The sequence below is a fragment of the Hyperoodon ampullatus genome, assembly GCF_949752795.1.
Source record: "Hyperoodon ampullatus genome assembly, chromosome: 3".
Taxonomy (NCBI): domain Eukaryota; kingdom Metazoa; phylum Chordata; class Mammalia; order Artiodactyla; family Ziphiidae; genus Hyperoodon; species Hyperoodon ampullatus.
In genome coordinates this window covers 28,385,012-28,529,190 of record NC_136916.1, presented here as the reverse complement: position 1 = coordinate 28,529,190, position 144,179 = coordinate 28,385,012, and positions in this window count along the sequence as shown.

Below are 144,179 nucleotides of genomic sequence, written 5' to 3'. Positions count from 1 at the left end.
TGGAAGTGAAAAGTAGAAAGGTTGGAAAGACACCCAGTGTGGTAGAGGTGACTGTGAACTGGTTACAGAAGGCAGAGTAACTGGAGGAGAGCAGAGGGCTGAAAGCGTGAAGGTGTATTTGATGCAATGGTGTGAACCTGTTTAGATGTATGTGTGTGTGTGTAGACATGGAAGCATCAATCAAAGATAGACCTGTCAGGGGTTAGATTTTTTTATGGATTAGTATTTTCTTCCTTATACGTTATTTCTATTTCTTATTTTCTTTTTATTTACTTTTTACAACAAGCATATGCTATTTAGATAATCAGAAAAAAAAAACAAAATGAAGCTACATTCTCTGTGAAATAAGAATGGTATTCATAACCAGATTCAATGGTAATTTTCTGCAGCAAGAACTATATTTTCTCTATCTTTGTATTCCATAAAATGTCTAGCTGAGTTCTTTCACATATACCTCTAGTAAATATTTTTGAACAATCAATTCTGAGATCTAAAGACATTAGATATTATTCACTGTAAGAAATTTCATTCCCGTGAAATATTATTAAAATAGATGAATGTCAATTAAAGGTATTAACATCAATTTTATTTTAAAAAGTAAATAAAATTTAATAAAGAAGATTCAGCATTAAAATTTTTCTTGGAATGGGATATGATGAGCCATCACTATTAGCAAAATTTCAATTTTTTATTAGAAATATATTTTTTTATATTTTACTTTTTTTTAACCTTACCACTGTTTCTATATATAATTCTTTAAAATAACTTCTCCCAACATGTCAAAGTAGCTGTGACTAAATGAAGGGTCTTTGTTGCCTCATTGTGGTGTGAGGAGTGAACGGTGAGTGGAAGGGTGCTGGCTTTTTCTGAAGGATGCGATTACATGCACTCGTCCATTTGTTTCTTGAAATCCAGCTGTGTCAGGAATTGCCTAGCAACACAGTGCAGAGACAGGATTCAGGAAGAGTGGCAGAATTTGTGACAACAGCGAAGAGAAAACACTGCATAAATGAGTGTCATAAATGATGACTTTTTTTTAAAGGAAAAAATATGAGATTAACTTTCAAGTTATGTTTGCTATAAAAGCTCAGAGGCCCAAACCAGCCAGCAGTACACGTGTCACATTCTGGGCTTGGGTGATACACTCTCACCATCACATTTATTGCTCCCAGGTCCCTGTGGATAACGACCAACAGCTTTCCTTCTCGAACCAGCAATGATGGAGGCAGCTGTGTCCTAAAACACTCCCAGGGGCTCTGTGTTTGTGTGTGTTTGTGTGTGTGTGTTTGTGTGCACACGCATGTGCACACACAATATGAATATTTACATACGTACCTACACACTATAGACAAACCTATTAGGTACACACACAAAGATATCGAACGTATTTACTACACGGAATTGGCTCAGTGATCATGGAAGCGGGGAGTCTCAGGGTCTGCACTCTGTGAGCTGGAGCACAGGAGAGCCTATGCTTCAGTTTCAGTCTGAGTCTGAGTCAAAGGCAAGAAGACCAACACCTCAGCTCAAAGATAGGCAGAAACAGAGCTCTTGCTCACTGAATCTTTTTGTTCTCTTCAGGCCTTCCTTCAGTAGATTGGATGAGGCCCACCCACGCTGAGCAGCGCCCTCTGCTCTACTCAGTCCACTGATTCAACTCTTCATCTCACCCACAACCACCCTTCCAGACACACCTAGAATAATGTGTGACAAAATGTCTGGGCACCCTATGGCCCAATCAAATTGACCAAGAAAATTAACCATCATTTCATATCTCCATATATAGATGCTGGTATAGGGAGAGCTATAGCTATGGGTTGATGTGGGCACAGAGAGAGATAGAGAGGGCTCTGTAAAGACCCTAGAATTCTAGAGGCAGCTCTGTTGTTAACTAGCTCCGTAGAAGGTGGAGATTCATTAACTTTTCCTAAGTTACACACAAAATACTTTTTTAGACTCATCCATAGGAGCTCAAATAGAAAAAAACAATTTTAACTAATATATATTCACAATACAGCAGCTGAATAATTTCTAAAATATGAGGTAACCTTGAGGAAATATGCAAAAGACAGTCACTTTTCTCTAGTTTTGGATGATTTAAAACCTGGTTTTCATGTTTTTCCCTTAACACTAGGATAATCATAATGTTTTTGTGACTAGAATGGTATTGTCGGTTTCAGTACATAGAAATTTAAAAGCAGGCCAAATGATTTGTCTACCTTGTCATTTCAGAAAGAGTTTAGGTTAGACCATTCATTAAAACACATTTCTGTCTCAGCATTCCATTTTTGATAACATATTCATTCAAATGTAGCTGTGCACATGCATTCAAATTTATAGGTTGAAATTCTCTTACCATATACAACAGGAGGAAATCTAAGAAATAGTATGTATATATTATATATATATATATATTATATAATACATATAAATAATGTGGCATAAAAGGATCCTGGGATATCTAGAATGACTTGAGTTCATAAAGCAATGTAATGAATCTAACATTTTAGAAACAGTTTTTCTTCTTTACTTCAAGTGTAAGTAAATTCAGAATCAAAGGAGAAATAAAATATTAACTTGGATTTTAAGACATTAAATCTGTCTAAAATGGGTAAGACCCATATTCATCCACAGGGCTGTGCATATCTGAACTTGTAGATACATGTGTGGAATGATTCTTTCAGTGAGGAACCAATTTGTCCTTTACAAATGGATCACCACAGGTTTCGTTAATGTGTTCATTAGGCCTCCATATGGAGCATGCTGTGTTGAGAGACAAATAGAAACAATTTGGAATGAATCTGTAATGTAAATCAGGGCATGTGGATGAAAGGAGAACACAAGATTGTGTGGCCTTTATTTCCTTTAACTAATAAAATTTCACATTTCCTTCAGACAGTGTCTTGGCATTCCCCATCTAATGAGTAAAGAAATACAGGGAAAGGCTCAGTCTCCAACAAGGATGAACATTTTAGGGCTTTGTGTTTTGGAATTGCCCAAGAAAGGGGCATATTAAATTGAGCCATGTGAAATTAATGTGTTTACAAGTCCAAGACGATCAATTATTGGTGGTTTCCTAGCTATTCAATAAAATCAGTGTCAATGGATTTAAGGGAATAGGAGAAAGGATGTGGATGCTCCCTCAGGCTGGAAGTAGGGACTTGGGCTTTTTAATAGTGCTATTTAAAAACAGATAGGACTTCCCTGGTGGCGCAGTGGTTGAGAGTCCGCCTGCCGGTGCAGGGGACACGGGTTTGTGCCCCAGTCCGGGAAGATCCCACATGCCGCGGAGCGGCTGGGCCCGTGAGCCATGGCCGCTGAGCCTGCGCGTCCGGAGACTGTGCTCCGCAACAGGAGAGGCCACAACAGTGAGACGCCCGCGTACCGCAAAAAAAATAAATAAATAAAAAAAAAAATAAATAAAAACAGATAACTTTTGAGGTTGGGTGGGTAACAGAGGTTTTAATAAACTAAGCATTATTCAAACAGGTGTAAACAAGGGCATGAGGGAGAAGATATGAAACAAAATGTGGCACCACAAAGCAAGAAGTGACTGGTAGACGTATAGGTTCATCAAATGACTGAAGTACTGACCACACACACAGTTTTCACTCTGTTTCTAAATTACCTGCTTAACCTCTCTCCATCACTTTTATCTTTTATTCACAATCCATCTGTCAACTCCATTAGTCTATAATTCTCAAGTTTGATTTGTACTAACCACACAGTTTCTAGTCCTATTATTTTTAATGGCTTACATCCAATTTCATTTTTGGTTATACCTCCGACAAGCCCTACTCATCTTTGATGCCCATACCTCAAGCCCCACTTCCCCTAAAATCTTTCATGCTTCAAATATCATATTTCTCAGTTTATCAGATACTTCTGAACAATATTTTCTATACTCACAATTTATAACACAAATATTATCCTTTATTGTATATCAATTTCTCATATGTTTTACTTCTCCAGTTAGACTATAAGTTCTTTGCAGCTTGGATCCAGTCTTCACCATTATTATCCCCCAGAGATACACAGACCTTAATAATTAAATAATAATAACTTATTGATTACCAACTCTACCTAGCAGACACCTATAGAAAACTCCACCTGACAACATCAGAATATGCATTATCCTCAGGGATAGACCATAGGAGGATATAAAACCAGCCTCAATAAATTTAAAATATTGAAATTTTAGAAAGTATTTGCTCTGACCATAATGGCATGAAATCAGAAGTTAATAACAAAAATAAATTTGGGAAATTCACACATATATGAATATTAAACAACACATTCTTAAATAAACAATGGATAAAACAAGAAATCACTAGAAAAATTTCTAAATACTTTAAAGCTAATGGTTTCAAATTACTACGAAATTAATGAAATGAGGGCACAACATCCTAAAAATTATAGGATACAACCAAAACAGTATGTAAACAGAAATTTATAGATAAATGCTTACGTTAAAAAAAGAAAGATCTTAAATGGATAACGTAAAGTTTTACCTTAAGACACAGGGCAATGGAGAGTGAACTCAACCCAAGGCAATCCAAAGGAGGAGAACAGTGAAAATTAGAGTGGGGATTAATGAAACAGAGAATAGAAAAACAACAGAGAGCCAACAAACCAAAAGTTAATTATTTGAAAGGAACAACAAAATTGATAGCTTTTTAGCTAGACTGAAGGAGCAGAAAAAGAGAGAAAATTCATTACTAAAATCAGAAATGAAAGAGGAGAACTTCTTGCCCATCTTACAGGAATAACACATATCATAAGGGACTACTATGAACAACTGCACACCAACAAATTAGATAACTTAGACGATGGGACAAGTTTTAAGAAAGATGCAAACTACTGAAACTGACTCAAGAGGAAACAGAAAATCTGAATAGACATAACAAAGAAATTGAATTAGTAATAAAAAGCTACCAAAAAAGAAAAACCAGACCCAGTTGGCTTCACTGATAAATTCTACCAAATATTTAATAAAGAATACCAATTTTTCTCAAACTCTTTGAAAAAAAAGAAGAGGAGGACACACTTCACAGCTCATTCTATGAAGCCAGTATCTCATCACAAGAACCAGAAAAACATATAATAAGAAAATCAAACCACAGAGCAATATATCTTACAAATATAGACACAAAAATCCTTAATAAAATAGCAAACAAAACAACCAGAGGCATATAAATGGATTATATAACATGACCTAGAAGGATTTATTTCAGCAATGTAAGATTTGATTAGCATCCTAAAATCAATTAATATGGCACATGCTATCAACAGAATAAAAGATAAATAAAAACCTCAGAATCATCTCAATAGACACAAAAAAAGCATTTAACAAAATTCAGCACACTTCAAGATAAAACAGTTAAAATAATAATGAAAAGGAACTTTCTCAAATTGATAAATGTCATCTATAAAACACTCAAAAAAGGATTTGCCTATTCTGGACATCTAAGAAGATTCGTATTTGTCCTTTTGTGTCTGGCTTCTTACAATTATCATGTTTTCAAGATTCATCCATGTTATCACATGTGACAGCATTTCAATCCTTTTTATGGCCAAATGATATTCCATTGTATTGATATACAGTAGATCTTCATTACTTGTGGATTTTTTTTGAATTTTATTTTATTAATTTTTTTATGCAGCAGGTTCTTATTAGTTATCTATTTTATACAAATTAGTGTATATATGTCAATCCCAATCTCCCAATTCATCCCACCATCACGCCCCCTGCCAGTTTCACTTGTGGATTTCTTATTTGTGAATTCCCCTACTCACTGAATTTTATTTGCAGCCCTCAAATCAAAAGACTGGTGGTGATTTTGTGGTCATTTGTGAACATATGCAGAGGGGCAAAAAATTTGTGTCACACCACACTCATGTCCTCATCTGAAGTTGAACAAGGCAGTGTTCTGTTTCTTCTTTCATGTCTTAAACTACAAATAAGTGTCCTATTTAATGTTCTAGTTTTTTGGGGTTTTGTGCTTTTTCTTGGTGATTTTGCGTTTAAAGTGGGGCCCAGGCACAGAGTCCTATCTAGTATTTCTAAGGGTAAGGAGGCTGTGATGGGCGTACGGAGAAAGAGTGTGTGTTAGATCAGCTTTGTTCAGACATGACTTATGGTGCTGTGGCCAGTGAATTCAATGCTAGTGACCCAATAGTATGGTGCACACATAAAAAGGAAGAGGATGCTTGCTGACCTGTGCATGAATCCACTCGAATCATCTGTAGTGTATGATGAAACTGGAAAAGATAGAAAAGTAACTAAATTCATGGATCCATGAGATGACAACAGATAAAAAGTGTAGTGGACAGCACTGTTGTGAGATTGAAAGTCCAAGAAATTTATGGTCACGTTACCCGGGGTCAGGAAAATGCCAAACCCTTCTCAGCTAGTGCTGGCAGGCTCCCATGCTTTCAAAAGGCTATAGAGAAAAATGTTAAATCTGCAGTTGAGCCAGATCACAAGTATGTGGAATAACCTATAAAATACCTGCTGAGTGTGATGCAAGAAAAGGTTATGTGGAAGAGCGGGTTTGCAACACTGATGAGATGGACTTGATTTAAAAGGATGGTGGAAACTGAACCTGAATAATGCAGATGGCTTCCAAAGTCTCCGGGTTTAAACCATTCAAAAACAGTGCAATTAATTATTTGTAAGACAAATATGTTAAATAATGTGTCTTTAAGTGGAAACACACATAAAAGAAGAATATGCATGGACCCGTTGATGGAAGAGTGAGGAAAGGCTGGAAGGAACCTGACCCTGGCCTCCCCGGACCATGGCTCCTTACTCCCTCACCCACTGTTTGTGGTGATTCTGTATGGACACAACTACTGTAAATAACAAGGATCGGCCGTCCAACCCCTGCTTATCCATTCATCAGTTGATGGAAATTTGGATTGTGTCCACTTTTTGGCTATTTATGAACAGTGGTGTTATTAACATTTATGTACAAGTTTTTGGGTGAACATATGTTTCTGATTCTTAGGACAGATACCTCAGACCAGAATGGATCAGCAATATGATAATTCTGTTTACTTTTCTGAGGAGCTGCCAGGCTTTTCTGCAGTGGCTGCACCATTTTACATTCCCATTAGTGATATGAGGGTTCCAGTTTCTACACATCCTCACCAATAATGCTTACTATCTTTATATTTTATTCTTACCACAGCCATCCTAGTTGTTGTAAAGTGTATCTCACTGTGGTTTTGATTTGCATTTCTCTAATGGTTAATCATGTTTGGCATCTTTTCATGTGCTAATTGGCCATTTGTGTATCTTTTTGGGAGAAACGTCAATTTTTAAATTGAGTTATTTTTCTTTTATTGTTGAGTTGTAAATTGATTGTATTTGTCATATTCTAGATACTAGACTTTTATCAGATATGTGATATGCAAATATTTTTTCCTATTCTGTAAGTTGTTTTTCTTTTTATGTTCTTGATAGTATCCTTTAACACAGTTGTTAAAAATTTTTTTGATGAAGTACAATTTATTTTTTTCTTTGGTTGCTTGTATATTTGGTATCTTTACTAAGAAACTGTTGCCTAATTCAGGAACTAACAGATTTATACCTATCTTTCTTCTAAAAGTTTTGCAGTTTCAGCTCTTACATTTAAATCTCTCATCCATTTTGAGTTAATTTTTGTATACAGTGTGAGGTAGGAGTCCAAATAAATTCTTTTGCATGTGTAGATCTAATTGTCCCTGTACCATTTGTTGAAAAGACTATTTTTCCTCTTTTAAAGGTCTTGGCTCCCATGCTAAAAATCAACTGATTAAAAATGTATGGGTTTATATCTTGCCTCTTAGTTTTATTCCATCAATCTGTACGTTTATCTTTATGCCACATTTTCTGAATTACTGCAGCTCTGTATTAAATTTTGAAATTGGGAAGTGTAAATTCTCCACTTTTGTTTTCTTTTTCAAGACTGCTTTGATATTTTTGGGTCCTTTGACTTTACATGTGCATTTTAGAATCAGCTCCATTTCTAAAATAAGGCAGCAGAGATTGCATTGAAACTATACATTAATTGGGAGAGTATTGCAATCTTAACATATTAAGTTCTCCTACCCATGAAATGGAGTATCTTTCCATTTGTTTGGATGTTCTTTAATTTTTCTTATCAATGTTTTGCAGTTTCCAGTGTACAAGTCTTGCTCTCCTCTGGTTATATTTATTCTCAGGTATTTTGTGATTTTCGATGCTGCTGTAAATGGAACTGTTTCCTTAATTTTATTTCAGATGGTTTATTGCTAGTGTATAAAATATACAACTAAATTTTGTAGGTGGATCTTGTATTCCGAACATTCCTGACTCATCTGTAAATTCTAAATTTCTTCCCTTTTTATTTGTCGGGATTTTTTTTTTTTTTTTTTTTTTTGTGGTACGCGGGCCTCTCACTGTTGTGGCCTCTCCCGTTGCGGAGCACAGGCTCCAGATGCGCAGACTCAATGGCCAAGGCTCATGGGCCCAGCTGCTCCACAGCATGTGGGATCTTCCCGGACAGGGGCACTAACCCGCGTCGCCTGCATTGGCAGGCAGACTCTCAACCACTGCGCCACCAGGGAAGCCCTTTGTCGGGATTTTTTATACATATATGAGATCATCACATCTGCAAATAAAGATTATTTTTCTTCTTCCTTTCCAACCTGGACTTGTTTTATTTCTTTTACTTTCCTAGTTGTTCTGGCCAGAAGCTCCAGAGCCATTTTGGGTAGAGTGATGGGAGCACACACCCTGTTACTCCTGTTGCTGTTCTTAAGGGGAAAGCTTTCAGTCCTACACTATGAAGTAGGACATTAGCTGTAAGATTTTCATAGATGTCATTTTAGCAGACTGGAAAAGTTACCTTTATTTCTAGTTTGTTGAGTGTTTTATCATAAAGTGGTGTTGAATTTTGTCAAATGTTTTTTCTTTATCCACTGAGATGATAATATGTTATTTTTTTACTTGATTATATTAATGTGTTATACTGATTGATTTTCAGATGTGGGCCCAACTTGGCAACAAATCCCTCTTTAGTCATAATGTATAACCCTTTTTAAATGCTGATGTATTTGGTTTGCCCATATTTTTTCAATAATTTTTTCATCCAAATCATAAGGAATATTGGTCTGTAGTTTTCTTGTGATGTCTTTGATGACCTTTGGAAACAGCATAATAATGGCATCAAAGCATGAGTTGTGATGTCATCCATTCTCTTTTTTTTGAAGAGATTGAAAAGAATCGGTATTAATTCTTCATTAAGCGTTTGGTAGAATTCATCAAAGAAGCCAACTGGAGCTGCATTTTCCTTTGTGGGTAGCTTTCTGATTATTAATTTTTCTCTTAGGTATTACAGGTCTAATATGATTTTTAAATTTCTTCTGAAACAGGTTTGGTAGTTCTTTCATTTCATCTATTATCTATAATTATCTAACTTGTTGGCATTGAGTGGTTCATAGTATTCCCATATAATGCTTTGTATTTCTGTAATGTTGGTAGTAATGTATCCTCTTTCATTATTTTTTTTTTTTCCGGTACGCAGGCCTCTCACTGTTGTGGCCTCTCCCGTTGCGGAGCACAGGCTCCGGACGCGCAGGCTCAGCGGCCATGGCTCACGGGCCCAGCCACTCCACGGCATGTGGGATCTTCCCAGACCGGGGCACGAACCCGTGTCTCCTGCATCGGCAGGCGGACTCTTAACCACTGCGCCACCAGGGAAGCCCCTCTTTCATTCTTGATTTTACTAATTTGAGTTCTCTCTCTTTTCTCTTGGTCAGAATACTTAAAGTTTTGTCCATTTTATTGATATTTTCAAAGAAATAACAGTGGGTTTCATTTATTTTATCTACTGCTTTTCTATTCTCCAGTTATTTTATTGCCTTCTCATATTATTCCTTTTCTTCTTATTGCTTTGAATTTAGTCTTCTCTTCTTTTTCTTGTTTCTTAAACTGGAAGTAGATTATTTGCAATTTGTGGGAACTGTGCAAATTTATCAGAATTGGTTAAAGAAAAATGACAAAATAAAAAAAAATATTAGAGGGAAATTAAGAGTAATGAGGCTATAATAATAGATTCCAACAGAATTTTAACAGAATTTTAAGAAGGGGAAAATTGGTAAGGTGGGGGAAGAGAGGTGATTATTTTTCTAGAAAGAGGGAATGAAAAAGTCCTCACATTTAAGGTTCACAAGGAACCCAAAATAGAGTAAATAAAAAGGAACTATACCTAAATGGTGTGCTGAAACTTCAGGATGCCCAACAGTGGTGTTCTAAGCCTGACAACAGACCACGGCAGATGGCAAAAGGCACTGTCAACCTGGGATTCTATTCTCAGTGAGGCTGTTTTTCAGTAGTGTGGAAAATCAAGGGGTTTAAATCTGAGAGAAGTGACCACTTACACTAAAAGATCAAATAGAGGATATTCTCCAAGAAAAGGAGAACTACCCCTAGAACCTAAGTCTAGGATTCCAAAAATGAATATGAGCAAAGATATTTGTAAATATGGAAGAGATTTAAATAAACATCAACTGTGTGGTAGGCTGAGGAAAAGATACATCCCATCACCCTTCCTCCCAAAAAGATGTGTCCACATCCTAATCCCTGGAACATAAAAATGTTATCTCATGTGGATGAAGTCTTTGAAGGTGTAATTAGATTAAGGATTCTGAGATGAGATCGTCCTGGGTTACTCAGTCCTTGTAAGACAGGGAGAGGGAGTTGAGGCAGAGAAGCCTCCTGAAGACTTTCAGGGACTCAGGGCCTGTGGGCACCTCAGAAATTAGCAGCTCTCTCATGCCACAAGCAATCTGGACGATGGTTGCTGCCTCCCCACGGCTGGGGGGGTGTACAGCACCCCTTGAAGCCCCTACAAACACCAGTCTAACCAGCTGAGAACTCCGAGTGCATCTGGACAGGAATGGACTGAACATGCCCTCAGTCTGAACAGCTGACAGCTAAAACTGGACCCACTGAGGAGCAGGTGGAAGATGAGGTGACCTCAAGCTGATCCTCTAGGCACATGAAAGAGGAGCATCAAGCAACGGGTTTGAGGTGAAGCAGGGAGATCCGAATGTCTACACAGAGGGGTGAGCAAGGTGACCCCAATCCTGAGAAACAAAAGGCAAATCATCAGAAATAAAGATGGATTTGGTTTTAGATCCGAGAGTGTGAAAACCTGAGTGCCCAGAACACAGGGCGGGATGAGAGCGTCAGGGCCCCGGGGATGGCTGGCAGGGCAATGGGAGCGGCTGGGGGACCAGTCCTGCCTGCTGTCAGGGTCCAGGTGATCTGGAAATATTCAGTCCTAAACAGCCCAGAAACTTGAAAATGTCCAAACTCCAAGTGAAATTGGTAATTTCTGGTCTTCTTTTGCACTTTTTTTTGCATCTTGGTAACATGGTTTATTTTTGGCCTGGAACCCCGACCCTGTGGGATGGTTCTCATTCCCAGAGGAGATAAATTAAATAGGACCTCATGCCTCTGTTCCCTGTTGTATCTCTGATCTATGCCCAGTGCAGATCCCAAAAGGCAACTCTGAAGAGACAATCTGATAGGTGAATTGGCTTTTGAAAGTTAAGACCAAATCCCTCATGCTATTTTTGCCTTGCATACATGCAAGAGTTACCTCTTAAACTATTCCAGATACAATTTTTATACAGCTCCTCACAGCCTCATTCACTTTAAGTTTCTCTTTTCCAATCCTATCATCCCCTCAAGCATTGCACATAATTTTTCTCTGCTTGTTAGCTCACTTGTTAACTCTGATTCTTTATTTCATGCCGGGTATTTGTTCACAGTGATGAGGTGGAGCTCACCTACCATCAACTGAGTGCATCTCTCAGCAATGAATCTCTTACTTGATTCTCATCAGCCCCATCCTATGTATCATTTCATCTTCAGTTTTGTCTAATGCTTTGTATCAATTTCTCTATTCTGGCCGAAATTGTTACTTTGTCACATCATCAGTTAAACATGAGGCATCAAATATTTCTCTCTCTTTCATAAACAGCCCTGAGCTTCACCTTCAGCTGAGATTCAGGGAATTAGTAATACATATACTACTTCTAACGAGGGCATTTACATGCCTCTGCAGTGTCTACGTCAGGTGCTATGCTGGAGTTGTGAAGTTTACATCTGTAAGTCAGACATTTCTGCTCCCAAGCCATTAACTGTCCACCACAGAGCTCAAGACATTCATTTGTATACAGAAACTCAAATACCTTTATTATCCAGTGGGATGTAATAAGCACCGTGTGGGTGGTGCTGCTAACCAGGGACTGCTGATTAAAGTTAGAATCATTGTTTGCTAAGATCATATTACGGGGGCATTTGAGTTGGGACTTGAACAGAAACCAAGGGGTTGATAGGCTGGGAGTGTGGTCTAGGAAAGACTAAAACCAGAGAAGTCAACGAGGGAAATTTTTTTAACAATCCATGTTGATGAGCATCAATCACATTTATAAATATTCACCATTTAAACATGGTGGTATACAACTTTCTACCATCAGAGGAATTTTTGGAGAGCCTCTTTTGTTTTCTGATAGTGATTGGAATGCCCATGCACCTGGGTACATGATATTATTTTATTCTAGTCACTTTCCAAACTCCTGGAGCTCTTTCAGCCCCAGTGTAAAAGCAGTTTTCCTTCCCTGACTAATCATCAGTGCCATATGCAGGTCTTGGCTCCAGAAAGTCTTGACTGTTGATGCCTAGATGACTTTTCCCCATGAATATGGAAGAGAAAATATGGCTTTGAACTTCTGATGGACAACAGATGTTCCTTCCTTCTATATGCTGAGGGGAAGGAATTTCTCAGAGCTCCATTCTTAGTTCAGCGTTAGTCTTCCACATCTTATTTAAACGTCCTTTTGCTCTTTCCTGGGGTGTATATTTATTTTATTAGGATATGAAAGTTTCCCTAATGACTCATGACTGGCTTGGTCTTTGTCTTTTCTAGGTCATTCTAGAGGTCCCAACAGTCCAGAGGTGGTGGTGAGGGCTAGGATGAGAAGGTTACCATGGAGATGTTATTGTTCCTCTTTGTTTGATGACTCGTAAAACCACACGGACACTCTGTGAACATGGTAGACTTCAAAATACAGTTAATTCAGAGGAAATAATGTAAACACTCTCAGGAATTACATATTCCATGTTAAGTCTTTGGACTCCCAAAAAAGTTACAAATGCTTTGTCATTGCTCTTTACTCTTGAATAATTGTAGAGATATGGTTTTTGATTTTTCTTGGGTTAATAATGATTTGCAAATTTTTGGCTGAGTTAATCATTAATAATAATAGCTAATACTTATCTGTGCTTAATAGGTGCTGGGAATTCTGCTGTGTTTTAAGCATTATCTCCATATAATTTTCACAAGAACTCCGTGATATAGATACAATTATTATGCCTATTTTTTATGAAGAAACTGGAGAACAGAGAAGTTGGGTAGCTGCCCTGTGATCACTCAGCTAGTAAGCAGTGAATCCTGGAGTAGAAACTAAGATATCCGATGCTATATTCATGTTCTCAACCATGAGGTCTTACTGATGGTAATTTATTAGCTATTCCTGATCCATCCTATCATTAACACATTCAGTTCATTGAGTGTTTGTGTGTGTGCACCTAATGGTTGGCTATTGGTTTTTCATATAATATACTTTAATGGATCTTTAAAAATTTTGTCATTAAATTCAAAACTGATTTAAAGTTAGCATAGAAAATCCCTTTAGAACAAATACAGATTAAAGCAAAAGAAATGTACATCTCCTGTGAGGGTGCTGCTTGTCTCGAAGTCTTAGTTTCTGAGCTGATGGTCTCAGTTGATATGAGGAAACATGTGCAGCTCTGTGAGGACCTGCCTGTTTTGCACAACCATTTGGGGAGAGATTATCCAAACTCTTCTCTTCCTGTGAAAACAGTCCTGAACTATGTCACATATATTTGAATGTGCCTACACTAACTGGCACATTTGATTGTATAATCCCTGGAGAGTTAACATTTTAATGAAGAGCTTTAAAATGAGTAAAGTGTGCCATCTCAAATCGAATTCTGATGACTTGATTTCTACTGGAAATCTCATAAGAAAACAAGCAGACATATCTCAGGAAATAAACGTACTGTTAATTCAATAGAGAACAGAAAACTATGTCTTTGGTTTGCTATAAAACAATAAAACTATTTTTTCACATTTGCATAGGCAACATTATAATTAGTACAGTAAGTAGGGGCCAAAGACAGGAAGTGAAGTCATGTTATAATTGTTTTTACAACAAAATTATATTATTTTTTCTAAACAAAGGGGCAATGAGTTAACCTGAAAGTAAGAATAATACGCAAAATTAATTTTGCCCCTTTTCCTTAAGAATATGAAATAAAGAACAGAAAATGTGTCCAAAGACAGTATACATATATATCAATAATTTTCTGGAAATGCTCTTGCATTTCCAGAAAATGATACTTAGAACACTTGCGAGGAATGATGTATTTCTTTCAAGATCAACATTCTGTGCTCCTCTAGAATGTGGTCTGTCAGGGTGGTAATTATGGGCCGCACAGCGAGGACACAGGCTAATCACTACCTGCAAATGTTTACATATTAAAAGATGCACTGGAAGAAGTGCAGCTACATTATTTTAGATGTAGCCATTAGCATTCTTTGAAATATATGATATTTTTCATTTCCATATCATTTTTAATCTCTGACCCCAAAATTAGGATATTGAGAAGGTCACAGGGAACTAAATTCCTTAATGATCCTTCATTACTCAGTAATCTGGTTGATTTTCTACCTTTGCTGTTTGTCACTTGTTAGATGCAGCATTTTCACCCACTGACCATTTTTAAAATTATTCATCAAAGGTCCTTGTGACATCAACCCCACTCAACATTTCTTCTATAAAGCTTCTTGCATCTGTTTTTCCCCCATTCCATTCTCCAAGATGAGATTTCCATGACTTTAAGCATGGGCTACTTCAAGAATGTGAATACATTCACCAGCAAGCATGCATTGGTGTGTCTACAAGAAGCCAGGTGCTTTTCAGAAGTCATTCCCAGGCTTCAGAGAGCTTACCACTTATTAGAGGAGATGAGCAAATAAACACACATGTGTAAACACACACAAAGTATACACATGCATAAACACATATACACACATAGATACACACATATATGCACACGTACACAAACATGCAGACATACACACATGCATAAACACACATTCACATGACCATACAAAGACACACATAAATACATGCATAAATACATACACTCACAGTTTCTAGTGCCAGTAACTGTCTGGTACTGAAGGCATTTCGTTATCTGGCCCCAAGCTCCCTCCCAGCTTTAGCTTTTACCATTCCTCACACAAAACACCAGATCCACAAGGACATTCCACCATGTGGAGTCCAGGTAACCGGCTCATCCTTGCCTTTGTGCCTGTGGACTGCCCATCCCTCTCTGATTTCCTAGTCTTATCTTGCGTTCAAGTCCCACGTGGAGCTCCACCTCCTCAATGAATTGTGTTTGTTGAACGGGGCACAAAGGATGGCACGGCTTGTAAATGGCCACACCAGAAACATGCACTTGAAAAGTGGCCCAAAAATATGGACAAAGAAACATCTTTTGTCATTTACAGTGGACAAAACGTTACAGGAATTTTCTATGGATCCTCCAGCATTGCTGCCCATAGGAATCTCCGACAGTAGAAAGGTTCTCAGCTCCATCCAAGACAGTAGCTGGTAGTTACAAGTGGCTATTGTGTGGTTGAAAAGTGGCCAATGTAACTGAGGAACTGAATTTTTAATTTTATTTAATTTAATAAATTTAAATATAAATAGCCACATGCAGCAATTGCATGTCATGCAGTCTCTCTCTGGGAAAGAATAAGCTCTACCGCTTGTAATCAAAAGCTGAGATAATGGAAAGTAGTGTATTTTCACTCTTACTCTACACTGGGCATGATGAGTAACATTATGTGCATCACATAATTGTAAAATGCATTTGTTGCTGTCAAAGGAATTTAAAATCTGATTGAAGGTGGAAGATAAACCCACAGGCGGCAGTAACAAATAAGGGAAGTATTTATACGTGGAAGTATGGAATTTAGGATCCAATAATGAGGGAAGAGTTCACAGAGCAGCTGGTGTGAAACTGACTCATTTACAACCCCAGCATTTTCTGAGTCTTCGCTAGGTACTGGGCATCCAGCTAATCCCTGGGCTAAGTTATATGGATACAGAAGGTTGTACATGGTGTGAATAGATGAGAGGCTAACAAAAACATAGCTTAATTATTGAGGCTTGTTCTGAGTATGCATAGCAGGTCACGACCTTGGAAAAGGGATGGACACACATCACAGACCACCTTACTAGCACACCCACTCCTATTCATCATCTACGTGCCTGCAGCTTTCCTGGACTCATCATGGAGCTTCAACTTTTTTTTTTTTTTTTTTTTTTTTTTTTGGTACGCGGGCCTCTCACTGTTGTGGCCTCTCCCATTGCGGAGCACAGGCTCTGGACGCGCAGGCCCAGCAGCCATGGCTCACGGGCCCAGCTGCTCCATGGCATGTGGGATCTTCCCGAACCAGGGCACGAACCCGTGTCCCCTGCATCGGCAGGAGGAGTCTCAACCACTGCGCCACCAGGGAAGCCCGAGCTTCAACTTTTTGAAACTTCCCAACAACCTGGATTGGGAGCCCTGGAACCTGAAACTATGCACCATGTTTTGGAGGGACAGAGGCTCTGGGAAAGGCCATCAGTGGACCGTTCTGGTGGAGATGGGCAGGGAGACAGGAGAGCTGATGCCCAGCACATGGAGCCACAAGATGGGGAGGAGGCATATGGGCATCCACACCGACAGACAGTCCAACACCCAGAACCCGCTTTCTGCCCTTGAGCTTCAGGGAAGCACCTCCATTTCTGCAGATGTGTCCTAGCAAAGCTGGTTCACCTCTTAACAGCTGAGGGTCAACAAAGCAAAGGTTAATAGGATTCGACAGGGCCACAGCCATGGGGTTTGTACAGGCTTGTGACCGAGGAGCCCTTTCGTCCTTCGGGTTAGCCCCAGGACCATATGCACACAGGCTCCTGCCCACTTCTAATTAGAAGGCATATTTAGCAATAAGTTAGGAAGGTAATGCTCTGCGTATTCCAGTTATTCCACAATCCCCCATGGGGTCTATGACGACACCTGTAATTCCTTACACGACAGAACTGCACTGAAAGAGATGGACCATTCTCACTCAGCTCTGGTCACATCGTGCTACATCCGATTTTGAGACTTCGAGTTTTGAGGAGCCCAGAGCTATGGAAAGGGGATTAGACCCTGTCCTGCAGCTGTGATTCTGAGTGAGGCGTGGTGCAATGAGTGTCGGAGCTGACAAGTGTGCACATTCCCGGCAGCTGTGTCGAGACGATGAGTGAAACAATCCCGGTGGGCTTTGTTTCCCACACCAGTTCCACAGAATACAATGAATGTCCCGTTTTCTGTGTAACCGAGACATACCACAGGGTGATTGTGTTATGAATAATTTGCTCAGCGACCATTCCTTACATTTTTAAAGTTTGCACTTTAACTAGCTATCATCCCTAAGATCTTTCTTATGTCGGGTCCCCTCACAGGAGCCCTACAAACTCTATGGATGAAGTATTTTATTTTTTAACTTTCAGGTTTCCCTGGTATTTCTTTTTATTTTTTATTTTTTTTTATTTTTTTGCTTTATAACAAATTTAATGAGTTATACATATACATATGTTCCCATATCCCCTCCCTTTTGCGACTCCCTCCCACCCTCCCTATCCCACCCCTCAAGGGGGTCACAAAGCACCGAGCTGATCTCCCTGTGCTATGCGGCTGCTTCCCACTAGCTATCTACCTTACGTTTGGTAGTGTATATATGTCCATGCCACTCTTTCACTTTGTCACAGCTTACCCTTCCCCCTCCCCATATCCTCAAGTCCATTCTCTAGTAGATCTGTGTCTTTATTCCTGTCTTACCCCTATGTTCTTCATGACATTTTTTTTTCTTAAATTCCATATATATGTGTCAGCATACAGTATTTGTCTTTCTCTTTCTGACTTACTTCACTCTGTATGACAGACTCTAGGTCCATCCAACTCATTACAAATAGCTCAGTTTCGTTTCTGTTTATGGCTGAGTAATATTCCATTGTATATATGTGCCACATCTTCTTTACCCATTCATCCGATGATGGACACTTAGGTTGTTTCCATCTCTGGGCTATTGCAAATAGGGCTGCTATGAACATTTTGGTACATGACTCTTTTTGAATTATGGTTTTCTCAGGGTATATGCCCAGTAGTGGGATTGTTGGGTCATATGGTAGTTCTATTTGTAGTTTTTTAAGGAAACTCCATACCGTTCTCCATAGTGGCTGTACCAATTCACATTCCCACCAGCAGTGCAAGAGTGTTCCCTTTTTTCCACACCCTCTCCAGCATTTATTGTTTCTAGATTTTTTGATGATGGCCATTCTGACTGGTGTGAGATGATATCTCATTGTAGTTTTGATTTGCATTTCTCTAATGAGTAAAGATGTTGAGCATCCTTTCATGTGTTTGTTGGCAGTCTGTATATCTTCTGTGGAGAAATGTCTATTTAGGTCTTCTGCCCATTTTTCGATTGGGCTGTTTGTTTTTTTGTTATTGAGCTGCATGAGCTGCTTATAAATTTTGGAGATTAATCCTTTGTCAGTTGCTTCATTTGCAAATATTTTCTCCCATTCTGAGGGTTGTCTTTTGGTCTTGTTTATGGTTTCCTTTACTGTGCAAAAGCTTTGAAGTTTCATTAGGTCCCATGTGTTTATTTTTGTTTTTATTTCCATTTCTCTAGGAGGTGGGTCAAAAAGGATCTTGCTGTGATTTATGTCATAGAGTGTTCTGCCTATGTTTTCCTCTAAGAGTTTGATAGTGTCTGGCCTTACATTTAGGTCTTTAATCCATTTTGAGCTTATTTTTGTGTATGGTGTTAGGGAGTGATCTAATCGCATACTTTTACATGTCCCTATCCAGATTTCCCAGCACCACTTATTGAAGAGACTGTCCTTTCTCCACTGTACATTCCTGCCTCCTTTATCAAAGATAAGGTGACCATATGTCCGTGGGTTTATCTCTGGGCTTTCTATCCTGTTCCATTGATCTATCTTTCTGTTTTTGTGCCAGTACCACACTGTCTTGATTACTGTAGCTTTGTAGTATAGTCTGAAGTCAGGGAGCCTGATTCCTCCAGCTCCATTTTTCGTTCTCAAGATTGCTTTGGCTATTCGGGGTCTTTTGTGTTTCCATACAAATTGTGAAATTTTTTGCTCTAGTTCTATGAAAAATGCCAGTGGTAGTTTGATAGGGATTGCATTGAATCTGTAGATTGCTTTGGGTAGTAGAGTCATTTTCACAATGTTGATTCTTCCAATCCAAGAACATGGTACATCTCTCCATCTATTTGTATCATTTTTAATTTCTTTCATCAGTGTCTTATAATTTTCTGCATACAGGTCTTTTGTCTCCTTAGGTAGGTTTATTCCTAGATATTTTATTCTTTTTGTTGCAATGGTAAATGGGAGTGTTTCCTTGATTTCACTTTCAGATTTTTCATCATTAGTATATAGGAATGCCAGAGATTTCTGTGCATTAATTTTGTATCCTGCTACTTTACCAAATTCATTGATTAGCTCTAGTAGTTTTCTGGTAGCATCTTTAGGATTCTCTATGTATAGTATCATGTCATCTGCAAACAGTGACAGCTTTACTTCTTCTTTTCCAATTTGGATTCCTTTTATTTCTTCTCTGATTGCTGTGGCTAAAACTTCCAAAACTATGTTGAATAAGAGTGGTGAGAGTGGGCAACCTTGTCTTGTTCCTGATCTTAGTGGAAATGGTTTCAGTTTTTCACCATTGAGGACGATGTTGGGTGTTGGTTTGTCATATATGGCCTTTATTATGTTGAGGAAAGTTCCCTCTATGCCTACTTTCTGCAGGGTTTTTATCATAAATGGGTGTTGAATTTTGTCGAAAGCTTTCTCTGCATCTATTGAGATGATCATATGGTTTTTCTCCTTCAATTTGTTAATATGGTGTATCACGTTGGTTGATCTGCGTATATTGAAGAATCCTTGCATTCCTGGAATAAACCCCACTTGATCATGGTGTATGATCCTTTTAATGTGCTGTTGGATTCTGTTTGCTAGTATTTTGTTGAGGATTTTTGCATCTATGTTCATCAGTGATATTGGTCTGTAGTTTTCTTTCTTTGTGACATCCTTGTCTGGTTTTGGTATCAAGGTGATGGTGGCCTCGTAGAATGAGTTTGGGAGTGTTTCTCCCTCTGCTATATTTTGGAAGAGTTTGAGAAGGATAGGTGTTAGCTCTTCTCTAAATGCTTGATAGAATTCACCTGTGAAGCCATCTGGTCCTGGGCTTTTGTTTGTTGGAAGATTTTTTATCACAGTTTCAATTTCAGTGCTTGTGATTGGTCTGTTCATATGTTCTATTTCTTCCTGATTCAGTCTTGGCAGGTTGTGCATTTCTAAGAATTTGTCCATTTCTTCCAGGTTGTCCATTTTATTGGCATAGAGTTGCTTATAGTAATCTCTCATGATCTTTTGTATTTCTGCAGTGTCAGTTGTTACTTCTCCTTTTTCATTTCTAATTCTATTGATTTGAGTCTTCTCCCTTTTTTTCTTGATGAGTCTGGCTAATGGTTTATCAATTTTGTTTATCTTCTCAAAGAACCAGCTTTTAGTTTTATTGATCTTTGCTATCGTTTCCTTCATTTCTTTTTCATTTATTTCTGATCTGATTTTTATGATTTCTTTCCTTCTGCTAACTTTGGGATGTCTTTGTTCTTCTTTCTCTAATTGCTTTAGGTGCAAGGTTAGGTTGTTTATTCGAGATGTTTCCTGTTTCTTAAGGTAGGATTGTATTGCTATAAAGTTCCCTCTTAGAACTGCTTTTGCTGCATCCCATAGGTTTTGGGTCGTCGTGTCTCCATTGTCATTTGTTTCTAGGTATGTTTTAATTTCCTCTTTGATTTCTTCAGTGATCACTTCGTTATTAAGTAGTGTATTGTTTAGCCTCTATGTGTTTGTATTTTTTACAGCTCTTTTCCTGTAATTGATATCTAGTCTCATAGCATTGTGGTCGGAAAAGATACTTGATACAATTTCAATTTTCTTAAATTTACCAAGGCTTGATTTGTGACCCAAGATATGATCTATCCTGGAGAATGTTCCATGAGCACTTGAGAAAAATGTGTATTCTGTTGTTTTTGGATGGAATGTCCTATAAATATCAATTAAGTCCATCTTGTTTAATGTATCATTTAAAGCTTGTGTTTCCTTATTTATTTTCATTTTGGATGATCTGTCCATTGGTGAAAGTGGGGTGTTAAAGTCCCCTACTATGATTGTGTTACTGTTGATTTCTCCTTTTATGGCTGTTAGTATTTTCCTTATGTATTGAGGTGCTCCTATGTTTGGTGCATAAATATTTACAATTGTTATATCTTCTTCTTGGATCGATCCCTTGATCATTATGTAGTGTCCTTCTTTGTCTCTTCTAGTAGTCTTTATTTTAAAGTCTATTTTGTCTGATATGAGGATTGCTACTCCAGCTTTCTTTTGGTTTCCATTTGCATGGAATATCTTTTTCCATCCCCTTACTTTCAGTCTGTATGTGTCTCTAGGTCTGAAGTGGGTCTCTTGTAGACAGCATATATATGGGTCTTGTTTTTGTATCCATTCAGCCAATCTGTGTCTTTTGGTGGGAGCATTTAGTCCATTTACATTTAAGGTAATTATCGATATGTATGTTTCTATTCCCATTTCCTTAATTGTTTTGGGTTCGTTATTGTAGGTCTTTTACTTCTGTTGTGTTTCTTGCCTAGAGAAGTTCCTTTAGCATTTGTTGTAAAGCTGGTTTGATGGTGCTGAACTGTCTCAGCTTTTGCTTGTCTGTAAAGGTTTTGATTTCTCCATCAAATCTGAATGAGATCCTTGCTGGGTAGAGTAGTCTTGGTTGCAGGTTTTTCTCCTTCATCACTTTAATTATGTCCTGCCACTCCCTTCTGGCTTGTAGAGTTTCTGCTGAGAGATCAGCTGTTATCCTGATGGGGATTCCCTTGTGTGTTATTTGTTGTTTTTGCCTTGCTGCTTTTAATATGATTTCTTTGTGTTTAATTTTTGACAGTTTGATTAATATGTGTCTTGGCGTATTTCTCCTTGGATTTATTCTGTATGGGACTCTCTGTGCCTCCTGGACTTGATTAACTATTTCCTTTCCCATATTAGGGAAGTTTTCAACTATAATCTCTTCAAATATTTTCTCAGTCCCTTTCTTTTTCTCTTCTTCTTCTGGAACCCCTATAATTCGAATGTTGGTGCGTTTAATGTTGTCCCAGAGGTCTCTGAGACTGTCCTCTGTTCTTTTCATTCTTTTTTCTTTATTTTGCTCTGCAGCAGTTATTTCCACTATTTTATCTTCCACCTCACTTATCCGTTCTTCTGCCTCAGTTATTCTGCTATTGATCCCATCTAGAGTATTTTTTATTTCATTTATTGTGTTTTTAATCGATGCTTGATTCATCTTTAGTTCTTCTCGGTCCTTGTTAACTGTTTCTTGCATTTTGTCTATTCTATTTCCCAGATTTTGGATCTTGGAAATAGAATCTTGGATCATCTTTACCATCATTATTCTGAATTCTTTTTCAGGTAGACTGCCTATTACCTCTTCATTTGTTAGGTCTGGTGGGTTTTTATCTTGCTCCTTCTCCTGCTGTGTGTTTTTCTGTCTTCTCATTTTGCTTATGTTACTGTGTTTGGGGTCTCCTTTTTGCAGGCTGCAGGTTCGTAGTTCCCGTTGTTTTTGGTGTCTGTCCCCAGTGGCTAAGGTTGGTTTAGTGGGTTGTGTAGGCTTCCTGGTGGAGGGGGCTAGTGCCTGTGTTCTGGTGGATGAGGCTGGATCTTGTCTTTCTGGTGGGCAGGTCCACGTCTGGTGGTGTGTTTTGGGGTGTCTGCGGACTTTTTATGATTTCAGGCCACCTCTCTGATAATGGGTGGTGTTGTGTTCCTGTCTTGCTAGTTGTTTGGCATAGGGTGTCCAGCACTGTAGCTTGCTGGTCGTTGAGTGAAGCTGGGTGCTGGTGTTGAGATGGAGATCTCTGGAAGATTTTCGCCGTTTGATATTATGTGGAGCTGGGAGGTCTCTTGTGGACCAGTGTCCTGAGGTTGGCTCTCCCACCTCAGAGGCACAGCACTGACTCCTGGCTCCTCAATTTGGGATGATTTGTTGTCTATTCATGTATTCCACAGATGCAGGGTACATCAAGTTGATTATGGAGCTTTAATCCGCTGCTTCTGAGGCTGCTGGGAGAGGTTTCCCTTTCTCTTCTTTGTTCTCACAGCTCCTGGGTCTCAGCTTTGGATTTGGCCCCGCCTCTGCGTGTAGGTCGCCGGAGGGTGTCTGTTCTTCGCTCAGACAGGACAGGGTTAAAGGAGCAGCCTCTTCGGGGACTCTGGCTCACTCAGGCCGGGCGGGAGGGAGGGGCACGGAGTGCGGGGCGAGCCTGTAGTGGCAGAGGTCGGCGTGACATTGCACTAGCCCGAGGCGCGCCGTGTGTTCTCCCAGGGAAGCCGCCCCTCGATCCCGGGACCCCGGCAGTGGCGGGCTGAACAGGCTCCCGGAAGGGCGGTGTGGACAGTGACTTGCGCTCGCACACAGGCTTCTTGGCGGCGGCAGCAGCAGCCCCAGCGTCCCACGCCCGTCTCTGGCCTCCGCGCTTTCAGCCGCGACTCGCGCCCGTCTGTGGAGCCCCTTTAAGCGGCGCTCTTAATCTCCTCTCCTCGCGCACCAGGAAACCAAGAGGAAAGAAAAAGTCTCTTGCCTCTTCGGCAGCTCCAGAATTTTCCCGGACTCCCTCCTGGCTAGCTGTGGCACATTAGCCCCCTTCAGGCTGAGTTCTCGCTGCCAGCCCCAGTCCTCTCCCTGCGCTCTGACCGAAGCCCGAGCCTCAGCTTCCAGCGCCGCCCGCCCCGGCGGGCGAGCAGACAAGCCTCTCGGGCTGGTGAGTGCCGCTCGGCACCGCTCCTCTGTGCGGGAATCTCTCCGCTTTGCCCTACCCAGGTATGTGGGGAGTTTCTTGCCTTTTGGGAGGTCTGGGGTCTTCTGCCAGCGTTCAGTAGGTGTTCTGTAGGAGTTGTTCCACGTGTAGCTGTATTTCTGGTGTATCCGTGGGGAGGAAGGTGATCTCCGCGTCTTACTCTTCCGCCATCTTACCCGGAAGTCCCTGGTATTTCTTGAAAATCCCTTTTATTGTTTATATTACACATGGCATGTTGATATTACTTTATCTGTGGACTGTTAAATAAGTATCTATTTTGAGCACAAATAACAGTTGCTTCCACAGCTATCTCATTGCAACAGCTAATTAAAAAGTGACATCCAAAGCTATCAGAGTAATATCTGTACTCGACAAACTTCTAAACGCTGATTTCATTTTAACACGTTCTTTCTACTCAGAGACAGAATTCTGCTTCGTGCCTTTAGTGTCCTCGGTAGAAATTAAATGGCTAGAGTCATGTTTTGTTTTGTTTTCCTTATTGTAAAGTTGATAATTTCAACATTTTCCTAAAATCCAACATGGGGGACCAGGTCCCATTTTTTGCCTAGGAAAAAAATGCCCCGACAAACTGCTTTAAGGGCCGGGTGGGGTCCCTAGTGTGTGGGAAGAAGGCCCTCTGTCCATCTCACCCTGATGTGCTGGGCTGCAGTCTGCCTGCCAGGGGCTCTGGTAGGGCTAGTCATCTGCTTATCTGTGATCTGAAGTGATACCAATGGGACTGCTCTTTTTTTAAACAATTAAATATATTTCTTTCTGTGTAAATTCACTCTTTTAGATGGAAAGGAGATTGGCTGGAAGAAGAGCTGAGAGACCCTCCTTCCTCTAGTCCTGGATGGAGCGCTGACAGTGCGTGCCCCTGCCATCTGGCCCTAGAGTGGCGTCTATTCTCCCTTAACACAGTTCTGTGCCAGCTGAAGGGCATCGTGAGGATGCCGAGCGAGCCCCTGCCCCAGTGGGGGTCCTGGCCCCTGCTCTGCGTTCCAGCTGGCGTCACTGATGTCCCTGGACACCCTAGTGCTTTCTTCCTCTCCTCTCCTACGAGGACCTCACGTGCAGGGGGAGGGCACTGCTCCTGCTGGTTTTCTGAGCCCAAGTGTACTGTGCCTGCTACACTTGCAGTGCTTCAGAGGAATCAGTACTCAACACTGTAGCTGAGATTCCTACATCTTTAAAATGTCAACATCTTACTTCCCTCTGGGACCATCATAACTGCAGAATCACCTTGGAAGTGATCCTAGGTCTGCTCAGCTCAGTCTGGCCCTCTCCCATAGCACCACTAATTGTGCTGAAGGCGGAGGTTCGAGAATTCCTCTTGCTCTGAGAATGCCCCTGTAGCCCATTCACAGCCAGCACTCCAAGAGGTCACAGCGATTTTGTTTTTATTTTTTTTCCCATTTCTCATCATGAAACTTTCCCCCCAATAATCAGTGTTTCAACAATAATGGTAGTGTATTAACCAGATATATGACACAGAATTACCTATCTTGAAAATATAAATATTCAAACAATAACAGAACAGAGGATACAAAATCATGTTTCAAATTTGTCTAGTTATTTCTCATTTACCAGAAATAGTATGATAGTCAGATATTTTGAAATAATATATAATTAAGATATTTTAATGCCCTACTGGCTTGCTTTTGTAATTAATAAATTTTCACTTTTAAGAATGAAAACAAATAACTAAACATCATTCCTTCTGAATGTCCAGCCTCGTTGTAAAGTCCTAGACGCACCCCACTCTTTTGCTGAATGTGTACCAGGTTAGGAAGCAGGAAGTCTCTCCTAAGAGCTTTGTATCAGTTACACCACTCATTAGCCTTTCTTGATCTCCACTTTCCCATAATGATATTATCTATAGTGCCTCTTTCAGCTGTAAGATTTTATACATTTTTCCATCTATCTCTTTAAATAAGGCTCTCTGTGTTGTTACTACTAACATCCTGGCAATTAAAATACAAGGTGCTGAGACTTTTTCAACATTGCTAAGCCCTAATATTGTATTAAGGTGCCTGTGGTAGTTTTGAGGGAGAAAAAACTGTAAAACACAATTTGTAGCCTCTAGGAACTGTTTTTGAGAAATGACAAAAATAAATGAAAGAGTCAAATGGCAGTGCGTGGAGGGTATAAAATTGAATGTCCCAGGGGTGGTGAAGATAAGGAGTGTTCTAGGGTGAAGGCCAGGGTGGCAGGCCTTGTGTCCAGAAAGATCAGGGAGCTTCTGGAGGCAGGGGCGCCCGGACTGAGCCTGCCCAGTGCACCCTGGGAAGCTGGATGGCCTTCTGCAAATGTTAATTGTATGGCACAAGAAGAAACAGATGGTAATAGGCCAAGAACACAGAAGCAACTCTGAGTCTTTGTAATGGAGAGACTTGAGACAGACATTGATTAAGCAGGTGATAAGAATAGGCTGACAAGCCAGAAATGGGGTGTGGAGGTAACTGGGACCTCGCAAGGCAGAGGGAGGCTCCCACACCCAGGCTGGAAGCAGTGCTCAGAGCCCATGAGCTGAAGTCCCTGTAGAGGCCAGAGTCCCTCCACCTCCCTCCCGTGCTTCCCTTTCCTGGAAGTCAGCTGTCAGAGAGCCTGCAGGGGAGGAGCCCCATGGATATGAAGGGAAGCGGGTGCAGGGCCAGCGAAGAGAGAGGCTGATGTCTATGGAACACGCAAGGGGGATGCCGTGCTTCACACAGACTACAAGAGTTAATTTTGCCCCGCATTCTGTGGCATAAATTTTAAAGTTCAGAAAATGAAACAACAGAAAGATTAAGTTACTCTAATATGGTTGCAAAACTACTAACTAGAAGAACAGAATTTGAGTTTTGTCTGATTCCGAGTCCTGGCTTTTCTACTGTACATACTAGAGATGCCCAAATGAGCAGGATCCAGTACGATGCAGTGATTATTGACAAACTGCTCTTTCCTGAATTGGAATATTTGGTACAACATGGAACATTCTAGAACACAGGGGGCATTTTGTAAAGAACTTTGGGCTTAAACATAACCTCACTGACTGTTCTAGTGGTTCCTAAAACCATTATGGATGTTTTAGCTACACTTCTTTCAGGAGCCAGATGTCTGCTGCTGTATGAGGGAGAACTTCAGAGAGTGGGCATATTTTAAAGTTCTGATGGAACATTCCAGAGGAAAAAAATAATGAGGAGATCAGGTTTTATCATGTGGTTGATATGCAATGATCTCATAGCAACTTCTATACATTGTTTGGAATTATTACCAACTTGATGGCAATGAAAAAGAGCAATCTCAATTACTTTTTTGAAAATTAAAAATAAAATTTTTTTAATTAAAAAATTTTGTAAAATTTTTGGCTGTGTTTGGTCTTTGTTGCTGCGTGTGGGCTTTCTCTAGTTGTGGCGAGTGGGGGCTACTCTTTGTTGCGGTGCGTGGGCTTCTTGTTGCAGACCACGGGGTCTAGGTGCTCAGGCTTCAGTAGTTGTGGCACGCTGGATCAGTAGTTGTGGCTCACGGGCTCTAGAGCGCAGGCTCAGTAGTTGTGGTGCACGGGCTTAGTTGCTCCCCAGCATGTGGGATTTTCCCGGACCAAGGCTCGAACCCGTGTCCCCTGCATTGGCAGGCAGATTCTTAACCACTGTGCCACCAGGGAAGTCCCTCAATTACTTTTTATAGAGCAGTCTTCTTTTCAAACGGCTTGGTGAGGTATCTGCTATCTTTGAAGCAATACCTAGCTGACCTCTGACCCACACAGCTGGCCAGGTGGGTAGACTTCTTCCACATCTCTCTTATATCCTGCCTACAGTGTATGTTGAAGGTTGGGTTGGTTACTCAGAGCACATTTGAACAACATTAGATGTTTCTAGTGATTCTGTGTTGCATATATGTATCAAGTACCAGAAATATTTTAATTGTGTATAATATGTTTTTGTCCCAGCTCAGGTCTCATGATGTCAATCCCCAGCCTGGGTTCAGTGACCCAGGGTCCTGACTGGGAGGTAAGGTCAGAGAAAGGAAGTTTTATTCAGCTGCTAGAGGTACAGTGAATGCTGATGATACACATGTATGTACACATATAGAGATAGACATGGCAGTTTATCCTTAAAGCTGGTTTTGATTCAGAGCCGTCATTAGGGAGCACTAGACAAGACCACTTGGTTGATACAGGCAGAAAAGACTAGGAACAAAAGAAAGGCAATGGAATGCCCAGATATAAGCAGACAGCTGCTCCCCATCCCCGTTTCCCTCCAGCAGCCTTGCACAGACATGCCTTTACTTACACAGCCTTTAAGATTTTTAGGGGCTTGAGCTTTGCAGTTAGATCCCCTATTTTAGATCCCAAGGATGCTTTTTGTACATTTCTCCTCAATTGCTTTTAAGAACCAATAATTCGCATTTCAAAGACGGGTTAGATATTAGCCAGAATGGAAGTGATTTGTGTATACCATGTATAGTATTACATTTATGGACTTATTTTTAGCTTCTTTAAAATGCTCTCATTAAAAATAAGATCATGACACAAATCAACTCATCAAAAGCACGCATCTTTCATTAAGAGTTTATTTATTCCTGTCTTCCTCTTCATACAAGGGACAAACTATTATAGGTTTATTAGCTGAAAAGTGATGAAGGGAAGTTTATTTATTAGGTAACAGAATGCTATCTGGTTACTAAAGAGCTTCCAAGTTCAAACGAGGTCTATAGATCTTCAAAAAGTTTTTAAAATGTCTAACTAGAATCCACAATAAAACTGATTTTTTTCCCCTACTGATTATTTTACAGTAGAAATAAAATGATAGAAAAACAGCTCCATTTCATTTGGGTAGCTAAGATTACTAAACGTCAAAGAACACGCCCTATTCAATTAGTGAAGAACTTGACACTTTAACTTATGTGCCACTATAAAGTGACTACATGGTGGCAGTCTAGGTCACATATGACAGCCAGTCATCAAACACGTTTTAAATTCTTCCCACGGGAGTCAGAACTTCTAGAAATATTTTCGTCAAGGACACACACATTTTTCCTGGAGCTTGGAGACCTCTAGATTCTAACTTTAGCTTTGCAACCAATGGCCAAACCCAGGAGATGGCTCTTAAATATCTGTGCACAGTATTGTTAACTGCAAATTGAAAAATGAACAACGGAGTTTCTTTTCTTTTAAACCCAACAGTCTCCCCTTTGGGGAAACATACTCTGCCTTTGCTTTGGCCACAGAGTTTAGATGGGTGCTACCAGCTCCTGGGCACCCATTCATCACGACCCCCTAAGCTAGTGTGAGTGTGGGCACTTGACCCAGGTCTCATCTAGGTTGAATTCTTTTAAACTGGAGCTGGGAAAAGACTTTTTTTTAATGCTCATGAGGTCTTAAGATTAGGAGGCCAGGATTTTTTAAAAAATTTATTTATTTTATTTATTTTAATTTTTGGCTGTGTTGTGTCTTCGTTGCTGTGTGTGGGCTTTCTCTAGTTGCAGCGACTGGGGGCTACTCTTTGCTGCGGTGCACTGGCTTCTCATTTTGGTGGCTTCTCTTGTTGCGGAGCATGGGCTCTAGGTGCACAGGCTTCAGTAGTTGTGGCACGCTGGCTCAGTAGTTGTGGCTCGCGGGTTCTAGAGCTCAGGCTCAGTAGCTGTGGCGCACGGGCTTAGTTGCTCCCCAGCATGTGGGGTCTTCCCGGACCATGGATCGAACCTATGTCCCCTGCATTGGCAGGCAGATTCTTAACCAATGTGCTACCAGGGAAGCCCCAGAGCCGAGGATTTTAAGGGCCAGCTCCCCATCTCATGTAAAAGTTTGGCTAAGGGGGAGAAACTCACCACTGAAAGAAGCAGAAACCATGGAATAAGTCCTAGATTCCAGCCCCACCTGAGGGAAAGCCCATCCTGTCTTTTCCACATTTAATCTTTGAAGACCCACTGCAGTCCAGCCAAATTCAAGTTGGCTCTCTGACATTGCACCTTGATCAAAGGTTTCTAAGGGCACCAAACTGAATGGGCTTTGAAATCCCTTCCAATTCTATGATTCTACTAGTTTATGGTCTAGTAAATGAAAGTCAAGGAACGATTTCTATGTAAACCTCAGTTAATCAGAAAATTGTATTAGCCAAAAGACTCGGTTTCACGAACACTGTGAGGATCTACAACAGAATAGTGCCCAACATACATTAGGACCTGTAAAAAGAGCTGTTAACTGGCAGAGTGATTCTAGATAATTCAGATGTATTTATTGGTGGGAATGCATGTATAAGGACGTATACTCGGTTGTCAATCACAGTGATTGAATCCTGCAGGTCTGTGGTGGATGAGGTACAGTCATTTGGAGGAGTGTGGTCTGCATGATATTTACTGGGCATAAAATGGTAAGTACTAAGTCCTCTATATCCTCATATCCTAGGAGATGTTCAATACATTATGTACAGGCAGCTTTCATGAGGACTAAATGTCTACCTAAATGGAGCATCAGGTCCACATGAGGGGGAGAGGTTCTGCTGAAGCAGAAGAATTCCTGTCCTCCCTAATGGACAGGAATAAAACAAAGGGGGGAAAAGGTGGCAGGAGGGATCAGACACCATCTAGCAGAAAAATCAAGCCATTTTCTAAAGTAATAACAAAGGAATGTAAGGCACTGTATAAAGCAAATCTCTATAGAGACCCTCTGATAAGCTTGTACTTAAGATAAACTTTCAGAAAATTCATAAACTGAGGCTGAGAGTAAGAGCCTGGAAACCAAGAAAGTGACACCCTAACGTAGATCCAACAGGATGAAACAGTATGGAACAGCAAGACATCCTGCATACAGAAAGGAAGAAAAACACAAAAGAACCCTAAGAATTTCCACCAGTTCTTTAGTGAAGAGGAAATGAAAACAGAATCCAATTTTACATCATTTATTCTTTGCTCCATGAAGTGCACATGAGCTAGCTGGAGAATAAAGAGCATCTTACACTCAAGCATATTGCTTTCATCTCTTGGCAAAGGCATAATCATTCTCCAGTGATTCATGTTATGTGTTGATTTGTCTGTGTGTGTCTCGAGTCTCGAAACTAGAATCCAGTTAATTGGACAGAGATTTCTGGGCTGCCTAAAGCCTGAGAATTTTAGTCAATATTCTGATTCCAAGGGAGAAATAAATAGGGAAGACTCCCACATTAATGCTGTTGCATTTATAACATCTTATTTTTCACAGAAAATGTCATCATCATCATCATTGTCCAAGGGCTGTGCCCCAGGAGCTGCCTCTGAATCACGCTGTAAGAATGCAAGTCCCAGCTCCCTGGCTTTTGGCTGCCTGAGCTGGTCCTTCTTACTCAGACTCTCCGCCTTCGGCTCTTCCATTCGTAACATAACAAGTGTGTCGTAGTCATGTCAGACTTGTTGAACGGAATAAACCACTTAATGAAAATATCGCTCTGAATGGGGTGCTTTGCGTCTGACGAGTGCTCAGTAAAGCTGGCTTCTGTCATCACCACCTCCATCACCATCGTCATGTCCACTGCCACCAGCATCAAGAAGCAGAGCTCCTGTGTTTTCAGTCTGGAATGACTGACACTTAGCAATTTCTGGGGGATAAAAACAATTTTGAATTTTTCCTTTTTTTTTTGAGAGAAGAAGGACAACAATGTCTACTTGAAGGCAGAATATGAGAATATCAAGGTTAGTTCATACTTAATTTGTCATGTTCTAAATGAGTGGCTCTGGAACTACTTTTCCCCAAAAGGGAAGCCTTCTGAGAAAAACTGTGAAGGGAGGAGACAAGCAAGGGTCTAGAAGGGCTCACTGTCCTCTGTCACCTCCTTTCTTGGAGGACATTACAAAAGAAATGTCCTGGTGGGGAAATGCTGATGTATAGGGAAGCCGGCGATGAACATGGTCTCCTGATGGTCACAGCGCTGGCTACATGTGGTCCAACAAGTGACATCTCATTGTCCAGTGCTGGTGACATGTGGTCAGCACATAATGACTGTAATCCACTCAGTGCACTTGCCGCCTATCACACACAAAGGTCTGGGCACATGCAGCCAGGGCCAGGCGTCTCTGTGCAGGGAGCGAGGACTCACTGAAGTGCTGGAAGGCCTCACGTGGACGGCGCTCTGTCACAGAAGGGAGCACGGCCACGATGAGGGTCTCAGCAGTGAACATGGAACCTGTCCCTACAAGTTACTGCCGGGGGAAAACGCATTAATGTAAAAACCACTTACTCTCATTTGGGGGCTTTGAAGTGAGGATTAATATGATGACGTTTTGGGCACGGGACCCACAGACACGTGAACACTGCCCTGGCCCCAAAGTTTTCCTGCTCCTCAGAGAGAAGCAGTCACTGGGGTTCCTTCCCTGGGGTCCTTGGCTCCCGCTGACAGACCAGCGAGGGGTGTGCGTGCACAAAGAAATCAACGGGAAGCAAGACAACCTATGGTGGCAGTTGTGTTTTGAGACCTCCTCCAAAAAATCCACTAGTAGTGTTTATACTAGTCCATAGTGACTCTTGCTCAGGCAGCTGCTCTAGGCTGTCTCCCTGATCTCGGTGGGTGGGTTGTCCTGCAGTTTCAGTGCCCTGATGACTTTCAGTTCTTCCAGCTTCTTCTTCTTTTCAGGACAGGAGTCATGTCTTCTGTGCCCTCACATGCTGCAGCTGGAAAAATCTGTGTGTTTCTGAAAGATGATAACAGTCTAATATGTTTCCCATTTTAGGAAAGAAGACCATCCTCTTTGGTGAAGGCTTTGGTCAGTCTTTGATTAATTGAATTAAAGTCCATAATAAATATCAGTATTAATTGCAGCTGACGTAACAATACAGTAGAGAAGTGTTTTCATTCTGAGTGTTTTTCTCCGCTGTTCATAATCCTTTATGCTTGGTCTGAAGTTCTTCTTTCACTCATTTTTTTTATATTGGCCCTTCAAGAGATTAACAAATATTAAAATGTACACACAGCTGGTTTTCCTTTCAAGATGTTTGTTAAATTCTGGAACTTCATTGGTAGGAGACTAAAACACAAAACCAAAAGCTTCGAAAAGCAAAATGGCCTTTTTTTTCACATTCTTGAACTGTGGAGGAGATAAATCTCAGAGTTTAGGCTCTGCTTTGCCCTGATCATGTGAGGTACCCCCTTGATCACTGTTGAAGTGTTTGGAGGGCTACACCTCTGACCTAGGAAGTGGGCAAACCAGGAGGGTTGAGCCTTCCTGACTCATGTCACTTCTATTGCGTCAAGGTGATAAATCTTGCCAGCTGCAGGAAGATGCCATCATGTTTTTATACACAATGCTAGGCATGTGACCTGGATCAAGAAAGATGACAGAAAACAATCCCACAATAGACCCTCTCTCTCCAGAATAAAGACTTGAAGATAAGCATGATTCATATATTCAGTATTTTAGGGGAAAAGACCCAGATGACACAAAGATGAGAATTTCACTAGAGATGTCTTCCTTGGAGATGTTTCCATGTCCCAGTAGGAAACAAGTGCATTTTGGTTTGTTTGTCAGAGATTTTCCTGGCTGAAAAGCCTGGGCATTGACTACTGTCCTAGATGTATGGCTAGAAACCGTGACACCTTCTCCAGTTCCTTACTGTCTGTCAGCCTTTGTCTCCATGTCTCTAAAGGGGATCAGACAGTCCATGATGGCAGGTAACCTATTTGCTGAGTTCCCCACTATCCTAGTGCCCAGAATCATGGTGCTCAAAACAGTACTTGGCTTCTCCACCAACTTAACAAATTTTTGTTGAATAAGTGAATGAATGATTAATAAGATAATCATAATAAGATAACATAATAAGATAACACAAAGCACCCAGTCAGCATCTGCTGTATTTCAAATGTGCAGAAAATGGTGAATTGATTTGAAGTTAGGATTTTGATATGTTTGCACACAGCTGATGAAGCACGTTTGAGTACATTTGATGAAATTAATGAAATTCTGGCACAGAACTGCAGAGTGGTTTGGGTTTGGTGAGAAGGGAGGCCTCACTTGGATGCTGGTCTGGGCATCCTCTTTTCTTCTGAGCCCGTGAGGAAGGTCACACGAGCTGGATAGAGAGCTCTGATCCTGAAAGATTTCATGACACACGGGAGCATACTTATTCCAACTCTAGTGACCACAAGAATGTGGAAAAAGGGACATTTTACCTTTTTCTGTGTGAAACTCAGGGAATCAAGGCCATATTTATACACTGATGATTTGTCAGATTTAGGAGTATTGGGAAATGGTGTCCTTGGTTTATACTTTAACACCATGGTAGGTAGCAAGCAGAGCGCTCCTGTGAAGTGCCACCCTCAGAGAGCTCCCTGAGAGTGGTTGTCCATGTGGCAGGCCATGAGGGGTGGATGCTTCGAAAATAAAGGTGGGAGACTTCCCTAGGAATGAGGGGCTTGAAAAACTCAATTAAACTTATATATATATGTGTGTGTATATAATAAATAGATACATTATAATATGGTATATATTAATATAAATATGTATATTTCCTTGTTCAGTTGATCTGAAATACATTCTTCAAATTTAGGGAATAATAGTCTAACACTTTGTTCTTCAGAATACCTGGAATTAAATGCTTATCATGATGTTAATGATGATAACAGCAACAATAATAATAGCTAATATTTATTGACGGCTTTGGTACAATTCAGTATATCTTTGTATCTATCTTCATCATCATTATGATCTATCTATCTCTCTGCATTGTCACCTAACATCTATCTACTTACCTACCTACCTACCTACCTACCTATCTTTAAATATTCAAACCATGCATGTAGGTTTTTAATATCCTGGATTTATGGGTGTAATTTGAGGCACAGAGATAAAGCAAATTCTCCAGGTTCACAAAGCACGAATGGTGGGAGTCTTATTTGAATCCAGGCAATCTAACTGTACAGCCTGGATGTTTTATGTGAATGGAAAATGAAACAAAGCAAAATCCTTAAGTTAGTGAATTCCAACTATCAAATCACGTGTATACATATCAGTAACTGATAGTTATAAAATGGTATTCTATATTAAATCATGATGGGCTAAAGTACTTAACCAAGTGATGAAATACACTTAGTTACCAGTCTCATGGAGGCCCCATGACCTTCAATAATTCAGCTGTCAGTCACCTGGAGGAGAAACTTAAAGACCTAGCATCTCCAGAGGACAGAGTCGGCTTGGGAAGGAACCAGGACTCACCTGGGAAAGTGGGGAGGCGTAAACTACTGATGGAACTAGAGATGGAGAGGGGAATGGCAGGAAGTTGAAGACCCAAAATATAAATCCGAATTTCAGGTCAGTACAGCTAAAACAGGGCTTATTTCTCTGTGTGTACACACACACACACACACACACACACACACACACAATGTGTGTGTGTGTGTATATATATATATATATTTCTGAGATTATTTAAATCTTTCTTTCACAGATATAATTTGAATAAACACATTGACCACATCATATTAAAATAATCTAATTGTCACAGCTTTCACTTCTCCAAACAGCTTTTGAAAACACACAAACTTGACAATTTATACAAAGCTTCTTGAGAGGACTTTAACAGACTTTTTATAAGTGAATGAACTAAATATGATGGAGCTTTCTAAACTGCACTTCAAAAGCAGCACAAAGGTCTGTAAACAAAAAAAAACGATATCACATTTCATGCATTGACTAACAATTTGTGGGGGTCTGAATAGTTTAATCCATAGAAGAATTCACAAACCTTTGTAGAAATAGAAAAAAATTATCTTAACCCTAGAGTGAATAAACTTTGTGATTCCTTTTGGGGGTCATTTCTTTTCTGGTGAATGCCTTGTGGATTATAAGTGTAAAGAATGAGCAGAAATTTTTGTATTATTCATTTTGAAGGCTCTTTTTATTAAGAGAAGAAATGAAATTCAATGAAAATCATTTTGCTGATAATTATAGTGAAATATGAAGTGCTCTGAATATATTCTATTGCAGGCAATAGAGAAGAAATGGCTCTATCTGCTCAATGCCTGATTTATGGATGGGCTCCACGAAGCTTGGTCCTGGCTCATTTCTACACACAATCATCACAGTGATAGTTGGTGAGGTTTTTTCCAAAGGGGAATTTGGTTCAAAAGATCAGGAGAATCACGGACAATCTTGTTTTAGTTCCCAGAGGCTTAACACTTTGTGAGTTGTTATTGGACAGCATCAGTTAGCAGTGGTGGCTGACCTGGGATGTAGTCTAGGCAAACCATCTTGGTGGCCACAGGGAGCAAAGAAAATCATGACATTGTGTCAGACTGAGGTCGGGGATATAGCCACAGGCCATGGTTTTCAGGGAAGAAACAGGTAGGATAGAGTCATAGGTAGTTATATTCAAATAGTCCTCACATTGTTTAATTCCAAGTGTCAGCCCTTCATTTTTTCTAACCTGCCTAATACAATCCTGCTCTTTCTTTCTTTTTTTTTTTTAAGAGACTAATGATGAGACTACTTATACCAAACTAGGTATAAGTAAATGAAAGCATTATAAATAAGTAAAGATTTTAAAAAACATGTTGGGGTGTAGATCCCAGACATACATTGTGTCTAAAATCAGGAGCTGCCTCAGAGAGGACCCACAGGCTGCAGCTTCCTGCATTTGTCCCAGGCTGCTGACTAGATGCTTGGTGCCCAGGGACCCTTGGGATACAACTTTCATTATACAGAGGTGTAGCAAAGACAAGATAAGGACTTTAAAATACATGGTTAGAATCCAGGTATGGGTATTGTGCCTTAGAATTCAACTGATTATTTTAATTATGAATAATGGAATTGAGAGTCTTTTGATAAGGTAAATTAAGACCTAGAATATACATTTTTAAAACCAACATAATTTTCAGAAGATTTAGAGCGATATAGATCATATACAAGCCAGATCATATACAAGCCAATCTGTTACATATTCTTAATCTAAATAAAGGTGAGATTTAAAATTCAGAATGATAATCTAAAGGCCCTAAATTTTTTTTAATCAGTTTTATTGTTTTGATTAGATTCTATTTATAATTTTTCAGTTGGAACACACCTTAGCAGTTAAAAAGCCCAACTTTTACATTAATATACAAGAAACTATACAAACCAGAAGTGAACCCCAGAAACTTAATTAACAGTAATAGTTGGACTTAACACCCAGCAGTCCTGAATGTAATCCTTAGCTGTTTTTAGTTATGCCACTGAGATAAGTGGGTTTCAATCCTGTTTCCTAGATAGTCAATCTGCCATTCATTAGATGTGAGTCCTGCAAGTGACTTGCATTTTCTCATCTGTAAACTGGAGATAATAATACCTATACTGCAGAGCTGTACTGCAGGTTATATGAAGAGAATACACACAAGCCAGGCACACCTGTGAGCACCCATAAACAGTTAGCCACTATTATGAAAAACAACGGCAGTGAGAATTCTGAGTGACATAACGGAAATACTAACACACACACAGAGTATGTGTGTGCTTCCATAAGGAAATCAATTTAGCCTTACTTACATTATATCATGTCTACTGATAGACTATCAGGAGATGTCAAATCAGGCTGTGCATGTAGGTTGTCACTGAATTCCACTAAATATGAAATGCTGCCATCAAAGGGAAACATGGAACTCGTGAAGTCCTAAAGGCAAGGTTGAAGGGCTCCATGGTCAAAGATTTCCAAGGAAATTTATAAATCGAGAAAACCAAGAACCTCCATGTTAGCTTGCAGGAACAAATCACCTTATATAGATTCTCATGTGGGCAGCTTGGGTTTGGCGGCAATGCCTCAAACAAGCTGAAATTTATTGCATTTGTTTCATCTGTTCAGGAGTCTCTGATTGTCACCTCAACCCTTTCTGAAGGGTTATCTTCTACTTTAATGAAGATAAAAAGGTTGGAAATATCTGGGATGGAAGGGCTCTGTCAGATTTACAACCGGGAAGATGCAAGCCTTTCAGCTTACAATGCACTGACATGATTTAAAATATATGAATGAATGCTGGAGCATTTCAGTTTGATTTAGAAAACCTCAGGTGAAAACCAAAATCATCACTCCTGTCTGTGTACAAATGATATTAAAATTTATCAGATAGATCTTTCTTGAATTAGTTTACTATTTAAAACACGAAGAAACTCCCAAGAATGTGAATTTACTAATAACCTTCCTGTACATTCAATATCTGGTCAAAATTTTGGAGGTGACCATACACATCTGCCACAAAATTCTCTTTGCTTGGAAGCAATCAGTACTTAAAAATAACATCTTTTTCTTATTTATACATAAAGCCACTTTTATGCAGTGCAAAATGTCAGTGCCAGAGAAAGAGCTCAGAAAAATTAGGGAAATATAGTCAAAATTTCTCAGTATGAGTCTAGTCAAATTTTGATGGTGTTACCTACCACAGCCTTAGAATGTCTTGTCCATCCTTTAAATTCCCTTGTGAAATCAAGAAAAAAAAATGGAAAAGAAAATAGCATCAACTTTGTATAATAACTTGAACTGTGTTTTATTATCATTTTTGTGAACATATTTCACCAGGTTGCTGTCTGAACTCCTCTGGCCTGTTTCTACATAACTGATTTAAAACAGTTGAGGCAGGCGTTGGAAGTTGATCAAGGTAGGAAGTAATTAAGATTTGCTCTCTTCTTGCATTTTAACTGTAAAACAGGATTTCATGCATTTCAATCCTATTAGTTTATTTGGTATAAGTGACCTTCCCAATTACCTTTCTCAAGTACAGGATGCTGGGCTGTGTTTATCATTAGCAGAGAGAGCTATGTGACTTTTAAACCTATTTTCTGTTTCAAATTTAGTAGATCTAATGAAAAAAAAAATACCTTGGGCTTTGCAGCTGCATCCATTTGTACATGCAAATTCGGTAATTGCATCTATAAATTGAGTAAACTGTACATGAAAACAAGCTTTTAAACGTTCAATTAATCAGCGTGCACAAATCTTGCAGTGTTCTTGCTACCAGCAAACTCTTCCACAGATCTTTCCGAGGAGCTGAACGACATTCTACTATTTCATTCCACATGCAGCAAGCTTTCTTCCTTCCCGTTTGTTGGCTCTGGTTCATTCATTCAAAACTATTTCCTACACACTGTGTCAGGCACTGAGATTCTCTGGTGAAGAAGAAGGGCAAAACCTCCATGTAGCTCAATTCATTATCTAATGCTGAGAAAATAAACATCAGGGATTTAAACTAAAGTTACTTATCCTCTGGTTTTGTTTCTTCAGTCCTCTTTCTTCCATGTGGCCCTCAAAAGTAGCAGAATTATCATTCTACAATAATATTGAAGCATTGGGGTCCAGTTTTCACTTTCAAGGATTCAAATTTGAGCATTTGTGCAAAATAATTTGTTTTTTTGACAATTTCCTTGTGTGTAAAATGAGGGGGTCAACCAGATGTCACTGCGTCGTTCTCACCTGGGATGCTCCATGAGCCCACATGCTACCTTTGTCTTCCACCGTCTTCCTCCCTCACAGTGTGGTGGTCCAGACGGTACTGCTAAGACTAGGATGTGCCCATCCATCTCTCAGGCAACGAATGCCTTAAAAAATTGACTCTAAGGAGGCAGATCTGATGATGGAGAACCTGAGTTCCTAACATGCTCCAGGTGATGGTGTTCTCTGCCCCTGGGATGCGTGGCCAGGGCCTGGCTTAGCCTGCTCCCCACCTCTGCCCACCTGGGCTTCTACTTATAGACTGGTCTTGGGGAAAAAAAAACAGAGTATAGTTAGAAAGAGGAAGGTGTTCTTAATGAAGGCAAACACAGGCATGGACAGTGGCCTATAGTCAGGTGCACATGGCAAAAGGAAGGCCTTTCTGCGAACTATACTTTGTGGTGGTCACACATGGAGGCTTGGAGGGTGAGAATTTAGCCCAGCGTCTTCATTACAGGAAATGACAGGAGCTACTGTGTACTGCTTACTGGTGAAGAATGTCTTCTGAGCGCTTTTCTACATCATTACAGTAGAATCCTTTTCATTGCCTGTGTCTGACATAAGAAAACTAAGTCTTAAAGCCGTTAAGTAATTTCTCCAATTTCATACAACTACTGAATGGTGGAGCTGCAATTCTAAGGCAATTCTGTGTAACTCCAGAGCCTGTGCTATGCAAAATTCTTCCCATTATCACTCAGCACTATCTCCTTCCATATCTTGATACAATGACTGGTTTGGTGGTAGAAGGCACATTATGCAGAGAAATGAAAGAACACTGATTTTATCAGCTTGATATTATTTAAAACATCAACATTTGGCATAATTCATATTTCTTGAAATGATGACCTATTCAAGAATATGGATTTTTACATTTCTCAGATTTAATGAAGATATAGTTCAACGGATACAGCATTCTATGAAAGTTCCTATTAATATGTATGCGTAACAGGGAAAAAGTGTCTCAAGTGCTCAAAATGTGCAGTTGGTTATGTGGTTCTCAAAAATCCTTTCTAAAGTAAAAAAATCATCTAGTCATAGCATTTGGGACAAAAAGTTCTGAGAATTATTTTTGTTATCTACTTCCTTTGGGAGTTGAAGAAACTTTATTTTCTTAAAAGTAAAAAATGTAAGGGCTTCCCTGGTGGCCCAGTGGTTAAGAATCTGCCTGCCAATGCAGGGCACACGGGTTCAATCCCTGGTCTGGGAAGATCCCACATACCGCAGAGCAACTAAGTCCGTGTGCCACAACTAATGAGCCTGCGCTCTAGAGCCCGTGAGCCACAACTACCGAGCCTGCATGCCACAACTACTGAAGCCTGTGCACCTAGAGCCCGTGCTCCGCAACAAGAGAAGCCACCACAATGAGAAGCCCGCGCACCGAAACGAAGAGTAGCCCCCGCTCGCAGCAACAAAGACCCAACACAGCCAAAAATAAATAAATAAATAAATAAATTTATTTTAAAAAAATAAACAAACAAACAAGAAAACATTTTTTTTTTTTTTTTTTTTTTTTATTTTTTTATTTTTTTTTTATTTTTTGCTTTATCACAAATTTAATCAGTTATATGTATACATATGTTCCCATATCCCCTCCCTTTTGCGTCTCCCTCCCACCCTCCCTATCCCACCCCTCCAGGCGGTCACAAAGCACCGAGCTGATCTCCCTGTGCTATGCGGCTGCTTCCCACTAGCTATCTACCTTACGTTTGGTAGTAAAAAATGTAGGAGTACAAAAATAAAAGGGTATCCTCAGTTCTGGATGTTTTCTTCCTCCTCTGTGCATGTAACCTTTCTGAAGCAGATGGAACGCTTTGTCTCCAGAGTTCTCCTTCTGAAAATACAGGGAGAGCTAATCGTGTTTATCACCTGCTCTGATGTGATGGTGTGCGGTGACCCCAAAAATAAACGCTGATTTTTCTGGGAGCATAGTTTAGGAAAAGACTGATTTCCCCTTTCCTCTGCCTTTTCCAGACAATAGAGAAAGACGTTTGTTTAGTTATCAACGTCATACATGAATAAGGACATAGACAAGGTGGGATTTTTAAAATAGTGGCCAGAAGGGTGAACATCTTGTGAGTGAGTGTTGAAAGAACTGGGAACATGGTGGGGGGGTGCGCGGAGAATTGGTGGAGGTGCAATAAGTGTTTCAAGCGTATGAAGGGTTGACCTCTGGAAGAGGAGGGTGATCCCTTCTATCTGAGCTCCACTGTCAACTAAAATCTACATGTGACATCAGAGCAGGCAGATTTTGGATCCCTATGAAAACGCTGCTCCTCGTCAGAGCTGTCTGCGGGTGAAACCCTGCTGTGGGCTGGTGCAAGGTCTAGGAGTCGGGCATGGACGGAGGCTGGCCCCACAGAGCAGGACTCTGTGAAGGGTTTAAACAGTGGGGGCACTGGACAAGGGCCTCTGTAAGCCCTTTGCCAAAATGCAGACTGGGGCACTGTGGTTTGAAGCTATTTACCTACAGGCAGGCGCTGGTAAGAGTCAAACTGGTTTAGGCAGAAAAGATCTGGGGCAAAACCATGAACTATCAGGCTTTTATTTTTTTAAATTTTCCTTCTACTCATGTACCCTTCCCACGTGTGTCCTCTGCTTTCAAGTTTCTTTCCATCCACTCGGCAAGTTCCTCTCTTCTGATGGCGTGCTCCGTCCTGAAGTTCAAGTTATTCCACTGACCTCCACTCCAGATCAACAAACCTGCCTCTCCTTAGGCCCCGACAGACCAGGTAAAAGCGGGCCTCAGGAACACCTGGAAAGCAGCCCTGCCAGCATGTCGGGGTACATTCATCTTCTCAGGCAATGGTAAATGTGTGGCTGTTATAGGAGCTTCAGTCACAACGACAACCCGGTGGGGGCCTCTTTTAGGACCACACTACTCTAGCCATGCAGCAGTAGTCCTCTGTCTTCACTGGCCACGGCCCCTGAGTGTGAGCACATGGGGAACAGTAACAGGATTCTGGGTCCTAATAGGTCTAGACTGCATGACTGGGCAGTGCAAACTAGAGCCCGGCAGCCTGAGAGTTACCACTGCCTGGGATGACTGATTAGGCCTTATCCTTTCAGGAAGGAGAGACAGCTTCACACATCAATCCCAGGAACATGCAGAAATAAGAGTCAAGAGGAATATCAATATGTTTAGAGGGAAAATGAATATCAATCTCAAATCCAGCTTCTGAGAGAAATTAAGGCAGTTTTATAAATTTTACAGGTAGCATAAATGTAAGGACATACACTAATTAATATTCAAACAGACTAAATAACCAACAAATAGGCTGTCTGAATCCCAAATGCATTTTCAGAATTCAGATTTATTTGATGCTATAGTGATTATTTTCTGAATCCTTTCAGGTCTACCATTGCAAGTTTGATGTTTAACTGATTAAATAGTCTCTTAGTTATAAATTTCTCAAATAATTATCGTGCAGAAACAATTTTCCATTACTTATTTGCTTATACATGACTTGGTTTGGGTGAAAAGCAGGAAGATTTATTAAAGAAGAATCAAGTAGAAGAACACTTAATCTTAATGTGTGCCTTGATAAAGTTCTTAAGTTATTCAAAGTTGTCAGTTTTATATTCAAATCAGAAACTGGTTTAAAATTGCATTAACTATATGTTTGTATTTCTGTATTTTATTATGTATTTGAAAATGGTGTTAAAATTATGACTATTTTTAAAAAAATTTTTTTAATTAACAAATTTAATCAGTTATACATATACATATGTTCCCATATCCCCTCCCTTTTGCGGCCCTCCCGCCCTCCCTATCCCACCCCTCCAGGCGGTCACAAAGCACCGAGCTAATCTCCCTGTGCTATGCGGCTGCTTCCCACTAGCTATCTACCTTACGTTTGGTAGTGTATATATGTCCATGACGCTCTTTCGCTTTGTCACAGCTTACCCTTCCCCCTCCCCATATCCTCAAGTCCATTCTCTAGTAGATCTGTGTCTTTATTCCTGTCTTACCCCTATGTTCTTCATGACATTTTTTTTTCTTAAATTCCATATATATGTGTCAGCATACAGTATTTGTCTTTCTCTTTCTGACTTACTTCACTCTGTATGACAGACTCTAGGTCCATCCACCTCATTACAAATAGCTCAATTTCGTTTCTGTTTATGGCTGAGTAATATTCCATTGTATATATGTGCCACATCTTCTTTATCCATTCATCCGATGATGGACACTTAGGTTGTTTCCATCTCCGGGCTATTGTAAATAGGGCTGCTATGAACATTTTGGTACATGACTCTTTTTGAATTATGGTTTTCTCAGGGTATATGCCCAGTAGTGGGATTGCTGGGTCATATGGTAGTTCTATTTGTAGTTTTTTAAGGAAGCTCCATACTGTTCTCCATAGTGGCTGTACCAATTCACATTCCCACCAGCAGTGCAAGAGGGTTCCCTTTTTTCCACACCCTCTCCAGCATTTATTGTTTCTAGATTTTTTGATGATGGCCATTCTGACTGGTGTGAGATGATATCTCATTGTAGTTTTGATTTGTATTTCTCTAATGAGTAAAGATGTTGAGCATCCTTTCATGTGTTTGTTGGCAGTCTGTATATCTTCTGTGGAGAAATGTCTATTTAGGTCTTCTGCCCATTTTTCGATTGGGTTGTTTGTTTTTTTTTGTTATTGAGCTGCATGAGCTGCTTATAAATTTTGGAGATTAATCCTTTGTCAGTTGCTTCATTTGCAAATATTTTCTCCCATTCTGAGGGTTGCCTTTTGGTCTTGTTTATGGTTTCCTTTGCTGTGCAAAAGCTTTTAAGCTTCATTAGGTCCCATGTGTTTATTTTTGTCTTTATTTCCATTACTCTAGGAGGTGGGTCAAAAAGGATCTTGCTGTGATTTATGTCATAGAGTGTTCTGCCTATGTTTTCCTCTAAGAGTTTGATAGTGTCTGGCCTTAAATTTAGGTCTTTAATCCATTTTGAGCTTATTTTTGTGTATGGTGTTAGGGAGTGATCTAATCGCATACTTTTACATGTCCCTGTCCAGTTTTCCCAGCACCACTTATTGAAGAGACTGTCCTTTCTCCACTGTACATTCCTGCCTCCTTTATCAAAGATAAGGTGACCATATGTCCGTGGGTTTATCTCTGGGCTTTCTATCCTGTTCCATTGATCTATCTTTCTGTTTTTGTGCCAGTACCACACTGTCTTGATTACTGTAGCTTTGTAGTATAGTCTGAAGTCAGGGAGCCTGATTCCTCCAGCTCCATTTTTCGTTCTCAAGATTGCTTTGGCTATTCGGGGTCTTTTGTGTTTCCATACAAATTGTGAAATTTTTTGCTCTAGTTCTATGAAAAATGCCAGTGGTAGTTTGATAGGGATTGCATTGAATCTGTAGATTGCTTTGGGTAGTAGAGTCATTTTCACAATGTTGATTCTTCCAATCCAAGAACATGGTACATCTCTCCATCTATTTGTATCATTTTTAATTTCTTTCATCAGTGTCTTATAATTTTCTGCATACAGGTCTTTTGTCTCCTTAGGTAGGTTTATTCCTAGATATTTTATTCTTTTTGTTGCAATGGTAAATGGGAGTGTTTCCTTGATTTCACTTTCAGATTTTTCATCATTAGTATATAGGAATGCCAGAGATTTCTGTGCATTAATTTTGTATCCTGCTACTTTACCAAATTCATTGATTAGCTCTAGTAGTTTTCTGGTAGCATCTTTAGGATTCTCTATGTATAGTATCATGTCATCTGCAAACAGTGACAGCTTTACTTCTTCTTTTCCAATTTGGATTCCTTTTATTTCCTTTTCTTCTCTGATTGCTGTGGCTAAAACTTCCTAAACTATGTTGAATAAGAGTGGTGAGAGTGGGCAACCTTGTCTTGTTCCTGATCTTAGTGGAAATGGTTTCAGTTTTTCACCATTGAGGACGATGCTGGCTGTGGGTTTGTCATATATGGCCTTTATTATGTTGAGGAAAGTTCCCTCTATGCCAACTTTCTGCAGGGATTTTATCATAAATGGGTGTTGAATTTTGTCGAAAGCTTTCTCTGCATCTATTGAGATGATCATATGGTTTTTCTCCTTCAATTTGTTAATATGGTGTATCACGTTGGTTGATCTGCGTATATTGAAGAATCCTTGCATTCCTGGAATAAACCCCACTTGATCATGGTGTATGATCCTTTTAATGTGCTGTTGGATTCTGTTTGCTAGTATTTTGTTGAGGATTTTTGCATCTATGTTCATCAGTGATATTGGTCTGTAGTTTTCTTTCTTTGTGACATCCTTGTCTGGTTTTGGTATCAAGGTGATGGTGGCCTCGTAGAATGAGTTTGGGAGTGTTTCTCCCTCTGCTATATTTTGGAAGAGTTTGAGAAGGATAGGTGTTAGCTCTTCTCTAAATGCTTGATAGAATTCACCTGTGAAGCCATCTGGTCCTGGGCTTTTGTTTGTTGGAAGATTTTTTATCACAGTTTCAATTTCAGTGCTTGTGATTGGTCTGTTCATATTTTCTATTTCTTCCTGATTCAGTCTTGGCAGGTTGTGCATTTCTAAGAATTTGTCCATTTCTTCCAGGTTGTCCATTTTATTGGCATAGAGTTGCTTGTAATAATCTATCATGATCTTTTGTATTTCTGCAGTGTCAGTTGTTACTTCTCCTTTTTCATTTCTAATTCTATTGATTTGAGTCTTCTCCCTTTTTTTCTTGATGAGTCTGGCTAATGGTTTATCAATTTTGTTTATCTTCTCAAAGAACCAGCGTTTAGTTTTATTGATCTTTGCTATCGTTTCCTTCATTTCTTTTTCATTTATTTCTGATCTGATTTTTATGATTTCTTTCCTTCTGCTAACTTTGGGATGTTTTTGTTCTTCTTTCTCTAATTGCTTTAGGTGCAAGGTTAGGTTGTTTATTCGAGATGTTTCCTGTTTCTTAAGGTAGGATTGTATTGCTATAAAGTTCCCTCTTAGAACTGCTTTTGCTGCATCCCATAGGTTTTGGGCCGTCGTGTCTCCATTGTCATTTGTTTCTAGGTATTTTTAAATTTCCGCTTTGATTTCTTCAGTGATCACTTCGTTATTAAGTAGTGTATTGTTTAGCCTCCATGTGTTTGTATTTTTTACAGCTCTTTTCCTGTAATTGATATCTAGTCTCATAGCATTGTGGTCAGAAAAGATACTTGATACAATTTCAATTTTCTTAAATTTACCAAGGCTTGATTTGTGACCCAAGATATGATCTATCCTGGAGAATGTTCCATGAGCACTTGAGAAAAATGTGTATTCTGTTGTTTTTGGATGGAATGTCCTATAAATATCAATTAAGTCCATCTTGTTTAATGTATCATTTAAAGCTTGTGTTTCCTTATTTATTTTCATTTTGGATGATCTGTCCATTGGTGAAAGTGGGGTGTTAAAGTCCCCTACTATGATTGTGTTACTGTTGATTTCTCCTTTTATGGCTGTTAGTATTTTCCTTATGTATTGAGGTGCTCCTATGTTTGGTGCATAAATATTTACAATTGTTATATCTTCTTCTTGGATCGATCCCTTGATCATTATGTAGTGTCCTTCTTTGTCTCTTCTAATAGTCTTTATTTTAAAGCCTATTTTGTCTGATATGAGAATTGCTACTCCAGCTTTCTTTTGGTTTCCGTTTGCATGGAGTATCTTTTTCCATCCCCTTACTTTCAGTCTGTATGTGTCTCTAGGTCTGAAGTGGGTCTCTTGTAGACAGCATATATGTGGGTCTTGTTTTTGTATCCATTCAGCCAATCTGGTCTTTTGGTGGGAGCATTTAGTCCATTTACATTGAAGGTAATTATCGATATGTATGTTCCTATTCCCATTTACTTAATTGTTTTGGGTTCGTTATTGTAGGTCTTTTCCTTCGTTGTGTTTCTTGCCTAGAGAAGTTCCTTTAGCATTTGTTGTAAAGCTGGTTTGGTGGTGCTGAACTCTCTCAGCTTTTGCTTGTCTGTAAAGGTTTTAATTTCTCCATCAAATCTGAATGAGATCCTTGCTGGGTAGAGTAATCTTTTTTTTTTGCGGTACGCGGGCCTCTCACTGTTCTGGCCTCTCCCATTGCGGAGCACAGGCTCCGGACGCGCAGGCCCAGCGGCCATGGCTCACGGGCCCAGCCGCTCCACGGCACGTGGGGTCTTCCCGGATTGGGGCACGAACCCGCGTCCCCTGCATCGGCAGGCGGACTCTTAACCACTGCGCCACCAGGGAAGCCCTGGGTAGAGTAATCTTGGTTGCAGGTTTTTCTCCTTCATCACTTTAATTATGTCCTGCCACTCCCTTCTGGCTTGTAGAGTTTCTGCTGAGAGATCAGCTGTTATCCTGATAGGGATTCCCTTGTGTGTTATTTGTTGTTTTTGCCTTGCTGCTTTTAATATGATTTCTTTGTGTTTAATTTTTGACAGTTTGATTAATATGTGTCTTGGCGTATTTCTCCTTGGATTTATTCTGTATGGGACTCTCTGTGCCTCCTGGACTTGATTCACTATTTCCTTTCCCATATTAGGGAAGTTTTCAACTATAATCTCTTCAAATATTTTCTCAGTCCCCTTCTTTTTCTCTTCTTCTTCTGGAACCCCTATAATTCGAATGTTGGTGCGTTTAATGTTGTCCCAGAGGTCTCTGAGACTGTCCTCTGTTCTTTTCATTCTGTTTTCTTTATTTTGCTCTGCAGCAGTTATTTCCACTATTTTATCTTCCACCTCACTTATCCGTTCTTCTGCCTCAGTTATTCTGCTATTGATCCCATCTAGAGTATTTTTCATTTCATTTATTATGTTTTTAATCGATGCTTGATTCATCTTTAGTTCTTCTAGGTCCTTGTTAACTGTTTCTTGCATTTTGTCTATTCTATTTCCAAGATTATGGATCATGGAAATAGAATCTTGGATCATCTTTACTATCATTATTCTGAATTCTTTTTCAGGTAGACTGCCTATTACCTCTTCATTTGTTAGGTCTGGTGGGTTTTTATCTTGCTCTTTCTCCTGCTGTGTGTTTTTCTGTCTTCTCATTTTGCTTATGTTACTGTGTTTGGGGTCTCCTTTTTGCAGGCTGCAGGTTCGTAGTTCCCGTTGTTTTTGGTGTCTGTCCCTAGTGGCTAAGGTTGGTTTAGTGGGTTGTGTAGGCTTCCTGGTGGAGGGAACTAGTGCCTGTGTTCTGGTGGATGAGGCTGGATCTTGTCTTTCTGGTGGGAAGGTCCACGTCTGGTGGTGTGTTTTGGGGTGTCTGGGGACTTTTTATGATTTTAGGCAGCCTCTCTGCTAATGGGTGGCATTGTGTTCCTGTCTTGCTAGTTGTTTGGCATAGGGTGTCCAGCACTGTAGCTTGCTGGTCGTTGAGTGAAGCTGGGTGCTGGTGTTGAGATGGAGATCTCTGGAAGATTTTCGCCGTTTGATATTATGTGGAGCTGGGAGGTCTCTTGTGGACCAGTGTCCTGAAGTTGGCTCTCCCACCTCAGAGGCACAGCACTGACTCCTGGCTCCTCAATTTGGGATGATTTGTTGTCTATTCATGTATTCCACAGATGCAGGGTACATCAAGTTGATTGTGGAGCTTTAATCCGCTGCTTCTGAGGCTGCTGGGAGAAATTTCCCTTTCTCTTCTTTGTTCCCACAGCTCCCGGGTCTCACCTTTGGATTTGGCCCCGCCTCTGCGTGTAGGTCGCCGGAGGGAGTCTGTTCTTCGCTCAGACAGGACAGGGTTAAAGGAGCAGCCGCTTCGGGGACTCTGGCTCACTCAGGCCGGGGGGGAGGGAGGGGCACGGAGTGCGGGGTGAGCTTGCAGCGGCAGAGGCCGGCGTGACGTTGCACCAGCCCGAGTGCGCCGTGCGTTCTCCCAGGGAAGCCGTCTCTGCATCCCGGGACCCCGGCAGTGACGGGCTGTACAGGCTCCCGGAAGGGCGGTGTGGACAGTGACCTGCGCTCGCACACAGGCCTCTTGGCGGCGGCAGCAGCAGCCCCAGTGTCCCACGCCCGTCTCTGGGCTCCGCGCTTTCAGCCGCAACTCACGCCCGTCTGTGGGGCTCCTTTAAGCAGCGCTCTTAATCCCCTCTCCTCGCGCACCAGGAAACCAAGAGGGAAGAAATAGTCTCTTGCCTCTTCGGCAGCTCCAGAATTTTCCCGGACTCCCTCCCGGCTAGCTGTGGCGCATTAGCCCCCTTCAGGCTGAGTTCTCGCCGCCAGCCCCAGTCCTCTCCCTGCGCTCTGACCGAAGCCCGAGCCTCAGCTTCCAGCGCCGCCCGCCCCGGCGGGCGAGCAGACAAGCCTTTCGGGCTGGTGAGTGCCGGTCGGCACCAATCCTCTGTGAGGGAATCTCTCCGCTTTGCCCTTCCCAGGTACGTGGGGGAGTTTCTTGCCTTTTGGGAGGTCTGAGGTCTTCTGCCAGTGTTCAGTAGGTGTTGTGTAGGAGTTGTTCCACGTGTAGCTATATTTCTGGTGTATCTGTGGGGAGGAAGGTGATCTCCACGTCTTACTCTTCCGCCATCTTCCCTAAAATTATGACTATTTTTAAAGACTTAAATATGTATAACTAATGCATAGGCATTTAATATGTATGAATAAGCAAATGAGGGTGTTAACATTAATTAATTAATTTTTAACATCCAAGTAGGCCATATAGCAAGGAATATTACCGCATAAAGAGAGACATTATATAAAAATAGATAATTCATCAAGAAGAATAAATGTGTATGGAACGAATCACAAAGGTTCAAGATAAACCTGACAGAACTGTAAAGGGAAATAGGCAAAACCAAAATTACTTTTGGAGGGTTGAACACCTCTTTCTTAGTAACTGATAGAATAAATAGACACACAGAAATGAGAGCCCAGAGCCCTGAACAATACCGACATGCTGACTCTCCCTAGTTGACATTTTGTAGGATACTCCATGCAACAGCAGAGGAATCACATGGCTGTGAAGTGCACGTGAAGCATTTGTCAAGATATGGTCCTCTTGGCCATAAAACAAATATCACCACATGTAAAGGCACTGAAATTATACTACGTGTGTTCTCTGAACGCAACAGAACACAACAGAATTAAACTAAAAAATGTCAGGAACACAGGGGTATCTTGACAATATCCAAATATTTGGAAATTAAACAACATTCTTTTACATAATCCAATAGCCAAAGAAGAAATCTCAGGGAAGTTATAGTACATCTTAATTGAATACAAATGAAGCAGAATTCATCAAACTGGGTGAGATGCATCTAAAGTAGTGCCTGGAGGGGGCTTTAATTCAAGAAATGCTTATATTAGAAAATAAAACATGGTCTCAAATCAGTGGTATAAGTTTCCAAATTTTGAAAATCGAAAAAGAAAAGTTAATTAAATACCAAGAAAATGGAAAAGGGAAATTATAAAGAGCAAAAATCAATGAAGTAGAAAACAGATTAGAGAAAATCAGTGAAACCAAAACTGACCTTTTGAGAAGATTAAGAAGATTATTAAAAGTCTAGCTAGAGTGATCAAGAAAAAAAAAAGGACACAAATTTCCAATATTAGGAGTAGAAGAGTGACCATAGACCTTAACCTATTCTTCTAAAAAGATAAAAGAATATTAAAAATCTTCAAGGCAATATATTTGATAGATTAAATAGTAAGTATGCAGTCTCCCCCAAGAAGAGATAGATGACCAGAATCACCATGACTCCACTAAAGAAATAAAATTCCCATTTCAGATGTCTTCCCTGGTAAAATCTACCAAATAATTTTTTGAAGAAATAATAGCCATTCAACACAAAGTCTTCCAGAAGATAAAAGAGGAGAGAACACATTTCAACTAATTTGGTGAGAATACAACTACTCTGAAAGCAAAACCATAAAAAAGATTACAAGAAAAAATACTACAGAACAGTACATTGTTGATGTAAATGCAAGATAGTACAACCCATTTTGAAAGCACTTTGGCAGTTTCTTATAGAATTAAACATATGCTTACCATAAGGCCCACTATAGGTATCTACTCAAGTGAAATGAAAACTAAGGACACACACGTGCATGAATGTTTAATCATAATCACCAACAGATGGGGAAAAGAAAACAATGCCCACCAAGTTTTGAACAGATAAACAGATGACGATGTACCTGTAATAGAACAAGACCCAGCGTGGACATCACGTGATTCACACAACAGCACTGATGCATCTCAGAAAGTCCATGCTAAGTTAAAGGAACCAGATGCTGGAGGCTACATTGGTATGATTTCAGTTACAGGTTGTTCCAAAAAAGGCGAAATTATAGGGAGAGAAATCAGACCAGTGTTAATCAGGGGCTGGGAGCGGGGAGGGGATTGACTGCAAAGCTGAATAAAGGAATATCTAGGGTGACAGAAATGTTATGTCTTGTTTGTGGTTGTGGTTAAAAGATCTGTAAATACATTTGTCGAAGCTCATTAACCTGTACCCTTAAGAAGAGTGCATTTTACCATTTGTCACTTACGCATCTAACAAGCTGATAAAAAAGAAATTGAAAACTCTCACTATAATGTGGTACATGGATTGCAAAGAGAGGAAGATGCATGTGGTGGAAACTAGTGAGGTGGCTGGTGGCAGCGAGCCTGTCCAGAGTCACTCCTGTATCCAGTTTGATTGAACTAATTAAGATGTGCAATACGCCTCCGCCCTTCTGTAATTCCATAGCATCAGCCATTTTCACATGCACTTAAGAGGAAACCCTAAAACATTTTAGCAATGTCACATTTTAGCAGAAGAAGCCCAGAATATCATCTCAGCTTAACCAGTGCTTTTATTCAGTAGGTCCCCCACTCCTGAACAAGTAATTGAATGAAAAGATACTGAACCTGGATTCAGGCTTGAAAGAGGCTCCCGGGTCACAGTCTCATGGTAACAATAGGAAAACTTACCTTAACACCTCTTCCTTCTCTGACTGTAAAAAAGAGAATGTTTTCTTTTGCTCTTACTGGCACTGTCTCTGGGGACAAAGCAATAGATGGACTGAATTCTTCCTGTCCAGTGGGGTTTTTAGATACTTTTGACAATGGACTTAAATGAATGACTTTTCCCATATATTTCAGTAAGGGTGACTGATTTTCAGCCTTTTCCTACTTTTATTAGAGTCCTTTTGCATAAAATACTTTTCATGAGCCAACATCTTTTACCAGAGTTTGTCTATGGAATCCCTGAGTATCTTGTAATACTTCTCCACCTTCAACTTCAACGATTTAACATGCCCCGTGCTGACGACTGCCACCGACCCTAACAGCCTGCAGAATCCCACCCACGAGAGAACCCTCGACAGTCTGGTTGCACTTAATACGTCTAATGGAAATGTAATATTCTCACAATTGCTTTCGCCCTCCCAGTAGCCCTGAATTATTTAGGAATAACCTCATATCTCCCTAAGTAAAATACAGCTTCTCCAATGAGCCAAAGCAGGAGCAGTGGCCCCAGGTCGGCCAGGAGACAAGTGTTGAGCACACACACCCCTCGCCGGCGGGCTGCTTTCCTAGCCCACAGTCACGGTTCCTCACACCCGGGCAAAGTCAGAGAACCGCTGCTCCCCACCTCCCGCCTTGCAGCGCTGTTTCTCCTTACGTTAGAACCACACACACACGCATTCCACGTCGACAGAGCATCTATCTGCTCACACATCTGCAGGACAATAAACTTTAGGACCCTGTGGCCCCTTACCAGTGCAAGGCCACCGGAGTCCGTGTCTTGGAAGCTGTCGCCCCTCAAGGTGGACGTCAATCCTCCCACAGCGAGGCATGTCAGGTGTCCGGCTTCTTCAAGTTTCTGGAAAGCTGCCGACTTCCCCTGGGGTTAATCTTGCTCCCCAGAAACATGGCAAGGAAAGTTATCCAGGTGTGACACAGGCTTTAAACCTGGAAGAAGCAAGTTTGAATTTCAACTCTTCACTTAATCCATCATGCTCAGTGTGCTCTTCTATAAATAGAGCATGACAATAATTACCATACCAGGCTACTGGGAGGATTTGAGAAAATATCTCTCAAGTTCTTAGCACAGTGGCTTATGCACAGAAGATGCTTAATGAACAGTAGCTACTGCTATTTTTGTCAACTCTGGGATCTTTTAAAATAATATCTGTTTAAGTGATATTTATCATATCAATAAATCTAACAGTAAGAAAAATGGCAGTATGATATTTTTACATGGGCGAACCATACTAGGCAATCCATTATTATTTTTGTTTACTGGGAGGCAGAAGGACCCATGCAGACTTTATTCAGGTACCAAAGACCTCTGTCACTTCAGCAATCTTACAATTATCTACGAGGCATAGAGTTGTAAGTGTGGAGACTCGTCTGTGTCCACACACACCTCTTGGCCACATCCAGGGTCCCCTTGTCCACTGGGAGAGATGAGAAAGGGACTGGGCACCAGAAAGCTCATGGGCGACTGCTTGGCCTCACACTCAGACCTGGTTTTCACTCCTTTATCAGCTGCCAATTGCCTTCTTCTACGAAGGAGATCGTGTTACAACCTCGTGAGAGATCAGAGACCAGCAGTCTCTCTCATCGGAGGGCTGGGTTTAGACAACATTGAGTTGAAAGAACAGAGTGCGACCCCCGCCTTGGCCCATTCAGGACATTCTAACAGAACACCACAGACAGGGCAGCTGATAAACAACCAACACTGATCCCTCACTGTTCTGGAGGCTGGACATCCAGGATCAATGCACCTGCAGATTCTGTATAATGGAAATTCGTGACCAAGGACTTCTTTGGCAGAACTGGGTAACTTTATGACATAGGTGATACTTGAATTGGACCTTGAAGGATCAGCAGGAATTTGACAAGCAGAAAAAGTCGATCTCTGAAGGGGAGGCGCGTGTATCAGAATGAATAGTGTTGATTTGGGAGCCACAGTCCTAATAAGGCACAGCGGGGTGCTGGCCAGCTCCCCTCCTCAGGACCCGAGGACAGGGGCCAACGGGGCAAGAGGCCAGGGAACCACTCAGGGCACCTGGCCTTCCAGGAACAGACAAGAGAGCAGATCCAAGCTGAAAGCTGAGAAGCGTTTCTGTGCGACCCAGTTCTGAGACACTGGCTTGGCTCTCACAGGAGATCAGCTTCATGTGGGATTTCCTCTGACAGTCTCCTAATTACTTTGCCGTCTAAACATCCTCCATTCTGTTGTTGGGATTGCTGTGGACAGCCAACTCCATTCTGCTAAACAAAACCAGTGATTTGGAAAAATTACAGCCCTGGATGCTATTGCTGGCACCGCAAGGACACCCTCCCAGCTAACGGTTAAAAAAGAAAAAAATTGGCTGGCGCGGCAAACCAGGAAGGCCTCTTTGTCAGTACAGAATGAGGTGCTCCTTTGGAAAGGGAGTAGATAGAACACCGTGAACTTGCACGAGCTAACCGGGTGATGGCATCTTCAAAGGTGGTGGCTCCTTCTTTTTGAACAAAAATGGCACATTCCACTCCCCAGTGCTGACCAACCACATGTAAGTACTGGTTAGCAATGTGTCCACGACGGCCAGTCCCTCTGAGGGGCTGGATGTTTGTAGACGAGGGGCTCCTCTTGCTAGCGACTCATCAAAACACAGGCCTGTGAATATCTGAGTCATCAAATCTGAAGCAGGATGCTGAGTGCCACTTGGATTTCTGCCCCCCTTCCTGAAACTGGCCTGAGATTTCGCAGTTCCTGAAAGGAGGCATCTTGACTCAAAAGTTTTGCCACTTGATACTTTCTTAATATTCTACATACCGTAGCCCAAGCTTTTTCTCCCACAGATACAGTTTCTCCCGTGAATGTGCACTTCCTCAAGTATGTGGGTACAGACAGGGCACTCAGGCTTTCCCATCAGAGGCAGGAGAGTGAGCAGAATGATACTCTGACAGACCTTGTATTTCTTTTATAACAAGTATAATAATAATAATAACAGCATAAGTGGCATCCTCTCTCCCTCTGATTCCCTAAGGTGTGTGGCTGTGAGCAGGTTTCAGTCTTAACTCAGCTCCTCAAACCGGTGCAAAAGCAGATGAGGGGTGACTGGGAGTTTAGTAAGAGCGGAGTCTGTGGTCACCGAGGCAGGTCAAGTCTGCCCTCTGGCCACAGGGATGAGCCTGGTGTTTCTTCCATGGGATTGTCTTTCAATAAGCAGAGTCAGGAGTTATGTTCCATACAACATCTTTTAATTGTCACATGATTTTTTCCCCCAAATTGTTCAGGCAGAACCGGTCTGGTCTCATATCCAGACATAGAAGACCTGTCTTATTCCAGAGCATTCCATATTTCTATTGTTCCTCTTTTCAAAAGATTGAGGCACAAACAAAACAACACTGTATTCCAGGTTAGAGTTTTGCTCTATTTTGTGTATTGTTTTCCTGATTTCATTGAGTTTCAGTGCTCTGGATGGGGAGAGAGAGACATGGGCCTCTGTGACAGGTCCTGTGCAGCTGGGAGGCCAGCACTGTTGCACAATCTCACTGTCCCCCGAAGGGAGAAATCATGGCCCTTGGCTGTGCCACTTGGGCAAAGCCAGACCGCTCCTGGTCCCTCTTCATTGCATCTGCTCCTATTTTTTTTTGCTCCAAAGGTGTGTGGAACTTCTCTGCTGGACCCCTGGACTTCAGGAAGGCTCTCGAGTCCACAGGTGATCATCTAAATTGGGGGGCAGACAGTAGAAACTCTTAATCTTCCATGATGACATCGCTCCTAACTGCACATTTTGATCTGAGGCTTTGGAACCATCCTAACTATGGATTTCAGTAGTAGAATGAAGTCAGCACATTGTGGGTAGAATATCCAAATAAATGGGAAATCAACATGAAAGCATGGTAAACCGTAGAATTTTTTAGGACAGAGAACTTTGGGCTAATGCTGAACACGTTGCATGGATGGAACCAGCTGCGGTGTTTAGACAGAGCCCTTTGAGGAAAATAGTTTCCAAGAAAATTGTTTATATTCAGAAAAGGTTATTCTGAAGACAAAATGAAATGTATAGATTCTTCCTTAGGAGACCAGACAGCCTGGGACCGCAGTGTGGCTGGCCCCCGTCAGCTGGCTTAGAGATTTCAGGGGCTCTACGCTCTGTGCCGCCTGCCTGCAGCAGGACCTCACTCATGAAGACATGGAAGCTCAGGAGTGGGCCTGATGATGTCATTTCTTACCTCTTCACTTCCACATAACTTATCAGCTCAGCAAAACATAATCTAAAATAAACTCATGATACTGTCGCATGTTTATCTGTATGATCAAATGTGTTTATACCCTGACTCTCAAATAAGACTGAGGACAAGTCCAGAGGTCTTCAGTCAGAGGAAGGACAGGTCAGGTGGTCTTACATCATATGGCAGACACAACATATTCCTAATACTGGAGAAAACAGGCATGAGCCTCACTCACGGGTAATGTAAATCTGTTCAGCAATCTGCATGCTCCTATTCTGCTGTACTCACAATGCTTCCCACTTCCCTGAGCCCACATGCCCCTATCTGCCTCCCAGACTCCCTGAGGTTTTTCACGACATCCTCTAGAACAATCACTCCACAACCGGCACCCTCCGCATTGTATTCACAAGCTCTCATCAGAGCACACATACCACCTTCGTGTCTTAGCTCAAACCTAACTCTACTCTTGAAGCTCTCTATGAACTGAAACCAGTTAGTGGCTTTACATGTTCAGTATGTGTCAGTGTCCAAAAATAGCATGTGTCTTTACAATTCCCCTCTTCATAAAGCCAGACTTTTCATCCTATCCTCTCTCTATTGTCTGTATGATATAGACCCTCATTTGCCAAAGACGTTGGCCCTTGGTCCATAGTCTTCTCCCCAGCCTAAGTGTAGCTACTGCTCTGTGTGATCTCAGTGCTTGGAGACCCTGGCTTCCAAGGGTGAACATCTAAGTGGCTGCTTCACCCATCCTGCTTACACAGGCCACAAAGAAAGTCTCGGGTCCTGCTACTCCCTGACAATCCTCCTCATCCAAACTCACTGTCCAAACCTCTCTTCCTCCCAGATTGCTTGTCAGTCATTCCTGTTATAATCCTCTGTTGATTCCACTGGGGTGTCTAGTCCATCAGAGACTCTTGTATCCAATTTATCACCACTCTCCCTTCTTCATGTTCCTCTTATGGAAACATCCATGTTTAGTCTTTTTGGACTGTTGTTGTCATTTCCTTTGAGACCATTTCTGGAAGTACAGGTGGGTAGAGAGGTTCACTTGCATTTCCTACTCAAATATCTTCACTACACCTTAAATTGTCAACTATCAAGTAGATCAGCTAAACCACTGCTCAGGTAGAAGCCTCTGAAGTTGTCCTTTTAAATCACATGGTTTTCCTCTTCTCTGCTTTTATCACAACAATGGCCATGAGTTTTCATGATACCTGTATTGGGAGGAGTTGGGCCAATAAACTGTTTCTATGGACAGACTGGAGAGTGTTCACAGGATGGTGACTTTTCTCCCCAAGACTGCTCAATTCAACTACGTCTTACGCCCTTCACATTGACTTTCTCTTCCTGTTACTCACAGTAAGTAGGACCACTGCTTACACAACCATTTTTTGTTGCTACTCTCATGCCCCAAATTAACATATATTGGGTTCTTGGTTACTATGAATCAGGCATGATGACCAACGGGGTAGAGAATATCTTCCTACTCATTTTACAGATGAGAAAACTAAAGCTATCAAGTGTAAGTTCGTTGCCAAGTGCATCTAACTCTTAAGTCTAAGAGAGCATACATTGGGAGCCAAGTCTGATTACAGAACACTTAATCACTCTGCTATCCTGCCTTTCTGATAGAAGTATCCCCTGGCTTCTTGGCAAAAGCTAAACATCTAAACAAAATGGAGCAAACAAATCAAACTACCTTGCATGGATTCCTAAGTAGCTGACTCATGGGGAATGAGTGTGTCTGTACACAAGCAACGTTCACTGCTGGTTAAAACACATGGCCATTCTCACAAAGAACCTGATTCTCCAATGTTTCATGTTTACTAATAAAGTTGGAGGCCACCGTGTCTTTAGGGGGAAAGGTATACAACTGCAGCTAACAAGTGAGAAATTGATCTGATTCATAAAATTGGCACCTGCAGCCTCAGCACCCTGGGCCAGCCTTATGTAAATGTTTTCAAAACAGTAAAACTCATAAAGCACCAAAACATTCTAGTGAGTTAAAGCCTCAGCTTCCGTGCCCCTCCAGGTCCTCTTTAGCTTATTTCTTGGTCCCTTGTGGCACAGATACAAGCAGAGAACCAAACAGGCAGTCAAGGCAACAGATGTGCACTGGTTGGGATCTTGCGAGGCTCAGCAGACCTTGTGAGCCAGGAAGTAGCCAGAGGAGGACCATGAGGTGGCCTCTCTGTGTCTCTCCTTCCTTACAGGTGGAGTGAAGAACTGAGGTGACACTCTCTCAAGCTCATGCCAGACTTCAGAATTAGACTCTAGACATGTGGAGGTTTTGTCCCTTTCTCAGATTAAATTTTAACTAAAGAACGTTTTGGAGAATACATCCATTGCTGGTCCATTCTATGTGTCAATTTCATTAATTTATCACATTAAAAATTTGACATGATCTGCATTCTCAAAAGATTATTTTCTGAAAGTCATCATATGAACTGAACCTGACCAGGAAAGGCTTCTATTCCATCATGTAGTTTGTAGGGTTCAGCCCACTTCCACTCTTGTCCTAGCCTATCCCATCTGAGTAGTCTCATATTATTATAATTCTCTGTTCCCAGTTTGTTTACTTGGTTGTATGTGTTGAACCCCAATGAGCAAATACAAGTACTGTTAAGGTAATTGTTTCTCTTAACTGAGTATCATATTTATCCTTATCCACATCCTTCCCTATGATTGAATCTTTCCTCATACAATGCCTGATGCAGAGAGCTTCTGGGGTAAACTGACATGACAGGAAAGGAAAACTCTTCACAAACATTCTCTCTAGAAAAGCTCTTTATATGTGGCAGATGAAATATTTCAACTGCAAGTAAATATGGAAAAGCAAAATTGTTTCGGAAAATCAATAGATATGTTTAAAAATTGTAAGATGTTTGTTAACTGTGCAACAAAGGTGAACTATGCAAAGGTGAAACTATGAAAGGTTAACTATGCAAAGGTGAAAGAGATGCTAAAGAGATGCAAACAGCTGAATATCCACAACCCAGAAGTGACCACTGTTCATGTATTTGCCTCATAGTTTTAAAAAAAGAAATAAAATATATGGATAAGCTTAGATTCTTCAGTGTAGCCATAGGACACCCTCAAAAATAAAGGGAATTCCCTCTAATCCATATGGAAGCTATGGATGCCCTTCCTCCCTCTCTTTCTCTGTCTCTCTCATATCTCTCTATCAGTGAATCAACCTGTCTATCAATCTATCTCCTATCTATTGATATCTATCTATCTACCTATTATCTATCTATATCTGTTTATCTACCATCTATCTATATCTATCTATATCTGTCATCTATCTATATCTGTCTATTATCTATCTATCATCTATTTCTATCATCTATCTGTATATTAATGGACCCTGGCACATATTTATCGACTGAATTGACATGACTTGGATCAGATAATAAAACTAATTTGGTCACTGAGATCTTCCACATCAAAACACGTGGATAGATCTAGAGTCTGTCATACAGAGCGAAGTAAGTCAGAAAGAGAAAAACAAATATCGTATATTAACGCATATATGTGGAACCTAGAAAAATGGTACAGATGAACTGGTTTGCAGGGCAGAAATAGAGACACAGATGTAGAGAACAAACGTATGTACACCAAGGGGGGAAAGTGGCAGTGGTGGGGTGGAAAGAAAAAAGAAAACAAAAAACCCCCCCCAAAAACCCCAAAACAAAAAACAAAAAACACGTCAGACATTTAAAATCTCCACCACTGCCCAGCAGAGTGTGGAATTAAATCACATGCAGGAGGCGTGTAATGAAATGGTTATCAAGAAACGTACTTGGTTTGCTCAGCTCTGTGGTTAAATCTCTTATGAAGACTAAAATGCCTAAAATTCCAGGTCCCTGTTAGTCGCTGGTAAAAACTGACTCACGGTCCCAGTCACTTCCTCACGTGGCTCTTTTCAGAAAACAGCGTGTATGCAAAAGTGTTCAGAGGAACCCACAGAACTGCGCGGAGGCAGTGCAGCACCTCGGCAAGCCCCACCTGAGGGCTGGGTCTCCTACGTCAGATTCCAAGGCAGGTGCTTAGCAGCTCAGTGCTGCCTCTGGGATCCTGAGGGCACAGGGTGTCCTTGTTGCTAGGAAACTTCGTTGAGGAGAGGTGTGGTGTCCCTGCCATCTCTCTGTCCTGCACTTCACAGTCCCAGGCAGATGACAGCTTCTCCGTAAATATTTGTTGACTAATGAAGAGGGGATGACAGATAAGTGGAATTAACGTGGAGCAAATGACATGCGATGCCAGAGTCATTTTATTAGACTGCTGAATCGGAAAGGTCTCAGAATTGCACTTATAGATAGACTATGGGAGAATACATTTCCACGAATTTTATTCTGAAAGAGAGGGCCTTAGCTTCCTTTGCTGCTCATCCCTTTCTTATCTCAAATGCTATGACTTTTGTTCAGATAGCTTTCCAGCCCCCACTGCAGACCTCTGTTCCAGGTAGAGATTTATTCCCCTCAATGAGCTGTCTCCTTAATCTCCTCCACTTCAAAGAATGCTTAATAGTTTCACTAACCTTTCTGAGGAGCTAGGAAGATCTTGGAGTATCAGTATGGTTCTTGCTTTCCTCTTCAGCACAAATTTCATTTCTGTAATATCAAATTAAAAATAAAGTGAGCGTAATATTCTACAGTATTAGACACACCTTTCTAGCACACCTAACCGTCACTTTTGCATGTTTATTTGAAACGCTGGCTCATGTATTTCAAAATGCTGTATACTCTTGGGTTTACAATATATTTCATTGTTCATATTTCACGTGTTTCTATTGTTTCATGTTTTATACTGCTGAACAAAAATGAATATTTTCTTTGCTTCTTTTTCTACTTTACTTTCATACCATTGCATCCTAAGTGCCCCATATAGCAGTTGTAGGAGGAACACAGAAAGTCATCATGCAATAAACCAAATAAAAAAAATTATAAGTCCTTTCCTGTTCCTTTTGTAGGTGATGCAGTTGGTATTGGAATCTTTTGATTTACATTGTGATGTAAAAAACTACTACTATTTTGTGTTAATTTATAGTTTACAAATTACGTTAGGAGACCCATCCTAAACATAGCAGGGATGAATAGTCATTTTTTTTGCATGTGACTAGTCATTTTATATAGGATCATTTTCTCCTGGCCTGATACCTTTAATCATTACATATAGTGTCTCCATCATTTTAAATGTTGAGTCCTTCATAGGATTATTTTATGGGTTATCAGATTATCTGATTAGTTTGCCCTGTAAATTGGCCAATACTGTTACCAGGTTTCAATGCAACATGATTCAGTTACATTAAAACTGGAATGTACTGAATATGAATTATCCAGACCTAATTTCATTTCTGAGTTTGGATTTCTGAAAATAAAGACTCAGAAACTAATTTATCTCAGATATATAATCATAACAATAATTTTCAACAGTTTCTGAAGCTAAATCTATGGAATTGTGCCTTATCCCGAATAATTAAATTCACATTTAGCTTTATTCACTGTTCACTGCCTAAGGAAGAAAAATTTGCTAACACAATTTTAGTATTACAACAAATATTTATGTTACATGGAAACTTCATCCTAATCACTAAATACTAAGCATAGAAGCTTTGCAAATTAAATAAGCAGAGGATTATTGGTATCTGGACATGATTGATTAGTCATTTCTTAATACTAAATGGTAAAGACAACAGGCTTTTAATGTGATTCAACCTGAGCGAAGCTTGCTTCACAGGAAGGGGCATTAACTGTGGGTCTGGATCCCCATGTCTCGCCTGCCCTCCCTCTGGAACCAGGCAGATGAGGAGGAAGACTGCACAGGTTCTTAAATCTTCTGGGTACAGGTGACACCTGCTTCCACTTGCAGCTCACAGGTCGAAGCCATGTGTCATGGGCACACCTGAGCTTAACAGGGTGGGGACTTTTACATAACCCTCAAGTTGAGGGAGTGGGCTATTCCACACACAGTACCAAGGGTGATGCATGTTTGGGCCCAAGGTGATTTTCTAGTCGTGCAAATTGGGATTTGTTTTGGCTTTACGTTTCCTGAGTCTTATTTTCTTCATCTTGACCACAGGGATGATCATGCCCATCTTGAAGGACAGTTGGAACTGAGGTATCAGAATGAGCCTGGACGGCGTTGGGCTGGAGGAGGCCATCAGCAACCGGCCCTGCTCAGAGTGGCCGCACTGTGTTGAACAGTGTGAGTGTGTAGGAGTTTTATGTGGACTCCCCCATTTAGTGCCTACACTAACAGGTGTGTTATTGCCTCTGCTTCACATATAAAGAAAGCCAAGCTTGAAGTTGCATAACTTGACCGCGGTCAAATTAAACTAGATGGTGAAGCTGGGGCTGGGCCCTGGTCCTCCCCACCACAGGAGGAGGCTCAGCCAATTCACAGAAGGAATACAGTTGTTATCAGGGCTCCAGAGGCGTCCTTGCTCATCCTGCCTGGCAAGGAAGTTGTCTGCTTTCTCCCCCTGGACTTCAGTGGACCGCTGCTAATGGCACTCATCCTGCCAAACGCAGTGACCTTTCCTGACAGGCAGACCTTGTCTTGGCTTGTGTTTTATGAAGGAGAGCTCACTTTGAGGAGCCGCAAGAAGCGGAAGCTTGGAAGGTCAGGACGACATTAGGAGTTACTGAACTATGAGTAGGGAATGCAGATAGGGGCAATGGTTTATACGATGAAGCACTGATGTTTACAGTCCCTTTATAGACTAGGCACTGTGGACGGCATGTTTCTCACATCATTTCATCTAGTTTTAAGAGTGTATCTATAACTTGCCCAAGCCTGCCCTGCTGACCAGCGGGCTAGCTGACCTTAAACCCAAATTGTCCACTCTAAGCCTGGCATTCTTTCAATTTCATCTGGATAACAATAGTAACAGTAATAAATAATACAGAACTTCCTAAAATACATCCACACATACTCAACATAGAAATAAGCTTCTACTTTTTGTTCTGTGTTTTTTCTGCTTTGCTTATCCTCATGCCCCTCTCTCCTCAGGCTGCCTGAGCTGCTTGCTGAAGAGCATTTCATGCTCTAGGCCATTTCCGCATCCATGAACCGGTGCTAATTGTTTTACCTTTTACTAGCACTCTGTTACATGATAGATAAATTTATTTAATACAGTGGTCCATGCAAAAGGATTTGCTCATCTCCTGAACTGTCTCTTCTTTCCAAATGTCCAGTTTGGAATTCCTCAACATTGGACACTAGGAAATGTGTCTCTTTCTCTCTCTACATCTGTCTCTCTATATACTAATATTAATTTAACATTATATGTTCTTATAACATTTACATATTTATATATGTATGTAAATTACATGCCTGTAACTTCAGAGTGACTTTTAAACTCCTTTTACCTTCTTTATTCAGTATCTACATCAAGTGAACAGAGACTTCTGCACAGATAAATGTTCCCGTCTCAGTTTAATGGTTGCTCCTAATAGTGAGATGAGCTTGATCAGATATATAAAGATACCAAGTCCAGACATGGAGAGAAATTAAATGTTTCTGCCGTGTGCAATCCCACAGGATATGGAAAGGTGGCCAAGGGTTATTATATAATAACTGTCTCTATTTCTGGAAGTTCTCTATTAAAGGACAAGTGGTTAGAATCAACTTCACAAAAAAATGATTTATTGTAATTGACATAGTTCTTCATTTGATTAGAAATATCCCAAGTGTAATAAATGCATATAAATCCATACCATATAATGTACATAAACACCACAACACATATAATACTGTGATAATGTTTGCATTCATCTCAAGGTCATACCAAATACACAATTATACAATTTACATTTTATTTTTCTCTCATGCACTGAAAATCCTTCTTTTTGTTTAGTAAGCTGAAACTTCTTCTTCTAGATATTTAGCAAATATAAAACCTGGACCAAAAACCTTTAAGAAACATCTTTCCACAAAGTCTTCATAATTTTTTGAATGTATTAAATTATTAGGAACCATTAACATACTGTTATCAAGAAATGTTTACGGCATCTGACATTTAAGACGTATGCTAATTTAAAAAATGAGTTTAGACAAAGATGTTTACCTTTTATATCAAAAGTCAGTTTTGGTAAATAAACATGAACTATTCTTTTCAAAGATATTTATCTGAATGCAAACCAAGGTGCACCTGACCCCCAAACACTGCTTCTGTCACCTTCACTTCTGTCCACCACAAACAGTCCTTCTTCAGAATCTGTCCCGATACACATCCTGCTGTGGACCTCTGCTGTCTGCCTGTTCCACTGGGGAATGCTTCACAATTTGTACCTCCAGGAGTTTAAGTAAAGGTATAGCTGAATCTGTGGCACAGCGAGGTCCTGCGTGGCGCCTTCATTTTTAATCAGATGGCATTCTTCTTAACAGTTATCCTATCTCAGTCTGCGTCTCCTCTATTCTCTCCAAGTATTCCCACAAGCACTCAATTCTCCCGTGATCGCTCTAGATGCCTTGGCGTCGGGGTATAGACAAAGCCTCTTACAGAATCAAATGAGACACGCAAGCTTTTCAGATCCCTGGGCTCCACCACAAACTTGCTGAATCCACATCTCAGGGAGTGGCCAGTGTTTCTCCATTGTGCCTGAAATGCAGTCTTTCATAAGCCGTACTGATGGTGTCATTGAAGGATGTGTCAGTAGAATGGCCTCAATTATGTCACTAATCCCTGTAACCTAATAATATGCTCTCTCACATGGCAGGAGGGTCTTTGCAGATGTGGTTCAGGTCATGGACCTTAAAACAGAGACATCCTGGATTATCCAGTGTGCCCATCTAATCACGTGAGCCCTGAAGAGGTGAGAACATTCTTTGGCTGGAGGCAAGAGAGGCTGGCAGAAGCGAAGTCTGAGAAGCTCCAAGTGTGCAAAGAGCTGGACCCCAATGGCTGGAGGGAGCCACATGGAAACCCGAGAAGACATTCAGGGCCCTCCAGTAGCAAAGACCAGCCCTGGCTAGGAGCCAGCAAGGAAACCAGGGACTTCAGTCCTACAACCACAAGGAACTGAACCCTGCCAACACTGGAATGAGCTTGGAAGCAGATTATTCCCCAGAGCCTCCAGCAAGGAATGCTGAGAAATCACTCCAGGAATGCAGCTCACGCCCAGAGGAGATAGAAATGTCTTCCTATTCGGAATTAAGTCCTTCATGAGATACATACATCTGTGTGCCTCACCAAGGGAAAATTTTCTTCTAAACGTCACAGAGAGCTTCCACAGTCTCTAGGGTGTATGACAATCTCATCTGGACACCAGGTCTTGCTGGGCCTAGCCTGAGGTTGGGTTTGTTGATCCTCAACAATCCTCCTCCTGGCTTCTCTTACCAGTGTCACTAGCTGGTATCACAGAGGCTGCAGATGCCTTTTCTAGCAGTATGGTGCTTGGTGCCACAGCCCAGATATACCTGGGCATACACAGCCATCACCTAGAACTCCTGCTTCTGCCCTCAGGTGTGGGATTTCAATACCAGTCCAAGTGGACGCCACTTGTTCTCTCTCCACACTGGATGCTGTTATGGCAGGTGCCATCTTCCTGGGGACCATCTGGGCTGCCTGCCCTGGCTTGCTTCCTCCACCTCTTCCTTGCTTGCCTTCTGCTTCACATCAGGCTGTGGCTATCTCAGGGTTTTTCCAACCAGGCCCAGTTAGGTTTTGATGTTTTAAGGGAAAACACAATATTTCGAATAGGACACTAGGGGATATTTTGTATCAAAGAGTAAACATGTTGACCAGACCATTGTGTGTGTGTGTATTCCTGGGCGTGGAGCCAGGACTCTGCAGCTATGACAAGTGTCTCTAGGTGATTCTGAGTAGTTGGTATAAATGCTGAGAATCACACTCTAGGTATTTCTCTGTTCCTTCTGAGCCCTCGTCATCATTGTCTCCTCCAGTGGACTGGAAGCTACATGTTAATCTGATGGACCTAGTTCATGCTCAAGTACAAATGGCTGATGACTTGTTAAAACCTGTTATTCTCTTAACCCCAGAAGTGAACAAACTGGCATTTTCAGCAGTAAAGAAGGTGATAAAGCCTTTATGGCTCCTAACAACAACTGTGCACAGCTTTCTCCCAGCACTCAGCCCTGGCAACCTTTGCCCTATCAGCCACAACCTGCGGCTCTCCAGGCTGGGAGGGGCATATGGCTGAGAAACACATCGCCAAGGCTAAACAGGATACATTTATGTTCACAGTACCTTGCCTATGGGGACCAATCCCTAAAATTGGATTTCTTCTCTTTTTTACTGACAAATAATAAAATGGACAGTTAAAAATCAATTGGATGTTTGACCTGCATGTAAATGAAATAGACCCCAGGCCCATCCTGTGGGAACCGTGCCCTCAGGTTACAGTGGAAATTGCTTTGTCGTAATGCTGTGGACAACCTCCTGTGAGGAAATCTCATCCAATTCTCCACAGGGACAAAGGGTGTTATTGGTTTGTACTTTGCTGTAGGGCTGATCTGTTTGTTGTTCCCCTTCAGCCTTGATATCATTCCTGTTCATGATTTACAGCTCGGAAGCCAAATGCACTTCAGAGTCTGCAACTGATAAAACCTGGTGGATAATGATGGAGACAAAGTGCTAAAGGCAGCTGCTTACCCCACCTCCTGCCTGGTGACGTGGTGAGGACCTGGAAAGCTGTCCTGGAAACCCAGCGTCTGTCACCTGGTTTACAGTAAGTCAGTCTGCATTCAAGGGTTTGGAAGGAAAGGAGTGAAGGTGGGAAAGAAGTAAGACAAGAGACAGAGAGCCTCAGAGACAGAGACAGAGAAACACGAAGAGAGAATGTTCACCTCAAGGTTTCATATGCTCCAACTATTAGTCCCTTGTCCCATGTTCATTGGAAAATTGTGAAACCCACCCACACTTTGATTTGTATTATTGAGTCATTGTGACAAAAGGGAATCCCACATAAATTTAAATGCACAGGAACTGGGGGGTTTTGATTTAGGCCTCCGTCCCAGAAAGACACTAAGAGCTGCGACATGCTTGGTAGGTACTGGCTGTGTGGGGCACGGATGGAGACAGCACTGACCACTCCAGCAGGGCCATGGCTGAAATCAGCCAACATCTGCTGATGTCGTGTATTAGCCCTGCGATGGATGGGCAAGGTGCTGTGGCTGTCGGGATGAAGGAGAGAGGATCTCTGTCCCCTTGGAGTTCAGATCCAGGTGAGAAAACAAAACCATATGACAGAACAGTCAGGAAATGGCCATGTAATAGGACAAGTATGGAGTTAACTACAGGGTAAGTACTGAAGGGCTGGAAGGGGAGGGGAGCGAGATGAGTGGGGGCTGCAGCAGAGTTCTGGGGGTGGCTGTGAGGAACCCTTTATGCTTCTTCTGAGAGAAAGGACTGATTCACAGGAAACCGTGGACCCATATCCTCAGGAGATGGCAGTGCTGGGACGCCTGGGGCTGGTAAGACAGCGGTTCTCACCAAGGATGTTTCCAAGGTGGTCACCCTGTGGGGTGCATTTGTCAAAGGACACCTTCAGGAGCAGCACTGGACTTCAGTCTCAGACACACCAAGAAATGGTGACCACAAAAGAAGGAAGCCTGAGTGTGGAGAATTTTACTTTGACTTTGTACAAATGATTGCAGGTAAGAGGATTATTTTTCTCCAAAATACATTTCCTTAAAAAATGTAGGCAACAGATGAGTAAATTTTAGGGGAACTTAAATGGTTTTTATTTGTATTTATAGATGAGTAATCTGTTTCTTAGTTGAGCTGTAAACTGAGGTCTGTATTTGGTATTCTTAGGAAAACAATTAAATCATTAGCACGTTTAAACTTTAAAAGGGACAGTTAACTGCGAGTAAAACAAACAAACCCAAAACACATGACTCAGAAGAAAAAAGCCATCCCTCAAAAGCTAATATTTTTCCTCAGTCTGGGGGTCCAATGGCCACTGGCTGTAATAGGACAGCAATTTTCCCTCCTGGAAGCAGTGACATTTTAGTGATTGATAAGGTGCATTATTTTAAGTACATAATAAGCTTGTGGCCATTCCAGCTGAGTGGAGCTATCTAAGTGGAAGGTCATCATCATTGCCATTAGGAAGGAAACAGTTTCTAATGATAATCCCCTTTAACTTTGGCTGTCACTGCACTCCAGTCAGTTAAAGAGGTGATCTGGCCCCATCGCAGCCTAAAGAGCCTGTTCGGTGTGTCAAGGCCACTGCTTGTGTATTAATGAAATGCACTCCCTTCCCAAGCGGCTGTTTCTTGTTGCTGTGTCCACGGGATGTGGGTGGAGGAGGTGGCCTGACAGATGGAGTGATTTTTCAGGTGCTTTAGTGGTCATGTCTGACCAACTGATATCTCCTAAGGGACACTCTGGTGAACTTTTTTCCCAGGCAAAAATGACGAACTGGGTTTGTTTGTTTTTTCTTCATCTCTGTTGAGGCCAGATTTATGGAACTGAAGTAATGCAAGATAATGAAGACTGACCACAGGTCAGGCATGAGGGCTGTCCACAAAGCTCTCACAATCCAGGTGACCCCTCCTGGCCTGCCTCCTGTTAAAGTCTTTGCATCACCAGCATGCTTTTAACATATTCAGAAACAAGCATCATAATCAGCCCCACGTGTTCTGGGTGGGAGGTGGGGAGAAGCTGCTCTGTACTCTTGGAAGGAGAGAATAAGGGGAAAGTCTTTCACTCTTCCCTTTGGTTTGACTAAAATTTCAGGATGAATCGAACTTGAGCTTCATGGTTAATATGAGATAATAGAGAATATACAATTAAATACTCACTGAACCCAATACAAGGATGATTCAAACTGAAATGAGTTTCAGGGTCATCCTGGCTGTCAGAGACCCAGACCACCCACTCAAGACACAGCAAAGCAGGAGGCTCTTTATGAGGCAGTGGATGCAGAGAGGGCTGTGGGTGCCCGGAGGTCACCTCTTTGCAGAGACCCCAGGCGCTCCAGGAAGCCGACGCCAGCCAGCCCAGCTGACACAAACCTACAGTCAGATTCTGCTGAAGCGTCAGAGTTCCAGTACAGCGAGGGGATCCTTGGAGGGGGTGCTTGGCAGTTTGGGAACTAGAAATGGGAGGCAGCACTGTTCAGTTGATGAATCCATGCTGCCTGTTTTTAATTAATAGATTTCATTTTTGGAGCAGTTTTAGGGTTTCAGAAGAATTGAGAGGAAAACACACATTACCATATACCTCTTCAGGGCTCTCTGAGTTTCCCAAATTATTAACACATTTCATTACTGTGGTATATTTGATGAGCCAATATTAATACAGTATTATTAACTAAAGTGCATAGTTTACATTAGAGCTTACTCTGCATTGTACATTCCATGGGTTTGGACAAATGTATAATGACACGGGTCCATCATTATAGTATTGTACAGACTAGTTTCATTGCCCTAAAAATCCTCTGTACTCCACCTATTCATCCCTCCCACCTCTGGCAACCACTGAACTTTTTACTGTCTCCACCATTTTGCCTTTTCTAGAATGTCTTATAGTTGGACTCATACAGTGTGTAGCCTTTTCAATTGGCTTCTTTCACTTAGTAACATGCATTTAGCTCATTTCTTTTTAGCACTGAATAATATTCTGTCTGGATGGACCACAGTTTATCCATTCACCTACTGAAGTACATCTTGGTTGCTTCCAAGTTTTGGCAATTATGAATAAAGATTCTATAAACATCCATGTGCAGATTTTTATGTGGTGATGTTTTCAATTTGCTGGGTAAATAACCAAGGAGCATGACTGCTGGTTCACAGAGTAAGAGTTTTAGTTAAAAAACTCTTTTATGACTTTTGTAAAAAACTGTCTGTTTTCCAAAGTGGCCATACCATTTTGCATTCCCACCAGAAACAAATGAGAGTCCCTGTTGCTCCACATCCTGGCCTTTGACGTTGTCACTGTTTTGGATTTTAGCTATTCTAATAGGTGTGCAGTGGTATCTTATTGATTTAACTTGCATTTCCCCAATGAGATATGATGTTGGGCACTTTTCATAGGCTTATTTTCCTTCTATGTATCTTCGGTGATGATTTTGTTCTGCTCTTTTGCCCATTTTTTAGTTTTTAGCTTTTTTTTTTTCTTTTTTTGCGATATGCGGGCCTCTCACTGTTGTGGCCTCTCCCGTTGCGGAGCACAGGCTCTGGATGCGCAGGCTCAGCGGCCATGGCTCACAGGCCTAGCCGCTCTGCGGCATGTGGGATCCTCCCAGACCGGGGCACGAACCCGCGTCTGCTGCATCGGCAGGCGGACTCTTAACCACTGCGCTACCAGGGAAGCCCTAGTTTTTTTTTTTTTAATTGTTGGATTTTAAGAGTTCTTTGTATATTTTTGATACCAGTCCTTTATTAAATATGTTCTTTGCTAATATTTTTTTCACAGTCTGGCTTCTCTTTTCCTTCTCCTAATAGTGTCTTTGGCAAAGTAGAAGATTTTCATTTTAATAAATTCCATGTTATCAATTCTTTCATGGATTGTACTTACAATGCTGTATATAAGTCGTTGCCATACCCAAGGTCACGTAGGTTTTCTCCTGTGTTATTGTCTAGCAGTTTTAAACTTCTGTGTTTTACATGTAGAACTATGATTCATTTTGAATCAATTTCTGAAAAAGATGTAAGGTCAGTGTCTAGATTCATTTTTTTTTTTGCATGTTAATATTCAGTTGTTCCAGAACCATTTCCTGTTGAGACTGTCTTTGTTACACTGAGTTGCCTTTGCTCATTTGTCAAAGATCAGTTGATGATATTTATCTGGGTCTACTTCTAGGCTATTTTGTTCCATTGATCTATTTGTTTCTTCTTTTGCCAATACCACATTATCTTGATTACTGTAGTTTTATAGTAAGTCTTGAAGTTGGGTAGTGTCCGTCCTCTAACTTTGTTCTTCTCCTTTGATATTGTGTTGGCTGCTCTGAGTCTTCTGTCTCTTTATATAAACTTTAGAGACCACCTATCAATATCCATAACATAACTTGCTGGGATTTTGATCAGGATTGCATTGAATCTATAGATCAAGTTGGGAAGAACTGGAATCCTGACAACATTGAATTGTCTAGTTTTGTTTTGTTTTTAACTTGTGCTATGGACTGAATTTAACTTTCTCCTCCAAATTTATATTTTGAAGCCCTACCATCCAATGTGGTGGTATTTGGAGATGGGTGTCTTTGGAGGTAATTAGATTTAGATGAGGTCATGAGGGTGGGGCCCCATCATGGGATTAGTACCCTTTATAAGAAGAGACACCAGAGAGCTGGAACTCTCTCTGCCATTTAAGGACACAGAAGAAAAGTGGCCTCTGCAAACCTGAAAAAGGCTTTTCCAGAACACAACCATGCTGGCACACTGATCTCTGATGTCCAGCCACCAGAACTGTGAGAAGTCAACTTCTGCTGTTTAGGCCACCCAGTCTATGGTATTCCCATGTATCAGCACAAATGGACCATGACAACTTGCAAATAGGCAAATATGAGGTTCATAAACTGAAATTATTAAAAAAAATTTTACATTACTTCAATGTAATTCTATACAATTATTTAAAATTGAGTTCTTGTAATACATCAATTTCTGACAACTTGCACATGGATTATAGTGAAATCAACTGATTATCATTCTTTGGAGCATATTTTTTCCCAAAGAGAATGCTTTAAATACATATAAGAGGACATTTCAACAAAAGAGACTGCTCAAGTGAAACTGTGATTGTCTCAGAAACACATATATTTTCATTTCAGAACAGCATTATGTTATACTGATAGAGATTCTTCATTTTCTCTGGAAAAGCAAGATATGGGTATTTCGATGTCACTGTAAGTACCTGAAACTATAGAGTCTGTTACGAAGAAAATAATCTGTTTTGAAAACAAAGGGCTACTGACCCTAACAGTAAGTTTTTTTTAAAAAAACCTATTTTCTAATAGATTTGCAAGAAGATTATAGCAACATTTACCTTTTAATGGAAGTAATTTGTGTACAATCTGACTTCAAAGACCCAGTGATGTGGATTACTGTGTTACTTTATTCTGTGCCTAGTGTGACTGGCAGTTTAGAGCACAGCAGTAATGAGACCAGGATCATGATGGAGGACCTCTGAAGACCAGTTAGATGCACTCAGTCCTGCTGCCACAATCTGTCTCTCAAAGCAGGACAAAGTACCTTGATGGTTGATGATCAAAGGCAGATTGCAGAGGTGTATGGAGGAATTGAGGCACATGGGGATGGGGTGGAGGCTCAGAATACTGGCTTTGCTGAATTGATTCAGAAGTACTGTATGTAGATGGAAAAAAATACACTGATTTTAAAGGCTAAATCTCCTAAAGTGGGATTCAGCCTTCTTCGATATCTTACTCTTACATCACTCTGTTAATTTTTATTTTTAAAGTCTGGCTTCTGGAATCATTTTCTTCTTTTTCTTAATTTTATTGCCATCAATTTAGTCAACTGGTATCCTTAGTAGTACAGTAAGATGCAAGTAAGCATTAGCTTGATATTTATACACTGAGTTGGTTGCTGGGTAAAACCAAATGTGTTAATAAGCTAAAGAATAGGCAAAAAGTATTCATGAAAACTTACTTGGACATTTTATTTTCTGTCACATTTAATGTAATCATACTACATTTTCCCCTTTGATGTCACTAAATTAGTGCATTTTTAGTGCTCTAAGTGTAAAAAATGAACATATTGCTTCATTGTATTTTTATGGTTTTAGCTGATTAGTTTTAATGTCTTGCATAGTTAAAAGCTATACCACACTGCCACCAGATGAGCCACAAAATTATCTTACTGTGACTGCAAATAAGAGAATGGTATGAAGGGGCAAATAACTTCTTTGAGGATATGACCCTCCCCACTGTCAACAAGAATGGATTTTCAGTGCACTTAATGTCAACAGTGACCAGATATGTACTCAGAGTCAAACATCATTTTTGCCCAACAAGCCTGAATTGGTGAGGAAGCTGTTGTGAAAACAGGAAAAAATATAAAGAAGATGAACACTTGCAATATGGACACGGGGAATGAAGCCCACAACAGATTCAAATCAACCGCTGTCCTAAGAGACTCATTTTCCACTGGGGTTTGCCTGAAATACGCCCCAGAGATTTTTTTGTCCCAAAGGCAACTATTACTTTTGAGCTAACACATACCATTTGTTACTATAATTTTCAGAGCAATTAGAAATAAAACCATTTTAATATCAAATCAATATTTTCACCTGATTCAGAGTATCTCTTAAAAATATATCGAGATGTGTACTTCTCAGAAACAAATATTAAACATACTAACTCTGTTACCAGGCAAGAAATTCTGAAACACAGGTTAGCATATCAACTTTCATTATCCTACAGAAGTTGACTCTGGGGAAAAACACATGCACCATACTGGAATTTGTTAAAGCCAGGAATTTATGTTTTGATTTTCAACTGAAGTATAAATGTTGCTGTGAGTTCTACGACATTTCAAAACACTCCACTGTTTGGACAGGTACCATTTTTAGAAAAGTGCATCCATGTCCTAAGCCTTGGCAATCTTCCATAGATGGAAAGTTGAGATTTCCTCAGGCTTACAGTAGGAGAAACAAGTTGTTTAAATTTCCTATTCTCCCACTACACCTGGACCATGTTAATTGTTCAAGATTTCTACCCACCTGTGCTGTTTTGGGTAGAAGACGAGAAGGAGGAAGAAAGAGCAGAGGAAAGCTTAGTGTTAAGAAAGATGCAGAAAGATAGGATATGGTGGCCTTTCAAAGGTGTTTCTATAAGGAAGTAAAAAACATACCTGCATAGGTGAAGGAGAGGTACCAATTTTCATTTGCAATATGAATGAGTCATGGGTGTGAAATGTACAGTGTGGGGAATATAGTCAATAACTACGTAATATCTTTGTATGGTGACATATTGTAACTAGACTTACCATGGTGATAGATTTAAAATGCATAGAAATATTGAATCACTATTTTGTGTAATAGGAGGTAACATAGTGTTGTACTGATAGATCAATTATGCTTCAAAGACAAACAAACAAACTCAGAAAAAGAGATCAGATTTGTGGTTACCAGAATCAGAGGATTGGAGAAGGGGGAACTGGATGAAGGCAATCAAAAGGTACAAACTTCAAATTATAAGATAAATAAGTACTAGGGATGTAATATACAACAATGATAATTAACACTGTGGTATGTTATATATATTAAGAGAATAAATCCTAAGAATTCTCATGACAAAGAAATTTTTTTCTATTTAATTTTGCACATATTTATCTTAGAATTGGATGTTCACTAAATTTATTGTATCAATAATAATCACTTCATGCTGTAAATCAAATCATTGTGCTATACACCTGAAACTTATACAGTGCTGTATGTCAATTATATTTCAATAGAACTGGAGAAAAAAAAGAAAAAACTCATAACTACAGGGCAATTCTCTCAGTTCTGTCGCATCCTTTTTTCTTACTCATATATAACCCACCAAAATCAAGTCCTGGATTTAATTTGTAGATTACAAAGGCAGACAAAAACTTTGCAACTTCTGCCATCAAGAGGTGGGGTCTTTTCTCCATCCTGTGAATCTGGGCTGGCATCTGACTTGTCTTGACCAATCAAATGTGGCAAAGGTGTTGTCTTGAGTTCTCAGTCCAGCCCTCAAGAGGTGTTGCAGTGTTTCCTTAGAACTCTGTCACCATGTGGGAAACACTGTCTACTTTGCTGAGACACCTAGTGGAGCAGAATCCAGGGTGAGGTTTTCTTCAGCTGACCAGGCCTAGCAACTTCCAAGCTGTCCACAGACATGTTACTGATCCCTGCTGAAAAATAGTGTCCAGCTGAGGTCAAACCAAACTGAATTCATAGTTGTTGTTTAACTCACTAAGTTTTGAAGTGGTCTGTTATGCAGCAAAGGTGAACTGACAGAGGAATTGGTATCTGGAAGTAGGATGCTGAAAACAACAGCTGAAAGCTAAAACACCAGCACTGGGACAAGGCAGTCAGTGGAGGCTGGAGGCAAAAGCTAGAAAAATGATGAGCAAATTACTGGTGGATGCTTGTTAGAAAAATTCTACACAAAGTTGGGGAAATGGTGACCTGTGTTACGCAGATGTGAAACAACTGGGAAAACATCTCTTCTGGTAACTGGCATGAGAGAAAACACAGCTAAAGCACTTGCAGACTTTGCCAAGGTGATGTCCAGGTAAAATGTGGGCCTGGCTTATTGGCTTCTTTCAGTTATTTATGATGAGATACAAGAAGAGTGAGAAGGACTAAAGAAAAATTATTCAGTTCTGCACATGGGATTTTGAGTGAATACAGAATAGGCAGGGCTTGCTGGTTTGGAAAATAAAACAATTTCTCTTTCCCATGCTCCAGATCTGGTGAAGGATTCTTACAGTGAAGGGAGCCCTCTGAAATGCTGACAGTGCTGCTCAGCAGACCTTCTCCACTACATCAGGACTTGTAAGTTTCCTCAGTGTGCAGCCTCCCAGAAGCTCACTCACAGAATAACTGTAAGAATAGGTTGAGAAAGACAAGTCTCCAGGTCACCGAGGGTGTGGCTCTGATTGACTGAAGAGGACTGACTTGTAATACATAAGAAACCCACATGATTTTAAGAAAGTTGTGTATGAAAATGTGATACCAGCTTGCATTATGAGAGTCCAAGGTTGATGAAAGCAGAGGGCCTCTGAGTCCTCAGTTTTCTACGTGCAGGAAGCAAGTTGAGAAAGGTGATTATCTGCCAGCCCAGCCATTCCTTGTGGAGAAGGAAGCCTGTCTTGGAGCACAGATACAGAGCCCAGTAGGTGAAACTAAGATCCAGAAAGTGATGGAATTCAAGGTCACCCCCAGGGAGCAGAGCCAGGCCCAATCGGGAACGCTGCCTGCACTGCTAAGGGGCACGTAGTAACTATGGCTTGGCAGAATTTCAGAGTTATTGTGGACCAGCAACTACAGTGTGTCTCTATTCCTCCTCTACTTAAGTGGGAGTGTCTGATGCAAGAATCTCGTCCCCTTGCCATACTATTTCCAGGGTTTGTGAAGGACAGATAACTCATCTTCTAAATCCTAGGTCTCTGAGTCAAGAGGGGTTGCATTCAAGGAGCTACATGTGGACATGATGATGATGAAAAGAGCCTGGATTTGAGCTTGACACCATGGTATGACGAGACATTTGGGCCTTTGGTTGGGTGAGGAGTGAATCTTATAATAGGGACGGATGTGGATCACTTGGGACAGAGAGTGGATTGACTGTCACAGTCATGGTCTCAACTTGGTCATTTCTCATACAGTGTGACCTATACTGAGTCAGGGTTTGGCCACTGAACTTGCTTTGGCCAGTGGGACAACAGAACATCTGATGCAAGCACAGTCTTGAGAAGTGCTTTCCAAATGGGACTTGCACTCCTTAGCTGCTCATGGAATGCTGCCACCAGGCTAACGTGATCAATGATAACAAACCTGTGGGGTGGTCCCTCCCACTGCATTGCTGACAGTCAGCCAGTGAGCAAATATGTGAGAGAAGTCACAAGGGCAAGTAAATGCTACCATAACACCATGAACAAAATATATTCTGTGTCAAGGACAGAACTTTAGAGTAAAATGCTCTGGATTACTTTGAGATTTCCATGCTTCAGATGATTTCTTTAAGTCTTCATGTTCAGAAATATATGTTGTCTTTAATTTGTAATGTGGTGAGAAATACCGTCCCTTATCTTTGTATCTAGATCTTTCTTGGGCAAAGGTACCATTGAAGTGTACGATATTCAAGCTAGAGAACTGCAAAAATGAGTCTATCAGGACCTCTTATTTCTTGCTGCATTCATAAGATTAGGCCTGGCATGTGTAGAGAGCATGGATTTACTTTAATTCTGTTCCAGTTCTTATTGAAAGTTGTAATATTTCTTTACCCTTATCTACACAAAGACAAAATCTAAACGTTTGAGCAAAATGTGCTATTTACCATAATATTTGCTAGTATGTTGGTATAACTACAAGTATGACCAGATACTTATGACCCAGCTTTTTAAAAGCTCTTATTCCCAGGTTCTGCAAACAGTGAGATGGTAAAATAACTGAGCAGTGTACTGACAGTGAGAGTCAGACACATCTAGCAACGTGCCCTTCCAGAGGGACACACCTCACCTCACCTGGCCTCACGTCTTTTCACAGCGCGTCCTCTGAATTCTGTCATTCTGTGGTTATTACTATCATTTTGGAAACACGGCAATATATACTGATGATAGCCCTAGCTGGAGACATCCCCGAAATATGTAATTTTAAAGGTTCACGGGCTTTCCATGACTGGTGTGGGCATGGGTTCTCAGCTGTCAGTGTCTGTCAGGGTGCTCACAGCAGCAGGTGTTTCTGGGACTCTTCTCCACATGAACTGAGAAGGCTACACCACAAGAGACAGATGTGCTGTTTGCATTTTTGTTTTTGTTGCTTTTTTTAACCATAATACAGAAACATCACACTTGCTGGGAGAAAATAGCATCTCTCTTATGAAACATCCCTTTACTTGAAAGGTGCACAAGGGAGATTTTTGATTTTCTAGCTGTGATACAGTAACTGGCATGGGGCTAACTCCTCCCACTCTCAACAACCATGACACTGGACAAGACATATGAGGCACTGTTTTCAGGCTTTGGATAAAGACAGTCCAAGGCTGCCATCCATTTGATGACACTTGTTTTAGAAATGCCATCATTTCTAAAATGATGAGTGAGTGCCACAGTCACACTGGTTCTCCATCTAGGGACAATTTCCTACCACAGGACAAAATTAGGAATCCAAGTAGAGTGCCATGATACTGCTGAGCTGAGAGCTCAGAGTTTGGGGCAGGGGAGGGGGCTTGAATCTGTAGAGTTTGCCATGGAGAACAAGAACTGCACAGAACAGGGTTCTTGTGCTCAGGGTGAGGGGCAGCAAATTATGGCAGAAAAAAATGGTGCTGAGGTTAAGAACGGAGATTCTGAAGGTCACGTTGGGGTAGAGTCTGTTGGAGTTTCAGCCCAGCCAGAATGGAGAAAATGCAACTCCTCGTAAAAAATCTACACATCAGGAAGAAACATAAAGAAATGCCATAAATGCCCCTGGCTCTATTTCTCCTTCTTCCCTGTGGCCAGTGTCCGCTTGCTCCAGTCATCTTGCTTCCAATCACAGGGAATGACTCTGCATAAAAAGGCCGCTGAAGACAGACTTGCTACTACAGGTTCGGGGGGAGTCATTCCTGGTGAGGCAGAGACAAGCCACCAGCACGAGAGATCTTACCCGGCCACGTCCAGCCAGCCACAGCAAGGGTTGTCACAGATAAGACCAGGTCCAAGGCGCTGACCCTCCACTTCCCAGTGGAGGAATGACCCACTTACCACAGCTGCATTGTTCTGGATTGAGAGAGAAGTAAGACTTCTGCTGTGAAGATCATACACCTGAAGTCAGGATATTTCCCTGTTTTCTAATCCCTGTGCCAAACACAACCACAGGGGTGCAGAACCACCAGCTGTGTGGCTGACAGGGTCTTGGTACTCTGGCCAGGTGTCAGGCCTGAGCCTCTGAGGTGACAGAGCTGAGTTCAGGATACAGGACCACTACAGACCCCCTGGCCCCACGTAGTATCAATCGGCGAGAGCTCTCCCAGAGATCTCCATCTCAACACTAAGATCCAGCTCCACTCAACGACCAGCAAGCTCCAGTGCTGGACACCCCATGCCAAACAACTAGCAAGACAGGAACACAACCCCACCCATTAGCAGAGAGGCTGCCTAAAATCATAGCAATTTCACAGACACCCCAAAACCCACCATTGGATGTGGGCCTGCCCACCAGAAAGACAAGATCCAGTCTCATCCACCAGAACACAAGCACCAGTCCCCCCCACCAGGAAGCCTACACAAGCCACTGAACCAACCTTACCCACTGGGGGCAGACAACAAAAAACAACGGGAACTACAAACCTGCAGCCTGCGAAAAGGATACCCCAAACACAGTGAGTTAAGCAAAATGAGAAGACAGAGAAATAGGCAGCAGATGAAGGAGCAAGGTAAAAACCCACCAGACTAAACAAATGAAGCGGAAATGGACAGTCTACCTGAAAAAGAATTCAGAGTAATGATAGTAAAGATGATCCAATATCTTGGAAATAGAATGGAGAAAATACAAGAAACGTTTCACAAGGACATAGAAGAACTAAAGAGCAAACAAACAGTGATGAACAACACAATTAAAAATTCTCTAGAAGGAATCAATAGCAGAATAACTGAGGCAGAAGAACGGACAAGTGACCTGGAAGATAAAATAGAGGAAATAACTATCACAGAGCAGAGTAAAGAAAAAAGAAAGAAAAGAATTGACGACCATCTCAGAGACCTCTGGGACAACATTAAATGCACCAACATTTGAATTCTAGGGGTCCCAGAAGAAGAGAAAAAGAAAGGGACTGAGAAAATATGTGAAGAGATTATAGTTGAAAACTTCCCTAATATGGGAAGGGAAATAGTCAAGTGAAGGAAGCGCAGAGACCCATACAAGATAAATCCAAGGAGAAACACGCCAAGACACTATTAATCAAAATATCAAAATTTAAATACAAAGAAAAAATATTAAAAGCAGCAAGGGAAAAGCAACAAATCATATACAAGGTAATCCAGAAAGGTTAACAGCTGATCTTTCAGCAGAAACTGCAAGCCAGAGGTAGTGGCAGGACATATTTAAAGTGATGAAAGGGAAAAAGCTACAACCAAGATTACTCTACCCAGCAAGAATCTCATTCAGATTCGAAAGAGAAATTAAAACCTTTATAGACAAGCAAAAGCTAAGAGAATTCAGCACCACCAAACCAGCTTTACAACAAATGCTAAAAGAACTTTTCTAGGCAGGAAACACAAGAGAAAGAAAAGGCCTAGGTGGGATGAAGTGAGAGAGTGGCATGGACATATACACACTACTAAATGTAAAATAGATAGCTAATGGGAAGCAGCCACGTAGCCGAGGGAGATCAGCTTGGTGTTTTCTGTCCACCTAGAGGGGTGGGATAGGGAGGGTAGGAGGTAGATGCAAGAGAGAGGAGAAATGGGTATATATGTGTATGTACGGCTGATTCACTATGTTATACAGCAGAAACTAAAACACCATTGTAAAGCAATTATACTCTAATAAAGACGTTTAAAAAAAAAAACCCAAAACAAGCAAGAAAATGGTAATAGGAACATACATATTGATAATTACCTTAAATGTAAATGGATTAAATGCTCCAACCAAAAGATATAGACTGGCTGAATGGATACAAAAACAAGACCCAAATATATGCTGTGTACAAGAGACCCATATCAGACCTAGGGACATATACAGACTGAAAGTGAGGGGATGGAAAAAGATATTCCATTCAAATGGAAATCAAAAGAAACCTGGAGTAGCAAATCTCATATCTGACAAAATAGACTTTAAATAAAGACTATTATAAGAGACAAAGAAGGACACTACATAATGATCAAGGGATCGATCCAGGAAGAAGATATAACAATTGCAAACATTTATGCACACAACAAAGGAGCACCGCAATACGTAAGGCAAATGTTAACAGCCATAAAAAGGGGAAATCAACAGTAACACAATAATAGTAGGGGACTTTAACACCCCACTTTCACCAATGGACAGATCATCCAAAATGAAAATAAATAAGGAAACACAAACTTAAAATGACACAATAACAACATGGACTTAACTGATATTTATAGGACATTCCAAAAACCACAGAATACACTTTCTTCTCAAGTGCTCATGGAACATTCTCCAGGATAGATCATATCTTGGGTCACAAATCAAGCCTTGCTAAATGTAAGAAAACTGAAATCATATCAAGTATCTTTTCTGACCACAACACTATGAGACTAGATATCAATTACAGCAAAAAAAATCTAAGAAATACAAACACATGGAGGCTAAACAATATGCTACTAAATAACCAAGAGATCACTGAAGAAATCAAAGTGGAAATTAAAAATACCTAGAAACAAATGACAATGAAAACATGACGATGCAAAACCTATGGGATATAGCAAAAGAAGTTCTAAGAGGGAATTTTATAGCAACAGAATCCTACCTCAAGAAACAAGAAAAATCACAAATAAACAACCTAACGTTACACCTAAAGCAACTGAGAAAAAAGAACAAAAAACCCCAAAAGTTAGCAGAAGGAAAGAAATCATACAGATCAGATCAGAAATAAATGAAAAAGAAATGAAGGAAATGATAGCAAAGATCAATAAAACTAAATGTTGGTTCTTTGAGAAGATAAACAAAATTGATAAACCACTAGCCAGACTCATCAAGAGAAAAAGGGAGAAGACTCCAATCAACAGAATTTGAAATGAAAAAGGAGAAGTAACAACTGACACTGCAGAAATAGAAAGGATCATGAGAGATTACTACAAGCAACTGTATGTCAATAAAATGGACAACCTGGAAGAAATGGACAAATTCTTAGAAAAGCTCAACCTTTCAAGACTGAACTAGGAAGAAATAGAAAAATATAAACAGACCAATCACAAGCACTGAAATTGAAAGTGTGATTAAAAATCTTCCAACAAACAAAAGCCCAGGACCAGATGGCTTCACAGGTGAATTCTATCAAACATTTAGACAAGAGGTAACACCTATCCTTCTCAAACTCTTCCAAAATATAGCAGAGGGAGGAACACTCCCAAACTCATTCTACGAAGCCACCATCACCCTGATCCCAAAACCAGACAAAGAAGTCACAAAGAAAGAAAACTACAGGCCAATAACACTGATGAACATAGATGCAAAAATCCTCAACAAAATACTATCAAACAGAATCCAACAGCACATTAAAAGGATCATACACCATTATCAAGTGGTGTTTATTCCAGGATTGCAAGGATTCTTCAATATACGCAAATCAATCAACATGATACACCATATTAACAAACTGAAGGAGAAAAACCATATGATCATCTCCATAGACACAGAGAAAGCTTTCGAAAAAATTCAACACCCATTTATAATTAAAACTCTCTAGAAAGTTGGCATAAAGGGAACTTACCTGAACATAATAAAGCCCATATATGACAAACCCACAACCAACATCATTCTCAATGGGGAAAAACTGAAAGCATTTCCACTAACATACGGAACAAGACAAGGTTGCCAACTCTCACCACTCTTTTTTTTTTTTTTTTTTTTTTTTTGCGGTACGTGGGCCTCTCACTGTTGTGGCCTCTCCCGTTGCGGAGCACAGGCTCCAGACGCGCAGGCTCAGCGGCCATGGCTCACGGGCCTAGCCGCTCCGCGGCATGTGGGATCTTCCCGGACCGGGGCACGAACCCATGTGCCCTGCATCGGCAGGCGGATTCTTAACCACTGCGCCACCAGGGAAGCCCCTCTCACCACTCTTATTCAACATAGTTTTGGAAGTTTTAGCCACAGCAATCAGAGAAGAAAAATAAATAAAAGGAATCCAAATTGGAAAAGAAGAAGTAAAGCTGTCACTGTTTGCAGATGACATGATACTATACATAGTGAATCCTAACGATGCTACCAGAAAACTACTAGAGCTAATCAATGAATTTGATAAAGTAGCAGGATACAAAATTAATGCACAGAAATCTCTTGCATTCCTATACACTAATGATGAAAAATCTGAAAGATAAAGTAAGGAAACACTCCCATTTACCATTGCAGCAAAAAGAATAAAATATCTAGAAATAAACCTACCTAAGGAGACAAAAGACCTATAGGCAGAAAACTATAAGACACGGATGAAAGAAATTAAAGATGATACAAACAGATGAAGAGATATACCATGTTCTTGGATTGGAAGAATCAACACTGTGACAATGACTATACTACCCAAAGCAATCCAAAGATTCAATGCAATCCCTATCAAACTACAAATGGCATTTTTTGCAGAAGTAGAACAGAAAATTTCACAATTTGTATGTAAACAGAAAAGACCCCAAATAGCCAAAGCAATCTTGAGAAAGAAAAACGGAGCTGGAGGAATCAGGCTCCCTGACTTCAGACTATACTACAAAGCTACAGTAATCCAGACAGTATGGTACTGGCACAAAAACAGAAATATAGGGCTTCCCTGGTGGCGCAGTGGTTGAGAGTCCGCCTGCCGATGCAGGGGACGCGGGTTCGTGCCCCGGTCCGGGAGGATCCCACATGCCGCAGAGCGGCTGGGCCCATGAGCCATGGCCACTGAGCCTGCGCGTCTGGAACCTGTGCTCCGCAACGGGAGAGGCCACAACAGTGAGAGGCCCAATTAGCTAAAAAAAAAAAAACAAAAAAAAACAAAAAAAAACAGAAATATAGATCAATGGAACAGGATAGAAAGCCCAGAGATAAAGCCCCGCACATATGGTCACCTTATCTTTGATAAAGGAGGCAAGAATATACAGTGGAGAAAAGACAGCCTCTTCAATAAGTGGTGCTGGAAAACGGGACAGCTACATGTAAAAGTATGAAAATAGAACACTCCCTTACACCGTACACAAAAATAAACTCAAAATAGATTAAAGACCTAAATGTAAGGCCAGACACTATCAAACTCTTAGAGGAAAACATAGGCAGAACACTCTGACATGAATCGCAGCAAGATCCTTTTTGACCCACCTCCTAGAGAAATGGAAATAAAAACAAAAATAAACAAATGGGACCTAATGAAACTTCAAAGCTTTTGCACAGCAAAGGAAACCATAAACAAGATGAAAAGACAACCCTCAGAATGGGAGAAAATATTTGCAAATGAAGCAACTGACAAAGGATTCATCTCCAAAATTTACAAGCAGCTCATGCAGCTCAATAACAAAAAAAACAAACAACCCAATCCAAAAATGGGCAGAAGATCTAAATAGACATTTCTCCAAAGAAGATGTATAGATTGCCAAACACATGAAAGAATGCTTAACATCATTAATCATTAGAGAAATGCAAATCAAAACTACAATGAGGTATCACCTCACACTGGTCCAAATGGCCATCATCAAAAAATCTACAAACAGTAAATGCTGGAGAAGGTGTGGAGTAAGGGAACTGTGTTGCACTGTTGGTGGGAATGTAAATTGATACAGCCACTATGGAGAACAGTATGGGGGTTCCTTAAAAAACTACAAATAGAACTACCATACGACCCAGCAATCCCATTACTGGGCATATACCCTGAGAAAACCATGATTCAAAAAGAGTCATGTACCAAAATGTTCAATGCAGCTCTATTTACAATAGACAGGACATGGAAGCAACCTAAGTGTCCATCAACAGATTAATGGATAAAGAATATGTGGCACATATATAGAATGGAATATTAGCCATAAAAAGAAACGAAATTGAGTTATTTGTAGTGAGGTGGATGGACCTAGAGTCTGTCATACAGAGTGAAGTAAGTCAGAAAAAGAAAAACAAATACCGTATGCTAACACATATGTATGGAATTTAAGAAAAACAAACAAAAAAAAGGTCATGAGGTACCTAGGGGTAAGACAGGAATAAAGACACAGACCTACTAGAGCATGGACTTGAGGACATGGGGAGGGGGAAGGGTAAGCTGTGAGAAAGTGAGAGAGTGGCATGGACATATATACACTACCAAACGTAAAATAGCTAGCTAGTGGGAAGCAGCTGCATAGCACAGGGAGATCAGCTAGGTGGTTTGTGACCACCTAGAGGTGTGGGATAGGGAGGGTGGGAGGGAGGGAGATGCAAGAGGGAAGAGATATGGGAACATATGTATATGTATAACTGATTCACTTTGTTATAAAGCAGAAACTAACACACCATTGTAAAGCAATTATACTCCAATAAAGATGTTAAAAAAAAAGCAAAAACCAGAAAAGAAAATTCAAATAAGTTGAACCTCAACAAAAAATTTTAAAAAACACAAGATGTTCTTCATAAATCACTTCTAAGAAAAGAAATGACAAGCCACAATATGGGAGATGATATTTTCAAAATATTTATCTGATTAAGAACTTGTATGTAGAATTTATAAAGAATCTTTTTGATTCAATAACAAGAAGGGTATAAACGTACAAAAATTTCAAGAGAATCTTCAGAAAAGAAAATATACTGATGGCAAATAAGCACATGAAGAAAACACTCAACATCACTAGTGATTTGTGAAATTTAAATTAAAATCACTATAGCTAGTACTAAGCACACTCTATAATCGTTACCATTCAGAAGACAACACCAAATCTTGGAAAGTACATGGAATAACTGGAAATCTCATGAACTGTGACTTGGAATGTAAAGTAGTACACCCACTTTGGCATATAATTTGGCAGTTTCTTTCGAAGTTAAATATTTACCTTCTGATTCATTTATTAATTAATGAAAACAATAGAAATCAAAACACTGTTGACAGAAGACTTGTGTTTGAATCTTCATGACAGCTTTATTCATTATAGCCAAAATTTATTAAAAAAGCCAGCATCTGCCAAATTTGTGAATGGGTGAATAAACTGTGGTTATGTCCATAGGAAATAATGCTATTCAGAATAAAAGAAACGAACTACTACTAACATGCAACAAACTGGAAGAATTTCAAAAATATGTGAAAATGAAAGGGTCATCCATAAAAGATTGCATATTATATGATTTCATGTGTTTTAGATAGTGTACTGTACAAAATTAGGTGATAAAGAGCAGATAAATGGTTGCTTAGGGCCAGGTGGGATGGTAGGAATTAACTGCAAAGGCGTAGCGTGGAAATTTGTGGGTAACTAAAATGTTCTATACTATGTGTTGGTGGTTACATGGCTGGATATGTTGTCAAAACTCATCAAATTATAAAATTAAAATTGATTAAATTTATTATAAGTGTATTATACCCCAATAAAGCTGATATAAAAATGAATAGAAATAAAAACTTTGTCAGAAAAACAAAAGCTGAGAGAAAACATTTCCAGCAGCCCTGCATTCCAAGAAATGCTAAAATAAGTTATTCATGCAGAATGAAAACTACACCAGATGGAAACTTGTATCAACAGAAAGAAATGAAGAGCACCAGAAATTGTAAATATGGGTAGACATATAAAAGACATTTTTCCTAACTTTTTCATCCTTTTAAATGATCACTAACTCTAATGAAAATATAACAGAAATGCATTGTTGAGTTTATAACATATCTAAATCTAAAATGTATGATAGCAATAGCAAAAAACAGGAATGGGAAAATGCTAGTATACTGCTGAAATGTTTCTACACTGTATGTGAATGTCATCTGAAATATGTTAAAGTTATACGCTGTAAACTTAAGAGCTACCACTAAAATGTAAAAGGTATAGCTGTTAGGCTTTTGTGGAAGCTAGATTAAATTCAATTCAAATACAGGCAGGGAAATATAAACAGTGATCAACTGAGACAAATAGAAAACACAGAGCAATATGGTAGATTTAAATCCAACTCTTTTGAAAATTACATAAGATATAAATAAGAGTCTAAGCAATTAATAGGTGGAGATTGTTTGGACAAAAAAAAGGCAAACTATGAAAGATTACTCAAAAAAATAATTTGAATTGTTCCATACTTATTAAATAAATCAAATTCATCATTATAATTTTTTCTACAAAGAATGTTCCAGTCCCAGTGGCTTTACTGATAAATTTTACCAAATAGATAAAGACAATATATCATTTTACATAACCTTCTCCAGAAATACACTTTGGAACATTATTAAATCCATTTAATGAGGCCAGCATTACCCTGATACATATACACATACAGCTGTATCTATATCTCTGTCTATCTAGGTAGATAGGTAGATGTAGATATAGACATATATGAATATAGACATAACAATCCTTAAGAAGAATTAGGTCATCAAATCCAGCAATATATAAAAATGATTACACTTTACGAGGAAGTTTATCTGAGGAATGCAATTTTGATTTAGCATTTGAAAAAAAAAATCACTGAATGTAATTTACATACTATTAGGCTCAAAGAAAATCTGTATGATTTTCTCAATAGTTGCATAAAAGGCATTTGAGAATCAAAACTCATTCAGCATAAAAACCTCTCAACAAACTAGAAATAAAAGATTATTTCCTCAACCTGATAAACCTCATCTATGAGTAACCTACAGCTAACAGCAGGCAGAATTACATTTTTCATAAGTGATGGTACAGGATGTGAATATCAGTTCTCACTACTTAAATTTAGGTATTGGAAAGTAGTTCTGATACAACACAATATGTCAAAAGTAAGGAGTGATGTTTACAAAGACTGGAAAGAAATAAGTAACTTTATTTGCACATTGCCTTAATGTATACTCAAGAAAATTAAAAAAGATACAAACTAATAGATGTAAAAGTGAATTTAGTGAAGTTTCAGGATACAAGGTCATTATACAGAGAACAACTGTATTTCTTTGCATTAGCTATGAACAATGGGAAAATGCCAAAAAATACCATTTACAATAGTAGTAAAAACACCAAATACTTAAGGGAAACTCTTTAATAAAAGCTAAAGCATATTACACTAAAAAACTGCAAAATATTGTTAAAGGGAAAGTAAAAAGAAGTTAAAGAGGGACTTCCCTGGTTGCACAGTGGTTAAGAATCCGCCTACCGATGCAGGGGACATCGGTTTGAGCCCTGGTCCAGGAAGATCCCACAAGCTGTGGAGCAACTAAGCCTGTGCACTGCAACTACTGAACCTGCGCTCTAGAGCCCGCAAGCCACAACTACTGAAGCCTGCACACCTAGAGCCCATGTTCCACAACATGAGAAGCCACCGCAACAGGAAGCCTGTGTACCGCAATGAAGAGTAGCTCCCCCACCCCCGCTCACAGCAACTAGAGAAAGCCCACGCGCACCAACAAAGACCCAATGTAGCCAAAAGTAAATAAATAAATAAATAAATTTATATTAAAAAAAGAAGTTAAAGATTGGAGAGCTATATCATGTTCATAAATTCGAAAACTCAGCATTGTTAAGATTTCATTTTCCACCAATTATTCTGTATGTATTGCAATGCATCTAAATCAAAATTTCAGTATTCTTTTGTATTTGCAGAAATTCACAAGCTGATTCTAAAGTTCATATGGAAATTCAAAGCACCTAGAATAGTCAAGACAAGCTTAATAGAATGGGAGAATATTTACATTAAATATAGAAAATTAGACCAATAGGGACTTCCCTAGTGGTCCAGTGGCTAAGACTCCACACTCCCTATGCAGGGGGCCCGGTTTCAATCCCTGGTCAGGGAACCAGATCCCACATGCTGCAACCAAGAGTTCGCATACCACAACTAAAGATTCCGCATGCTGCAACTAAAGATCCAACATGTGGCAACGAAGATCCCGCGTGGTGCAGCTAAGACCCGGTGCAGCCAAATAAATAAATAAATAAATATAAAAAAGAAAAAGAAAATTGGACCAACAGAATAGAGTCCAAAAACATACTCATGCTAATTTGGTCATGTGATTTACAACAAAGGCTCCAAAACAATTCAATAGCTAATGGTAAGTCCATACAAAAATTGGTTGCTGAAATAACAGGCTACTGCTCCAGAAAAAAATTAATTTTGACCTCTACCACATAGAGAACAAGTAATCTGGACTGAAATGTAAACCCTGAACTATAAGTCATCTAGAAGAAAGCACTAGAAAATGTCTCTACAACTTTTAGTTAGGCAAATTTTTTTAAATAAACAGGACAAACAACAAAAGCGTGGGACATGAACAAGCAGAAAAGTTTTACTTCATCATAATTAAACATTTCTGCTCATCAACAGATACTGTAAGAAATGGAATAGCAATCCATGGACATTTGCAATACATGTATCTGTCAAAAGCCTTTCAATCGTAATATATAAGGAAATACTACCAATCAGAAACGAAGACAACCAATCTATAAAAACTGGAGAAAAGACTTGAATAGATACATCACAAAAATAGATATAAAAATAATAAACAAAAAGCGTTCAGCATCATTAATCATCAGAAAATTGCAATTTAAAACCATGAACTACCACTACACATACACTAGAGAGGTAAAGTTTAAAAGACTGAAAATACTTGAGGTTTTTTTTTCATGTTTTCAAAGGCCTTCTGAAACATCAATGTACATATTTATAATTTTTGGAGAAACATGGAAAACATTTGTCTGTCCTGATATATGACACTGTCATATTAATAATTCGACTATAGCTGATAATGCTATCTGCCCCATAATCTTTCCCTGGATTGTTTTTTTTAAGATATTTTTGATGTGGGCCATTTTTAAAGTCTTTATTGAATTTGCTACAATATTGCTTCTGTTTTATATCTTGGTTCCTTGGCTGCGAGGCATGTGGGATCCTAGGTTCCCGACCAGGTATGGCACCCATACCCCCTGCAATGGAAGGCAAAGTCCCAGCCACTGGACCGCCAGGGCAGTCCCTTTCCCTGGCATTTTATATTTTGTTTAATTCCTATACCTGAATTCTTAACAAGTATTCTCCTTCAGCAATATCTTGCTCACTATATTTAGAGATTATAGACAGAAATGCAATCCACACTAAATTTTCATTGCAATTTATAGTATCTAATGCCCTCCACGTGCAGCTTACAGAGATTAGAGTTGCCCCAGCTTAGATTTATGTTCCCTCTCCTGCAAGACACCGTATGGGCACCACTGCACCCACCTTAGACTAACTGTACAATTAATACTGTAATATAAAGTCCCAGAGTGAACACAAGTTCCCTCATGACATGATTAACTCCAGGGATTCCAGGCAACAGGAGCCAGTCACAAAGTGCAAACTAATTAACGTTGGAGGACAGGACTGAGGACAAGGGAGGTCAAGCAGCTGGCATGCTGGCCACAGAGCCAACTGTCACGGAAATGAGGGTTCAGCTAAAGTAGCAGAAATGGGAACTTTTTCAAACTGAATTTTGTGATTTTTCTCTCCACTTCTGTTGTTATTTTCTCTTCACTTTATGCACATGGAGTGGTAGGAAAGAAAGAAATTGTCATAATTATGCAAACACAAAAAGTACACTAAGGGAGAATAACAATATTTTGAAATTTATAGTAGATGACACTGTTCAGTGGGCAGACGCTTGAACACAGGGAGGGACACTGCAAAGGGGGAAAGTCCATGTTCTCACTGAATCTTTTTTTTTCTTCCAGTTATTGGAAGCACAGAGGGTATGGGCCCAAGGGTAAAGAAACTGCTTTTCTGGCAATGTTGCCATCCATCCCCGAACATATAACACATGAGAAGATTAAAAAGATAAACACAAGCAACAAAAAATGAAATAAAAATAGCTGTTAAAAATAATGATGCCATTCCTATAGTTTATGGAACTAAATAAAGAAAAAGATTTTTCTAGAATCAAAAAAAGGTACATCAATATTCTCCCATTTAATCCTGTCATAGGCAATCTGAAAATAAAAATGCTCCTCAATTTTTTTGTGGCTTTTTACTGATGTAAATTATTGCTAAATGGCAAAATCACAATAGAGTACAGTCCTTCTCCGGCTGTGTTCTAGAAATTTAAAAATATACGCTGGCATTTCAGTAGAAATCTGTACAATGGTCCATATCAACGATAAATGCTAATGATTTTTAAGGCTAGTTAGAAAACTCAGTAGGACACATGGAATATAATGTTTCATCCATTTGTGAGTACAACTGTAGAGAAAATGAGGAAGATAAAATGATTCCCCATCCCCGTTACATAGTTCAGGACACAATGATCCAAAGAAATGGTGGCAGCAGTTTGTGGAAAAGTCTCCCAAGTAATCCAGCATCTTTGAACCATGCTGTAAAATATACGTGACAAAATATAACAGTTAAAGCTCCCCTGGATAACTGACATCCAAAATAAACCTACTTTGAGCACTTAACAATCTTGTGAAATAGCTGGAGGTGGCAATTAGAAAGCTTACAGCACACATGTGGAATGTAATCTTGCAGATTCACAATAAACATTAACATACTACACAATATGGGAAACTATGGAGTAAAAAAAAGACCAACTCTCATACTTTATTAAGCCCACAGTTTCCTGCTTTTTCTTTAATCCACAGGATCCCATCTCAAATGTCATTTTTAAATGGAAAAACTTTTTAAGATGTGCTGGTTTATGGTGTACATATTTATAGATGTATCTCTTCAAATGGTGCAATTACTGGCAACAAGTAATTTTCTTCTTCAAATATTTGCAAGTGTGGGTTAAGCAGCGTTACGTGAATTGGAAGCCTGTGAAAGTGTTCAGTGAATTCAGAAAGGACACTGCTTATTCATAGGAACTCTCCTCCACTCTAACTTTCCCATCCTAAAGAGTAGCTTAAAAGGTCAGTAGAGCATCCCGACTCATGATAGAACAGGTATCACAAGGGTGGTGACTGGCGTGTGTGTGATTTCTGTACACTGTGGAGGGCAGAGCAGGTGGACAGATGGGTGCCATCTTGGGCAGCACTTTATTTGTAATTTTTAGATTTACCTGTAATCTTTAGAACGTTGTCAGTGCATTAGAGGGCTGCCAGTGAGTCCCAGCTTCAGTCTCAAACATCCGTTACTAACCTTGGCCTGGAAATAAAAGCAGAGCTTTGCTGGATTAAGTTGTTAACGATTCATTGATCCAAAGAGATTATTATGACAGTCAAACCAAATTTCCTGTTTGGGGAATAAGAAATGACATTGAACTACTCTCTGATGTAGCAGGAAAAAATCCTGTTGCCACAAGCTCTAAAGTGATGCATTGGAAAGTGTTTTCAAATGTTACTATTTTGTTGTACCTACGTTTTGATTTCTCTTTCCTTTGGCTTTCTCTCTTCTTAGCAGTCCCATTTACTTAGCTCAATATGCCCCCCGAGCCCATAAAAAAACACCACATTGTATCTCTAATTTCAGTTGATAACATTATGTGTATATCCTAATATCTTAAGTCTGCGATTTTTTTATATTTATATTAAAATGTCAAAGCAAAGCCTGATTTTATACTGTGTCGGTTTGTACTTGGTTTGTACTTATTTATTTTTTATGCCCGGTGCTGAGTATCATTTTTTTCTTTTTTTAACATCTTTATTGGAGTATAATTGCTTTACAATGGTGTGTTAGTTTCTGCTTTATAACAAAGTGAATCAGTTATACATATACATATATCCCCATATCTCTTCCCTCTTGCGTCTCCCTCCCTCCCACCCTCCCTATCCCACCCCTCTAGGTGGTCACAAAGCACCGAGCTGATCTCCTTGTGCTATGCGGCTGCTTCCCACTAGCTATCTATTTTACATTTGGTAGTGTATATATGTCCATGCCACTCTCTTTGTCCCAGTATCATTTTGAGCAGCCTACTCCTGGCATCATCAATGAAGCCTGCAAGAAGACTCAGTCCTGGGGTCAGATCATTAGAGGTGCTTTAATCCTTTAGACTATTTTTCAATACTGTTTACACCAGGGACTTTCTTGTACAAATCCTCTTTACTCAGACAAGAATAACACGGCAAGGAACTATTTGTCTCTGATCTCTGCAAAGAAGGAGAGCAAACGGGAACCCTTAGGGGGTTTTCCATCTTTTAAACCTACCAGGAGGAGATTAATCAAAGATCTCTATGCTGCCTGATGTACAATCAGTTACTTAGCTGCAGCGCCACTGATCAAGCTATGGTGGAATCGCAGGATCACAGCACCCGCTGCAGTGCATGGTTGGAGCAGAAACAGAGCAGGTATGTGCTCACAAAGATATATCTGGACTGTTAGTTCACTACTTTCCGCCAACAGTTTCAAATACAATGCCTTGAGATTTTTGTCCTCATAAAAGCCTCAGTTTAGAATCCTGAAAACCCATCAGGTTCCCAGTCCATAGCTGGCTTTCCCTCCATAGAGATTCTCAGTCTCATCAGCATGGATTTGCTCATGATTTAACCAACGTTTCTACTACACATTGTACATACACAGAACCCTTTAATGGATGTGCTCTCAACACCCATAAGTCACATGTGAAAATAAGGGGTGTTGAGATTGATGATACAAAATGATGAATTTGATGGCATTTTACTGAATTCAGTATTGGCAACTCCTGCTACTGGCATCTATGGTGCATGGGCAATAGGGTGAAAATCCCATGCCCCTTAAAACAAATCTAAAACATCTGTGTTATGTTCGACAACCTTTTGGAAGCAATTCAGTCACTTGAGTCACCCAAGCATCTCTTGAATCAGAAAACACCTTTTGGGGATAGAAGTATTTTCTGTCCTGGAAGCAAATGTATGACTGTAGATGACCTCAGAATCCCTGCTTCCCAAGCCTCACCAGGTTTTCCTGATGCACGTCAGTCAAACAATCATGGATATTCTCTCCCTACCTACTTTCAGTACTCCTCAATCTCTCATTCAAAACTCATCTTCCATACACCTTAGTGGATACGTCAAGGCCATTCCCACTCGAACCCTCTACTCCACAGTTTATGATTCAAATTGAATACACAAGATGGTCTGTTTTCAACAGATTTCAGAGTGGAACCAATAGACTTTCATCCACAATCGTAATATCTCATAAACCTTTCAACAGCTGCTAGGAGGCAGAGAAATAAGCTTGCCATGGGATCCACACAAAAAAGCGTAGAAAGAAAGGTACAGTATTAAAGAATGAAAACACACACACACAGACAAGAACTAATTGGAAAATCATGAGCAGTAGTTCACTCAAATCTGTGCAACTGTAATTTCCCCTAAATGGCTCTTTTCCTAGGCAACAATTTGTGCATAAGGAATTCATTTTTAAAATCACAGAACTTTATTTTGGGGGTGTTTACACTTTGAGAAACTACCTAAGCAGTGAGATCATAAAAAAAACACATTTATTCTGAAGGTGTCAATTTGAATGCAATTATGGCACATATGCATGAAGCAGCAAACAAATCAAGCCAGAACTTAAAACCCTCCCAAGGTTTTGATACACAAATTACATGAGGAGGAATACTCTGATTAGACTATTGTCTTTCTTCTAGAAGATGGGAGAAACTGAAGGCAATGTCTGTATGGCAACTTACTTATATTATGAATGAAATAAAGGAGGTTTTGAGCAAAGCATCTCTGCCTCTGTCAGGCTGTGTAGGAAGCACACTGACCACTGAGGATGGTTTCAATTTAAAAAAAACGAGACACCAAAACCAAAAAAACACACAAAAAACACTGGCCCTAGTTGCATTTGTCTTATGACATGAATAGCTGATAGATGACTGGAAACCAAATGAGCCCAGAAATGCTCTTTGTAAGTCCCCTCTTCATTCACCTGATACATATACACATAATATTTAATATACACAGTGCATACATGTGTACAGCTGATCCTTGAACAACAGGGGCGTTCGGGGCGCCAACCCCTCGCAGGGGAAAACCGAAGCATAACTCTCAAGTGGCCTGCGTGTCCACTGTCCCTGCCCGCGGATCAGGCAGTGCCACCACAGTCCGTGTTTACTGTAAGTGGACCCACACACTTCCACCCGAGCTGCTCAGGTCACCCGCACACACACACCTTGACACGGACGCCGGTGGAGGAGGAGGGGAGCACGGTGCCCGCCCGCCCGGCCCCGCGAAGGGTTCAGCTTCCACTGCACTCGCCCCTGAGGGGCAGCTGTGACCAAAACTCCAGACCTCTCTCCCAGCAAGACCTGGCTCCTGCGTCCGGGAGGTGGTGGCCGCTGAAGGACTCTTTCTCCATTGGTCACCCTCCTCTGGGAAGCTGGGACATGAGCTCGGGGCAACCAGAGGCAGACGGCGGCAGTACCCACGAACTCGCCCCAGACTAAACCCTTTCGTCTAACTCCCGCCACGTCGTAAACCGGGCTCAGCCGTAAACCTAGAGTCCAGACGTAAACCCCCCCAGTCGTAAATCGGGCCTAGGCGTAAACCTGGAGTCCAGACGTAAATTGCCCAGACTTTAGTAAAACCCCAAGTGGTAAACCCGGCCCAGATGTTAAACTGGGTTCCAGAAGTAAACCCACAGACGTAAACCCCCCCAAGTCTTAAACCTGGGGCACAGATGTAAACCTGGGTGGAAAGCGTCACCTGGGCCTCAGACACCAGCCGAACCCCGCGACGCTGCGCTCAGGAGCAGAGGAGGCGAGCGCCCAGCGCCCCGCATGACTCAGACCCGACGCCCGGCCCTCAGGCGACTGCACCTGACCTGGAAGCCCTGACAGGAGGCCGCCCCTCGGGTGCCTCCGGGACCCGAGGAGAGGAGCCCCCGACAGGACGCCCGGCCCTCAGGCGACTCCGTAACAGAACGGCTGATCAAGGTGAGTGTGCGCGTCTCAGGCGGGTCTCCCAGCTGGGCGAGGCAGGCGCGGCCCTGGGTGCGGGTCTCCTCGGGTCCAGACTGGGGGTGGGGAGGGTCGCAGCGACACCGCCGCCTCCTGCCCTCGGGCCGCTCGTCCAGGCGCCTGCGAGGTCTAGGCTGGGCCCGGCTGTTCCCCGAGCTGGTCCACGGGGCAGGCGGCCCCGGAACCTCCAGGTGACCATTTCGTGGTGTTTCTGGATTTTTGGTCTTGAAGATTGTGTGTATGTGTGCGTGTGTGTGTGTGTGTGTGAGATCTAGCTTTCCTACTGTGTTTTTTTGAATTATGAAATATACTTCAGAGGATATTGTTTAATCTGAGTTTACATCGCATTTTCTGCTAGTTCTTTTATGATTTTGCTTATTTAGCATATACTTTGCTTCTCAACTCAGAACTATTTTGACTTAAGATATGAATTATCCAAATTTAATATTTTTTTCCAATTGGCTATATAACAAGAGTTACTGAAATATTGATCATTTCTCCCTGATTTATCTGTTTGAGTCTTTGCTGACAGTTACTTTGGGTGTATACGTAGCAGTGGAACGGCTGGGTCATTTTATAATTATTCGGCGTTTCACTTTTTAAGGAGCTGCTACAGTTATCCACAGTGGCTGTACTATTTTACGTTCCCACCAGCAATGTATGAAGGTTCCAATTTCTCCACATCCTCACGAACACATTATTTTATACTTATTTTCTTATATCTTCATTTATTTTTGTTGTTAAAGCTGTTAGTGGGTGTGAAGTGCTATATCATTGTGGCTTTGAATTGCATTTCTGTAATTAATTATATTGAGCATCTTTTCATGTATTTATTGGCCATTTGTATATCTTTGGATAAATGCTTATTGAACTCCTTTTCCTATATTTTAATTGGGTCATTTACCTTTTTGTTATTGAATTATAAGCATTCTTTATATATTTTGAATGCAAATTCCTTTTACATATCCTATTTGCAAAAATATTCTCCTGTTTTGTGACTGTCTTTTCATTTTTCTTCTCATGTCCTTTAAAGCACAAAGGTTTTCAGTTTTGAAGTCCAATTTATTTTTTCCTTTGTTACTTATGCTTTGGGTATCCTAAGAATTCATTCCCACATCTAAGGTCATGAAGATTTACTCCTAAGTTTCTTGCACAACAGTATATTTAGGTTATATTTAGGTTATGGATCTATTTTAAGATAATTTTTGTATATGATGGAGGTAGGGGGCCCACTGTCATTCTTTTGCATGTGGATATCCATTCACCTGAGCACTATTTATTAAAGATATTATTCATACCCATTGATTGGTATTGCCATCCTTGCCAAAAGTCAATTGGCCATGGATGTATGGGTTTATTTTTGAATTCTCAAATCTATTTCATTGGACTACAATGTCTATTCTTATGGCAATACCATACCATTTTTTATTATTGTAGCCAGCCTTTGATTAATTTCCAGAGTCTGAAAGTATTGATTATGAGAATTTTTGCCATTTTTTTGTTGCTTTTATGAAGATGCGAATTTTCAGAGGTTTTTATACTCCCGTCTTCTTGGATGACCAGTAGCTTATGTTATTTTTTGCATATATGTGCAAAATTGTTAGATATTCATTGTGTATTTCAAACTTTATCATTATAAAGGCATTCACCTCTCTCATTTTCTTTTTCTGTCCTTAAATAAAAATTTATCTGATATTCAAGTTGTAGCTCTGGCCTTTATTTGTTGTTGTTGGTTGCAATGTTTTGTGATGTCATTTATCATCATTTTATTTTAATTTTGAACTTGGAAATTAACTGTAATTGGAGACATTCCATCCTATTTGTTTAAAAAATGTATTTTGCAGTATAATATACATAGAAGTGCAAATATCCTAGAAGTATGCCTTTCGAAGATCTTTCACAATCTTGACACACTTGTGTAAATAGCATCCAGCTCAAGGAAAATAACATTACCCAAACCTCAAAAATCTGCTCACATTTCCTTTCAGTTTCCATTCTTTAAGGGTAACCTTTACCTTGACATCTAATAGTATAAGTTAGTTTTGTCTGTTTTTTTTTTATACTGTATGTAAATTATATAATCACTCTGTTTTTCTTTTGTGTGACTTATTTTGCTAAACTTTATGTTTGGATGTTTATTTCATCACTGTTTGTTGTTGTAGAACATTTATTTATATTATGAATATTATTCTGTTAAGTAAGTATACCATGATTATCCAGTCTTCTGTTGAAGGGCACTTGAATAGTTGACATTTTATGGATATGAGGAATAGTGCTGCTAGCAACATGCTGGTCTCTCTCATGGTGCATATATGTTTGGGTACATATTTATTAAGTGTAATCTAAGAATGAGGTTGCTGTGTACGTTCAGTTTTAGTAGGCACGGAAAAAGAGTTTTCCAGCTTTATTCGTATGCTTTCAGTTCATTCGTGTGCTCTATAATACTAAGCATTCCAGTGTTTCCAGGTCATTCGTATGCTCTATAGTACTGAGCATTTTAATCTTTTTATAAATTTTGGCCACTCTGGTGAGTGTTGTTATGTTTTATTGTGTTTTTCATTTGCATTCCTTTGACTGTTAATCAAGTGGAGTGCCTTTCATGTGCTTATTTGTCATTTGCATATATCTTTTAAAATTGCCTTTATAAGTCTTTTGCCCAGTATACTACTGAATTTTCTGTTTCCCATAGTGATTTGTAGGAATTCTTTACGTATTGTCGATGCGAGAGAGTCTTTTTTTGGTTGTATATATACATTAAAATATCTTCTCATACTTTGGGTTTTTATTATGTTTTAATAAACAAAACTACTTAGCTTTGAAATAGTCCAACTTATATCATTTTCCCTTGTTAGTATTATTTTTCTGTTTTAGGAGATATTTGCCAAAACCAAGATCATTGATGTATTGTCCTCCATTTTTGTTAAAGCATGATTTTTTTTCTGACACAAATCTGCAGTCCATTGATTTTTGTTTATAAGGTAAGATAAGAATTGAATTTTTTTTATAGTGTAAGGTAGGGATTTAGCTTTTTCTTTTTTGGCTCTATGGGTATCTCATCGTGGTGAGAAAATTCTGAGATGGCCTCTGAGATTCTGGCCCTTGGTATCTAGTATAGTCTTCTCCCCTAGAGTATATGATTGATTAGGCTACCTTTGTTATAGAACAAAGGTAAAGTGATTTTTCAGATGTCCTTAAGGCCCCAATTAAGCTGACCTTGATTTAATTAGAAGGGAGACTATTTTAAGTGGCTCTGATCTAATCAGATGAGCCCTTCAGAGGGGCTTGGCCCTTTTTGAAGGGAGAGCTTCAAAGCATGAGAGAAACTCTCCTGTTGGCTTTGAAGGAGTGAACTTCCATTTTGGAGAGGGGCCCACATGTGAGGGAATAGCAGATGGTCTCTATCAGCTGAGGGCTTGAGCTCAACAACCAAAAGGAAGTGAATCCCAGCAACAACCATGTGCCTGCTAGAGGATCCAGAGCCTTAAATGAGTCTCCAGCCCTGAACAGCACCTCCTGTGCAGGCTCCTGTGTGAGGTCCTGAGCAGAGGACACAGGTCACCTGTACCAGTACCCACGGAAATGGTGAGTAATAAATTTGGAATGTTTTAAGCCAGTACACGTGTAATCATTTTTTTAAGGTGCCATGGAAGAATAAAGTACTAGTTGATACAAAACTACTTATTGAAAAATGCATCATTTTCCCCACTGCATTGTAGGGCCACCTTGGCCATCAACCACATCTAGCTGTGTCTGTTTCAGGATTCACTGTTGAGTTTCATTGGCTTCTTAGTCAATGCTTGTGTTGTTGCCACATTATCTTTTTATAATAAGTCTTGGTATCTGGTTGTGTTAAGAGTTTCAGGTTTGTTAATCTGCTTTCAGATGTCCTTGGCAGTTCTTGGTCCTTTGTGTTTCTGAATGGATTCTAGAATAAGACTGGAATATTTTGAAAAATAAATGCAGGAATTTTGATTGGGATTGCATTGAATCTACAGAAATACTTATAATTCTGTATTTTACTCATAGTTCCTTATTTTATGTAGTAAAAATTGATTCACACTATGAGTAAGAATGCAATAGATACATTTCTATTCCCTTTGTATTCCTCTTAATTTACTACCTAATTTTAGTATGTAAAAACTTTTTTCTTACTCTTTACCTTTATGCTCATATTTAATTTATCATCTTTAATTCACACCATTCATCTCCTTGCTGTAAAAGATGAAATCGGTATGTTTATACTATCTTCCACTTTCTTATGTCTTTCCTCAAAATTTTTGTTTTATTTCTGCATTATTATGGCCTATGACACAAACATTCTGTTCTTTACTCATAAATAACATACTTGTTTCAGTTTGCCCTAAAGTAAAATAAATTCCATGACATTTGTCATTTTTTAAGAGCAGTTTTTCCAGTCATCTTTTGATTAGTTGAATTTTGTTCTCCAGTTTTTTTTTTTTTAAGGAAGGACTTGTAGGTTACAGTTTGGCTGTTTATAAAATTCTTAGTTCACACTTTCCCTCCGTACTTTGTATTGGAGCTCCCCTGTCTCCTAGGATTTTACTTTGCTATGGAGAAATTTGAGGACAGACTGATTTTTATTTCTTTTGGTCACCACCTTCGTATTACTTTTCTCTGTTGTCTTTGCTGAGCTTTGCAGCTATACTCAGATATTGTGGATGGTGATGGCAGTTGTTTTTACCTTTTATTAAATCAAGATTTTGCAGTTCTGATTTTCTTTGTTACTTTGTAGTAGTACCCGAGTTGAGAAATTGAAAATACTACTGCACTCCATCACTTGTAAGCCAAGAAGTGTCTCTGCTATACTGCTTTCCTGGTTTTATCCCATGGGTTATAAATGTGTCTTTACAGATATATTTCATCTTTCTTCTAGTAGATTTATAACTTTATACTTGAATCAGCAAAATAGATAGCATCTCATAGTGGTTAAGTCAGAGAATGTTCTTTTCACCACTTACTAATCCTCTTATTTAGATGTGACAATTTCCCTTGGTTAATATTAATTAAAGCAACAGCAGCAGCAGCTAACAAGTATTTAGTCACTATGTACAGAACAGTGTACTAACCACTTTTCATATGGATCGTTGTATTTAATTCTCACAACAGCACTGTGCCTCGGTAACTACTAAGGTCTAGTGAAGTAAAGTAACTTAAGAGAAGTTACTCAGTTGGCAAGTGATGGAGCAGTGATGGGACCCTGTGTTTTCTGACTTCAGAGTCTTCACTACCTTTTCACAGGTGCTGCTCAGCTGGCACACACTTTATTTTTCATGTCAAAATTCAGCATTGTTTTCTGAGACACTCCAAATCATGTGGAATGCTAGTGCATCTTTGAAAGCCTGGTATCATATTTTTAGAGGGGTCTAATACCTGCTGTACAGTTTCAAGGCTGAGAATATCCTTCTCTTTATTTCTCTTCTATTCCAACTCCCTCTTTTGTAGAAATAGAGAAAATATTGAAAACTGGAAGGGTCTAAAAGGTCACCTTTGGAATTTGAGAATTCAGAGGTCTATTTAAAGTGGTATGGAGCTTGAGATAATAGCTCTGTGATTATGGGAAGTTATTTAACACATCTGAAAATTACTTTCCTCAAAAAATGGAATGGGGACTCCTATGGTGTTTTTTGCTCCAATCTAGATACCTATCACCTTCAACCTACTCTACATACATCACTAGAAGTGACATTATCAAAGCTATCCGTAGCTAGGGAATCACAGTTCCTAGCTATCTATCAGTTATCTCAAATGTTTCTTTCAAGTGGTTAAGTGTTTTCTTAACCTGTTTTGGTTTTATATTATGAAAGACTTGGATCCTATTTCCTTTTCTGCAATGGTAGGTCACGGTAATTAGTATATTCTTCATAGAGTTATTGTGAGGATTATATAAAATAATCTCTGCGAAAGAGGATTACTGTTTACTCCTTGGTTATATAAAGGGGTAATACAATTATATGATAAAGCAATGTCAGGTCATGTGATAATTCTTATGAATGATTAGTTTCCTTTCACAAGTGGAATTACCAAATCATAATAGTAGTCTCCATTCCGGTGTATGATAAAAACTTTAGAATGGGAAGGAGGGGAACTAATGTGGAAATCCAGTATATGAACATCATCATCAGTGGCAACCAAAAACTTCTTAGCTTTCTTATTTGCCTAATTGATTTAATTGAGAAGGGACAAATTGACTGAAATACACCTAAACAACTATTTAGTGATAAAGTCAGTGAAAGAATGAAAGTTCATTCCAAGTAAAAGAAACAAAAGACTAATTTAATCAAGGTTTTGATTAATGATACTGGAAAATATTCTAGTAAAAGTTTCTACGCACAAGGAGTTAAAGGTTTCAAAACGACTGTTCTCTACCCACACGTTGTCTGAGAATCAGGTCTCATGAGAATCATTTTTTCAGATGTAATCAATAGACTGTTGCACATTGTGCCCTAAACTTCTTTGAAATTACAGTCACCTCATGAAGCAGTGCAGTTGTCTGCATAGAAATATTTATATTTATAGTGGAATTGGTACATGATTTCCATAGTGATAAAATGCAGTTATTTGAACTCCATTCTTCAGAAATGGCAATGTTTAAAACTATGTATATTCCTACCGGTTACAAAGTGTTGTATCTCAATGGCTAGTCATTTGTAGGACCGTACACACCACCTCTCAGCAATGTGATGCTGGATTTGAATTGAGAACTGGAAATGGCAGAAGTTGTTTGGTGTGGCTCCTGAGGGACACTCCAAGACTCCAATACCATCCAAACATTCTTGCAGGAATAAACCAAAGACTGAGGCTAACCCTACACAACTTTTGGCAGTTTCCATGTGGCTCTGGAGAACACAGCAATGAGAACTTATTCCTACAGTGTATTGTCTTATCAGCAGAAACATTTCTCCAGTGCTTCTTGCTGAAAATCTTACCATTTATATATGATCAGAATGACTCAGTTATTATGATCAACCAGAACACGTCTTTCATTTCACCTATTCAATAGAAGTTCAAAGGAAAAAGCCTTCCAAACAAACAAACAAAAACAGCTAAAAATTAATGGTGAGCAAGAAAAGCTATAAAAAGGGCTAGAAGACTAAAGATAGGGACAGTTAAATGTAACGGCAAATTTTGTGTTCATGAACCACCTGGAATTACTCTGAAATGTTTTACCATGAAAGAGAGCATTATTTAAATAATATTAACCAAAGACTTAAATGTGTAAAGGAGAGATTTAGGCTATATTAATATGTAAGGTGGCAAATATCTCTGAGAACGCTTTGACTGGCCTCATGTTAAATCTGTCCAGTATTATTCAGCCACATACTATACACTTGAGAGTTATGAGACCTTGATAGTGGAACTCCTCGATTTTATGAAACTCCATTAATCTGTAAAGTGTTCTAGGATCCTCCTATAAGGCACACCTAGGTGATGACTATCTTAGCACTCATCATATATTAACATATATAATCTCCTATGGTTCTCTCTATGGAGAACCCTGACCATTACAGTTGGGAAGAGTGGGAGGATGAATTGAAAAAAATATCATACTTTTCAGGAAAGCATGAAGGCTCACTGGAGGTGTGTGATCATGGCTTTTTAAAGTGAATCATAGATTTGTAGTTTTCTCACCTGCATTAGTGTATATGTTGCCTAGGTTTAGAATTAAGATTTTGAAACTGTTTAAAATTTTTTTATCTAGATATCCTGGCAAAAGGAGGCAGGAGCAAAAGAGATGAACATGTATGAAAAGGAAAGTTCATCATAGTCCATTCAGTCTAGTATAAAACTGGAAAAATTATTACAGTCATTTGAAGACCCAAGAAAATGATAAAAGACAGACTATCAATTGAGAATTGTTTACTCATGAGAAACTGCTACCATGTTGGGGAAGGATAATAAACCTGACTTGGTTGTCTAGGAGCACTCAAGAGCTTCCATCTAACCTTGGACAGAATTAAAGACACCTTCTTTGTGGCTGGCAGAGAAAACCAAGCAGCTTTGCCAGCAAGAGATAACAGACTCTATTTGGGTGAGAAGCAAAACCCCAAAGCATTTATTTGTCTAAGGTGGAGGACTTGATACAGGGCGAAACTCTCCACAGCTTTACCAGCTGGTGTTGACAGACTCAGTTCAGGAATAGAGCAGATACCCACAGCTTTCCTGGATGGTTTCTAAGGTCTTGAGTGGGAGCTGACAGCAGATCCTCTAGAAATGTAACTGAGAGGTCTTGTCAGTGAGAGAACCATGGAAGGGCTGAGATGAACCTTTAAGTGAGTCCCTCAGTCCACACATAACTCAGGTGGCGGAGGGTAGAAACATGCAAGCTCAGGGTGTCTAAGCATAACTGCCCAAATCATTAGATGACCATAAATTGCACCACAAGGGCGGCCTCCAGGGAGCTAGGGGAAAGAAGAATGGAAAAGCCAAGACATCACATCATATACCAGGAGCCGTACTCATGGGCCAGAGCAGACATTTTATTTTATTTTATTTTAATAAATTTATTTATTTATTTATTTTTGGCTGCATTGGGTCTTCATTGCTGCACGCTGGCATTCTCTAGTTGCAGAGAGCAGGGGTGGGGGCTACTCTTCGTTGCAGTGCCCGGGCTTCTCATTGCAGTGGCTTCTCGTTGCAGAGCACGGGCTCTAGGTGCATGGGCTTCAGTAGTTGTGGCTCGTGGGCTCTAGAGTGCAGGCTCGGTAGTTGTGGCGCACGGGCTTAGTTGCTCCGCAGCATGTGGGATCTTCCTGGACCCGGGATCGGACCAGTGTCCCCTGCTTTGGCAGGCTGATTCTTAACCACTGTGCCATCAAGGAAGTCCCCAGACCAGACATTTTAGTTTAAGTCAAGGCATATTCCTAAAGTAAGGAAGCAACAACCCTCAGAAAAATAAAACAGAATACCACGTTGTCTGATACATTATTTATAATGTCAGGTTCTCAACCCAAATTCTTAGATATGCAAAGAAACAGAAATGTGTGATTATAATTAAGAAAAATATCAGCCACTAGAAACTGAAACCACGTGGACGCAGATGTTGGGTTTAGCAGACAAAAACTTGAAAGCAGATGCTACAAAAATGGTCAAGTAACTGAATGAAAATACATTCAAATGATTAAAGCAATGTATGCTGATAGGTAATAAACCATTAGGAAAAATAAAAAGAAATAGAATCTATAAAAAAGGAAACAAATGTTAATTCGGAGCTAAAAATTAAAGTGACTTAAATGATAAGTTAATGAATTGGTCTCAACAGTAGATTTGAGTTAACAGAAGAATCAGTGAATTTGAGGATATGTAAATAAAAATTATATAACTCAAAGAATAGTATGAAAAAATATTGATGGAAATATGGATGGGAAATGTCAAGCATTTAAAAATATGTATAAATGACAAACTAGAGAAGAAAGATAAGGGGCAGAAAAAGTATTTGAAGAAATAATGACCAAAATTTTCCAAATTTGGTTTAAAATATTACTTTAAACATCAAAGATGCTCAATGAACCTCAAGTAGTATAAGCACAAAGGGAGCCACACCTAGATTCATCATAGTCAAATGGCTGAAAGACAAAGTTGAAGACAAAATCTTAAGAGCAACAAGAGAGAAAGGACACATTATATTTTGGGGACAGCAAGAAGATTAGCACTGATTTCTCATCATCAAAATGGAGACCAGCAGGCAGCAGAGATACTTATTCAAAATCCTGAAAGAAAAAGTTAAAATGTTCAACCAAGATGTTTATATTTTGTGAAACTACCATCAAACATGAAGATGAAATTAAGGTACTTTAACATAAATAAAACCTGAAAGAATCCATTTCTAGCAGGCCTACATTACAGGAAAAATTAACAATGAATATATCAGGACAAGTGAGAGTGGTGGAGCTGAATGAATGTAAATAGAATGATCATAGTTGACATTACTGACTGATGGCATTCAAAAAACAGATGGAAATGAGTAAGGGATTGAGCCATAGAAATATCCAGAGTAGGGTGTGGGTTCAACATTTGAAAATCAATCAATCTAATAAACTACATTAACAGAATAAAGAAGAAACCACATATGATTGTTTCAATGCAGAGAAACCATTTGACAGAACCCAACATATTTTCATGACAAAAACAGTCAACAAACTAGAAATGAAAGAAAAATACTTCAAAATAATAAAGGTCATATATGAAAAAGTTACAGCTAATTTTATACTCGAAGACTGAAAAACTTTTCTTCTTAGATCAGGAAGAAGACAAGGATACCTTCTTTAACCACTTCTAATCAACATAGTATTGGAAGTTCTGGCCAGAGTAATTTGGAAAAAAAGAGAAATAACCAAATTAGAAGAAAGAAAAATTATCTCTTTTTGCGGATGATATAACCTTGTATGTAAAATACATTGAAGATTACACACACCCACACACCCCTGTTAGAACTATTAAAGGAATTGCAAGCCGTCAGGATACAAGATTACACACAAAATCAGTTGTGTTTCTACATACTAATTAATTTACGGTCACATAAAAAAGAATAAAATCCTTAGGAATAAATTTAACCAAGGAGGTAAAGGACTTGTATGCTAAAAACTGTAAAATGTGGCTGAAAGAAATTTGAAAAAGACACAAAGATATGTAAAGGCATCTGGCATGAATTGGAGGATTTAATATTTTTAAGATGTTAATACTATCCAGAATGATCTATAGATTCAGTACAATCTCTATCAAAATCCCAATGACATTTTTGCAGAAAAAGGGAAAAAATCATCCTTAAATTCACTTGAAATCTTAAGGAACCTCAAATAGCCAAAACAATCTTGAAGAAGAAAAAAGTTGGAGGTCTCACAGTTCCTAATTTCAAAACTTAATACAAAGCTACAGTAATCAAAACAGTGTTGTACTGGCAGAAAGAAAGACATATAGACCAATGAAATGGAATAGAGAGCTGAGAAATAAACCCTCACCTACATGGTCAAATGATTTTTGGCACGGGTGTCAAGACTATTCAAAGGGGAAAGGATGATCTTTTCAACAGATGGTGCTGTAAAAATTGGATAGCCACATGCAGAAGAATTAAGTTTGACGCATATACATAAATTAATTCAAAATGGATGAAAGACCTAAACATAAGAACTAAAACTATAAGATCTTAGAAAGAAGCATAGGGGAAAAATCTTCCTGACACTGGATTTGGTAATAAATTCTTATACATTATACAGGAAACTCAGACAACAAAAGAAAAAATAGAGAAACTGGACTTTTTTAAAATTAAAAACTTTTGAGCATCAAGAAACTTGATCAGCCAAGTGAAAAGACAGCCCACAGGAGAGAAAATATTTACAAATCATATATCTAATGGGATTAATATTCAGAATAAATAACTCCTACAGCTCAACAACAACAGCAAAAATCAAGCAACCTAATTCAGAAATGAGCAAAAGACTTGAACAGACATTTCTCCGAAGAACAGATGGCCAATAAACACATGAAAAGTTGTTCAACATCACTAATCATTAGGGAAATGCAAATCAAAACCACCATGAGATACCACTTAGCAACTGTAAGATGATTTTACACACAACCTTCCCCCACCAAAACCATAAAATAACAAATATTGGTGAGAATATGGAGAAGTAGGAACCCTTGTGTATTCCTGTTAGGAATGTAAAATGGTGCAGCCACTGTAGAAAACAGTATGGCTGTTTCTCAAAAAATTAAACATTGAATTACCGTAAGATCCAGCAGTTATGCTTCTGTGTATATACCCAGAATATTGAAAGCAGATTTTCAAACAGGTATTTCTACACCAGTGTTTATAGCAGCATTATTTACAGTAGCCAAAAGATGGAAGCAACGCAAGTGTCCATCAGTAGATGAATGGATAAACAGCATGTTATATATACCTACAATGGAATATTATTCAGCTTTAAAAAAAGAATGAAATTCTTCCACATGCTATAATATGGATGAATCTTGAGGACACTATGATAAGTGAAATAAGCCAAAAGCAATAATCAAATATTATGTGATTCCACTTCTTTGAGGTAACTGAAATAGTCAAATTCATAAAGATAGAAAGTAACACAGTGGTTGCCAGGGGATAGGAAAAAGGGGAAATGGGAAACGGGGAGTTATTGTTTAATGGGGACAGAGTTTCTGTTTGTCAAATGAAAAGAGTTCTGGAGATGGATGGTGGTAATGGTTGCACAACAGTGTGAATGTACTTAACGTCACTGAGCTGTGCACTCAAAAACGATTAAAATGGTAAATTTTATGTTATGCATATTTTACCCCAATTAACAAAATAAATATCCAGGGGAAGATTATTCCACATAGACCGATAGGTGGCAAAAGCAGAAACAGGGAGACTGGTGATGGAGCTACTTCACTTATCATGCACAAAATACTGGTGATTTAGACTAATGAGTTCATAGAGGTTATAGTGAAAATAGTTGGATTCTGGTTATATTTTGAATATAGAGCCTATAGGATATGCTCATGAATTACATGCAAGGGGAAGCACCATTCAGTGACAACTCAAGTTTCTTTTAGCCTGAGCAACTGGAAGGATGGAGTTTCCATTAATTGAAATGAAGAACACTGTGGGAGACTGGGAGACATGAATTAAAAACAGAGGAAGCTAGTGTTCTGTGGACAAGTTTAGAAACACTTGTTTAAATATAGGGCAAACAACGAAGAGACTTTATTTGGGAACCCCAGATAAGGCATCTGATCCATTTAAGAGCTGTTACGCTATCTGATGAGTGTTTAAGCTGATGGAAGTGGTATTGTCACTCTGAGGCCATTGTACATGGACAAAGGCTCCAAAGTTAATTAGACATTTTGATTTCTGGTTTCTTCTTTATTCTTAATTATTGCAGCAGAGACTTGTAGTGTGAAGTTGCTTAGGCAGTGAGAAATGTTGGCTGAGAATGAAAAGCAAGAACACTGTCATAGTGTTATCAGTGGTGTATAAGAATTCTTTTTGGGGCTTCCCTGGTGGCGCAGTGGTTGGGGGTCTGCCTGCCGATGCAGGGGACATGGGTTCGTGCCCCAGTCCGGGAAGATCCCACATGCTGCGGAGTGGCTGGGCCCGTGAGCTATGGCCGCTGAACCTGCGCGTCCGGAGCCTGTGCTCTGCAACGGGAGAGGCCACAACAGTGAGAGGCCCGCGTACCGCAAAAAAAAAAAAAAAAAAAAGCTTTTTGCCTCACATTCTTGGCAACTCTATGTATGCTCTGTATTTTTCATCTCAGGCATTCAAGAGTGTGTATAGTGGTACCTGTTGTTAAATTTGTATTTTCACGGTTTCTAATATTAAGACATTTAAAATATATAAATATGTGCCTATTGCCCTTTGAATTTTCTAGTTTTAAATTTTATGCTCAAACCTGTTGCCCATTTGTTTATTTCATTGTCTGAATTTGTTTTTAACATGCATATTTTGTACATTTTGAATACATGAACTTTGTCAGTTACATGTGTTGAAATATATTCTCCCACTCTGTGGTTTTCCCTTCTGATTATTTTAATGGTGACTTCTGTGAATAGAAAATCCAGTCTTAAGGCATATGATTTTTCAGTTTTCTCTTTATGCTTATGATTTGGGGTTTTCCAAGCATTTTTTTTTACTACCTCTAGCTCATAAGGATAGTTTCTTTTATAGCTTCTGAAGATTTGATTCTTTTCCTTCAACATCTGAATTCTATTTTCTGTATGAAATGAGGTGAAGGTCACATTTCTTTTTTTTTTTCCTGTATGACTATGCAATTGATGCATTACCAGTTATCCAAAGTTCATCTTTTTCCCACTTGTTCACAGTACCAAAATTGTCCTAACCCAGAGGGCAAAAGATGTAAGGGTATGTTTCTAGATATGCTGTTTTATTGTATTAGTTCCTCTACTTATCTCTGTACCAAATCCACTGTCTTAATTACTGTAACTTTACAATATGTGTTAATGTATGGGAGAGTTAATCTTCCATTCTTGTTTTTTTTTAATAGATCTTTATTGGAGTATAATTGCTTCACAATACTATGTTAGTTTCTGTTGTACACCAAAGTGAATCAGCCGTATGCATACATATGTCTCTATATCCCCTCCCTCTTGAGCGCCCCTTCCATCCTCCCTATTCCACCCCTCTAGGTCATCACAAAGCACCGAGCTGATCTCCCTGTGCTATGCTGCTGCTTCCCACTAGCTAACTATTACGTTCGGTAGTGTATATATGTCGATGCTACTTTCACTTCGCCCCAGCTTCCCCCTCCCATCCTGTATCATCAAGTCCATTCTTTACGTCTACATCCTTGCTCCTGCCCTGCAACTAGGTTCATCAGTACCATTTTTTTTTAGATTCCGTATATATGCGTTAGCATATGTTTTTCTCTTTCTGACTTACTTCACTCTGTATGACAGACTCTAGGTCCATCCACCTCACTACAAATAACTCAATTTCGTCTCTTTTTATGACTGAGTAATATTCCATTGTATATATATGCCACATCTTCTTTATCTATTCATCTGTCGATGGACATTTAACTTGCTTCCATGTCCTGGCTATTGTAAATAGTGCTGTAATGAACATTGTGTTACATGTCTCTTTTTGAATTATGGTTTTCTCAGGGTATATGCCCAGTAGTGGGATTGCTGGGTCATATGGTAGTTATATTTTTAGTTTTTTAAGGAGCCTCCATACTGTTTTCCATAGTGGTTGTATCAATTTACATTCCCACCAACATTGCAGGAGGGTTCCCTTTTCACCACACCCTTCCCAGCATTTATTGTTTCTAGATTTTTTGATGATGGCCATTCTGACCGGCGTGAGGTGATACCTCATTGTAATTTTGATTTGCATTTCTCTAATAATTAGTGATGTTGAGCATCTTTTCATATGCCTCTTGGCCATCTGTATGTCTTCCTTGGTGAAATGTCTATTTAGGTCTTCTGCCCATTTTTTAACTGGATTGTTTGTTTTTTCAATATTGAGCTCCATGAGCTGTTCGTATATTTTGGAGATTAATACTCTGTCTGTTTTTTCATTTGAAAATATTTTCTCCAGTTCTGAGGGTTGTCTTTTTGTCTTGTTTATGGTTTCCTTTGCTGTACAAAAGCTTTTAAGTTTAATTAAGTCCCATTTGTTTATTTGTGTTTTTATTTCTGCTACTCTAGGAGGTGGGTCAAAAAGATCTTGCTGTGGTTTATGTCCAAGAGTGTTTTCCCGATGTTTTCCTCTAAGAGTTTTATAGTGTCTTGTCTTACATTTAGGTCTTTAATCCATTTGGAGTTTATTTTTGTGTATGGTGTTAGTTAGTGTTCTAATTTCATTCTTTTACGTGTAGCTGTCCAGTTTTCCCAGCACCATTTATTGAAGAGGCTGTCTTTTCTCCACTGCATGTTCTTGCCTCCTTTGTTGTAAATTAGGTGATCATATGTGTGTGCGTTTATCTCTGGGCATTCTATCCTGTACTATTGATCTGTATTTCTGCTTTTGTGTCAGTCGCATACTGTCTTGATTACTGTAGCTTTGTGGTATAGTTTGAAGTCGGGGAGCCTGATTCCTCCAACTCCGTTTTTCTTTCTCAAGATTGCTTTGGCTATTTGGGGTCTTTTGTGTTTCCATATGACTTGTAAAATTTTTTGTTCTAATTCTGTGAAGAATGCCATTGGTAGTTTGATAGGGATTGCATTGAAACTGTAGATTGCTTTGGGTTGTAGAGTCATTTTCACAGTATTGATTCTTCCAATCCAAGAACATGGTATATTTCTCCATCTGTTTTTGTCATCTTTGATTTCTTTCATCAGTGTTTTATAGTTTTCTGAGTACAAGTCTTTCACCTCCTTAGGCAGGTTTATTCCTAGGTATTTTATTCTTTTTGTAGCGATGGTAAATGGGATTGTTTCCTTAATTTCTCTCTGTGATTTTTCATTATTGGTGTATAGGAATGCCAGAGATTTCTGTGCATTAATTTAGTATCCTGCAACCTTACCAAATTCATTGATTAGTTCTAGTAGTTTTCTGGTGACATCTTTAGGATTTTCTATGTATAGTACCATGTCATCTGCAAACAGTGACAGTTTTACTTCTTCTTTTCCAGTTTGTATTCCTTTTATTTCTTTTTCTTCTCTGATTGCCATGGCTAGGACTTCCAAAACTATGTGGAATAAGAGTGGTGAGAGTGGACACCCTTGTCTTGTTCCTGATCTTAGTGTAAATGCTTTTGGTTTTTCACCATTGAGTATAATGCTTGCTGGGGGTTTGTTATATATGGTCTTTATTATGTTAAGGTAGGTTCCCTTTATGCCCATTTTCTGGAGAGTTTTTATTATAAATCGTTGTTGAATTTTTTCAGAAGCTTTTTCTTCATCTGTTGAGATGATCATATGGTTTTGATCCCTCAATTTGTTGATGTGGTGTATCACGTTGATTGATTTGTGTATATTGAAGAATCCTTGCATCCCTGGTATAAATCCCACTTGATCATGGTGTATGCTCCTTTTAATGTGTTGTTGGTTTCTGTTTGCTAGTATTTTGATCAGAATTTTTGCATCTATGTTCATCAGTGATATTGGCCTATAATTTTTTTGTGTGTGTGATATCTTTTTCTGCTTTTGGTATCAGGCTGATGGTGACTTTGTAAAATTAATTTGGGAGTGTTCCTCCCTCTGCAATTTTTGGAAGAGTTTGAGAAGGATCGGTGTTAGCTCTTCTGTATATGTTTGATAGAATTCGCCTGTGAAGCCATCTGGTCCTGAGCTTTAGTTTGTTGGAAGATTTTTAATTATGGTTTCAATTTCATTACTTGTGGTAGGTCTCTTTATATTTTCTAATTCTTCCTCGTTCAGACTTGGAAAATTGTACCTTTCCAAGAATTTGTCCATTTCTTCGTGGTTGTCCATTTTATTGGCATATAGTTATTTGTAGTAGTCTCTTATAATCCTTTGTATTTCTGCAGTGTCAGTTGTGATATCTAATTTTGTTGATTTGCATCCTCTCCCTTTTTTTCTTGATGAGTCTGGCTAAGGGTTTGTCAGTTTTGTTTATCTTCTCAAAGAACCAGCTTTTAGTTTTATTGAACTTTGCTATTGTTTTCTTTGTTTCTATTTCATTTATTTCTGCTCTGATCTCTATGATTTCTTTCCTTCTACTGACTTTGGGTTTTCTTTGTTCTTTGTTCTCTAGTTGTTTTAAGTGTATGTTTAGATTGTTAATTTGAGATTTTTCTTGTTTCTTGATGTGAGATTGAATTGCTATAAACTTCCCTCTTAGAACTGCTTTTGCTGCTTCCCATAGGTTTTCAGTCATCGTGTTTTCATTGTCATTTGTTTCTATGTATTTTTAAAGTTCTTCTTTGAATTCTTCAGTGATCTCTTGGTTATTTAGCAACATATTGTTTTGCCTTCATGTATTTGTGTTTCTTAGAGTTTTCTTCCCTGTAATTGATTTCCAATCTCATAGTGTTGTGGTCAGAAAAGATGCTTGATACAAATTCAGTTTTCTTAAATTTTCCAAGGCTTGATTTGTGTGACCCAAGATATAATCTATCCTAGAGAATGTCCCATGTGCAGTTGAGAAGAAAGTGTATCCTGCTACTTTTGGGTGGAATGTTGTATAAATATCAATTAAATCTATCTGATCTATTGTGTCATTTAAAGCTTGTGTTTCCTTATTTATTTTCTGTTTTTATGATCTGTCCATTGGTGTAAGTGGGGTGTTAAAGTCCCCTACTATTATTGTGTTATGTTGATTTATCCTTTCATGGTTGTTAGCGTTTGCCTTATGTATTGAGGTGCTCGTATGTTGGATGCATAAACATTTATAATTGTTATGTCTTCTTCTTGGATTGATCCTTTGATCATTATGTAGTGTCCCTCCTTATTTCTTATAACAGTCTTTATTTTGAAATCTATTTTATCTGATATGAGAATTGCTACTCCAGCTTTCTTTTGATTTCCATTTTCATGGATATCTTTTTCCATCCCTTCACCTTCAGTCTGTAGTGTCCCCAGATCTGAAGTGGGTCTCTTGTAGACAGCAAATATATGGGTCTTGTTTTTGTATTCATTCAGCCAGTCTGTGTCTTTTGGTTGGGGCACTTAATCCATTTACATTGAAGGTTATTATTGATATGTATGCTCCTATTACCATTTTCTTAATTGTTTTGGGTTTGTTTCTGTGGGTCTTTTTCTTTTGTGTTTCCCGCCTAGAGAAGTTTCTTTAGCATTTGTTGTAAAGCTGGTTTGGTGGTGCTAAATTCTCTTAGCTTTTGCTTGCCTGGAAAGCTTTTGATTTCTCTGTCGAATCTGAATGAGATTCTTACTGGGTAGAGTAATCTTGGTTGTAGGTTTTTCTCTTTCATTACTTGAAGTATATCCTGCCACTCCCTTCTGGCCTGCAGAGTTTCTGCTGAAAAATCAGCTGAAAACCTTATGGGGATTCCTTTGAAAGTTACTTTTTTGTTTTCCCCTTGCTGCTTTGAATATTTTTTCTTTGAATTTAATTTTTGTTAGTTTGATTAATAAGTATTTAGTTGTGTTTCTTCTAGAGTTTATCCTGTATGGCACTCTCTGCTTCCTGGATTTGGGTGACTGTTTCCTTTCCCATGGTAGGGAAGGTTTCAACTATAATCTCTTCAAATATTTTCTCAGACCTTTCTTTTTCTCTTCTTCTTCTGGGACTCCTATAATTTGAATGTTGATGTGTTTAGTGTTGTCCCAGAGGTCTGTGAGATTGTCATTAATTCTTTTCATTCTGTTTTCTTTATTTTGCTCCTGGGCAGTTATTTCCACCATTTTGTCTTCCAGCTCACTTATACGTTTTTCTGCCTCAGTTATTCTGTTATTGATTCCTTCTAGTGTATTTTACATTTCAGTTATTGTGTTGTTCATCTCTGTTTGTTTGTTCTTTAGTTTTTTAGATCTTTGTTAAAGGGTTTTTGTATTTGTTCAGTCTGTGCCTCCATTCTATTTCCGAGATTCTGGATCATCTTTACTATCATTAGTCTGAATTGTTTTTCAGGTAGATTGCCTATTTCCATTTCATTTGTTTGACCTTGTGGGTTTTTACCATGCTCCTTCATCTTTGACATATTTTTTTGCCGTCTCTTTTTTGTTTGTTTGTTTTATGAGTGGGATTGTGTTCCTGTCTTACTTGTTGTTTGGCCTGAGGCTTCCAACAATGGAGTTTGTAGGCTGTTGGGTAGAGCTGGGTCTTAGTGCTGAGATGAGGACCTCCGTGAGACCTCACTCCAATGAATAGTACCTGGGGTCTGAGGTTCTCTGTTAGTCGAGTGGTTCAGACCCGGAACTCCTACCACAGAAGCTTTGGCCTGACACCCGCCTCATGTACCAAGATTCTGCAAGCCACTTGGGGTGGAGAAAAAAAAAAAGGAGAACAAATAATAAAATAAAAAATACAATTAGGCTAGGAAGGTAACAGATATGTTAGAAAGAATATAAAAATAAAAATATAGATGAATCAACAACCAGAAGGTACAACAGTACCACAATAGTAAAAAAAAAAAGCAGGAGGGAAAAGAAAAAAAACAAAAGGGGAGAAAGGCCTTGGCTGTGGAGGGCGGGGCCTATGCTTAGGACCCACAGGACTGGAAAAGACCCTGGGGGCTGTGGGGGCTGGGACTTAGGCTCAACAGAACAGAAGGGGCACAGGCATGCCCCTCACCCCTGGTCTCAGAGGGCGGGGGACCTCACCTGGGAGCCCAGCAGGCTTCCTGAGGTTGAGTGGATGGGCAAATGCCCTCCTCTCCTCTCCTGCTCCTCAAGTCCTGGAGGGCCCTTCCCGCCTGCCTCTCCTGATCTCCCCAGCCTCCCTCCTATGCCCCCAGGCCCAATGCGGCTGGGGTAGGGGGGGCCTTGGAGGGCAGGGGATCAGCCTGGGAGCTCAGCAGGGTCCCCATGCCCAAGTGGGCAAGGCAGTCACCCCCTGCTCCTCTCCTGCTCCCCCTGGAAGGCCCCTCTCGCCTGCCTCTCCTGATCTCCCTGGCCTCAGGGACGCCGATCCTGTCTGGCCTCCATTTCTCCTCCCCCACTCAGTCCCTCCACGTCCTACCGGTTGAAAGTTCCACCTGTCTCCTTGGTCATCAGGGTCCTCCACCAGCAGCCGCAGGTGCCCTAGTTGTGGGGAGATGCTAACTAGGAGTCTTCCCACACTGCCATCTTGACTCTCAGTCTGTACCACATCTCCTTTTCCCATCCTCGTTTTAAAGATACATCTTTACGAGTATCTTTATTATTCCTGGTCCTTCATATTTCCATATATATTTCTTATTTAGATGGTCATTTAAAGGAAAAACAAATGCTGGAACTTATTATGGGGAATTACGTTGAGTTTATGAGTTAATTTGTGAAGAATTCACATTTTTTTCAGTTTGCCTACTAATCTGTGAAAACACTGTATCCTTCATTTAATTTATATGTCCTTTAATTATTTTCAATCACATTTATAGATTTTGGTATAAAATTCTTGACTATCTTTTTCTATATACTCATGGGTATTAAATATTTAGGTAGTATTGTACATGTTATTTATTTTAAAGTTTCAGTTTCTCTTCATTTATATTATTTAAATTTGATTATTTTATATTAAATTTTAATACATTTTCTGTACCTTCTACTGAACTTTTTAAGTGCAGAACCATATAGACTGTGGATAATTAGAGTTTTATTTCTATGTTTTAAAGGCTTATATATTCCACGATTAGTTTGTGCCTTATTGGATGAGCTAACAGTTCAGTAATACACAAAATAGATGTGAGAGAGGCATCCTGGTTTCAGTTTCAGAGAGAAAGCTTTCAACATTCCTCTATTAAATATGTTATTTCCCTTGAGTGTTTTGTACATATTCTTCCTTTATCAGACTAAGGAAGTGTAATTTGATTTTTAGATTGGTGATTTTTTGATTATGAATAGCTTTTCAATTATATCAATTTCATGTTCTTATGAATATGTATGTAATATATATATGAGGTTAGCTTTTAGTATTCTATTATTATCATGTCTCTATTAAGGTTTGGTATCAAATTTTTGCCAGTATGTAAAACTGGTTAGAATGTATTTAACAATTGTCTATTTTCTGGGCAATTCTGTGAAATATTGGCACAATTCTTTCACTAAGTATTTAGTAAAATTCACAAGTATAGTGTCTGAGGTCTAGAATTTTCCTTTGTGGGAATATAATTTTAGTAATTCAATTAATTTAAAATTGATGATTTAGAGTTCTGTCTCTATTTGGTCAGGTTTTATGAGTTATATTAATATTTTTCTAAGAGTTAATCTATTTTTACTCCAGAATCATTGCCATTTTCTCTAATATGTTGTTATTATCTCTCTCTTTTTTTTTTGACCATGTTCCAAGGCCTGTAGGATCTTAGTTCGGCAACCAGGGATCAAACCCCTGCCCCCTGCAGTGGAAGTCCCTGCACTGGACTGCTGGGGAAGTCCCTGTTGTTATTATCTTTGTTGACATCTTTGAGATTAATAATGATGTACATTGTCATTTCTGATATAGTTTCTATTTTCTGTCTTTTTTCTTGATCAGTGTTCCCAGGGGTTTATCAGTTTTATTAATTTTTTTCAAAGAGCTAATTCTAGATTTCATTGACATGAAATGAACATGTTAGAACATGTTCTAAACATGGTTAGAGCATGTTTGTATGATACTTCATTAGTTTCTATCCTTATCTTTTATATTTCATTCTTTTCATTTTTTCTTGAAAATTAATTACATAAATACTTATCTAAAGTTTAAAAAGAACAATAAATTAACTTTAAAGCTTCATATTAAAATTTTGGAAAAGCCAGTTTTTAGTTCATAATATTTTCTAATGCCCTTCATACTTATTCTTTACCCTGTGGGTAATTTAGAAGTAGTCTCCTTAATTTCTGAATTTATGGTGTTGTTGTAGAAGTATTGCATGATTTACAGAGTGTTCAGAAAAATATACTCTGTAAGATTTTAAACCTTTGAAGTGTGTTGAATGTTAATCTGACATTATTGGCAGCAAAAAATTCTCATAATACCTTTGCAGATGATTTATTCATTAAAGAATATATGCAGTAAATATATAGGAGTAAACATTAAAAAAATCTCGTGTCTAAATGTTTGCAAATATTATAGAAATAGGAAATAAGTAAACCTATAGACATTAAATAATAACTGAAAAATTATGAGTGGTAAAGTAATGGTTGAGTGTTTTGAGTATATAGGATAAATGCAAGTATTTTACAAATGGCCGAAATCTAATTTTTTTGTCATTAATTTATATATATTCAATCAAGGCTGAACTCTTTGGAATTTGTTGTGCAGGCATGGACCATGTCTTTTAAATAGATCGACTACGTAATGCTTTTCAAAAGTGTAAAGAATAGCTCATAGCATTAGTAGAAAACACTCTTTTGTTGTGATTAGATTTTATTATGTTAAAGTAAACATTGATCCCTTCATTTCTGATAATAGCCTAGAGAAATTTGGTAGGCAGCAGGTTATTCTAGACCCATTCTAAGAATCAGGAGAGCAGTGATGAGAATGTGATAGTGCAAGGCAATTTGGGAGATAGTGATCATGAAATCTTACATTTTGGGATTCTAACGGAGGAGGAGAAGGCAAATAACAGGAAGGAAAACAGACATCAAGAGGTGAGATTTTATGTTTGCTCACCCCTCTATATTTTTACGTGGTGGACTAGTTGAAAATAAATCATGAAACAATTGGGCTATTTTCCTTATTTCTATATATTACGAAAAATCATTTGTTTTTTCTTAGTCCTAATTTATTTTATACTTTATAAACAGTGTGATACAAAAGCCCAACTATTGGAAGAAAAGATTAATTGAACAGTACAAAAGAAGTAAACCATTGTAAAAACTTAAAATAATAATTCAATCTAATTAAGTTTATTGAGTTTAAAGTGGTATGCAGATGGGAAGTGGAATACTGGTCATTTGAGACCGTTCACTCCAGAAACTAGACACAGTGTTTTTATTAAGTGTACTGCTTTGTTCTTAGTCATCATTGCACACCTTAACTCGGTCTGGACAGTAGGAAATGTAGTAATTCTTAGAGGGCAGTGAGAAGATGCTGAATATGGTGGGAAGTACAGTGGGCATGAAAATAACTTTCTGATAATGGAGGTAGAAGGGAATGATCTAGGTTTTTTGTTTATTTGTTTGGGGTCTTTTTTTGGCATTTTGTCTAAAGATTTTACAAAGGAGAGCAGGAACATGAATACTTGCAAAAAAGGGGGGAAAATTAGATTCCATTTAATTAGCTCAGACATGTTCCAAATATTGTGAGTCTCCTTAGGGTTCCTTGGACTCTTCTTATTCCATGAAAATATATTCACTGTTTTGTCACAACTCCCCAAACAGATGACATTTTACCATGCATTTGTCAGAATACTTCATTGAAATACAGAAAAAATGATTGCATTGCACAAAACATGGAGATCCTCACTTTAATTCTCTTGAAACATCTCTGATGACCCCTGAAGTTACTCTTCAGTTGCCAGTGGCATTACTTCTTTCTCTTTATTTCACATGGCATTTAAGTTGTCCAGTGTTGTCAAGCGTTAAGTTAGCTCTGGCCATTCAGGAGGAAAAATCCAGTAATTAGCAGAATCTAAATATTCCCATATTAGAAAGCATTATAAGACTCTGTGTTTTGCTGTGTCATGGCCCTGGGGGTCCTCATCCATAATTCTAAGGGTATTACCAGATATTTATTCAAGAGATCTAGAAACTTCTAGAGAGTGGGGAGTGCTGTTTGCAATAAAAGATTTTTCCATAGCCTTGGGTCATTTATAACTTTTGCTGATTTTACTTTGTTTTTTGACTTACCCAAGCTTGAACTGCAGGATAAAATCAATTTTTTCCGTGTAGGAGCAAACAATCACAATGAGGAACAGAATATAAATCACTTTCTGTTAGAAAGGGTGGGTCAGGGTAATATTTGAAAGCCTCAAGTCATTCTTTCCCTGACTTCAAGTTTTGTATATTTTTAAGGTCTGAAAACCATCACCACACTTCAAATTCATCATAATAAAGCAAAAAAAAAAAAAAAAAAATCAACCAAAGCACAACTTACCATCTATAAGATTTTCATAAACAGCATTTGAGTAATTAGATCTATGTACAAAATAACAATAATTTTAATTTTTTTTTATTGACAGCTCTTTTGCTGATAAACTTAAGAAAGGATAGCATTGGTTTAGCTAAAGTCAGTGGAGTAGAAAAAATGATGGATTTTTTTTACCTCCCCATAATATTACATATAACTTTTCATGAATACATGTCCTGCTCCAAGAGAGGTCCGTGCATTTTGCACTAGATTCATCACATGTTGTATGTGATGCTACATATTATTGGGGCAGTTACACTCCATCATGTAGCTAGAGAATGTACAACCTCTGGAGTTCCTCCAGTTCACATGAACCACAGTGAGACTGGTGCTTCCTGAAGGAGTTCGCAGACAGTAATTCCTGATGTGCACTGGCATCTTCTATATCATTGCCTCTCTGTCTCTCTCTGCCCCACATTGGTGAATACTTGATGGTGTTTATCTAGTAACACAAATAACAAAAATATGTGTGTGTGGCATGCTTCACAATGGACACACATAATTTTACAAAATGTGTACAACTCTGTCACATTTCAAAATTTGGTATTCTGCCCTAAAAATTTCAAAGTATGAGCATGGAGGGAATCCTTCGAGATGGTGGAGGAGTTAGACGTGGAGATCACCTTCCTCCCCACAAATACATCAAAAATACATCTACATGTGGAACAGCTCCTACAGAACACCTACAGAACACTGGCAGAAGACCTCAGACTTCCCAAAAGGTAAGAAAATCCCCACATACCTGGATAGGGCAAAAAAAAAAAAAAAAAAAAAACAGAGACAAAGGAATACGGACGGGACCTGCGCCTCTGGGAGGGAGCTGTGAAGGAGGAAAAGTTTCCACACACTAGGAAGCCCCTTCACTGGCAGAGATGGGATGGGCGGGGGGGAAGCTTCAGAGCCATGGAGGACGGCACAGCAACAGGGGTGCAGAGGGCAAAGTGGAGAGATTCTTGCACAGAGGATTGGTGCTGACCCGCACTCACCTGCCTGAGAGGCTTGTCTGCTTACCCGCCAGGGTGAGCGGGGGCTGGGAGTTGAGGCACGGGCTTTGGAGGTCAGACCCCAGGGAGAGGACTGGGGTCAGCTGCGAGAACACAGCCTGAAGGGGGCTAGTGCACCACAGCTATCCGGGAGGGAGTCTGGGAAAAGTCTGGACCTGCCTAAGAGGCAAGAGACCATTGTTTTGGGGTGCATGAGGAGAGGGGATTGCTTACCTATCTGCCCACAGAAGGCAGAGCACCACCTAAATGAGCTCCAGAGACGGGCGCAAGCTGTGACTATCAGCTCAGACACCAGAGATGGGCATGAAACACTAACACTGCTCCTGCAGCCACCAAGAATCCTGTATGCACCAATTGCATAGTCATACAGAAAAAAAAAATTAAAAAAAATAAAAATTAAAAAAATTATTAAAATAAAAACGTTAAAAAGTAATAATAAAATATGAAGAGAGCAACCAACCAATAAACAAATCCACCAATGATAACAAGTGCTAAAAACTATACTAAGATAAACATAAAAATCAGAAACAAGTCAGTCGTAGAGAGCACACCCCAAGTCTACAGTTGCTCCCAAAGTCCACCACCTCAATTTTGGGTTGATTCATTGTCTATTCAGGTATTCCACAGATGCAGGGCCTCAAGTTGATTGTGAGGATTTAATCCGCTGCTCCTGAGACTGCAACAAGAGATTTCCCTTTCTCTTCTTTGTTTGCACAGCTCCTGGGGTTCAGCTTTGGTTTTGGCCCCACCTCTGGTGTAGGTCACCCTCAGGCTTCTGTTCCTGCCCAGACAGGATAGGGTTAAAGCAACAGCTGAATAGGGGGCTCTGGCTCACTCACGCCACAGGTAGGGAGGGGTACAGTAGTTATCATTGGAATGCGGGGTGAGCCTGCACAGCAGAGGCCGGCATGACATTGCAACAGCCTTAGGCATGCTGTGTGTTCTCCCAGGGTAGTTGTGCATTTTCAGGCACTGCAGAGCTCTGCCAGAGCTGACTCTGCTGTGTGGCTGATAGGGTCTTGGTGTTCTGGCCGGGGGTCAGGCCTGAGCCTCTGAGGTGGGAGAGCCAACTTCAGGACATTGGACCACCAGAGACATCCTGGCACCATGTAATATCAATCAGCGAGAGCTCTCCCAGAGATCTCTGTCTCAACACTAAGACGCAGCTCCACCCAATAGCCAGCAAGCTCCAGTGCTGGATGCCCCATTCCAAATAACTAGCAAGACAAGAACACAACCCCACCCATTAGCAGAGAGGTGGCCTAAAATCATACTAAGTTCACAGAAACCTCAAAACACACCACCGGATGCAGTCCTGCCCTCCAGAAAGGCAAGATCCAGCCCCACCCACCAGAACACAGGCACCAGTCCTCTCCACCAGGAAGCCTACACAAGCCACTGAACCAACCTTACCCACTGGGGGCAGACACCAAAAACAATGGGAACTATGAACCTGCAGCCTGCAAAAAGGAGACCCAAACACAGTAATTTAAGCAAAATGAGAAGACAGATAAATACACAGCAGATGAAGGAACAAGATAAAATCCCACCAGACCAAACAAAAGAAGAAAAAATAGGCAGTCTATCTGAAAAAGAATTCAGAGTAGTGGTAGTAAAGATGATCCAAAATCTTGGAAATAGAATGGAGAAAATACAAGAAACTTTTCACAAGGAACTAGAAGAACTAAAGAGCAAACAAACAATGATAAACAACAATAAATGAAATTAAAAATTCTCTAGAAGGAATCAATAGCACAATAACTGAAGCAGAAGAACAGATAAGTGACCTGGAAGATAAAATAGTGGAAATAACTACTGCAGAGCAGAATAAAGAAAAAGGAATGAAAAGAATTTTTCCAATTACAGGAAAAAAACTGTAAAAGATACAAACACGTGGAGGCTAAACAATAAGCTACTAAATAACCAAGAGATCACTGAAGAAATCAAAGTGGAAATCAAAAAATACCTAGAAACAAATGACAATGAAAACACCATGACACAAAACCTATGGGATACAGCAAAAGCAGTTCTAAGAGGGATGTTTATAGCAATACAATCCTACCTCAAGAAACAAGAAAGATCTCAAATAACGTAACCTTACAACTAAAGCAATTAGAGAAAGAAGAACAAAAAATCCCAAAAGTTAGCAGAAGGAAAGAAATTGTAAAGGTCAGATCAGAAATAAATGAAAAAGAAATAAAGGAAATGATAGCAAAGATCAATAAAACTGAAAGCTGGTTCTTTGACAAGATAAACAAAATTGATAAACCACTAGCCAGACTCATCAAGAAAAAAGGGAGAAGACTCAAATCAACAGAATTAGAAATGAAAAAAGAAAAGCATCAACTGACCCTGCAGGAATACAATGAATCATAAGGGATTACTACAAGCAACTATATTCCAATAAAATTGATAACCTGGAAGAAATGGACAAATTCTTAGAAATGCACAACCTTCCGAGACTGAACCAGGAAGAAATAGAATATATAAGCTGTTCAATCACAAGCACTGAAATTGAAAGTGCGATTAAAAATCTTCCAACAAACAAAAGCCCAGGACCAGATGGCTTCACAGGCGAATTCTATCAAACATTTAGAGAAGAGCTAACACCGATCCTTCTCAAACTCTTCCAAAATACAGCAGAGGGAGGAACACTCCCAAACTCATTCTACGAGGCCACCATCACCCTCATACCAAAACCAGACAGACATGTCACAAAAAAAGAAAACTACAGACCAATATCATTGATGAACATAGATGCAAAAATCCTGATCAAAATACTAGCAAACAGAATCCAACAGCACATGAAAAAGATCATACACCATGATCAAGTGGGTTTTATCCCAGGAATGCAGGGATTCTTCAATATAAACAAATCAATCAATGTGATACAGCATATTAACAAACTGAAGGCTAAAAACCATATGATCATCTCAATAGATGCAGAAAAAGCTTTCGACAAAATTCAACACCCATTTATGATAAAAACTCTCCAGAAAGTAGACATAGAGGGAACTGACCTCAACATAATAAAGGCTCTATATGACAAACCCGCAGCCAACATCATTCTCAGTGATAAAAAACTGAAGCCGTTTCCTCTAAAATCAGGAACAAGACAAGGATGCCCACTCTCACCACTCTTATTTAACATAGTTTTGGAAGTTTTAGCCACAGCAATCTGAGAAGAAAAAGAAGTAAAAGGAATCCAAATCCAAAAAGAAGAAATAAAGCTGTCACTGTTTGCAGATGACATGATACTATGTATACAATATCCTAAAGATGCTACCAGAAAACTTCTAGAGCTAATCAATGAATTTGGTAAAGTAGCAGGACACAAAATTAATGCACAGAAATCTCTTGCATTCGTATACACTAATAATAAAAAACCTGAAAGAGAAATTAAGGCAATACTCCCATTTACCATTGCAACAAAAAGAATAAAATACCTAGGAATAAACCTACCTAAGGAGTCAAAAGACCTGTATGCAGAAAACTGTAAGACAGTGATGAAAGAAATTAAAGATGGTACATACAGTTGGAGAGAGATACCATATTCTTGGATTGGAAGAATCAACATTGTGAAAATGACTATACTACCCAAAGCAATCTACAGATTCATTGCAGTCTGTATCATACTGCCAATGGCATTTTTCACAGAACTGGTACAAAAAATTTCACAATTTGTATGGAAACACAAAAGTTCCCAAATAGCCAAAGCAAACTTGAGAAAGAAAAATGGAGCTGGAGGAATCAGGCTCCCTGACTTCAGACTATACTACAAAGCTACAGTATGGTAATTGCACAAAAACAGAAATATAGGTCAATGGAACAGGATAGAAAGCCCAGAGATAAACCCATGCACATATGGTCACCTTATCTTGATAAAGGAGGCAAAAATATACAATGGAGAAGTGACAGCCTCTTCAATAAGTGGTGCTGGGAAAACAGGACAGCTACATGTAAAGGAATGAAATTAGAACACTCACGAACAGCATACACAAAAATAAACTGAAAATGGATTAAAGACCTAAATGTAAGGCCAGACATTAAAACTCTTAGAGGAAAACATAGGCAGAACACTCTTTGACATAAATCACAGCAAGATCTTTTGTGACCCACCTCCTAGAGAAATGGAAATAAAAACAAAATAAGCAAATGGGACGTAATGAAACTTAAAAGCTTTTGCACAGCAAAGGAAGCCATAAACAAGACGAAAAGACAACCCTCAGAATGGGAGAAAATATCTGCAAACGAAGCAACCGACAAAGGATTCATCTCCAAAATATAAAAGCAGCTCATGCAGCTCAATATCAAAAGACACAAACAACCCAATCCAAAAATGGGCAGAAGATCTAAATAGATTTTCTCCAAAGAAGATATACAGATTGCCAACAAACACATGAAGGGATGCTCAACATCACTAATCATTAGAGAAATGCAAATCAAATCTATAGTGAGGTATCACCTCACACCAGTCAGAATGGCCATCATCAAAATATCTACAATCTATAAATGCTGGAGAGGGTGTGGAGAAGAGGGAACCGCGTTGCACTGTTGGTGGGAATGTAAATTGATACAGCCACTATGGAGAACAGTATGGAGGTTCCTTAAAAAACTACAAATAGAACTACCATATGACCCAGCAATCCTACTACTGGGCATATACCCTGAGAAAACCATAATTCAAAAAGAGACATGTAACACAATGTTCATTGCTACACTATTTACAATAGCCAGGACTTGGGAGCCACCTAAATATCCATTGACAGATGAATGGGTAAAGAAGATGTGGCACATATAAACAATGGAATATTACTCAGCCATACTAAGAAATGAAATTGAGTTATTTGTAGTGAGATGGATGGACCTAGATTCTGTCATACGTAGTGAAGTACGTCAGCAAGAGAAAAACTATTACCATATGCTAATACATATATATGTAATCCAAAAAAATGGTTTTGATGAACCTAGGGGCAGGACAGGAGTAAAGACGCAGATGTAGAGAATGGACTTGAGGAGATGGGGAGGGGGAAGGGTAAGCTGGGATGAAGTGAGAGAGTAGCATTGACATATATACACTCCTAAAGGTAAAATAGAGAGCTAGTGGGAAGCAGCTACATAGCATAGGGAGATCAGCTCAGTGCTATGTGACCACCTAGAGGGGTGGGATAGGGAGGGTGGGAGGGAGACGCATGATGGAGGGTATATGGGGAAATATGTATACATATAGCTGATTCAGTTTGTTGTACAGCAGAAGCTAACACTACATTGTAAAGCAATTATACTCGGAGAAAGATGTTAAAACAAAGCAAAAACCCCCAGTAATCTTTAAAAACGAAAACTATTCAAAAAATATATATATATATAGTGTGTGTGTGTGTAACACATCACAACCAAGTAGTGTTTATCACAGGAATGCAAGGTTAATTTAACATTTGGAAAATGTCTGAAAAAAATCAAGTTAAAAAAATCAATTAAATTCACAAAATTAACAATAAAGGAGAAAAAAATATAATTCACAACATTGATCATATAAACGGGAAAATCATATGCTATATGATTCACATAAAGCATTAGACAAAATTCAGCCCCATTATGTTTTTTTTAAAGGAAACAGTGAAAGAATTTCCTTAATCTGAGAAAGGCATTTCTTAAATACCTAAAGCTTACTATATTCTACCTAATAGTGAAATATTGAGTGTTTTTCCTGTAAGATCAATAGCAAAGTTATTAGATAATAATCTTTGCAACATTGTACTGGAAACTTTAAATAGTGTAATAGGAAAGGAAAATTAATAAAAACCATAAATATTGGAAATTAAGAAGTTAAATTGCCATTATTCAGAAAGGCCGTGTGTATACGTAGAATACACTATAGAATCTACGAAAAAATACTAGAATAATTGAGTGTCTTGACATTGTAGCATATAATGTCACTATATAAAAATCAATTATTCTGTGTACTAGCAACAAAAAATGGAAAATGAGAACGTTTTAAAATACCATTTGCAATAGATTTAATGAAAGCAAATACCTAGAAATGAATCTAATGATCAAGGTGTAACCACTATACTGAAAACCACAAAACATTGCTGAGAGGAATTAAAGATCTAAATAAATGTAAAGATATGCCGTAAAAAAAAAAAAAAAAGTATGAGCATGCCACAGTAGGACGTCAGGGGCATGACCCCCACCGTGTTACTCATGCATTAATTTTATGTTGTGAATATAAAAGAAGAGATGCCATATAAATCTTATTCTGCAAATCCTTTTTTGTTATCTAGGAGAAAATGCTCAAATAAATGTTCTCATGAAATACAAGAGAAAACACAAATACTAATGCTCATAATAGCATTTCATATAATTTCCAACTATCCAGAGACACAAAATAATGAAGTAGTTTAGTGCTCAACATTGAGATAAGTCAAAGCTATTCATAGGTGGGATACTTAATTATATTTAAATAAAAAATTCCAAAGAGTCCTAAACTGTTTTATAGGTTAATTTTTTCTTTTATAAAAAATGTGTTTGTGAAAATTATTTCCCCATATGAAAAAAAAACCCTATAACTGAGGACAATGTTTTGAGAACTGTTCTCCCCTGAATCTACAAAGATAGATTCAGAAGATGGCACAGATTCCAAGCATGGCTTCTTCTTAATTCTCATTCTCACTTGCTTTGATTTTCTTTGAGAAATGTTCCTTGAATAATGGTGCCTGGGGAATTGTGACACTTAGACCTGAGTTACTTCATGTTCAAACATTTGGTTTGTTTATTAAATAATTAATTATATCTGTCCATACCTTTAGATTCTTTGGAATTCAATGCAGGCATGCAATTAAAATGTTTGAACCTTCAACTTATTAGAAGGATGACTTCAGTTAGTCAGTATAAGTAAATTTACCATGAAAATAATGATTTATCTTTACATACTGGATAGCTAAAGCATGTGCTTTTTATTTCTATATGAATCTGATTATTTTAAGTTGCCTTTTAAAAATCTTTTTATTGAGATGTAATTGACATATAATTTTGTGTAAGTTTAAGGTGTACAGTATGATGGTTTTATACATTTATATATTGCAAAATAATTACCAGCCTAGAGTTAGCTAACACCTCTATCATGTCACATAATTATCATTTCTTTTTTGTGATGGGAACAGTTAAGATCTAGTCTCTTTGCAACTTTGAAGTTTATAATACAGCATCATTGTCTATAATCACTGTGCTGTGCATTAGATCTTCTGGACTTAATTTATCTACTGGTTCCAAGTATGTACCTTAAACAACATCTCTCCAATCAAAAGCCACATAAGATTATTCAAATTTGAAGCAGATAATGAAAGAGGTATTGGAACTATTTTAAAATTTATTTTAAAAGTTTTTCAGGTTTATTTCTCCCTATTAATGAGACCAGGTCACTTCAGTACCACACTCAGCCTGGATGCATGGCCTCTCACAATGTTTGCTTGCCGTTTACATGCTCAGTTGAGTAAGGACACTGTTGAGGACATCATCCATTATGCTGACCAATCACACTTTTGCAGAGATGAATATGTGTTTAAAAATTCCCTCTCAGATCTTGCATGAAAGATTTTGTCTCCAAGAGCTCATATACTTATGTGATTCTTATGAGAAAATTGGACAAAGGAGATATATATTTTTTTCTTTGCCTTGACTGTTAGAAAAGAAAGAGCTCCAGCATCACTTCTGGGAAATCGTCCCAGTCCTTCCCAGATGATATCCATTTATTATGTGATGTCACAGCATCATTTTGCTTCCTCTAGACCACATAGTTCTTAAATGTACATCCTTTGTATAATTATGTATTTTTTTCTGTAACACACCATCGTGTAAACTATAAAGGCCTGTGTATTAATTTTTATGCATCATTTGTTTTCTAATGAGCAAAATGGTCCCAGGACACAAGTGGCATTTAAAGAAGAAAATATTGCCAAATGAACCAGTAAATCAATTTTAGTATTAGTAGCTTCCCTGGACTATTTTTAAAAAGTCATTTCAAACAGAGATATTCCCTCATTTTCCCCATATTCTTCTTTTATCTATCTGTCTGTCTATCTATCATTTGTTTTCTATCACTTATCCATTTTCTATATATTATCCATCATCTGTCATCTGTGTCCATCTCTCTATCAATATCTACCTATCTATCATCTGTCATCACCTATCTATCACTAATAAAACTGTTTACTAAATTTTAGTGGTTGTAACATTTTACATTATTCCTCAGGTCAGTCATATTTTCCAGTCACTTGCAATTTTTTAAGAATTTTTGAGTTTATAATTGATGTGGTTGTCTCTAGCTGTTCTTCTGTCCAGCTCACTGTCTGAAATCAGTAATGATTTCAGACTTTTCCATTAGTTTCCCACATTTTAATAGCCAACATATTATTTATGAAGTGGAATCCCCTTTTAGTTAATGATGAACTAAGAGAAGTTGCTTAATGTTGATATTACAAGAACTGCCTGTGTTGTTGACCAATAAGAAGTTTGATAACAAAACATTTAAAGAGAGGACCCATTTAATTAGTTGGCTTACTTTTGTTAATTCCAATTTAGTTTTTATCCATGGAGCATTGTTAATGACATTTGGCTATGTTTCAATATTTTATAAACTATAAAAGAATAAATATATAAATTTTACTTTTTTTTTTTTTTTTTTTTTTTTTTTTTTTTTTGCATTACGTGGGCTTCTCACTGCTGTGGCCTCTCCCGTTGCGGAGCACAGGCTCTGGACGCGCAGGCCCAGCAGCCATGGCTCACGGGCCTAGCCGCTCCGCAGCATGTGGGATCTTCCCAGACCGGGGCACGAACCCGTGTCCCCTGCATCGGCAGGCGGACTCTCAACCACTGCGCCACCAGGGAAGCCCTAAATTTTACTTTTTTATCAAATATTGCCTTTTCATATGATTATTGCACAATCTAATAGTTTTACTCTTAGAAGACACATTTTCTGTTTCATGTTATATCCTGTTGCTTCATTTCTATGATGATTTCTGCATCTCTGCCAAAGTTCTTTCATTTAATTAAATCAAATTCCCTTCATTCAGTCAATCTTTAAGGTTTAATAATAGAAGTATTTCTTTCTTTAAAAAAAGAGAAATATTGACATATGTGTTAGAATGTGTTTTATTAGAGCCAAATTGTTATAGTAATTGTATTTTTAAAAAGAGTTTTAAATTAATAACCATTAGAGTAAATTTATAAGACGATAAAATTTCAAACACTTTCATAGCCTTTACACTCAAGACTAACCAAAGTCCAAATTTCCTTCCAAATTTAATTGTTTTTAGTCTTGGTATTTAATTTTCTGAGAAATTTATTTGACATATGTTTGAAAACATTTAAAATAATTGAATTTTAAGGTGACACTTGCCATAGATAATTTCATATGTTGAATCAATGCCAAATTAAGACAGTCTAAAATTTGCTTAAGATTTTGGCCTAAACGATAGATTTCCTTTCTATAATTCTACTAATATGATCTGTAGTAAATCCAATTATGTTTTTTTTTTTTTTTTTTTTGCGGTATGCGGGCCTCTCAGTGTTGTGGCCTCTCCTGTTGCGGAGCACAGGCTCCGGACGCGCAAGCTCAGCGGCCATGGCTCACGGGCCCAGCCGCTCCGCGGAATGTGGGATCTTCCCGGACGGGGGCACGAACCCGTGTCCCCTGCATCGGCAGGCAGACTCTCCACCACTGCGCCACCAGGGAAGCCCCCCTCCAATTATGTTTTGATATAAATATTTTTTCCAATGGAAACTTTTTAAAGCATAACCATTTGATATATAACTTCATATATTGTTCCTTTCAGTTTCTTGGGATCAAACGTAAAGTTACCTAATGTTCGAATTTTACATTTTAAGGAAATTATTTAAGCACTTGTTTATAAGAAGTAAATCTTCATAGATCATTATTGAAAATGTGTTACCTTAATCATTTCTAAAATTTAGTTTTCTTATGAAAATAGATACATGTTTTGTAGCAAGTGAAGCATATATCTAGGTAATAATATTATTATGTTTTGAAGCCTTAGTGAATATTAATATCTGAAAGTGTCTCATTGTCTTTTCAATATTCAATATATGTTGTCAGAAATTCTGATCTCAACTTCTGAGTGTGTTTGTTTGCTTTCTCAATACTCTTTTATAGAATATTTTTGTAAATTTTTAGCATAGAGTGCTTTAATTAAGGATTTAATTTGTTTAAATTATTTCTTCATGGATGATTACAATTTTATCCATTTGGACCTTGAGCTTAAATGAAATACTATTCCAGTCTGACAAAATATCTAAATGTTTATTGCTTTGAGATTTTAATGATATAACTTTTGAGCTCTCTTTGCCTTCAACATTATGTCACTCAGTAAAAATCCACTCACATGTTTTCTTGAAATAAATTGGTTCAATTTTACTAATTCTTGCTTATTATCAGAATATATTTCTATCCTGATATGCAGTGTCATAAATTTTCTAGGATATTGTACATTATTAATATCTTTTCTTTTTTTCCTCTACTAATTTAAAGATTCATGCTTATTATAGTTAAAAGGTATGAATACTTATCCAAACTTAGCTATCTTTTTATTCTAGGTTTCTTTTATTATTGTTTTACTAAAAATTTCCTAATTTATAAATGTACACGCTACATAATAAGAACTCACATAGGCATTGCCCAGGTGAACGTTAAAGGCAGTCTGAAAATAAACTATTTAAGAATAGTAGCAGCAACTAAGCAATTTGTTTTTATTTTATTTATTCATTAAAAAATTATTTTTGGTCATGCTGCACAGCTTGCAGGATGTTAGTCCCTGACCAAGGACTGAACCCGGGCCCAGCAGTGAAAACGCCGAGTCTTAACCACTGGACCGCTAGGGAATTCCCACAACTAAGTAATTTGAATATGATAATCTGGTGAGTCTACTGAAGCTCAGAACACATTATAAAGAATGTACATTCAGTCATTCTGTACATGATCCCAGATTTCGTATAGATTTGTAATTATAAAATGTCTCTATTGCTAGTATTGCTTCCCCACTTGAAGAATTCTTTGTATGCCATTTAGATAGGTAACCTAGGTTTTTTGTTCTTTGACTTTTTGATAATGTTTTTGTGATGAACTTTTTGCAAAGTTTCACTGTCAACATTTCCAACTTCTGTATTAATATATTTATGTTTTATATACAACATCATCAATCCTTTTTTCTAAACTTTTGACACCCTTGATTTTACTTAGGGTAGTTTATTCATTTATGTTTTACACAATTAATAATATTTCTTGGTTTAGATGCAAAATTTTAAGATTTTTTGAGGCTTTTTTTTAAGAGAAGTTTTAGGTTCACAGTAAAATTGAAAGGACAGTACAGAGATTTCTCATATACTCCCTGCCCCCACACATACATAGCCTCCACCATTATCAACAACCCCACCAGAGTGGGGCATTTTTTACAATTGATGAACCTACATTGACACATCGTAGTCATCCAAAGTACACAGTTTACATTAGAATTCACTGTTGTGTTCATTCTCTGGGTTCAGACAAATGTATATTGACTTGCATCCATCATTATAGTATCTTACAGAGTATTTTCAGCACCCCCAAATTATTCTATGCTCTGCCTATTCACCCATCACCTAATGCCCAACCCCTGACAAACAGAATAATTTACTGTGTCTGCAATTTTGCCTTTTCAAGAATGACACGCAGTTGGAATCATACACTATGCAGACTTTTTTTGGCTTCTTTCATTTAGCAATATGCATTTATGTTTCCTTCATGTCTTTTCATAATTTGATAGCTCATTTCTTTTTAAAGCAAAATAATATTTCATTATGTAGCTATATCACAGTTCATTTACCCATTCAACTACTTGAAAGGTATCTTGGTTGCATCCAACTTTTGGCAATTATGAATAAAACTGCTATAAACATACATGTGTAGTTTTTTGTGTGTGCATAAGTTTTCAAGGCGTTTGGTTAAATACCAAGGAGTGTGATTGCTGTATCTTATGTTAAGAGTATGTTAGGTTTTGTAAGAAGCCACCAAACTGTCTTCCAAAGTAATTGTACCATTTTGCATTTCTACCGGTAGTGAATGAGGGTTCCTGTTGCTCCACATCCTCACCAGTATTTAGTTTTGTCAGTGTTGGAATTTTTTTCCCCTTCTAATAGGTATGTAATGGTATCTTGCTGTAGTTTTAATTTTCATTTCCCTGATGATATATGATATGGAACATATTTTCATATATTTAATTACCAACTGTATATCTTATTTAGTGAGGTGTCTGTTAAGAGTGTTGGCCCATTTTTAATCAGGTTATTTGTGTTCTTATTATTAAGTTTTAAGAGTTCTTTATATATTTTAGGTAAGAGTTTATTATCATATGTTTATTTTGGAAATATTTTCTCCCAATCCATCACTTGTCTTCTCATTCTCTTGACATTGCCCTTTGCAGAGCAGTTTTTAAGTCTAATGAAGTATAGCTTATCAGTTATTTCTTTCATGGACTGTGCCTTGGATTATATCTAAAAGTCATCACCATATCCAAGATTAACTGGGTCATCTAGGTGTTCTATGTTTTCTTCTTGGAGTGTTATAGTTCTGAATTTTATAGTTAGGCCTGTGATCTATTTTGAGTTAGTTTTTGTGAAAAGCATAAGATGTGTCTAGATTCTCTCTCTCTTTTTTTTTTTTTTTTTTGCATGTGGATGTCTAGATGTTCCACGTTTGTTGAAAAAACCGTCTGTGCTCCATTGCATCGCTTTTGCTCCTTTACGAAAATGTCAGCTGATTAAATTTGAGTGGGTCTATTTCTGGGCCCTCTATTTTGTCCCATTGATGAATTTGTCTATTCTTTCACTAGTGCCAAAGTCCATCAACTTTGTTCTTCAGTATTGTTTTGGCTATTCTGGGTCTTTGCCTCTTGCTGTAAACTTCAGAATCAGTTTGTTGATATCCATAAAATAATTTGATGGGATTTTGATAGAAAGTGCAGTGAATCTGTAGGTCAAGTTGGGAAGAACTGATAGCTTAAGTTCTTAATAGTGAATCTTCCTATCCATGAACATGGAATATCCCTCCATTTATTTAGTTCTTCTTTGATTCCATTCATCTGAGCTTTACAGTTTTTCTCATATAGACTTTACACATTTTGTTAGATTTATATCTAACTACTTCATTTTTGGGGGGTGCTGATGTAAATGGTTTTGACTTTTAATTTCGAATTTCTTTTTGTTCATTTCTGGTATACAGGAGATGACTGACTTTTGTATATTCACTTTACTATAATTTGTAATTTTTATTTGTTCCAGGAGCTTTTTTCTTTGTTTTGGATTTTCTACATTGATGATCATGAGATCTGTGAACAATGACAGTTACACATCTTCCTCCCCAATCTGAATACATTTTGTTTCCTTTCTTTGTTTTATTGCATTAGGTAGGACTTCCAGTGACTTGTTGAAAAGAAGTGGTGAGAGGGGACACCCTTGCCTTGCTCCTATGCCTTTTTCCTAGTGAAAAAGCTTCTAGTGTCTCACCATTAAGTTTGATATTAGTGTAGGTTTTGATATTGTTTATGAAGTTGAAGTTCCACTCTATTTGTAGTTTACTGAGTGTTTTTATCATGAAAGAGTGTTAGATCTTGTCAAATACTTTTTTTGCATCAATTGATATGATCATGTGGTTTTTATTTTTTAGCCTGGTGATGTGATAGATTATATTAATTGACTTGAATGTTGAACCAGTCTTGCATACCTGGGATAAATCCCATTTGGTAGTGGGTATATAATTCTTTTCATATATTGTTGGATTGATTTATTAGTATTTTGTTGAAGATTTTTACACCTTATGTTCGTAAGAGCTATAGGCATTAAAAAAAAAATCAGATCCTGCTGTTTCTGGGTTGTAGGCTTTTCCAGTACCCAACTCAAGATACAAAGAAGGCAAAAGAAAACTCAAGAAATTCACCAACATGTTATTCCTTGAGTCTCAAATTCCCTATCCAGTCCACCTATTTTTCTCTACCTTTGGCATCTGATGTTTGTTTCATACAGACTGTTCACAATTTTTAGCTATAATTAGTGGGAAGAATGTGGGGAAATGTGTCTACTCCATTTTTACTAGATTGGGAAGTCTCCTTTTCATTACATTTTGTAACTGTTTATTTGTGATATTTAGGAAAGCTGCTGATTTGGTGTAGATTTTTCTAAGCCAAATGCTTTACTGAATTCTTATTATAGTTCACATAATTTTTTTGTTTCAGTTTGTTAGGTTTTCTAACTAAAATATAATATGAAAATAATTTTAGTTTTGATATTACCTTATCAATATTTGTAACTTGTTACTGTTTATGATATTGGGTAGGGGCTTAGAACACGCTTAAATATTTTTTCTTTTTCATGTGTCTTTTGGTATTGCATAACTCCAATTATTTCTGAAAAGAAGTAGAGACAAAAATGTAAATTAATATTTATAAGTATATGCTTATAAATATGTTAACATGCTTATGATATGTTAACAATAAAATACTTCCTATCCATTTTTTAAGTCCTGGCTCAAAATCACCTCCTTTAGAAAGTGTTCTATTAATATTTTCACCAAAATTTGTTCTCCTCCATCAAAACCATACTTTTGATGGTATGGTATTTAGCATATAATTTGACAATTAGTAATACTCAGTTTATACTCAGATTCTATGTTGTGTGGGATTTTTCTGACTGCTGAACATGTCTTGTTTTTTTTTCTCTAAGTATATTTCTTGAGAACAGGTGATAAGCTCAATTAATCTCTTCACATCCTTATAGAACCTACCAATATTCTTAGTTCATGGAAGTTTATCATTTTGTATATTTGGAATCAATAGACATGTCCCATCTCATGTCCCTGGAGTTATCCACTTTTTCCATCCTCTCACACAGTATTAGGAAGCATATATGTCTTTTTTGTATGAATTAATCTCAATACTGTAAAGTTTCTGACGCAGCTCTCCTTCTATAAACATATGATTCTTATTAAGACTAGAATTAGAGATTCATGAATATGTTACATACATCATGGCAAGAGATTACCTAGATGTGATCAGAAAATGGGAGGAAATGAATGATTGGACAAAAATCAATAGAGTGGCTCTAAAACTCTCTCCCTAAAGCTTCCTTTCTTTTACTCTTTCAGTATTTCCTTTCAATATTTGTCCTTTCTCTACTTAGAGATTCCAGACACTTCTGCATGTCCCAGTATAATTTTGTGTTTCGTGTTTCTGAATTTTTGGAAAAAGTAAGGATGGTTTCCCTATATGAAAGGACACTGGTCAGGAAGATCAGGCTATGAAAAGCTCAGAAGGCAGATTCATACTGTATGTTTCATGTATATACCTTTATTTTATTTAAATTCTTGACCTGTCAATTTTTATGAAAACCTGTAAGGACAGCAAAGCAGTCAAGAGTTAAATTATATGGAAATTCACTTAAGATGATTTCCTAGTTTTAAGCTCTTGCACCTCTTTCTGGATGGGCATGAGAAAGAGGGTGTGGAAATTAGCTTTTGGACGGCATGGGATTGAGAAAGATAAGCTTAGTGGGCAAAGCTCCGAAAAGCAGACTTCTGTCTGCCGGAACATGCACACTAAGGGATGTGGCTTTCCCTAATCCTTTATCCTGGGTGCGCAATAATGCAACATCCACCAGGAAATTAAAGCTTTAAAATGACAGTTATGAATTATATTGACAGCTAGTAAAGAAGGTGATAAAAAATTGCATTTCTGAAAATTATTTTGAGGAGTCTCTTGATCAGGTTCTACAAAAGATGATTTGTGAGTTGTAATTACAGTTGGGTGAATGCCCTGGTTCTGTGGCTTGGGACTGTTAGAATTTCTAAAACACAAGCAAAGCATTTAGCAAATTAAAGATACTCGCATTGGGAGCTGCTGATACGAAAGAAAACTTCAAGGTTCAACATTTTAAGACTAGATGAATACATTCAGATTCTTAGACTGCATCATCAGGAAATTCACTGTGGATGTGGTAGTCAAAATTAAATTGCATAAGGTAGCCAGGTTTAGAGAGATAACAAAATAATTTTATCACTCAGTATAAATGCAGTATAAATAAAATGAAAAGTAAGGTGGCATATGAAAGGCAGCATACAGCTCACACCTTCCCCAATTTGTTACCACCTGAAGGAAAATTAATATTAGGGAGCATGAAATTTTAATGATTGGTCTTCACACTGAAGACTCATTTGTACAGTGAATACTTTCATCAAAATTCGTATACTTAGAATCATTTTTTTTAACATCTTTGTTGGAATATAATTGCTTTACAGTGGTGTGTTAGTTTCTGCTTTATAACAAAGTGAGCCGGCTATACATATACATATATCCCCATATCTCCTCCCTCTTGCATCTCCCTCCCACCCTCCCTATCCCACCTCTCTAGGTGTTCACAAAGCACTGAGCTGATCTCCCTGTGCTATGCAGCTCCTTCCCACTAGCTATCTATTTTACATTTGGTAGTATATATGGGTGAGTAAAATGTGACCTTCCCTAATTATAAAAAAAGATGATGTTGATAGACATCCTGAAAAATCAACTTTATTAAATGCCACTGATTCCTAACTGACTTTTTACCGACAATAACCTATTAGCTCTTCTTAATCCAGCAGCTTGACGCTGTTGTTTAATGAAATTATACATGTAGTTAGTACATGTAGTTACTCTAGTTTTAGAAACTCTAATTTTAAAAATCGTGCTCTGGTTGTCAAAGTCCATATTGCCTATTTCTCCTACTGCCAGTCCCACAGCATATATGAATTGAATTAACCCTCAGTTTGATCATTATATCATTGCTCTACTGCCAAAATAAAGTCACTACTGGATAGAAACCATAGTCTTCTAGTTGATGTATTAGAAACAGCACAGTGATAAGAGAAGCATTCATTTAGTGCTTTAGGGTACTGAAAAATCTATATAGACTAAATAACCAAGTTGATTATTTGTGCTGAGACAGTAATTTAATAAAATCGCTCTTGTCCATTACATTTTATATACATGTGAAATTTATATGAATGAATATAATTTATGCATGCATACAGAAAAAAAATCGTCTATCTTACACGTGCAATGGTGGTAAGATTTCAGAATTAACTGCAACAATTGGTCAGTTAGTGAATATTTTATTGTTTCATCTTTGGTCCCAGAGCACCAATAAAAATAAGATAATTTATATTCATAGTTCTGAACTTCAAATTATAAATTGCAACTGGATTATATAATTGACTGGTTATATATCCTCTGGTGTCTTTAGGGTTTTAAATTCTTTCTCCAACATATCCATGCAAATAATTCCTTCCTCCTTAGAAGATTTATGCCTGCTGATAAAGAAACTACACTGAGTTCATTTGCCTACATTATGCATGGTCTTCTTAAATTTCTCCTGCTTTCTCTCATGCCAAGCACCCAGGCTCTGCTTTTATTTTTAAAATGTCACCATTCATTGGGTTCAGGTAGACATACTTCTTAACATCCATCATATTTTCTCAATGAATAATTGGGACAAATACAAGTGTACCTTCTTTCCATTGTATTTATTTTGTAATAAATATTGTTTTTTCAGTTGTATTATAGATCATTGGAGGGCTGAGGCTGCATTTCTTATCTCTTTTTATTTCTAGTATTTGTCACAGTGGCTTGTGCCCCCATGGGAGTTAATATATGACCTCTCTTCAAAATACTTGTAAGAGGGCCTGCAATGAAAAAAATATCTCCACCTCCACATTTTTGAGAGTCTTAATTGACTGCTTGGAAATATGTTGGCTTTTTTTTTTTTATGTTCATCTTTTAGATCTAAGTGTCTATATATCAACCACATGACATCAACTTTTAGAAGAATCCTGTGTTTTTTTGGTTGACCTTTTAAGGAGAGGCCAGAGTTTCTTGGTCATCACAAAGCAAACTCTATAAATCGTCATGAATTCTGTTACCTCGGCAGAATTTAAGAGTGCAAGGAGGGGACCAGTTCCATAACCTACACAAAGAGTGCATCTGTGGCCCAGATGGGGTTCTCTTCAAAGGGTAGACAGCATCAGCTTCTACCTCTCTTGCCTTTGCGCCAAAGTAGTTTTACCTGTTGATTCAAGATTGAATGATTTTGAAGACAAAGGCTCTGTGAGATCCCCTAGGGCTTTTTAAGTTCCAAATATTACACATTTTTCCTAATGCTTAATTTAAGCATTTTCTATTGAAATTGTTAGGGCACCACATCATATCTCATTTTAATTTTCACACACCCACTGTATAAATCCTTATTTAGTTTTTTTTTTTTTTTTTGCGGTACGTGGGCCTCTCACTGTTGTGGCCTCTCCCGTTGAGGAGCACAGGCTCCGGATGCGCAGGCTCAGCAGCCATGGCTCACGGGCCCAGCCGCTCCGCGGCATGTGGGATCTTCCCAGACCGGGGCACGAACCCATGTCCCCTGCATCGGCAGGCGGACTCTCAACTACTGCGCCACCAGGGAAGCCCCCTTATTTAGTTTTGATACACTGTTTGGATTGTTTGTGCCTGATAAAAAATGTTCTTGCTAGAGAAGGCAGAGTACCTGTAAATAGTCAAGAACAGAATGGAACCTCAAAATATTTAAAGTGTATTCTGCATGGCAGAGCATCTGCTTGAAGAGTTGTCTGTGTCACTCTGGATAGAAACCATAGTCCTCCAATTGATTATCAGAAACAGCACAGTGATAAGAGAAGCATTTATTTAGTACTTTAGGGTACTGAAAAAAATCTGTATAGACTAAATAACCAAGTTGATTATTAGTGCTGAGACAGTAATTTAATAAAATTAACCTACAGATTCTTGTAGGTTGTTGATTTCTGCAGAGGGAGAACACCTGAGGTGCTTGACTTCCAGTGACCCACCTCAGGCTTACAGGTACTCTGTAGTATAGCAACTGCCATTATTTAGGTCATGTTGCTTCTGAAAAAATAAAGTAGAAAAGGTTTGCCAGAAGGATCTTAGGTGACATTTCAAATAGCAAATAGGTTAGTGGGGCATGTGGGAGTCTGACTTTTGGAGGCATCTTATAATATTTTCACAACAAATCATTCTGGGGCACAGTCACTGAGATGTAATTTGAGAAACAAAACCTAAATAGCATTAGAGGGCATGTAATTTTTTTTCTTACAGTTTTTCTTAATTTTACCTCTTTCTATTTTATAAATATAGATAGGTGATATATATTATATCATATGTAGTATGATATACAATATAATACAGAATACATAAAGTAATATATAATGTACTATATATAAATAAATGTAATCTATTCTATTTATCATCTATTTATCATCTATCTATCTATTGAGAGATCATTCTGTAATTAATTTCATACTATGTAACCATATTTTTAACTGTTTGGTTTAAAGTAATAACAGAGTCACATGGAGTTGTAAGAAATAATACAAAAGGACCCCCTATATCCTTCACCCAGTTACCCCAATGATAACATCTCCCATAACTATAGCATAGTATCACAATAAGGAAAATAAACTTGGTATAATACATACACCCTATTCAATCTACCAGTTTCACTCATGTGTGTGTTTAGTTCCTGTGTAATTTCATGGTATGTGTGGATCTGTGTGAGCACCACACAACACAAGGACACAAGAATGGTTCCATCACAGGTTCCCTGTGCCACTTTTTCACAGACACGGCCACCTCCCCACCTGCTCCCTCTCTAAATCATGGCAACCACTAATTACCCATTCTAAAACTTTCTCACTGCCGTGTTGCTATATAGATTTATTCAGTATATAACATTTTGAGATGGCCTTTTTCATGCAGTTTAATTTCCTTGAGATCCACTCAAGTTGTTGCTTGTGTCAAGAGCCTTCTCCTTGTTAACCTTGAGTAGTATTCCATCATATGGATGCACAACAGTTGTTTTTTAAAAACTGTAAACAGTTTGGTTAACCATTCAACCATAGTAGGACATTCGGGTTGTTTCCAGTTTGAGGCTATTACAAAGAAAGCGGCTATGAACATTTGTGTGATGTGCAGATTTTTGTGTGAAAATAAGTTTTCGTTTTTCTGGTATAAATGACCTGCAGTGTAATTTCTGAAGTGTACAGTAAGCTCATGTTTAGTTTGTAAGAAAGTGTCACATCCTTTTCCAGAGGGGCTGTATCATTTTACATTCTCAAAGCAATGTAAGGAAGATGCAGTTTAATATGACTTATTCATATGATCCGTTTCTCCTTGAGTGAGTTTTTGTAGACCATGTTTTTCAAGGAATCAGGATATTTCATATAAATTAAAGATTTTTTCAATCATAAATAGGTATTGCATTTTGTCACATGTTTTGTTCTGGGTCAATTATATGATCATATGATTGATCTCTTTTAGCTCATAAGTATGCTGGATTACTTTGATTAATTTTTAACATTGAACCAGCCTTACATATCTAAAATAAAATCCACTTGAACGTAATAAATAATTCTTTTCATGCATTGCTGATTTCATTTGCTAATATTTCGTTGAGGATTTTTGCATCAAAGTTCATGAGAGATACTAGTCTGTATTTCTTCTACTCTGTCTTCCTTTTTTTCCTTTATTATTGTCTTTGTCTGGTTTTGGTATTATAGCAATACTTAACTTCATAAAGGAAGTAGTCCTACTGCTCAATTTTCTGGAAGAAATTGTGTAAATTTGGTTTTTATTTTAAATGTTTGGTAGAATTTTCCAGTGAAATCATCTGTCTGTGGAGTGGATTTTTTTGTTTTGTTTTTTGGCCTTGGTTTTTGTTTTTCAGGGGTTTAGAATTACAAATTCAGTTTCTTTAATAGTTATAGTGCTAGTTTAGTTTGGTTACCTCATTCATCTTTGTTGAGATTTTGTAGCCTGTTTCTCTAGGAATTGATCCATTTTTTTCCCCAAGGTTGTCATATTTATGAACATAAATTTGTTTGCAGTATTCCGTTATATTTCTTTTACTTTGCTGCAGGAGCTGTTGTGATAGTCTCAATTTCATTCCTGTAGTTAGTTACGTGTCTTCTTTCATTTTATCTTTGCCAATCTTGATGGAGAGTTATCAACTTACTGATTTTTTTTTGATGAACAAAGCTTTTGTTTTGTTGATTTTTCTCAATTGTTTACCTATTTTAATTTTAGATGATTTCTACTCTTTGTGAATTTTTCTTTTCTACTGTTTTCTTTTTTTTGCGTTACACGGGCCTCTCACTGTTGTGGCTTCTCCCGTTGTGGAGCACAGGCTCTGGACGCGCTGGCTCAGCGGCCATGGCTCATGGTCCCAGCCACTCCGCAGCATGTGGGATCCTACCGGACCGGGGCACGAACCCGCGTCCCTTGCATTGGCAGGCGGACTCTCAACCACTGCGCCACCAGGGAAGCCCTCTACTTTTATTATGGGAATTCTACTATATTTTTTTCTAGTTTCCTGAGTTAGATTATTGATTTAAGACCTCTGATATTTTATGGCAAACATTTACTCCTATAAATTTCCCTCTCAAAAGTGTTTTAGATGACTTCCACATGTTTTTATTTTGAATTTTCATTTTTGTTTAGTTCTAAGTATTTTTATAATTTTTGGCACTTCTTTTTTGACTTTTGAATTATACACAAGTGCACTGTTTAATATTAAAGTGATTGTAGAATTTCCTATTTTCTTTCTGTTATTAATTCTAATTTGACTTCATTGATGTCACAAAGCATACCCTGTATAATTTTAAGGTTTTAAATATTTGAGCTTGGTTTTGTGAATCAAAATATAATCTGTCTTAGTGTTTGTTACGTGGGTGCTTGAACAAGCTCTGATGGAATGAAGTGTTGGGTAATATCATTTAGATCCTATGTTGATTGTGTTGTTCATTTCTTACTAGTTACTAGTTATGGTTGCTTTTCTAAGGCATCAGACCCACAGATCTCCTTACACTGCCGTTCTGGAAATGGAACCCCTGATAATGAGATTTTGAAGCAATGTTTCCTTTGTCTTCTAGTTACTACTGGCATTCTGCTAAAATTCTCCTGATATTTTTTCTTAATTTGTAAATACTTTGGTTTGATGTTTTTTTTTTTGTTTCATTTTGAAATCTGAAGATTCACTTTTGTATATTTTATTGTTTCTGTCATTAGTCACTCTGAAAGAGTTTACATTAATATTCTATAAAAATTTGAAGCCATCTTTACGATTTCCACAAGGTTGTAAAAACTCATATAAACATAGTTTAATTGATAAGAAATTTAAAGAGAATTTTAAGGAAACAAATAGGAATATAAATGAGTAAGGACTATGTTAATTATTTTCTATTTAAATGCTAGTTGCTGTTAATCTGTTTAAAAATATGATTAATTGAGGTGGGTATTTATGTGTAACAAATGCTGTCATTTTTTTTTAATGTAAGGCTATTTCATATAAGAACTAACAGGCCAAATTCTGTAAATCCTCAATTACTTCATATTTACTAAGAGTCAACTATGTTAGCTTTCATTCAAACTGATTTATATATGCCACATTCATATCTATCTTAATAGCCATTAAATTTATTGGGATCTTCTCATTTTTAGATTTTTGATTCCCACTGTGCTTCATAGAGAGGATTATGCATAGCAACCTTGCAGGGGCTTCTTTTTGTACATTTAAAGCACTTGAGAAGAAAAAAAAACAGCTTTCTTACCAACATTTATGTTGAGTCAAGATTGACCCATGAAAAGCCAATTATAGTCTAACTCCAACATTTATTTAGAGAAACTATAATAATTTCTATGGAATAAAGAGAAAAGCACTTTTGAATATTTTAAAATATTCTCTCTTACAGTACTTTTCCCTCTACCAAGGTATGTTCTTGATCCACCGTCATGGCTGCTTGAGATCTCCCACTGCATTGCCATTTTCTGGAACTTTCCTAACTTCCAGTACACCTCTCTGCCCCTCATTTGTCCCCTTGTCAGAGGGCATGCTCAATTTTAGATGTCTAGACAATCTGATAATTCTGACCTGTTGTGTGACTGAATGGTATATTTTACTTTCATTTTTCTTTTTTCTTCCAGGTGAGATATTTACATTTTTATTTGATGTTTCAATGTCAAACTAGAGGACTAACTTTATCTTGAGTT